This window comes from Equus caballus, chromosome 24, assembly GCF_041296265.1.
Source record: "Equus caballus isolate H_3958 breed thoroughbred chromosome 24, TB-T2T, whole genome shotgun sequence".
Lineage (NCBI taxonomy): Eukaryota > Metazoa > Chordata > Mammalia > Perissodactyla > Equidae > Equus > Equus caballus.
Window position 1 is genome coordinate 32,120,935 of NC_091707.1, and position 141,280 is coordinate 32,262,214.

A 141,280-nucleotide genomic window follows, 5' to 3' on the forward strand; every position below is an offset into this window, starting at 1 on the left:
TCTTTCCTAGACCAATGAGATTCTAGTTTGGGTTTCAGAGGGCTCTTTATATCGCTTGCGAAAGATTCTGGGTCTTTCAAATTTATACTGTAGCAAAATTTGGAGCTCTGACCTACACTTAGTAAATGACCGTTCCAGGATATGGAAAAATATGCTCTATCATCTAATGTGATGTCAGTTTTCTTTAACCCTTTGTGTAAATGGTGCACATTAAAAAACTAGGTAGGGGCCAGACCGGTGGCACAGTGGTTAAGTGCACACATTCCGCTTTGGTGGCCCGGGGTTCGCCGGTTTGGATCCTGGGTGCAGACATGGCACCGCTTGTCAAGCCATGCTGTGGTAGGTGTCTGATGTATAAAGTAGAGGAAGATGGGCATGGATGTTAGCTCAGGGCCAGTCTTCCTCAGCAAAAAAGAGGAGGATTGGCAGCAAATGCTAGCTCAGGATTGATCTTCCTCAAAAAAAAAACACACAAAAAACTAGGTATACTGTTAAATAGATTCTTTTTTATAATGACAAAGAGATTATACAACCTCAAATAAAGAGACAGAATGTGACTGGGTCCGCTGATGCCTGTGTCCTGGAGCAGAGAAGGGCTCATTCTAGAAATGATCACCTTTCCTTCCAGGGGAAGAGGACATGACACTGGAAAAAATTTCTCTCTGAGTATTTACCCAGCTAGAGATCTGGGTTGTCAGATCCGAAAGGTCCCATTGCAATCCGTTTTTCCCAGGTGGTGCGTAGATCTTTGACAAGTGACGAGTGACCTCTTCTTCTTGTGTTTAGGTCCAGGACTGGACTCTGTGACCAGGGATTTGGTGTGCGGGGCCTCACTGGCTGCAAAGAAATAGAAATACATGAGTGCATATGTCAAACGTGTTCTCACGTGAAAGGCAGACCCAAGAAGAAAACCTGTTCAGCCATGGTTTGTCAGAATAGCTCTGTGAACTATCATACTAAATTGGAAAATAGATTCTCTAAGTTCAAGACCTGCCTCCCTTGACCCCAGTGAGAAGCCTAATGTGGAGAATATGGCTGAATTGTCCATCCAAGAAGGCTTGAGATCTGCATGGTGATCTTTGGGGTTAGCCTGTGTTTTCTCTGTCTTTGTTGTTATGCAGAAGTAGCAGCAACTATAGGACACTCTTATAGCTATGATTAAAGAGACTTTTTCCTGGGATGTGCTGAGGAGGTGGATTCACTCAGAGTGAACAGCCCCCAGGGATACAGCATTGCTCTATTTCAACCCTGTAAACCAATGTAGTGATGACCAGGGTTGAGCTTGTACCTAGGCTAAAGCATTCCCAGGAGTCTAGGTAGTTCTCATATCAATCCAGATTTCTGTATGGCTCCAGGGAATAGTAAGAGGGATATCTTCATCCCCAAGTGAATTCCCACCTTAGGGTAAAAGTACAAATGGAGGGGCCAGCCTGGTGGTGTAGTGTTTGGGTTCACGTGCTCTGTTTCAGCGGCCTGGGGTTCACCGGTTCGGATCCCAGGCATGGACCTACATACTACTCATCAAGCCATGCTGTGGTGACATCCCACATACAAAATAGAGGAAGATTGTCATGGGTATTAGCTCAGCAACAATCTTCCTCAAGCAAAAAGAGGAAGATTGGCAACAGATGTTACTCAGGGCCAATCTTTCTCACCAAAAAAAAAAAAAAGTACAAATGGAAGCCCATTTACCATATGTGTAAATATTTAAATGTTATAAATCAAGCTAACAAATGGTTAAGTAAAATAGATTCTATCTCCTACCTTGACAAGGAGACCAGGCTTGAATTTAGAGTTTTAGATTCCCTGGAGTTCCTTACCATAACATGGTGGCTCAGGAAAGCTGACCTGCGGTCCACCCATCTCTTTCTCTTCCCAGCTCTGTGCCACACTGTGAGGACCTCACACACACATGTGTGGGAACTTCAGACTGCATGTCCAAGCTCTGTTCACTTACCCCTGCAAACAACCACCTGTTGGCCACCCCTTGAGTCTAATGGTACACATACTTGCAATGATGGCCACCCTTAGGAAGGCAGACCAGTCCACTAAAGCCCTAAAAATGGGCAGGAAATTCCAGAGTCCTGGGTACCCAGAGTGTGTGGTCTATAAAGCTGGGTGTGGGCTCCAGCAGGGCATACCCATTTGGCCATACTCCTTGCCATATGGGGAGGCATGTGGCCAGAGGTCAGAGCTGAGCCCTCCAAGGCTGCGGTCCCAGGACAGGGGTCCTGCCTGCTCCAGTGTGTCACTGGTTAGGTTATTGCTAGACATAAAATTACTTTGCAGAAAATCTCCCACTCCCCACAGTGCCCACTTAACCAGTGATGTGACCATAGGTTGTGCAGGGCCATAGGTTGATAAGAAAATGTCCTATGGTGCCCAACACTGAAGCATGTTGGTAATGGAGGAAAAACAAGGTTCGAAATGTACAGGGCTAGAAGCTAGTTTATGGAAATTCCACTAATCATCACATGTATACAATTATAAAAGAAGGATTTAGTTCTTACTAATGCTTAGTCAAAAAAGTTCTCTCCTGATAATGCAGCATTATAAAAGCACCATACTTTTTCTTTTTTGATAGGAATCAAGCAAAATAGAATATATCAGAATTGGGTATTTGTAGGGAAAAAACTTGTAGTGGTACCACAAACAGTGAGTTTGTCTTTGTGTAAATATATCTTCTTTTTTCGTTAAATAAATAGGATAATTTTTATTATGCTTTCTAATGAATTTAATGGGATTATTTCTGATTTTTATTCTTAATTATTCTTTAATTAATCTCAAAAGCCTAATGCCAGCATTTGATATATGCCTTCTCACACATTTGCAGAAAGAATACCATGCCTCTTATATTTCTTATTTCACAAATAACTTTGAATTTCAGCTACAATTATATTGCATTATTGCTATTTCAGTAATAAGAACCAACAAATTATTTATTATCTTGTTTTACATTACTTAAAAAATGGATAAATCAACTATAGTAGACCATATTTTAATTCTGACTTTCAAGATGTACTCCTCTATTTATCAATTATTTTTATTGTATTCTTTGAATTTTATACTTGAAATGAAAAATTAAGTCATGATGAAAAGTAAGTCTGACCTACACATAAATGTTTGTAGCAGCTTTACTCATAATCACCAACAACTAGAAGGAACCAAGCTGTGCTTCAGTAGGTGAATGGGGAAACAGACTGTGGTACGCCCATCCAATGGATTATTGTTCAGAAGCGAAAAGAAATGAGCCAACAAGCCACAAAAAGACATGGGTGAACCTTCCTAAATGCATATTGCTAAGTGAAAGAAACCAGCCTGAAAAGGCTGCATAATGTATGGTTTCAATTATACGACAGTCTGGAAATGACAAAACTAAAGAGATAATGAAAAGATCAGTGATTCTCAGGCGTTTAGGGGGAAAAGGGGAGGACGGAACAAGTGAGGCACAGGAGATTTTTAGGGCGGTTAAAAAAAGGATACAGAAATGGTAGATACATGGCATTGTGCATTTGTCAAAACCCATTGAACCATACAGCATAAAGAATGAACCTGAACGTACGCAAATTTTAAAAAATCATTTCAGAAGTCAGGGGATCCCAAGAAGGAATGCAGATGAGAATATAACTATAACCTCAATTTAAATACGTATTTTTGTTACAGATAGTGTGATGATGATAAAAAATATTTTCAAGCATAAACATATGGTATATTAAAGTAAAATTCTGTGTGGAAGTTATTTCAAAAGGGAAATGTAAATTTAAAAAAGATATTAAAGGGGCCAGCCCGGTGGCGCAGCGGTTAAGTTCGCACGTTCCGCTTCTCGGCGGCCCGGGGTTCACTGGTTCGGATCCCGGGTGCGGACATGGCACCCCTTGGCACGCCATGCTGCGGTAGGCGTCCCACATAGAACATAGAGGAAGATGGGCACGGATGTTAGCTCAGGGCCAGGCTTCCTCAGCAAAAAGAGGAGGACTGGCAGTAGTTAGCTCAGGGCTAATCTTCCTCGAAAAAAAAAAACAAAAAGAGATATTAAATTTTCAACTTTAAAGAAGAAGAGCTTGTTTATTTTATTATTTTTTTAATGGATAATGGTGGATATCAAACTATTACAGTATTTAGATTCAATTGTATGCATTTAAGAGTGGTGTAACCAATGGAATACTACTCAGCCATAAAAAAAGACAAAATTGGCCCATTCACAACAACGTGGATGGACCTCGAGGGTATTATGTTAAGCGAAATAAGCCAGTCAGAGAAAGACGAACTCTATATGACTCCACTCATAGGTGGAAATTAGTATATTGATAAGGAGATCTGATCGGTGGTTACCAGGGAAAAGGGGGGGTGGGGGGAGGGCACAGAGGGGGAAGTGGTGTACCCACAACATGACTAACAAAAATGTACAACTGAAATCTCACAAGGTTGTAATCTATCATAACATTAATAAAAAAAAAAAAGTAAAAAAAAAAAAAAAGAGTGGTGTAACACTTTTAATTTAAAATATCAATATGTAAATGCTAGAATATGTAGATGTTAGACATTAGACCCTTTGCATCTATTTAAACTTAAAATGAAAAGACTTTAGATGTCAATTTAAAAGATGAAAAGGTGGCATAGCTTTTCAAAGATGAAGACGTGCATGAAGAGGTGACATAGCTTTTTTAGCGGGTACATAAGCAAAAGAGTTGGAAGTTCAACATCCTAGATAGCATCTTTCACGATGTATTGGAGGACTTGGCCAACTTTTTCCGTAAAGGGTCAGACAGTAAATATTTTAGGCTTTGAGGGCCAGACAGTCTGTTTCAAAACTGATCAACTGGGCTGTTGTAGCATGAAAGTAGCCATAGACTCTTTGTAATGAAAGAGTGTGTCTGTGTTCCAATGAAAGTTTATTTGTGTGCACTGAAATTTGAGTTTTGTGTAAATTTTATGTCAAAATATTCTTCTTCTTTTTACTTTTTTAAACCATTTAAAAATATAAAAATTACCTTTAGTCTACAGGAGTATAAAAAACAGGAGGCAGGCTGGATTTGGCCTGAAGCCTGTAATTTATTGACCCTTGGTTTATAGTAATTTGGCAAAATAGTCTTACAAATTGCTAGGAGTCAGTATTGTCAAAGTTGGACTGTAATCTCTCTCACATTTGCCAAAGCAAAGGCCTATATCCTTGAGGCCTTAGGCAAAATACTTCAGAAATGTATAAAGTAAAACATGGAAGGTCTTCTATTGCCAATAATTCCATTTCCCAGATGCAACTTCCATCTTCAGTTTGGTATATATCTTTCCAGACATTCAACTGTGCAGACATACACATACACACACAACATATATGGTTTTAAAAGAAACCATATAAGAAAATGTATATGGGTTGTGTGCTTTTTACAAAAAAAGGAACAACATATATATTGTTATGCAATGATTTTTCAATTTACAATACATTTTAAACATCTTTCCTTATAATTATTTTTAACAAGTGCCTCTTAATAGGAATTTGAGTCATTTCCAATTTTGAAATTATAAGCAATGAGCATCAGTGTATATATATATATCTTTGTAACATGGGTGAATATTCTTACAGGACAGATTCCTAGAAGTAGAATTACTGGGTCAAAGATATGCAAATTTTTATATTGATGAAGTCATCCAAAAGTTTAACGCTACTGTTTCTCAATCTTGATACTATTGACATTTGAGGTTGGATAATTCTTTGCTGTGGGGCTGTACTGTACATTATAGAATGTACATTATAGCATCTCTGGCCTCTACCGATTAGATGCCAATAGCATCTTTCCTGTTGTGGCAATCAAAAATGTCTCTAGACATTGCCAAATGTCCCCTAGGGGCAAAATCACTTCAGATTGAGAACCACTGCCCTGGACATTTTCTTTTTTAAAATTTTCCTCTTATTTCTTTTTCTCCCTATCCCCGTTTCAAAGACTTCTCACGTTATCCTTCCCTCACAAAGGAAAAGTACTTAAAGGAACTTGTGATTTAGTATATATCACCTGTGAGATAATAAAAAATATATACATTAGTCTGTGCCCCCAATTTCTGGCACAGATCTCCTGAAATCCTTGTAATTTCCCAAGTGATAAGAGCTCTAGAACCATCTCTTGTCCTGATGTTTGTCTTTGAGTCCATCCCTGACACAGGGCTCCTGAAACCCTTGTAAATTCATAAGTGATAAGAGCACTAGGAGCATCTTTTGTTCTAATGAGGTGACTCTGAGTGGGCTCCTGGATGGTTCCTGGTTGGAGGCTGGTCACCAGAAAGTTCAAACCATGATTAGAAACTTGGAATTTTCAGCCCTCCCCTCCATTCTCCAGAGAGGGAAGAGGGACTGGAAATGGGGTTAAGAATTGATCACGCCTGCTTGAGGAAGCCTCCATAAAATCTCAATAGTACGGGGTTCTGAGAGCTTCCAGGCTGGCGAACACATTCACCTGCACTGGGACAGAAGCTCCCGCGGTCAGGTCTCCCCGAGCCCTAGCCCTATGTATCTCTTCATCTAGCTGTTCATCTGCCTCCTTTATCATATCCTTTAGTAAACTGGTAAGCAGAAGTGTTTCCTCGAGTTCTGTGGGCTGCCCTGAGGAAGGGGTCGTGGGACTCTGATTTGTAGGAAAATCTGACAAAGTTGTAGGTAACCTGGGGACCTACTACTTGCAATTGGCATAAAGGAGAATGGGAGCAGTCTTGTGGGGCTGAGCCCTTAACCTGTGGGATCCAATGCTATCTCCAGGTAAATAGTGTCAGAATTGAGTTAAACAGTAGGACACCCAGCTGGTGTTGTGAACTGCTTGTTGTGGGGAAAAACCTCCACACATTTGGTGACTGGAAGTGTCAGAAATGAAGTGTTGTGAATGTTCTGTATGTGAAAAGTAAAAGAGACACCTAAGAAAGAAAGACATAGGAGAAGGAAAGAACTGGGTTTTCCCCTATACAGGAGAGAAAAACTGAGGTTTTTCTTTTTTTTTTTTTTCGAGGAAGATTAGCCCTGAGCTAACTACTGCCAGTCCTCCTCTTTTTGCTGAGGAAGCCTGGCCCTGAGCTAACATCCATGCCCATCTTCCTCTACTTTATATGTGGGACGGCTACCACAGCATGGCGTGCCACGCAGTGCCATGTCCGCACCCGGGATCTGAACTGGCAGACCCTGGGCCGCCAAATCAGAATGTGCGCACTTAACCACTGTGCCAGCGGGCTGGCCCCCTGAGGTTTTTCTAATACATCACCTCTCTGTTATGGTCTGAACTGTGTTCTCTCAAAATTGCTAGGTTGAAGTCCCAACACCCAGTACCTCAGAATGTGGCCTTATTTGGAAATGTGGTCTTTAAAAAGGTAATTAAGGTAAACTGAGGTCATTAGAGTGGACCCTAGTCCAATCTGCCTGGTGTCCTTATAAGAAGAGGAAATTTAGAAACACACTTGTAAGAGGAAAGACCACAAGAAACGGGGAGAAAATGGCCATCCACAAGCCAAGGAGCAAGACCTCAGAAACCAGCCCTGCCAACACCTTGATGTCAGACTTCCAGTTTCCAGAACTGTGAGAAAATAAATTTGTTTAAGCCACCTAGTCTGTGGTACTTTATTCTGACAGCCTTAGCAAACTAACACATGCTCCTAATGTATTTTAATTTTTATTTATTTATTTATTTTTTGAGGAAGATTAGCCCTGAGCAACATTCACCACCAATCCTCCTGTTTGCTGAGGAAGACTGGCCCTGACCTAACATCTGTGTCCATCTTCCTCTATTTTATATGTGGGATGACTGCCACAGCGTGGCTTGATGAGCAGTGCGTAGGTCGACGCCTGGGATCTGAATCAGTGAACTCCGGGCTGCCGAAGAGAAGCGTGCAAACTTAACCACTGTGCCATCGGGTGGCTCCTATATTTGAATTTTAAATGAAGAATGAGTGTAAAAGGCAATGACTATCCAAAGGAATAAGTATCGAACAGTGGATTTTGGTGGGGGAAATAATTTGAGGCACTTTCCTGAAAGGCTTCAAACCATTCTATGTAGACTTGAACATGGAGTTGGTTCTATTCAACCTCTTTTCCATGGCAGCTTCTCCGATGAACAATTATTAACTTCTATAATCTTAATGTCAAGTTCCTTTGATTTTTTAAAATTATTTTCTTGAGGTCATAATGGTTTATAACATTGTGGAATTTCAGGTGTACATTATTATTTATCAGTTTCTGTATAGACTGCATTGTGCTCACTGCCAATAGTCTAATTTTCTATCTGTTCCTTTGATTTTTTTTTTAAAGGGAATTATATTGGTTCAAAAAAAACAGAAGAGCAAGGCAGGCAATGATTAGAAATCAGGAAAAATGAGATGAGTTAGGGAAAGTGACGTTTGTTGTCTAAAAAACACTATTTTTTTAACTGCATAAGTGATATACATTCAGTGTAGTAAACCCAGAACATACAAATTAGCAAAGAAAAGGAAAATAATAATCCCCTGGAATCCCACCCTCCCAAAATAATCACTGTTAAATATTGTGGCAGAAAGACTCCCCAACTTTTTTAGTAGTATGTATGAACGTATATATGGATAGATATACACATACACACATATCCCCCAAATGGGATCCTACTGTAATACTTATTTTGTTTCCTTTTTTTCCCCACTCAATGATATATTAAGAACATTATCCCATGTCATTAAATCACATTTATGAAAATGGTTATTAATATCTGCTTTTGTAGTGAGAAGTAGAGCCACAGGAAAAGAGATGAAATTAAAGATAAGTCAGGCTCCAAAAGGAGCCTCCCAGTCTCAGGGGAAACCAGAAGACAGCAACAACATTGTTTGTTTAAGGAAATCACAAAATGTTGAAAAAAGAAAAAGATGAGGTCACAGGAAAGACTGGGAGGAGGAGATATTGTATAGGATGTGGAAAAGACAAATTTACAGCCCTCTAGCTGAGCACAGTGTCCCCCAGCTTTGCGAGCAGGGAAACACAGCTCATCTCCCCACTTCACTGTAGGATGTGTCCATTGTCTAGTGAAAACCACTGGCTTTGAAAAGGCAGAAAGCTCCCAGTGACAAACTTAACCTGCCTTCTTCAACATTTCCCCAGGGGACCTGATATCAGGGTCTTACCAGCACACACAGTCTATGTATCAGGAAGAGGGCTCCCCCTCCTATTCCTTTCTTCCAGACACGGCAGCCTAGACTAGGGTACAGGACATGGGAGGAGAATATCCATTGGTTGCAGTCCCTGCTCTGGCCCTTGGCCAGGTAACTGTGCAGAGCAACACCCAATGGCTTTGTCTGATCTGGTCCCCGCTGATTTACTCACACTTCCATAGGGCATATGCAAAACTCATCTTACTCTCCCCATCCCACGCTGTCACCCTGCCCAATTCAAGAACTTCTTTGCCTCACCCTGCTCCTAGTTCCTCTGAACTAGGCCAGTGGCACACAAACCATCATATAGGGCTTTGCTCCATAATAATAAATTATTATGATAGCTACCATTTTTAAGTGTTTAGCTCTGTACCAGACCCTGTCCTAAATGCCTTAAGTGCATTATTTATCCTCACAACAATCTTATGAAGAAGTAGGTTCAATCATTATTCCCATTTCACAGATGAGACTACCGAGACCTGAGAGAGTAATCTGACTAAGCTAACGCCATAGATAATGATTGGGAGGGACTCCATTCTGGTTGATCTGCTTCCCACAACATTTCCTGTGCACTTTCTGTGTGATAAGCAGTGTTCTAAAAGAAAGAGAAAAAGGCACAAGGAAGTCCTTTCTTTGAAGAAGTTTACAATTTAGGAAGTTTAGGAAAGAATATGACAAATACATAATATACCATACAAGACACAAGGTGGTAAATACACGTGAAAGTGTAACCATAGGCCCTTCAGGACCAGTTCAACTGACCCCATCTCTTATTAACAGAGTGATTAAGAATCCTCTTTCAGGGGCTGGCCTGTTAGCATAGTGGTTAAGTTCACGCACTCTGCTTTGGTGACCTGGGGTTCGCAGGTTTGGAAGCTGGGTGCAGATCTACATACCACTGGTCAAGCCATTCTGTGGCGGCGTGCATATACAAAATGGAGGAGGATTAGCACAGATGTTAGCTCAGTGACAATCTTCCTCAAGCAAAAAGAGGAAGATTGGCAACAGATGTTAGCTCAGGGCCAATCTTCCTCAAAAAAAAAAAAAAAAAAGAAAGAAAGAAAGAAAGAAAGAAAAGAAAAAAGAAAAGAAAAGGAAAGAAAGAATTGTCTTTCAGTAAAACTGCAGTCATGTAGCCTGGGCATGCTCAAAAGAAGAACTCGTGACCTGAAACAACTGTGGAACCAAAGATCCTCCTTCCTGTGGAAACCAAGGACTGAGACACGACTGGAACGTGAAAGTTAGACTCTTATCAGAAGCGAGGGGTCTCTCATTCAGGAAGAGCTGGTGTTAAAATTCCTTCCCCACCTCATCAAAGATATTTAGAATCCCACCATCAATGTTTAGAACCCTGTCATAAATGTTTAAAACCTTATCATAAGTGCTCGAAGCCCACAAATCATAAACCTGTCTCAACAGTGTTTCCATGTGCCAGCCTATTCTCCCTAACCTCTTAAATTTCACCCCAAATCCTGAATTGGGGAAACAGATCTGAGGGCACACGCCCCCTGGCTCCCTGCAGATTGATCTTACGCAACAAAAGCTGATTTCTGCCCCAAAGGCTGATGCCATAATTAATTGACTTATTTATGCACATCAGGCAGAGAACCCCAATTTTGTGCAGTAACTAAAGGATCAAAGTTCTCTTGTGGTGAGGGAGATGGGAGAGCCTTTGGGAGGAGACGGAATGTGAAACGGGTTTTAATAATGGTTTTGTCAAAAGATGATTTGGAGACAGCATTTAGAAGGAACAGCATTAGTAAAGGTATGGAGGAGAATATATGAAAAGGAACAGCAAACAGTCTAACTATGTTATAAATAGGCACAGGGAGAGATTAAAGTTATAGAGACTAGCTGGAAGCCTACACATAATAGACCAGGGTTTCTCAGCCTCAGCACTATTGACATTCTGGGTTGGATAATTATTTGTTGTGGGGGGTTGTCTTTTGCACTGTGAATGTTTGGCAACATCTCTGGCCTCTACCCACTAGATATTATAACATCTCCCCCTACCCCGACCCTGCTCCCCAACCAAAGTGTTTCTTGGGGAGGCAAAATCTCCCCCAATTGGGGACCATAGTAATAGAGCATACGAGAAATAAAAAAGGGTGGATGTGATATATACGTAGGGGTAAAATTTTAAAGTTTTGGCAAGTGTTTGGATAAAAGTGTGACTGAGGAGAAGACTGAAAGATCAAACAGAACCATAGAAAAGGTCCTAGAGACCATGTACTCTAAAATGGTTATAATTGTTTGCGACATTGTAGACCCTTTTGGAGGGAGTTTGGTAAAACCTATTAATAATCACAAAAATTATCTTGCCCTTTGAGTCAGCAATTCCATTCCTGGGAATTTATCTTAAATGAGTCTAACGAAGACAAGTAATATTTATGTACAAAACAACGTAGTAGTTACAATGGAGACAGTGACCATGTTGTTCTCAACAATTACACCCTGATGCTTACCACAGGATCTGTTAGATGAGAGGCCCAGATTTAAGAAGTCAATTTAGGATTCAGAGGAGGTGAGATTGAAGATTCTGGAGAGAGAAGTTGTAGCTAATGAAACAAAACCCCAGAGGAGATGGTAAGAGCAGATATCAAGAACGCAAGGAGAAAAGTTCGTAATATCTTAAAAGAGAGGGCAAGGACTGAGAATTTGTAACGGAGAAAAAGGACGGAGGGAGTTTAGATAGGGCTTCAATCAATAACGTCATCGGCAGAGTAAACACCGAGTAGACCTGAGATTTGATCTAAATCTCGAACTTTGCCTGAGAGCATTCCTTGAAAACAGGAATCCGGCACTTTCTCGTGCAAAGCTGCTGGGGAGCGTGTTATTTAGAAAGAGAGACTAGAAAGAAAGAAGAATTAGTTGGCCAACTTTCTTTCTCCTGGAATCCTAGCAACTTGATTTTTAAATTGCCCACTAAAGATGGAATCCTTGTTAATTTGGCAAGGACTCCGCCGCTCTAATATGAAGCCATGCGTTTAAATTAACTTGACATTCGCTAACCCGGAGAGCCGGAGGCGCTCGGTGGGAGAGTGGTGGGCGTGGCCAACCCCGAGGCTGCGGGATGCCGCGCCCGCCTTCCCAGAGTGCACCGCGGCCTCAGGCTGCGTGGTTCCTCTTCTCGGCCGCTCCGGAGAGGGCAGACCATGGACGGGCTGCGGGCTAGCTCCGGGCTCTTGAGACGCGGGCGGTTGAGGCGCCGGCGCCAGCCACAGCCACACAGCGGGTCGGTCCTGGCCCTGCCCTTGAGGCCCAGGAAGATCCGAAGGCAGCTGAGGAGAAGTGTTGCGTCCCGCATGGCCGCGCTGAGGGCCCAGACGCTCCCGAGCGAGGACTCGGAGGACTCGAGGGTGGAGTCGACGGTGGACGATCCCGGAGACCCGCTGCCTGCTGGGGCGGCGGCCATTCCGGATGCAGCCCGGCGGGAGCCGTACGGCCACCTGGGGCCTGCAGAGCTGCTGGAGGCCTCGCCCGCGGCCCGCTCCCTGCAGACCCCGCCGGCGCGCCTGATGGAGGCGCCCGCCCTGCCCGCGCGCCTGGTGCCGGCTTCCGCGCCGCCTGCGCGCCTGGTGGAGGTGCCCGGCGCGCCAGCGCACGCGGTGGAGACCTCGGCCCTGCTGTGCTCTGCCCAGCACTTGGCGGCCGCCCCACCGGCCGTGGTCCCTGCGACGCTCTCGGGGCCGCAGGTGGACAGCACGGGCGGGGAGCTGTCCTGGGACTCCCCGCTGCTGCGCGTCTTGGCCGAGCTGAACCGCATCCCCAGCAGCCGGCGGCGGGCGGCGCGCCTGTTTGAGTGGCTCATCTCACCCATGCCGCCGGATCATTTCTATCGGCGCCTGTGGGAGCGGGAGGCGGTGCTGGTGCGGCGGCAGGACCACACCTACTACCAGGGTCTTTTCTCTACCGCCGACCTGGACTCCATGCTGCGCAACGAGGAGGTGCAGTTCGGGCAGCACCTGGACGCCGCGCGCTACATCAACGGGCGGCGAGAGACCCTGAACCCGCCGGGCCGCGCCCTGCCCGCCGCCGCGTGGTCCCTGTACCAGGCCGGCTGCTCCCTGCGCCTCCTCTGTCCGCAGGCTTTCTCGACCACCGTGTGGCAGTTTTTGGCTGTGCTCCAGGAGCAGTTTGGCAGCATGGCAGGCTCCAACATTTACCTCACGCCCCCCAACTCGCAAGGTTTTGCCCCCCACTACGACGACATCGAGGCTTTTGTGCTGCAGCTGGAAGGTAGGAAACTCTGGCGTGTCTACCGACCCCGGATCCCCACTGAGGAACTGGCCCTGACATCCAGCCCCAACTTCAGCCAGGATGACCTCGGTGAGCCAGTGCTGCAGACCGTGCTGGAACCTGGAGATTTGCTCTATTTTCCTCGGGGCTTCATCCACCAAGCCGAATGCCAGGATGGAGTGCACTCTCTGCACCTCACTTTGTCCACGTACCAGCGCAATACCTGGGGCGACTTCCTGGAGGCCGTACTGCCTCTGGCAGTGCAGGCTGCAATGGAAGAAAATGTGGAGTTTCGTAGGGGTCTGCCCCGAGACTTCATGGATTACATGGGGGCCCAGCATTCGGATTCTAAGGATCCGCGAAGAACTGCTTTCATGGAGAAGGTGCGGGTTTTGGTTGCCCGCTTGGGACACTTTGCCCCTGTCGATGCGGTGGCTGACCAGCGAGCCAAAGACTTCATCCACGATTCTCTGCCCCCTGTGTTGACTGATAGGGAAAGGGCACTAAGTGTTTATGGGCTCCCAATTCGTTGGGAGGCTGGAGAACCTGTAAACGTGGGGGCCCAGTTGACAACAGAAACAGAAGTGCACATGCTTCAGGATGGGATAGCTCGGCTGGTGGGAGAGGGAGGCCATTTGTTTCTCTATTATACAGTGGAAAACTCTCGTGTTTATCATCTGGAGGAACCTAAGTGCTTGGAGATATACCCCCAGCAAGCTGATGCCATGGAACTCTTGCTCCGCTCCTACCCAGAGTTTGTAAGAGTAGGGGACCTGCCCTGTGACAGTGTGGAGGACCAGCTTTCTTTGGCAACCATGTTATATGACAAGGGGCTGCTGCTCACCAAGATGCCTCTCACCTGAACTGTTTCTTGTTGATTGCTGAAAACAAGACAGTAGTGATTCTCTCCTACCATTACCACCTTTTTGGGGGAAAAACTCATGTTCTTACCTTGATAACCATCAATGTGCTCACATTTACCTTTATGACTTCTTCAATGTCACAAATCTCAAATGATCTTCTAGGAACCACCACCTCATCTAGGCACAAAATAAAAGCAGAAGTTGGAGGTGGAAATAAGGAGCTACTTATGCAGAAGTGACCTTGGTCCCTGATAATTTCAGAGCACCGACTTCATCATCACCCTCAGGCTTCAGTGTACTGTGTAGCACTTGCTGGGTCATTCTGCTTGAGACATTAGAAGTTTTTATTTGGAATTTGCATCCTTCATTTGAGTTCTCTTTCATCAATTTGGGGGGAGGGTTGGGGTCAGTATCGTGTTTGTTATTGTGAGTTTGTATGAATATTAGAAAAGTTATTAAAGTGCCAAAGAATGTTTCCCTTTTCTAAGGCTAGATTATTATGTGGCATGATTTGAAAGAATGTGGGAGTGGGGAGGAAGATAGGGAAAATCTTTCATGGCTGAGGTGAAAGGTTACTTGAGGTGGTTGTAGGATTGGGGACCAATTCTGTAACTTTGGGGGTAATTTACTCATTTTAATCATGCTTACTTGGACCCCAAACAGCACAATCCTATTAGAAAAGTTATGAGTATATTGTTTTTGCTCAGTGCTTGCTTTCATCAGTGGCTGGCACTGCTCCCAAAGGGGCAGCATGTCACCTAGTTGTGCTATCATAGGTCTCAGTCAACCAACTTGTAGCAAGCTGGCCATGAGGGAAGGCTGGTATTCAAGTCACTTTCCACTTTCATTTTTTTCTGGCAGTTGGAAGAAACTTACCCAAATCTGGCAAGTGAATATTCTCATGGTTGGTGGAAAAGAGCCTGGTGTACCAGAGAGCACTGGACTTGGAACCAGAAGACCTGGGTTTGGGGTGGTGGCTGGTAGGCAGCTGGCTGAATGACCTGAGGCTGCTGCTACGCCTGGGCACACAGATTTTGTAAGTATATTTTGGTACAGCTTGATGTCTGCACCTCAACATTTAGGTTGTATCTGGAACTTTTAAAATCCCATCACTGTAACTGACAGGTTCAGTTGTATAAGGTTGAGAACTTTATAGTGTTTTTTTTTTTTCAGTTGCAAAAGCATAGATGTACGTAAAGTAAAAATGAAAGCTCTCCCTCCAATGCGACTTTCCTTAGAGAGCTGAACCTTAAGCTTACAAGGCTTTTTTGGGGTGCTTAATCAAACATCAATACAGTAGTTTTTTGGCCTTTTTAATATTCACGTTTTCCTAAAATGGGCTTTTTTGAACTAACTTTCAAATCAGTTCAAAATTTTTTTAAGGGACAAAATAGCAAATAAAAGCCTGAGGGGCAGGAGAAAAATAAGAGGACTGAGAGGATGGTGCCAAGAAGGAAACGAAGTAGCCTTTCCTGACTTTCATCCTACGGGCTTGCAGGGAAGTCCCAAAACCTCCAGATCATGGAAAAGTCTTGTTAAAAGGAGTGAAGACACAGGACTCACCTCCAGGAGACCTACCTTTAAAAGTTTCTTGGAGAAAACTATTGAATTTGAGTGGCTTTTGCCCCTCTTTGGGTTGCAAGTAAACACGTTTTGCTTCCTCCTTCACTTTTCCTATGACCATCTCAATCTTGAATACTTTCTGCGTCAGCAAGTCCTTTTGGCTTAGTGTTTGAATCTAGATCAGAACAAATGATGTTGAAAAAAACTATACGAGGCTGCAAATCATCAAAAAGCATTAAAGTAACATTGCAGCATGCTTATTGGTGTTAGACGGTATATAAATGCCTAAGAGCATTGTTCTCTTGTGATATTGGTTGGACATGTTTTACACCTGTTAATGAAAAATTCACTTTAGCTTTTTGGACATGATGAAAGGAACCTGCTAAGAAATGTTTGTTTGGTGTGAAGCTGGTCGTGAATTATATGAAGAAAGAATTTTTTCCTTTTTAAATTCCTTTTTCTCTCTATTCCTTCATTTCATCTAACAGCTTTGAAAGATGAGAACCACCTGTTCAGCTATGAGTGTGCCTTTGGTGAAAGAGCCTTAATTAGGAATTAGGGAAAGTTGAGAAGGAAAAAGAAAATCTAGGGGCCAGCTCCAGTCCCTCATGCCTTCTTTGTGCCTACCTGCAGAAAAGAAAGAAGAACCTGGGTTTAGGGGATGGTGGGGAGAAAATGGAAAGGAATGGAACAGTATTTCAGAAACAACAATTGACAACAACAAACCCTGATTTTGAGGGCTACTTGATAGGGCTAAGAGGATTTTTGTTTTGGCTTTTTACTAATAGGATTTATAATCCTGTCTTGGATGGATGTTTTGTATCTTCAAATGAGATATCTGTGTCTGAGGTTTAGATGCGATGTGGACGTGGATGTAGATGAGGCTGTGTCTGTCATGAGGAAAAGAAAGGTCTGAGGAACTCTGGAGAGCCCTGCATTTTCTCTGAAAACACAGCTTGTACTTATCTACCCTGTTCTTGATCTCCTGAAGCATTTCTTGGTTTCCTTCATTTTCTAAGTTAAGTATCTTCATTGCCTGATGAATTTCTCTGAAAGATAAGAAGGACTTCTTAGGTGGTTTTTCCTATCCTTAAAAAAGGCACAGGGTTGGCAAATACAGAACTCGGAGTCAGACAAGAATCCTAAATTTCCAATCCTAACTGCGGTTTTGCTGAGCCTTAGCTGCAAAAAGGGTGTGATGCTTAGCTTATAGGGATGTTGTGTAGTTTTGTTTTTGTTTTTGGTGAGGAAGATTGGCCCTGAGATAACATCTGTTGTCAATCTTCCTCTTTTTGTCACTAAGCTATCATCTGTGCCAATCTTCCTCTATTTTGTATGTGGGATGCCGCCACAGCATGGCTTGATGAGCAGTGTGTACGTCTGTGCCTGGGATCTGAACCCGCAAACCCTGGGCCACTGAAGTGGATTGCATGAACCTAACCACTATGCCACTGGGCCGGCCCCTGTTGTGTAGTTTTTGAGGTGATGTATTTGAAGATACTAATAGATACCATTTGTTGAACACCTTTATGACAGTTACTGAACATGTCGTCTCATTAATCATCACCACAAACCCATATGGTAGACTATCATCTGCATTTGATACATGAAAAAATGGGCTCAGAGAGTTTAAGTAACTTAACCCAGGCTCACAAAGCTAGCGCATGCCTGAGCTGGGATTCAAACCGTGGTCTTTAACTCTAAAGCCTGTCCTCACAGTAGGCATCTGATAAAACCACCTGGGATGGAGAACAGGCGCGTGAACTACATGAGCTTGACTTTGCATCTAATTTAGGCCAGTTTTTCTGTTACCCACTTGGGTAAGCAGGTGAACGGCACAAGTGAGCCTGTGCTTTTCCAGCCATTAGGCAGCCTGGAAAGGCAGGGATATATTCTAACTCGGGTGGGAGAGTTGGCAGTACAAGAGGCTGTGGCAAGAACCAAAGGTTTAGTGCTTACTTTAGAACAGCATTGTGGTTCTCTAGGAGCAGCACGTCTAGGAAGGTGTCCCTGACCCGGTCTCCTTGAAGTTTCAGGGCTAGGATGCTACGGCAAGCTTCTAGTCGTACACCTGGTGACTCTTCATAGTGGATGGCCCAGAACAGAAGGTCTGTCACTTGGGGACTCACTTGGCCAATCTGTCCCAAAGCTGCAGAGATTAGAGGGCAGCACAATTTTTAATTTTGTCACTTAAGACTGAGTCGGCTATATCCTAGCATCCAGAGATAGCCTTATTAATAAGTAATAAGGTGTAGGCAACCACCTGCTAAATTAAGTATTGCAAATGCTAAACTAAGTATTTTGTCTGTATCTTCCCTTTTGGATGCAAATCACCATTAGAATTTTAGGGATGGGTTATGTTATCTCCAAGGAGATTCCTAGGAGGGGGTGATCCATCCCATCCTTGGGATGTGAGCATACACTGATTTACCTATGTATCTAGGGATGAGATATGGGATGGATAACTCAGAAGACCAGCCTAATCAAGGCAGGGTGATGGGGAAAGGAGGCACAATTACTTCACAGGTTTATCTAGGGCCAGTTCTGCTGGGGACCTGCCAGAGACTGTCAGAGAGAGAAGCAATGCCAAGGATGCTTTAAAAAGAAACTCTAGGAAAATCTGAGGGCAGGGTTTTAGGTCTGTAGCAGTCTTGAATCTGGTCTTTTACAGAGTCCTCTAGTGGAAACCTCCAGAGAAAGCAGGCATAGCCAACAGTGGATACCTCCTTGGAACTTCTCCCTAATTCTGTTGGCAGGGACTGTCTTGTCAGCCCTTTGCCTTAGTAAGTTTGAGATAGACCTAGACTTGGGATCTTTCACTAAAAATTAAAAAGAGGAAGATAATAATCTTTAATTTCTCAGGCAAGGAACTTCTGAGAAGGTGTGATCATCCTCCCCAACACACTACCCACTTCCTAGAGAGATTCTGGGGATCATCTCTACTAGCATATAGGAAGGTATTTGAGGTTGAGGAGCTGGGGCCAATCTTTCTGTAATACCTCGAATGGCAAAGGCCTTGATTTTCCAGTAAGGATCTCTCTGTGTCAGATTCAGAAGGCATTCAAGGACCTGGGATGGATAAAAGGCACTGTTGAGTAGAGAGGACCAGAGCAAGAATGAACCAGAGACAGGGCCCCTTCTTGTCTCTAAAATGTACTAGAACCGAAAAATGACTTTTTATTGGTTCTAGTGACAAATGATCTGGAGCCTGCACACACAGTGTATTAGCTGAAGTATCTCATCTGTAGACTGATTTTGTCAGCTCACAGATCTATGGCCAACAGGCTTCTTTTGAACACTTCCATCAGGTTTTCCCCTAATAACTAGGGATTACAACTCCATTCACGAGTTGATCCTAAAGCCCATAACTAAGGTGAGAACAGGATTCAGGGATGTGCTCTAGAGTGAAGTCTGGGCTGGCTGGGAGCTAAATGTGGTCCTCACTGATTGATGTGGCCTCTATACCCCCTCACCTTCCTGGTTCTTATCTCTCATTCTGTGTCCCCACAGAGTGGTGAGTGTTCTATGCACAACAAGGGAAGCTCAGGGTAATGCCCTCTTCAGGTTAATCAGGTAAGATGGGAACATGTTTCCTTGACTCACCATCTCATCACGGATCTGCAGGGCACCTGCTGCCAAACAGGCTGCCCGTCGAACTGCCATGAAGTCATCAGAGAAGCAGTTCAGGAAGCTTGGGAGAAGCTTGGCGGTCATGAGCTTGAGCCTACCAATCAGGGAGAGGGCTTCCACACGCTCCTGGGGATTTCCTTGACTCAGCTTGACTCTGTAAGGCACAGGTGCTTTTATTTTCCCTCCTTAAACTTTTGGTGCCCCCCTCCACCCCACTAATGCCCTCAGGATAAAATCCAACCTCTGTAGGCTCTCTATTGTTCATTCCCACCCTTTCCTAGTCAGCCTTATGCCCATTAGGTTAAGTTTCACTGCGCAAAGACCTCAACTCTCTCGTTTACTTGAATCCCTATGACCCAGCATATGCTAGGCACTAAGCTATCTTGACTGAATAAAGGAAACATTCAACATGCACCTCTTACACAGTCGAGTTCTCTTCACTGCCCTTAGATGTGCCATGCTCATTTCTGCATTTGGCTCCCAGCCTGGAATGTCTTCCCTTCTCCTCTCTGCCTGAAGTCTTAGCCATCTTCCACAAACATGACCTTACTAGGCATTTGTGTATCATGCCTGTATCATCAGAATCATGTCCTAGTTTTGAACTCTTAAACATCCAAAACAGTGCCTAACACCTAGTGGGCACTCAGTGATTCTTTCCTTAGCCACAGTGTTAGCATCTGTAGGGACTGTTAACTTTCTATTTTATTTTTTTAAAATAATTCTGCAATGGGACCTAGTACGATGATAAGCATACAATACAGGGCAGCTCACCCAAACGCTGGCAGGCTGGATCCCAGGCCGCCTGAACACTTGTAAGAATAGAGAAGTTTCTCTCTCCATGTTGACTACGTCTTACCTGATTGTGTCATGCACCTCCTTCCCAAGGCTCTTGTGCCCCAGAGCTTGGGCAGCTGCTTGTCTCACTTCCTTATGCCAGTCATTCAACATCAGCTGGATCAACTTATGTTTCATATCCTATAAATAGGTGTAATAATGAGCTACCATTTATTGAACGTCAGTTTTGTACTTGGCACTGCGCTAAATGTTTTTTTTCCCAGTTATTTTATTGAGGTCATAATGGTTTATAACTGTAATTTCAGGTGTACATTATTATTTTTCAGTTTCTTATAGACTGCATTGTGCTCACCACCAATAGTCTAATTTTTTTTTTTTAGCAAGATTAGCCCTGAGCTAACATCTGCCGCCACTCCTCTCTTTGCTGAGGAAGATTGGCCCTGAGCTAACATCTGTGCCCATATTCCTCTACTTTATATGTGGGACGCCTGCCACAGCATGGCTTGATTAGCGATGCGTAGGTCTACACCCGGGATCCAAACCAGCGAAATCCGGGCCACTGAAGCAGAGCATGCAAACTTAACTGCTGCATCACTGGGCTGGCCCCACCAATAGTCTAATTTTTATCTGTCACCACACATGTTCCCTTTAACACTTCCGCCCACCCCTGCACCCCGTTCCCCTCTGGTACCACTAATCTGTTCTCTTTGTCCATGTGTTTGTTTATTTTCCACGTAGGAGTGAAATCATACGGTGTTTGTCTTTCTCTGGCTGGCTTATTTCGCTTAACATCATGCCTTCAAGGTCCATCAATGTTGTTGCAAATGGGACAATTTTGTCTGTTTTTATGGCTGAGTACTATGTGTTGAGTGTTTTTACCCATCACCTAATCCTCCCGAACAGTCCAATGAGGCAGATATTATTCCCATTTACAGATGACAAAATGGTGGCTTAGATTTACTTGCCCAGGGTTAATATGTCGAGTGCTGGAGCCAGGACTCAGACCCAGGTCTGTCCTCCAAGCTCATTCTTTAAACTGCTATCCTATGTTGGAGGACCAGTGCAATCTGTGTTTGAGAGACTTAAAATTTGAAGGTGATACATTAATAGGGTGACCAACTCATTTCAGTTTACCTGGGACTTTCTTGGTTTTAGTATTAAAAGTCCTGTGTCCTGGACAAACCGGAACAGCGGCCACCCTATATATCAGTACTTCTCTCAGAGGGGAAGGACAAAGATTACTACAGTTATAGCTGATGATTGTGTAAATATGCCCTATCTGTTTTCCTGGCCTGAAACATCTCCCTTTTCCACCCTTACCTGGTAACTGCTGTTTTCCTACTCTTCTTTTAGGATTTAGATCAAAAAGCATCTCCTCAGTAAACTCTCCTCTCCCCTCTGTAAGCACAGGAAATCTCTATAATACCTCATAGTGGCTTCTGTTACAGCTATTTATAACATTTACTGAGAGAGGCCATATTATCTTGACATCCCCAATGCTAGTATAGTGCCTAGCGTGTAGGATGTGGTCAGGAAGTGTTTGCTTACTGAATGATGAAAGAATGGATGGACATACTGCCTCTCTTAATTCCAGCAGTCTGACGTGGAGTTCTCATTTGTACCCCATCCCCGGCTTGCTCTGCGTATCGTAATTTTTACTTTCAGTTGGCAATCCTAAGTGACAAGTGCTAAGGCAGTGAATGTGCACATGAATTGGCTGTTAAAAAGCAGATTCTGACTGAGTTCACCTGAGGTGAGATTTTGCACTTCTAACAAGCTCCCAGGTGATGCCTGTGTTGCTGGTCCAGCACTTTAGCAGCAGGGTACGATAGCAGTTGAGGAAGAATTAACGACCAAAACATCTTCAGGTGATTATACCAAATGGCCAGATTTTGTGCTTTCCACACCAAAATGTGAGGGTCAAAGAGTGGAGGGTGTTCACTTCTCATGGGAGTGGCAGTGTTCTGGGCCATTTTGCAGGTACTCACTGTTATAAGGAAAGACATAGTGGCACATGGGAAGAAGGGCAAAAATCCCATGTGGACAGCTCAAGGTGATTTAAAAGTAATTGCAAAAGGAGGTCAGGTGAAGGCCTAAATGATGGTCATGGTTCCCTTTGCCTGGAAGTCCCTCTTCAGTCCTGTCCCAGTCTTGCTCGGCTGTCCCAGGTTCCTTCACAGAACTTTAACTGATGACTTCAGCCTCATCAGTCTCTCTCCGAAAGGTGTTAAGAAAGTACCTTACATTTATCGCTTGTTCTTGACTCACTTGTTTGTTAGTCTTGGTACTCCAACTATAATGTCAGTTTTTTGAAAGTAGGGACTGTGTTTTATACTTTCTCTGTGCGTGTGCTGAGCACTCAAGGAGAGCCAGTATAGACACTAGGATAGTTGGGTTGTTGGGTAGTTTAAGTCAGTGCTGCTCAAACTATCTGTGATGCAGGACCAGTTTTTTGGGGTGGGAAATGTCATTGACTGATACTTATACGTTGATGCTGAAACAACATCAAATTACTATAAAAGTTTCTAAACTCGTTCTCTTGTTTTTTTGCTTGTTTCCTCGTGGGTGAGTTAAAAGTGTTTGTGGACTGCTGCCATGCTGAGAAGCAGTGGCTTAAGTCGCAGAAAGACATGGCATTTGAAGATAATTCTGACTTAGGAGTAAGAGTAGCAATATAAGGACAGAGGTCTGTTTGGTAAGAATGGGATACTAGATAGCAGCAAAAAGTGGAAGGGCTCCCTAGCCCAGGCTTCGCTTAGACTTTCTGTCCTGGGAACACAGAAAGAGAAGGCTTACCAAACTGACACTTCCACTGATCTGGGAGACAGCCCGGCAGGCCACAATCCGATCCTTCCATTGACGGCTGTTCAGCTCCACGGCAAGCAGGGTGTGTATCAGGGTCTGAGGAAATGGAAGACTTGTGTGAATATTCATAATTGCTTTTAGAGATGCTAGAACCTTGAAGAAGTGACATCCTAACATGGCGTTCAGCATAATTAGTGTCACAAGTACATGAGATGCCCATCTCTAGCAAAGGAGAGTGGGTTTACAAGATATGAGGCACTCTTCCATCTGAGCCAACTGACTTCTGGGATCAGAAATCAGGGAACAAGACAGATTTAGTAATCTGAACAGAAAACTCCTGGGGTCTTCTCTTCTTGACTGTCTTTACCCCTAAATGATTTGTATATGCCTCAATCTTTTTGGGTTTCACATTTCTGCTGAAAGTAAACAGAATGGTAGGTCTGTGCAGTTTTCAATGGTAAACTTCCGGCAGAAGCAAATTCTACATATCACAACTCTTCTTGCATATAGTTAGAAACCACCGGCAGCCTGCTTTTCTCACCTTTCTCTTAGCTCACTATTGTCACTTCCCTGTATACACCCCCGTTCACCCACACTTAGTCCAGTTCCACCTATGCTTGAGATCATCCTACCCTGCCACCTGCTTTTTTGATTCCTTACATTCACTGACCTCAAAGACCCAATTGTTCCCCCAAATCTGGTTTCTTTCTCTGACTCTAAAACAGGCACATACTGTCTTCCCACTGAGATGGCTCAGGAGCATACAAGACTGGTGCTCAGTTTCCTCATTCCTCTTGGTAAACAGCTGATGGAGGATCCTCTTAATCACGGGGTAAGTGGCAGCACCTTCCAGAGCCAAGCACTGAGCTGCAGCCCAGCTGTCCACGCTATTACCTGCCACAGTGGGATGAAAAAAGGAGTCCAGAATGGCAATCTCTTCTCCCCACAGAGAGAACAGCCTTTAGGTTGGTACCCAAGGCTGCTACCTGCCTGATAACTCACTTCCTTGTGCCCCTCTCAGTCTAGAAATCCAATGCTATATTTAAAGCATATTTAAGTGGATCATGTCAAGGTTTTAAATATAGACTGAAAATCTTAACTGAAAAGTCTCATCCTAAAAGGCTCTTGTTAGGAATAGAGCAGTAAGGCGCTTCTGGCCTCGGTGGGAGATACAGTTTTTCCTCCCCCTAGAGGTTGGGAAGTCTGGAGTGAAGGCTTTTTTAAAACAGATGAATTAAGTGGTTGAATGTCTATATTCAGATGGCCAAACCAGTCAGCCCTCTGTCTTTGTCTCCACCCCACTACCCACCACCCTGCCTCTAGGGAAGGAACGGGCACATCTTTCAGAGAGAACAGTCAGGCCTCTTGGGCCTAACTGACAGGCACCTGACAGGACCCTTTTGCTTGTATTACTCCAACAATGCATGTGGTCAATGCCTGTAAGTTACTGTGCAAAAATGGAAGCATGATGTATTCAAGTGGTGATTTTTTTAATTTTCAGAAAGTATTCTTTAATATTGTTACATCATCTTTTCACTGAAAAGAAAATCTGGTTGTGTGAATTCAAGGGGGCATGTTTTCTAGTCACATGCACCTGAAACACTTAGCCCAGGTCCCACTAGGTAGCAGTATACCTATTTTGTCAAAGTGCCTACGAAGAACTAAGCTCTGTTCAACATAAACCTAAAGTAGACATCACAGAGCATGATTGTGGACAGGAAAGGATTAGGAAAGGCTGATGGTGAGATTTCCTTGCTCTACCCCATATTCCCTGGTCAGAAATAACAGGGCCTTACTCACCCTTCAAAAGGGCAGTCTGCATGATGTCCCGGGCAACGGGATTATGTGACTGTATGGCGTATTGGCATACTGCTGCTGCCATCCGCACATGCTCATTCTTGTCACAAAGAGCAGCCTCCAGGGCGGGCTGTAGAACCTCTGGCAAGTCCTGGATAGGCGGGGCTTTCACGGGCTCCTTGTCTGTGATCAAAAGAGCCAGGTAAGAGGGTGTAGCCCCTTGGCTTTTCTCTGAAACACAGCGTCCTTCCCGTGGCCAACCTCAGTCTCAGTTGCAGGTGATTCCTGCTACTTAATGTAATTAGAGTTTAGCTGAGCCCCTGCAATGGGCAGGATTTTATGGTTCACTTCTGTGCTGGGTATCCCACTTCCCAATCCTTTATCTTCTGGCTTCTAAAGAGCTGTATTCAAGCCAAAAAAGAATGTTTCCAGCTAGGCTATTGCAACCTTCACCATTAGTTTTAGTGATGAAAATCAACCTCTTTACCCTATATATTTTTGTATTTTTAATAATAGCAATTATATTTACGTAGTGCTTTGCCATCTATATAGTGTTTTCATATTATTGCATTCAGTCTTCCAGCCCTCATTGAAGTAGGCAAGCCAGGTGTTACTGCAGAGCTCACCTGAAATATGTGTATTTCAGGAGTCTTAGTTTTAACTAAACAGACTCACAAGACCATCATAGACCACACATGGCACAGTCTTCAGAAGGATGCAGGGTGGGAGCACAGTTTGCCAACAGGGCAGCCCCAGGCATTCCTTTCGGCCAGTTCTTGAGGCATTTTGAATAGCATTCCACAGAGCCTGCTGGGGACAGCTCAGGAACATAGAATCCACTCTGGGAACAAGTCTTATGTTTCACGGAGTTGGTATCTCTTTTTTAACAACGCCATAGATATATTTCCAGAGTCCACAAAGAGCATGCCTGTTATCATTCACAGCATTCATGGAAACCCAAAGGATGGTGCTGCCTTCAAGTATTCATATTTCACTTACAGTTCTTCCCAGTCCAAATGTATCATTCAGGGTTCATTTTTATCATAAGTGATGCTGCCTTTAAAGATAGTTCCTGTCCTTATCAGGTTATCAGGGCCACGGGTAGGCATTTAAAGCTCAAATTCTCAAGTAGAAAGGGCAAAGGTTTTCCTAACCTTTTGTCCATAACTATTCTCATTTTGTGGATAAAGAATTTGAAGCTCAGAGAGGCTAGCTGACTTACCAAGGAGTCAGCAGATTGGACCTGTGACTGTGATTTTAGGATTTTTAATCTGTCCTTTTTACTAACAATGGGGGCTGCTATGGCATCTGTTAAGAACGGGTTAGATGGAAATATGTGTATTTCTGGGCAATAGATAGAAGTCAGTTCAGTATTTCAAGAAATAATAAGGACTTTTTGGGGTGAGGTGTAGGGAGGAAATAAGACAAATCAAAATTGAATCAACCAGGACATGTGAAAGGGATCACGTGAAAGGCACAATTCTAGGGGAAGACAAAGGCGTTCTTTGTATGTGTGTGGAAGATTTGGGGATAAGATTATAATAATACCTGTTGCTGCCTATTGAAGGTTTTCTCTATATCCTGGCACTGAAAATACATCATCTCATTTAGTGGCCAAGGAAACAAGCAGTTATAATAAATGTATGTGTGGGAGCATACAGCAGGGACACTGAACCGAGTCTGGGGGGGAGAGCAAGGAAGACTCCTCAGAGGAGGTGACACTTGAGCTGAAAAGTGAATGGCAAGCATAGAAGTTAATCAGGTAAAGAGAGAGAGGAGGGATTTTCCAGCAGAGAAGCAACAAATTTGAAGACCTGGAGGAAAAATGCCCAAATCTGGAGCTCCATAGACGAGAAATAAGTCAAATGAAACTTTAAAAACCTGACAACTTTGTAGAGGTAGAATGACTCCCCGCCCTTAAGGAGTTCCTTGCCTGGTAGGGATGGCGGGAAAGTAAACAGACAGTTATGAGAGAGTGATTAATATTAGGATGCTACCAGCAACAGAGAAGGAAAAAGTATCAGCCTGGGCTTCATATAAAAGGTCAATCTGAGAGGGCACTTGAGGGCTAAGAGACTGTCGGTTTTATGTTCTTTCAAGAGCAGTTTATAGTTTCCATCTTCTGGGTCCTATGTCTTAACAACCATCTCCTCAGTAGGTTATAGTTCTGGCCTTTGTAGATGGGAAATTTTCCTTTTTAACTGCTTATTGCTAGTAAAGAAAAAAGCTATTGACATTTCTTTTTCAAAAGATTACAGACCATTGGAAAAAATGGCCAAGTCCTTAATTCATTTTACAAAGGTAGCAAAAACTAAAAGATAGTGTAAATAAAAACAAAACTACCAATTTCATTTACAAATGTAGTTAAACATTCTAAAATATTAACTCAAACCCATTGGAGTAAAAAAAGAATACTATATCATCATCATTGGGATTTATTTTAAGAATTTAACAGCAGAATTCATCATAACCACAAATTAAGGGAGAAAAAGCTAGAAAATGGCTGATGAAAATTCAACAGTCATTTTTGTAATTAATAGAAAAGCCAACATACATGTTGGCATATGTTTGTAAAAGCAGAGAGAGAGTTGTGGAATGCCCAGCTAAACATAGCTTACCCTGGGGAGTGGTGTGGGGGTGGGAAGGTAATTACTTCTTTTTATATTCCTCCGTGTTGACTGATAATGACGCTTTATATTTCTCTTGTAATTAAGAAAGGATATTTAGGAGGTAGAATCAGTAGGATTTATTGGTCAGTTGGTTGTGGGGAAAGGAAGGACTTGTCCAGGATGACGCAGGGTCCTGACTGGAAATGGGATGGATTTTGGGGCTGCGGATTGAGACGTGGAATGTGGAGAGGGGTCTACGGAGAGGGCAATGACTTCAGTATGGGACATGTTCACTTTGAGGTGTGCTGTCAAAAGAAGTTAAGGCTAAAATGGAGTTGGGAGGAAAGTGTGTATATACAGCGTTCAAATATATATTTCAAATATATATATATTTACATATATATAATTTTTGGCTATTACAGTTGGGTCTGAAAGGTAATGGAGTGTAGTGTAAAAGGCACTGGACCAGAAGTCAGGAATTTTAATCTCATCTCTATTGCTAATAAACTGTATATATTCAGGCCAGTCTCTGGGTCTTGGTTTTCACATTTGTAAAAGGATCTCAGATAAGCTCCAGGGTCCCCACCAGTTCACATTTTCTACGGCTCTGTGAGTTGTTGCTATCCTCAAGCAGTTCATTCTGGCTCTCACCTGAGTCCCCCTGGCTGGTGACAGTCCGGGGCCGTTCTAAAGCCGCTGTGGCACATGTGAGGATGGCTTGGATTCGGGTGTCATCATGCATGTCCCCCAAGCTCCGCAGCAGGCCCTCTGCTGTCTCATGGTGCCACTCAATGACTGTGCCGCAGGGAGGGAAATGAGAAGAGAACCGCCTGGTTAGGGGTATGTTGTGCTGCAGGTAGGTGACAAGAAGTTCCCTTCCCTTCAGGACAATTCAAGCAAAACATTAGCTCAGAAGAATAAAGGACCCCATGGAAGTTATTTCTCTGATGATCCAGGTACCCTCTTGGGCAGTTCCCAAACAAAACCCTCCCCAGTCCCATCCTATATCCTATCTCTCTTTGCTTAAATAACTCTTCATTGTTACCATCTGGAAAATAAAAAGGGGCAATAAATCATAGTGGTTAAGGATACTGTGTTGTCAGATATACCTGGTTTGGAATCACAGTTATTAGCTGTGTGACCTTGGATAAGTTACGTAAGCTCTCTGAGCTTGAGGTTTGTCATTTGTAAAATGAGAACAATACTAGAATCTACCATACAGAGTTGCTTTGAGTATTAAATGAATTAACTAGACGAAGTGTTTAGCAAAATGCCTGACAAGATAAGGGCTCAAATGTTAATGATTGTGGTTATCAATAGGTTTCCTTTCCTTTGAAGGCTCTTGCCATCTGGCTTTCAAGGTCTCCCTTATTTTATTGCTAACTGCTCTCTTTGCATGTATCAAGCCTTTATTTGAGTGCTCCCATCATCTGTAGTTGCTCCCTACTAGTAGCTTTTACTCAGAATCTCTTTTTCAACCCATTTTTGTGTATCTGATCCAGTTTATGTATGGGTTGCTTCTGTTTTTCCTGCACTAACTACACTAGTCTCTCATTTTCAGAAAGCCAGCAGCCCTTGAACCCTCAAATCTTGTGGCTTTCAACAGTCCTTGCTAGGCCCTTACTCTGCCCCAGATTGTTATGTTTCATAAGATAGGGATGATTTTCAAAGATTGAGAAAAGCTGCTCCAAGGTGAGGACTCCTCCCTCACAAATACACACTGATACATCGGGAACCCGCCCCCTTCACTCACTTCGGGCCCAGGCAGTCTTCCATTCCTGCAGCATCCTCTGCAGGACCACCAGTTCCCAAGTCACGTCCTCCTTCAGTGATTTTGACAGCTTCTTGGGTCTCCTGGTCTTAATGGGCGCGTCCTCTTCACCCGCCTGCAGCAGCAGATCCTTGGCTGGGGTGGGCAAAGCAGTCCAGCGCGGGGCCCCTTTCACAGGCCTACAAGCTGTGCAGTATGGCAGTATGAGATATTTCTCCCCACGGCTCTAGGCCCAGTGTTCCCAGCTAGCACCACATTCCTGTTCCTGACAAACACCAAGACAAAACAAATCTCAAGAGAACTTTCCCGTGATTATATAGGGAACTGAGTACAAGTTCCATAGGGAGTTAGGAAAAGTCCTGACTACAGACATGATAAAGCCATGATAATGGGGAGAAAAACTGAGATAGATACAAACGTTTTTATAAGTTTAATGAATCTTTAGGAACATGAATATGTTTATATATAACAAGGTTTGCTCATAAAATTCAATTATTTGATATATTGCAATTTAAAGTAGAGTATAATTGGCCATTAATTCCTAATTTTTTAAGTTTTTAATTTGAGAGAAGGAATGGTGCTACCAGCTGCTAAATTTTAAAGATTTTAGCATCTCTGAGTTTTTCTTTTATTTTGGTGAGGAAGATTGGCCCTGAGCTAACATCTGTTGCCAATCTTCCTCTTTGTGTTTGAGAAAGATTGCCCCTGAGCTAACATCTGTGCCAGTCTTCCTCTACTTTGTGGGATGCCACCACAGCCTGGCTTGATGTTTGGTGTGTAGCTCTGCTTGCAGGATCTGAACCCATGAACCCTGGGTCACCGAAACAGAGTGCATGAACCCAATCCCTACACCACTGGGCCGGCTCCTGAGGTTTTTTTTTAATTATGACAAATAACAGTTGGAAATTTGAGAACAGAAGAAAATATATAAATAGAGATTTATATGGTTGTTATAGAAAAATAGTTTATGTTTTCTAGACTTAATGTTCTCCCTAGTGTCAGATCCAGAAAGCCTCTTTCTCAGAAGAGTAGTTGTGTGGAGAAGGCAAAATATAAAAATATTTCCAGATTACTAAATTCATTATTTGCCACATTGCTTATCAGTCTCACATTCTAATCTGTCACTATCAACCATTTCTTTTTCTTCAAAGATTTCATTCTAACTCCAACACGTTTAGATTTGTTCTTAGTTCTTTCCTTTGAGCAAGGAGGGCAATACCATTTCTTTCTTCCTGTGTAGAAAGAGTCCCGTGAGACTCCAGGGCAGTTTAGCCCAGATGCCCATACAGAGTGTAGCCCCGAAATGGTCCTCACCCGGCTTGGTGGTGCTGGGAGAACCCAGTCACCCTGCTGAGGGCCTCTTTCTTTGCAGGGGAGGATGTGTGCAGCCACAAGCCGTGGAACCACCTCCAGACAGGTCAGCTACCAGTGAGTGGACACAGACACTCCCTCACTTCTCTCCTTTCAGCCTGCTTGAAATCCCTCCGAAGGAAGTGAGAAGTAGCTGAGTTAACCCCTCTCTTCCTATATCCCCCTGCTCAGAGTGTTAAAATGGATGTGGTGAGGAAGTCCTGAATCCCTGATATTTAACCTCTGTGGAAGTGGCAACATTTATTTTACTTCCAGTATTTTGAGTTCTAGGGAGGTAGGAACACATCCACTAACCCCCTTCCATGTCCAGATTTATCTAAAGGGAGCACACAAAGAAACAACTCTTGGGGCCGGCCCCGTGGCTGAGTGGTTAAGTTCGTGTGCTGTGCTTCGGCGGCCCAGGGTTTTGCAGGTTCAAATCCTGGGTGTGGACATGGCGCCGCTCATCAAGCTGTGCTGAGGTGGCATCCCACATGCCACAACTAGAAGGACCCACAACTAAAAATATACAATTGTGTACCGGGGGGCTTTGGGGAGAAAAACGAAAAATAAAATCTTTTAAAAAAAAGGGAACAATTCTTTGATTTTCTGTGGGACAAAAGGTCAGTACACTTTGTTGGCAGAAACAAACGGTGCCTTTGTGACTTGTACCATAAAACCCCATGCTTGGCATACAGGAACTGTAATCATGTTCTGGGCACACTAGAGAGTTTAATGTCATGATTTGGGGGAAATTAAAGGCTATTTAGTAATAAGTACACTTTGTATCTTGAGAAGTTTCATCATTTTAAATCACCATCTAAGTGTTTCAATTTAATCAAAATGGAGAGGAAAAAAATCTACCCACATCTAACCCCAGGAATTTTCCTGTTTTTTCCAGGTTCTTACATACTAATATTTCTTAAGATGAGATGATGAATAAAATGGTTATAAGAAGGTATGTGTATATTACTATTTTGACTTTACTTCCCCCAGATTAATTTCAAATACTATTTTCAAAAAGAGTTTGAAAAACCCTGCAGCATCAGTTCATTAAATGTTCTGTGTTCTGGAGAAAAAGAGGGCAGGTATCCGGCACCACGGGGGGAAGTGCCTGTGAAGCAGGTGAGATGGGTGGGGAAGCTTCCGTGAATGCAGTAGGATCCTCAGAGTAGTTTTTTTTTAATAAAAGCTTTATTGGGGTAGAAATCACATATTATAAAACTCATCCTTCTAAAGTATATGCAGTTCAGTGGTTTTTAGTATATTCACAGAGTTGTGCAACTATCACCACTATCTAATTTTAGAATATTTTCATCACCTCCAAAAGAAACCACATACCTATTCCTCTCTCCCCCCGGAAACCACTGATCGACATTCTGTCTCTGTGGATTTGCCTATTGTCAGAGGAGAGGACATGCAGAGTTGAGTTGGCTTGTGGGGAAAGTAGTATGTTACTAAAAATGCCTTGAGTTTGTATGGCACTTAATGGTTTATAAAACATATTCACAAAATCACCTAAGTGTCAGTAAGTATCCCAAAAGTGCCTCGCTGTAGGAATGATTAGTCTCAGTTTTAATGAAGCAATGGAAACCCCAGAAGGTGACTTGCCAAGACCCAACCCAAGGCTTTGCTGGGGTGCCTTCTCCACTGCTTTATAAAGGTGGTCCTCAGCAAAGAATGAGCGGGTGTGAGTTTTGGGGAAGCTGCCATCATTAGCACCTCTTCTACTCTAATGGCAATTGCCTAGCCAGGCAGCACTAGATACAGAGGTTTGGGGCTGGTAGGAAAAAGAATGGGTCATTACTGCTGCTTGTTTCTGCATACCAGGGGGCCCATCTACACAGTGACACTGCAAAGAAAGAGTCATGGGAAATGGAGACATACCCTCTTGGAGGGATGGGCACTTTTTGTTTCACAAGCTCGTTTCTTGATTATCTTCCTTATCTGTCTTACAGAATGAAAAATGATGTACTTGTGAAATGGAAACTTACAACACAGGATCACCCTAGGGCCTGAGGCAGGTATGGGCCTGAGAATGGAGCTGGTGGGGTAGAGCCAACCCAAAGGAATAGGGCAGAGTGTTGAATCAGGGGTTTGATGTACTTCTCTGGAAGCATTAAGATGGGCTCTGCCTTATTGGTAATTACTGGTCCTAAACCACTGAGTTACACCTAAGTTTTATCTGATTTCAACTGAATGGATGCTCCCCAAAGGCTTTTCCTAGTTACAGTTAGTATTTTATAATTTTATGACATGATTTGTAGTCGGTAGGAAGGGACTCCCCTAGATGCTGGTGGTGCCTCAGCCTATGAAACGGGCCTGAGAGAAATAGCCACACTTCCATCTTTACCCCCATTCTCAGCTTCCTGCTTACGTGCTTCAGGAACTGGCTGGGAAGTCCACCTTTCTGGGCTTTGAGGGAAGACCGTACATAGCTGCTTGTCATACCGATTGAGGTTTTCCAGGAAAATTTGGTCTCTCTTTGCACCAATCTTGTGGATGACCTGGACTTTATCTGCAATAAAGATAAATAAATGAGTCCCCAGCACCTCCCTCCTTCCTTTCTTCCTGGGTTTTCAGTCACCAGGATCAGACTCAATTACATTTTGCTCTACTCTAAGCTCCTTGGACTCATAACTCCCATGCTATGGGAACATCCCTTGAAGGTGACTGTTGCTAGGAAATAATGAGCTGGTGGCCTGAGGCCTGGAAGCCAAGGCAGCACCTGTCTAACTTACAGGCACTGCCCCTCTGGAAAGCTAGATACTAATGAAGGGGTACCTAATTCGTCTCTTATCAGTCATAAATTCCTTCATCTGAATAATTTTGTGAAACATCTTAAGAAGACTTTGAGTTGACAGCAGTTTAGGAACAGGCTGGGAGTCGGGAATAATAAACAACTTGGAACATGCAGACCTAGATTGGGTATCCTGGAAGCCCAGGCAACTAAAGGATAGTAAGATGGGAGGGGAAAGTAGTGGACATACTGGGCATTGGGCAAGAAGAGTTATAGATGCTTTCTCATCTACTCTTGAAGTATATTTTTGTTAATGTTGTTTTACAAATAAGGTACATAAGGCTCAGAGGGATTATATAATTTGCTGAAAGTTAGTACGAAGGGGCTAAGCCAGGATTTAAACTCAGATCAGCCTGACTGCAAAGCCTGTGATTTTTTCCAGCATAGTACCTCAATGGGGGAATACGTCAAAGTGAGCAAAGGGGGAGGGTATACAAAGAAGAGGGAGGTTATTCCCAAAGCCAAGTCTTGCTTCCTTGACAGTCCCATCCTCCACGGCCTCCTTAGTAATCCAGAGGGATAGAGAAAGGGGGAAGAAGAAGAATAGTTTCTTCCCCAACAGATACCTCCCCCCACCCCCTAAACAAAACCCACAAACTCCCGTGCTGGTGACCAGGGGATGGTGCCATGAACACCAGGGTCATCCAGGGCCTCTCATCCACACCCACAAATGTGTCATCCCCCAGCTACCTTCCACTCCCTGCTCCGTGTCCACCTCAGCCCCCACCACAGGGCCCCAGCTCTATTACCAAAGTAAATCTCCTGTTCAAAGGTGTTGTCTGTGGAGTAAGCAAACTTTCCAGCTCGGGAATTTACTTGTCGGAAGTAGCTCTGGTTTCGGGGCTGGCAGATGCTCCTCTTTCCACTGATATCCTCAGCGATATTATTGTCAGGCATGGTTTCAATAGTCTGCACTTGTGGCAAGTAATTGGGCAATCTTGGCAGGAGTGAGAGAGGGAGAAAAGGGGGGAAATGTAGGAGATGGACCTCTCCTTTTCCATCAGATCCATAGCTCACTCCCTTTCCTCTCTAAGCTCAGCTCATACACACATAAGCATCTAAAAAGCACCTGTGTTTAACTGTTGGCCTTGCCCCCACGGTGAATGTGGAGCTTCCAGGAGGGTCTGTCTGTAGCCACCATCTCCCTCTCCTAGTGGAGCCACTCCTGCAGTCACTGGATGGCAGGAAAGAGTGGCCATGCTCCCGGCATGACCTTTTTTTTTTAACATTGGTGCCTTTAGAGGTTGCATGGACTTAGGGAAGGGAAGCCGCTTCCTACGTTAACTCACTGTATCTTTTATGTGTGTGGTTATTTACATTCCTGTAAGCTTCTTAAAGGATAGGTCCATGTCTGTCTCATTTACATTGTATTCCTAGCACTTCACAGAGTACCTGGAAAGTAGTGGGAATGCAATTTATATTTGTCTAATAAAGGAATAAATAAATGGGTTTCCACTTATTTTTAGTCTACTTTTCAGAATCAGGGATATTATAATAGCTCCAGTCTTCCCTCTAGCTAAAAATGAGAAGGAAGCAATCTGAGAAATGCACAGTAGTCCTCTCCTCTCAGGTTGTTTAGTTCTCTGTCTTGCTGCTAGTCAGTGACACACTGGCTCCTTATTTAAAGTGAGGCAGGACCAAACCTCAGAGCCATGAGGTATGCCTTCCTTACTCTGACCATGGATACATGTCTGGGAGCACCTGGATAGTAACTGGATCAGCAGAATAGCTCAGTCTGCTGGGAAAGGCCGAGAACCAATCCCTTTAAAGGCAGTGGTTCTCAACTGGGAGCGATTTTGTCCCTCAAGGGCACATGTGTCAATGTCTGGAGACATCTTTGGTTGTCACAACTGGAGAGTGCACTGGCGTCCAGTGGGATGCCATCCTACAATGCACAGGGCAGCCCCCCACAACAAACAATTATCCAGCCCAGGATGTCAGTAGTGCTAAGGTTGAGACACCTATTTTACAGAGATCTTAGAGAGCAGACTGGCAGTGAAAAACACTAGAGGGTGATGGGAAAGTGCATTCTGAAGTAAGGAGTGTGAGCCCACCTGGGAGTCCTTGATTCTCAAAGGCATGCCTGAGGCCCCAGCAAGTCTACCTGTAATAAACAGGAAGCAGCAGTTCTGGCTTCTTATTTTCCTGGGTGGGCAGGATGACAGTTTGACCCTCAAATTCTGCTGTCTCTTCTTCCTCTAGCTGTTTCAAGAGCTCCAGGTCGCTGTCAGAAGTGAGCTCATCCCGGATGTGACTCCAGTCATACTGCTGGCGCAAGAAGCTCTGCCACTTGTTGGGGGACACACCAGACCTTAGAGGACGCTTGTTCTGGATCCATCGGGCAGTGCGCTTGTTCAGCTTTTCCAGCACAACGGCCTCCCAGGCTCTGGCCTCCTTCTCAGCCGGCGGAAGCCAGGCTTCCCTGTCCTCCAGGTTCACATCTGGAGAAAGTGACAGACGTAGCGTGTCTGGATCCCTACAGGATTGAAGAATGAGAGGGCAAGATGTTTCCTGGACTAAGCTTGCTGGCTCTGCTTCCTTCAGCTTCTTCTTAAGATTGGCAGAGCTTTCTGTCCTCACAGCCTGGAAGGTGACCCTTGCTGAGGGACCTGAAGAATCCAAGAACTTGAAGCTGATGGATTTCTGAGGTCGGGCCCTCCTCATCTGAGGAGGCTGGATGATGTTGTGTACATTGTAGAGATGGTCAAAGCTGTACTGGCTATAAGAAATGCTGGGCAGCCCTCGCTGCCACACCACCTCCTGAGAGAAGGTAAGGTTCGTTGCGGCCTTTTTCAAATATTGGCTCTTGAGGTGTGCACAGTGCTGAGGGCTGAAGTGGAAGACTGGAGGCACACCGGAGACGGAGGTGCACTCCTCCTTGTTTCTTGGTTTTAAGTAAGAGAAAATCAAGCCCCATCCCAGCCGTGGGGGGAGTGACTGCTGGAAACGGTGGGAGAGAAAAGTCTTTCCCTTTTGGGTCTTGGTCATTGTTTCCCAGCAAATGCTTCCTTCCACATTGCCTGGTCCAGAGGCAAGGCCTGGAGGGGTGGCCAGGCACCTGTTAAGGGAATGGGAGGAACTGGTGAGAGTTCTAGGTCAGCAGAAATTGGCGGCCCAAAGTAGTACAGAAAGAAAAGAACTTGGAAGAAGATGGGGTGGGGGAAGCCCTGTGAATTAGAAGGATAAAGGAAAGAAATGGCGCAACGTTCTAAGTATTCTTTATATTAGACCCTTGCTTCCAGTTCTCACACTTGTCTCCAAAGCTCACCCCCTCATCTCCTTTTGAGGGGCTACTGCTTTTCAACAGTATCCCATCTTCCTGTTTTTCCTCAAACGTTGCTTTCTCTCTGTTCAAAAGGCTTATAGCATAAAGTTCAGACAACTCAGCCTGGCCTTCAGGGTTCTCCATTGGTGTGACCCCAGTTATGACCTTGTCCTGACATATAAACTCTCGAGTCTCCTAGCTCTTTTCTGAGTATTCCTCCCTCCACAGAGTGGAGCTTCCTTGTGTGTCCTCAACATGAAATAGCCTTTCTTCCATACTTGACACAAATTCTATCCATTCTTCCAGGCCCAGCTCAATTCCTGCCTGCTCCCTCTTTCCTGACCTATCCAGGCCTTCGTGTCATGCACGAATTTATAAATCGCTTGTACTATACCAGTTATTTTAACTTTTAATCCTATGACACCTCACATTGTTAAATATTTGGTTCTCTAACGGCACCACCCAAGGACCCTGTCTCCTGTCTCTGCTCTCCTCAAGAATCACACAGTATTTTTCCATATTGCTACATAAGTCTTCATTGTTAGAATGTTTAACAGCTGCAGAATATTTTATCAAGTAGGTAAATCACCTTAGCTCTTCCTTAATTATTGGGCAAGCTGTTTCCAGGTTTTAGCTAGCATGGAAAACACTGTAGAGTACAAATGCCTAGATTTAGTGCTTTTTAAAAAATTTTCCTTCTGAAGCACTTCCTTAGCCTAATAATGATAATTGACAATTATGGACTACTTTGCTAAGGGCTTTGCATAGGGACGATATTATGGTCTTTATTTCCTATGAGAAGAAGCTGAGGCTCAGAGTGGTAGGTAGATCATGTAGGCCATCAGTAGAAGAGTGAGGCTTCAAACCCAGCTGCCAGATTCCAGCTCTGGAGCACTTAGCCTCTGTGCCACTCTGGCCTTGGCACAGGCTCCACTCCCACCACTCACTGTGTTGGCCTTGCCATTCCCAGGTGCACGTGGGCCTCCTTATGTGCAAGGATGAAGGTGAAACCATTATTCTGTGTCCTCTTGCTCTTAGTGCCAACTCCTGCCTTCTCTGCCCTGTACACAATGTGCCCCTTAGTCCAGGTGTGACTCATTTCTCTTTCCTGAATAACACCCAGCACAGTCCCTGCTCTCCTTAGGGCTTGATTTATTCCACTGTCTTCCGTGTAATAAATCTGACCTCTTGGTGTGTTTCTTTTTGTTAAAGGTCAGCTTTTATCTAGATGTCACTAGGCCAGAATTAATAACCTCATTAAGTGACACATGATTAATATGATATCCCTCCAGGATTTTTTGCACATAAGACTAAATTTGGTTGTTCCATCTCTTCACAACCATGAAGCCAGTATGGCCACAAGGTCACTGTGTATTTAAAAAGTTAGACTAAAAAAATTAGGGCAAGGGTAGAGGCTGGTCACAAGGTGATATTTTTCCTGGAACAGTGCCTGCTCTCACTGGTCGAAAATGAACTGTTAGATGAAAACTATGTTTGTGTTCTCCTGTCTTGTGTGTTGCCTAATAGAACACTTTATTCTTACCATACCAGAGTGGCAGTATCTTGCTCCCAAGGCAGAGGGCATTTTGATCCTAAACACTTGAAAAATGGATTGAAGACTGGTTTCTCCACAAGATGACTGCCTATGTAGAATGATTTTGGGTGTCCCCAGACATATGTCCTTTAGCTTGTGACATACAGAATCTTTGGTTACAATTCCCGTGTCCCAGAAAGAATACCATATTATCATTATCAGTTATTATAAATTCTCAAGGACTAATTATTATCATCTAATATGATGGCTTGTTGAAAAGGGAGGAAACTTCGCACGATAGATTTGTTTTGTTTTTCTTCTCCCCAAAGCCCCCAGTACATAGTTGTATATTCTAGTTGTGGGTCCTTCTAGTTGTGCTATGTGGGACGCTGCCTCAGCATGGCCTGATGAGCGTGCCATGTCCTCGCCCAGAATCCAAACCAGCAAAACCCTGGGCTGCCAAAGCAGAGCGCGTGAACCTAACCACTGAGCCACCGGGCCGGCCGCACTAGATATGTTTTGAAAAGGAATGGGGACAGGACAAAATATTGTAAGGTTTAATCAAAAGAGGCTTGTCCTGCATGGACTTAGAGTCAGAAGAAAGTATAAGACCCGGTTCTGTACTTCCCAGCCATGTTACCTTCGGCAAATGATTTAATACCCCCAGTTTGCCTCAGTTTGCCAATGTGAAAATAGAGTCGGATACCTGTTCTAATTTACTATTGATATGAAGCTCAAAATCAGGGAACATGTGTGAAAGTACTTTGCAAGCTGCAAAGTATTACTACGAGGAATTGTTATTGTTGACTTAGAGCATGGACTATTGTCCTTAGAAGGCAAGTCTCTGGGGTCCCACAGTTAGATGCAGTGGGCACTTAGGGAACAGTTTAGGAATACTGGGGCCCTAGGCAATGAAAAGAGAAGGTGTATAGAGAGGGAACAAGAGACTTACGAATGCAGTTTGGAGCCTCCATAGTATCCAAACTTAAATATTACCTGGACCAGCACGGAGGCAGGGGTCCTCTCCCAGCAAACAGCCCTTAAGAACCAAAAGCAGATTGGTGGGTCCCAGGTGCTTTTGTGCACTGACAGCATAAAAAATTGAATAAATGGCATCCTACAGTTATTCAAACCTGGCGTAACTATAGCCCAGGCCCTGCAGTCTGGTAAGCAACAACCACCAGCATGATCTCTGCACTGCTGGGAACTTGCCTAGACAGGCAAGAGTGAAGTTGTGGTTAGGCCACAGGCCTCCAGTTAAAACCTGACAGAAGAATCCAGACTCAAAATGGGCAATATCCCAGAGGTTCCAAATTGAGTTCCACTCTTCTACTCACCTTTCCAGTCCCCTATCCTCACCCCCTGGCCTGGTACCTTTATTCTGCAAAAATAGTTGAAGTGGGCTGAATAATGCATGCTAAAAGGAGTAATATCTTGCTGTTTCCCTTCTGTTATTAAACCAGTAGAAACTGCCACAGAAGAAAAGGCTAAAAAGCAATAAATCTTAGCACAGTATCTTCTGCGAGCTTTTAAAAAGTAATACAGTCTCACCTCTACTCACAGATTCTGAAGTTCTGAGGTAGGGCCCAAGAGGGGACAGTCAGCTTCTGGGATGGTGTTTGTTAGATATGGTTAAAGGGACCTTCTGCATCAAGATCACCTACGGAGCATGTTAAAATGCAGATTCCTGTATCCTGCGCCCCAGAATGTTCGTTCCGTAGGCTGCAAATCCTCATTTTAACAAGCTCTCAGAGGTTTTTGTGCACATTACATTTAGAGAAAGCGCAGCCCCAAGAGGTATCTGTGTGATGTGTGAAGGAAACTTGGTTAGTGGGCAGAGCGAGATGAGGGAACCTAGCCTCTTCACCTGGCTTGTTTCAAATCCCTCTCTTGCTGCCTCTTTCTCATCAGAAACTTCCCTTCACTTTTTTCCCTCCACTTTCTAATTCCCATCCTTTGCCTTGCACTCACACAGATATACTGCTCTCTTCTGAGATTACTTTGGAAACTGACATAAAGAAGATCTTTCCAACTCTTTTGTCTTACAGATTTAAAAACCGAGGCCCAGAGAAGAGAGACATGACTAAGGTCATAGTACTGGTTAGAACCAGAAGCAGTATTGACTCTTTGACACCTAATCCCAAATGTTTTCAACTACTTCAGGCTGCCTCTCATCACTCAGCTGATGCTAGTAAGCTCACTTCAGATATTGGAAAAGCAGCAGTTTTGAAATTACCTTCGAAATGACCTCTCACAACAAGGTCTTCAACAGGAAGCAAGGTTCTCCATCTTAACTTTACTTAGTTTCCTAGGTTCCAAAGCTGTTTACATTGGTTACCAGGTACCACCTCTTCAGAATTCCATGAGTCTACTCACAGAACCTATGGGTTCAATCAGGAGTATCTTCAGCTACTTATTAAATTTCCTTCTTTGTAAACTGAGCTTTGGGAAATTGCATTGTATTTATTGATTGGTGGCAAAATGGATTTCTTGGTCAGCCTTTGAAAAATAAACCTCTAGATATATGCAGCTCGATAAGTTTTCCCCCACAGGGGTTCCTGCGTCCTGCTGAAAAACAGGCAAAGCGGGGAACACAAGAATGCCCAGCTCTGGCGTGCTTCAGATGACCAGGCTGATAGAGCGACTCATTTGTTCTTTGGTTCCCATTCCCCTGTCATCTCCACCCCTACTTAATTGAACATCTGTCCCAACTGAAAGCAACTTCTTTACTGTAATTGTTTGATGCAGTGTGTCCTTTGGTATTCCAGTTGATGAAGCTAGCCAATACCTTTTGCCTTCATTTGGGAAGGAAAACAATTCACCTGAACAGTAATCCCTCAGGGTTTTACTGAGAGTCCTTATCTTTCACAAATCCTGAAGGTTGACCCGGCTGATACACGGTTTCCTAGGGGCTCTACTTTGTTGCAGTATGTGGACAGTCTGCTTCTTTGCTCTCCCTCCCAAACCTCACAGGAAGAGAGCATCCACGTGCTAAAGCTTTTAGCCTTAAAAGGACACAAAGGTCGCCAAGGAGAAACTGCAGTTTGCCCAAACCCAGGTTCAATTTTTAGGGCATCTGGTATCAGAACAAGGGCTACATTTAGATCCAAATAGGCTTCATGGTATCCTAAATTTCCCAAAACCCAAAACTAAGCATCACCTGCAAGGTTTTCTCGGGCTAGCTGGTTATTGTTGAAATTGGATTCCAAATCTCTCTCTTTTGGCCACACCTCTGTGTGTTTTACTGAAGAACAACAACCCTGACCGAATTTTATGGGAAGAACAAGATGACATAGCCTTTAAAGCCTTAAAGGAGGGTTTAATGAACCGCCCTGCCCTTGGGCATCCCAATTATCAGCTTCCCTTTTTCCTTTTTGTATATGAAAAGGAAAGGAATACCCTTGGGATACTCACCCCAAAATGCGAGGACCACCATCCACCCCATAGGGTATTATAGCCAACTGGACCCTGTGACGCAGCGATAGCCACTTTGCCTTAAAGCTGTTACCACAACTGCCCTTTTGGTTAAGGACACCACGGAAATAATTGTGAGATCCTCTTGAACCATCTTCATAGCTCATGTAGTGGAAGCTCTCCTGAATTCTCATGACACTCAACATTTTCCAGTCAGCCACTTCAGCTCCTATGAAATCCTATTGCTAACTGCTCCTCACATGACTCCTTCATATTCTAATAAGCCAGCTACTCTTCTCCTCTCCATTATGGATGAAATCTCTCATGACTGCTTAACACTGACAGGTCACCTCCTGACTCCTCATGATGATCTGCGGAAACTTATTTGAATAATGCCAACTTTTCATGGTTCACTGATAGTTCTTATGTGACAACAGTGAATATTGTGCTGGATATGCAATATCAACACTCTTTGATGTAACTGAAGCAGCACCTTTGCCTTTGGCTACAATAGCCCAGCAAGCTGGAATTATGCATACTCACACAGGCCTGCGCCCCAGTCAAAGGCAAAACTGTGAACATTTATAGTAATACATTCTTGGAGTGGCTCATGATTTTGGAATGCTCTGGAAGCAATATGGCTTCCTTACTTCCAGCAGAGAGAAAATTAAAAACAGCCCTTATGTTCATGAATGATTGGAGGCTATATATTTACCTGCTACTTTAGCTATTATTAAGATACTGGAGCATTCTAAACTTGACTCTCTGGAAGCTAAAGAGAATCACCTTGCTGACACTTCTGCAAGGAATGCTGCTCTTAAAGGAACCAACAGCAGCCAAACCTCTGTCATGGTCCAAAAAGATATTTCCCCAAATGATACTTTAGAAAAACTGGTTAGGTAAGCCCAACAATTAGCCTCAGAAAAGGAAAAGTAGGGTTAGAAATTCAATAATGACTGGTTTCATAAAAAGAGAAAGTTCTGGTTTGGACTAAATAACCCAGTCCTACCAAAGTCTAAAATTCCCACTCCTGACCACTGTACATGCATTAAACCATTGCCCACCAACAAAATGATAAGCATTCATGAATCAATATTGGGGAAATATAAATAAGGCTGCAAAAAGCACCTACCTCACTTGTCCCACCTGTCCAAAATACAATCCAAGGAACCCTGTTCGCACTGCTTCTGGACATTTTAAATTGCCTACCAGGCCATTTGAGGTTTGGCAAATGGATTGCATACAGTTGCTCCCGTCTCATGGATATAAATATGTTTTAGTCGTGGTCTGTATGTTTTCTCACTGGACTGAAGACTTCCTTTTTAGATAGGCTACTGCCTCTTCTGTGGCTAAAGTCCTTTTAGAAAAGATTATCCCTACCTGGGGAACCTCTTTCAAACTTCACAGCGATCGAGGAACCCATTTTCCCAGTCAGGTGCTCTGACAAGTCTGCTGTTTGACTGGTTTCACAACACTTTCACTGAGCTTACCACTTTCAATCCTCTGGTTTAGTAAAATGCACTAACGGCATTGTTAAGACTTAATTGGCAAAATTTGTAGAGACCCCCGAAATACCTTGGCTCAAAAGCATTGCCATTGGTCTTCTAAATCTCAGATCCACCCCCGTTGGAACTAATAAACTCTCACCCTTTGGGATAGTCACAGGATGCCCAAAGCATCTGGCTTCTGCCTCTTTTGATCTGGAGTTGGCAAAAGGAGATACACTTCAATATTGGAAAGGCCTAATTTCTTCTATCAAAAATAACTACATTCTAGTACAGCAATCTTTTCATGGTGTGCTCCAGGGAGACGAGAACCTTAAGCATCACACCTTGCAACCTGGAGATTTCATCTATTGGAAAAGACACCTCCAGAAAGACTCTTCAATCTCTCTGGAAAGGCCCCTATCAAGTACTGCTAACTAACCCTTGTGTCACCAAACTCCAGGGAGTAGACTCTTGGATTCACGTGACACATCTAAAGAAAGCACCAAATCCTGACGACCTGCACACCATCTGGTAACCTGAAGGTAAAGATTTCCTGGAATCGAAGCAGATGACATCTGATGAGACAACTTTCCTAAGATGTCCAGACCAGGCCTATTAGAAGGATACAAACTTAGATAGGAAATGAGAGATCTCCCTCCTACCCATCCTTCTTACTCAAATGTGATCTTAGTACGTTTCCATCTGTTCACTTTCCCTCTGACATGGGACATGACACCTACGGAAGGTCCTTCCTGGCATCAAGGACAAAAGGCCACTGAATCTGGAAAAACCTGACTCTTGGTCAGTGATGCTTTCAGAGAAAGATCCTGATCAAACGGGGAAAATTTGAAAATAACAGAATCCTCATTTAAAATGGAGTGGGGAAGCCAGAAGAGAGAACTCTCATGCACGGCAACTCAACACAGCACAGACCCCAACAGGAAGAGCCATACCTTGCATCTCCAACAGGAAGTAATACTACTTACTACCCCATAAAAGGAAGGAAGATATTCCTGAGCAACAGCTCAGCCAATGAAAAGCCACTACACTGCCAATGGACTCTGTTTACAACAGCCCCTCCCAACTTCATAAAAGAATGTTTCTCTGGACTTGCACATGGTTCTCCATAGCTGTATGTCCTGAATTGCAGTTGTTTGCAATTCTTGAATAAACCCATTCTGCTGGTAAAATAACTGGCTCCTTATTTGTTTTAGGTCAACACCACGTGATCCAGCACTTCCACTTCTGGGTATATACCCCAAAGAATTGAAAGCAGGGGCTCATACAGATATTTGCACACCCATGTTCACAGCAGTATATTCACAATAGTCAAAAGGTGGAAACAACCCAAATGGCCATCAGTGGCTGAATGGATAAAGAAAATGTGGTATATACATACAATAGAATATTATTTAGCTTTAAAAAGGAATGAAATTATGATATATGCTACATATATGGATGAACCTGGAAGACATTATGCTAAGTGAAATAAGCCAGACACAAAAGGACAAATAGTGTATGCTTCCACTTCTACGAGGTGCCTAGAATAGTCAAATTCATAGAGACAGAAAGTGGAATAGTGATCTGCAGGGGTGGGAGGAGGGGGCAATGGGGTATTACTGTTTGAGGGGTCCAGAGTTTCAGTTTGGGTGGTTAAAACGTTCTGGAGAGATGGACAATGGTGATGAGTGCACAACAATGTGAATGTACTTAATTAACTATACACATCTTATGTTTGTATATTACCACAAATTTTTTAAAAAACAACTCTGTTTAATTATAAAAGCCATGCTTTTTTTCTGATAGAAATTCTGGACAAAGAAGAAAATTAAAACTACCCATAATACCCCAAAGCCAAAGAAATACCATTTTGGGGTAGTTTTTGACTAGTCTTTTTTTCTTCTTCTCTTTAATGTATTAATATGTTTTTAAAGAGTTATATATGTTTTCTACCTGCTTAAAGATGTCATGAAAATTTGCTCATCATATTCTGCTATATCATTTTTAATGGCTCCATCTCTTCTGTTATATGACTGCATCACAATTAAACCAAATCTATATTGCTAGTTTGTTTCTCATTTTTCCTCTTTTAAAACAACAACATGATAAGCATGCTTGTAGCCAGATATTTACACACATTCACGAATATTTACTTAGGAGAAATTCCTAAAAGTGGAATTGTGAGTTAAAAAGAATGCATCTTTTAAACATTTTTAACCAAATTGCTCTGAAAACGTCATACCAGTTTGTGTCCACCACCAGTCTATGAATGTCTGTTTTCCAAATCTTCTCCAGCATAGGACATCATCATGTGAGAGACACTTAAAGCATAATGGTTCAGAGCACAGGCTCTGGAATCCAACTGCAAAGATTTAAAGCCCAGCATAGCCACTTTCTAGCTGTGTGATCTTCGGCAAATCAGTTCATCTCTCTGGGCCTTAATTTTTTCATAAGTCTCTTGTAAGAATTGGCTATTATTATTTACCTTCTTTAGTTTATGAGGCTCTTGTGCACAAAATATAGTGTGAAGCATCCCACAGAACCAGTACAAAATTAGAACTACAGGGAGTTGTAGGACTGATGACCAGCAGAACATGACAACATTTGGAACTAGGATTATTAAAGGGTGTCAATTACTCAACAAAGGGCTAAAACTCAATTCCAGTCCTGAACTCCTCTTAGCCATTAAGAGTTTGGTGACTGGAGACTTTGTTAGGTGCCAGGTACCTCAGAGCCAGCTCTGCTAAACCGCGCTTTGCACGTGCCAAAAAGCTTCCGAGTGGCGGAACTAGGAAGTTCTTTCCCGACTTAATGTAGAAGCTTTTTATTACAGGAGACTTTGGGCAAGTTCGTCCGTGTCTCTCTCTCTGCGCTTGCTCTTAAAGTACGCTACTGATTGGCACGTCTCTGGTTCACCAAACTGTTCAGCAGGCTGCGTGTCTCCATTGGTCGCTTAGCCTGCAGATAAGGAGCCTGCCACCAGGGGATCTCTAACCACTTTCGAACCTTCTCCACAGCTCTGATCAGTTGATCCGAGGTCTGAAATCAAGGCGCAAAATGTTGGCCTCATCTCCCGCTGTCCTGCGAACGGCTGCACTCGGCCGATGGGGCCCAAAGAGCTGGGCGCGGCTGCCGGGCTGTCCTAAGCTGAGGCCTGCCAACCCGGTCTCGTGGGTTCCTGCTCGGAAGTCGGCGACGGTGACCGTGGAGCCCGCGGGCCGCTGCCTCTGGGACGAGCCCGTGCGCATCGCCGTGCGCGGCCTGGCCCCGGGGCAGCCGGTCACGCTGCGCGCGTCCCTGCGCGACGAGAAGGGCGCGCTCTTCCGGGCCCACGCGCGCTACCGCGCCGACGCCACGGGCCAGCTGGACCTGGAGCGCGGGCCCGCGCTGGGCGGCAGCTTCGCGGGGCTCGAGCCCATGGGGCTCCTCTGGGCCCTGGAGCCCGAGAAGCCCCTGCTGCGGCTGGTGAAGCGGGACGTGCAGACGCCGTTCGCCGTGCAGCTGGAGGTGCTCGACGGCCACGAGCCCGAGGCCGGGCGGCTGCTGGGCCGGGCGGTGCACGAGCGCGCCTTCCTGGGGCCCGGGGTGCGGCGGGAGCCGGTGCGCGCGGGCCGGGTGCGCGCCACGCTCTTCCTGCCGCCAGGTGAGCCCCCCGCTTCCCTATTCTATCAGCCAGTCTTTCTCCTGTTTTCTTGGCTTCTACCGAGAGGAAGGAGGTGGCTCCAACATTCTGGAGGTCCCTGGGGCCTTACAATGTCAAGGACACAGGCGTGAAATGTAGGCCGGCTGGGGAGATGTTCTGCTGATCCAAAACAGAGAGGCCAGTTAAAAAGCATCCTAGGGGATCAGATCGGTGACCTAGTGGTTAAGTGGGTCCACTCTGCGGGGCGGCCCGGGGTTCGCAAGTTCGGATCCAGGCTGGACCTACACACCGTTCATCAAACCATGCTGTGGCGGCATCCCAAATACAAAATACAGAAAGATTGGCACACAGATGTCATCTCAGGGACAATCTGCCTCACACATAAAAAAAGAAAACATCCTAAGGGAAGGGAAAAGACCGTTGTAATTTAAAAAAGGAGACATGGGAAGGAAAGGGAAAAGACAGTTCTAAGTTTTTAAGGAAACTTTTTTGGGTAGTTTTAAGTTTTTAATTGTTTTTTAAGTTTCTGTGTTTTCCAACTTTACTTCTAACTCCCACATATATGAAGATTTCAGAAAATCAGCATGAGGGAGGACAGCCTCTTCCTATCAACTGGAAATCTGAAGTTCCTGGATAATTTTACCATTACATAAAAAGCAAGCGGCCAATGAATAAAAAAGATGCTTATCCTCATTAGGAATCAGGGAAATGCAAAATAAACCTACTCAATACATTCCACACCCTCACAATTTGCCAGAATTTAGAAGTCTAACGTTACTAGTTGCTGACAAGTATGTGGAGCAAAAGGAACTCGCATACACTGCTAAAAGGAATATAGTCATTCATCTCCTCCTGGAAATAATTTGTTTTGGTCTAGAAACTTGACTAGGTCATTCTACTCCTGGCACATGTGCACCACGAGGTATTGTGTGTAAGAGCCCAACTGGAAACAGCCCGAATGTCCATCAACAGCAGAACTGACGACTCCACGGAGGTACAGTTACAGCAGAGGTGACTGAACGGCAGCTGCAAGTCACCATGGACGATTCTCAAAACAGTGTGAAATGAAACAAATCCCAGAAGAACACGTTCAACATCATTCCAGTTAGATAAAATTCAAAAAATAGGCAAAATAAGCAAAATACTAAGGTACACATAGAAGTGGTAATCCTGTGAAGGAAATCAGGAGAATGATGAAATCCAGGAGAGGGGACAGGGAGGGAAGGGGCCCAGGGACTCAGGGGGCTTCGGGGGTTAGTACTGGGTGACTTCTGAAAGTGTTGGGTCGAAAGGGTTTGCTTTAGTGTTATTCTTTAAGTGTGGCCTGTTAAATACAAACTTTGATGTAAATGGTGAAAATAGCCAGTAGATAGAGTCATACAGAATATGTAGCCTTTTGAGTCTAGCTTAATGCCTTTGAGATTCATTCCTGTTGCTCCAAGTATCAATAGTTCCTTCTTGCTTCTTAGTGGGACCCCCTTATATGGATGCACAGTTTGTTGATTTATTCACCATTTGAAGGACATTTGGGTTTCAAGTCCTTGGAGATGAGTAAAGTCACTACAAACACTTGCATACACCATTTTGCGAACACAAGTTTTCGTATTTCTTGGGTGGAGACCTGGCAGTGAGGCTGCTGGGGCCTATGGTAAGTATATGTTTCACTGTATCAGAAATGGCCAAGTCTTTCCCGAAGTGGCTGTATCATTTTGCATTCCCACCAGCAGTGTATGATGGTTCCAGTTGCTCCACATCCTCCTGACATTTGGCACTGTCACTTTGGGGAGGGGGGACAATGATTAGCTGTTTTCGTTGTCTGTATGTAAATTGCTTTTAATCAGAAAGTAATACATGTTCCTTGTAAAGAAGTGTGGGTGTAGAGGGGAACGTGGATTCAGCCTCTGCTGCTGTCTGGACCTTCGAAGACCAGAGGTCTTCCAGCATTTCTCATTGTCAACAGAAAACTTTGACATCACCAAGTAGGCAACAGATGGCTTTTGATACCACTGCAAAGAGTTTCAGAAAAAGTTCGTTTTTGTGTTTTGTTTCTTCCACAGAACCTGGACCCTTTCCTGGGATTGTGGACGTTTTTGGAGCTGGAGGTGGCCTTCTGGAATATCGAGCTAGTCTGCTGGCTGGGAAGGGTTTTGCTGTGATGGCTCTGGCCTATTACAACTATGACGACCTCCCCAAGAGCATAGAGAGCCTCCACCTGGAGTACTTTGAGGAAGCTGTGAACTGCCTGCTTAGTCACCCTCAGGTTGGAACTTCTCTAGGAAGTGTGTTAGAGTACCCGGTTCAAGTGTGTGTGTGAACAACCCTCTCTTCCCGGTGCCCCCTCTGAGAGAACAGTAGTAAGTTTAAAGGAAGCACCTGGTGGCCACAGAACCTGGGAACTAGGAGATGTTTTGAGGGTTCTAGGCTCAGGGTAGCAGAGGATCAGAAGAAAAGCCCTGCCTATTTTCCAATTCAGTCAGAGCTGACGGTGTCTGGAAGCTTTGGAGCTCTTAGAAAAGGTGACAGGGTGTCGTAGAGCCAGCATAAGATGTAGATAGACAAAAGTTAAATTTGAGTTCTGATTTCACCAATTACTAGCCCTGTGATCTTGGGGCCTGTGTTTCCTCCTTGGAAAATTTGGGAGATAATAATATCATTTAATTCCTAGTACTTTTATGAGGAATAAGTGGTTGAATACAGTTAAGGATGCTATTGTAGAAGCCACGAGAAAAGAAAGACTGCTGTTGAGAGGTTAATTAAACAGCCATTTGGAATACAAGATTTTGATAAATGTGACAAGAGCAGTCCTTGCTGCATGTTGCAAACCCAGATTACCTTGGAGGGGATTAAGTAGAGAATGGAAGACAAGAAAGAGAAGAGCTGCAGACAATTTCTCCCACAAACTCTACTGTGAAGAGAGTAGAAAACTAGGGCAGAGTGGATGTGGGGTCCAGGGACTGTTATGAAAACGGAAGAGGTACGAGACCCGGAAGTGCATGGATGGGAATGAGCCGGTAGAGAAGAAAGTTATGAAGGGGAGAGAGGGAGAGAGAGAGGGAGCATTTGCAGGAGCAAGGTCCTGGAGAATCAGAGTGGATGGGATCCCAAGCCAAGCAGAGGAGTGGCCTTTGATGAGAACAGAGGGACTCCTTTGGAACCAGAAGGGAAGGCAGAGAACTTGAGTTCATGTGGAGCTCAGTAGAGCTGGCAGGGGAAAGGAGGAGGAGTTCCTCCAGGATAGCTTCTGTCTTCTCCATGGAGGATGGAGAGCTGAAAGTGAGGGTGAACAGAGCTGAAGGCACTTCAGGAGGTAGGAGAAGGTGTGGAATGGTCTTTTGGAGACACGGAGGGCAAACATAACAGTGAAGTGTGGTTGGGTCAATGGGCCATATGGATAGTGATTTGAAATTTGTGGTCATGAAACGAAAGTAAGACCTGTTGGCACAAATGTGTATATATTGCTCCAGCAATGTTCATTTGCACCAGTGCAGACCTAGAGGAAATGATCAGGTGGATTTAGCCAAGGCTAGCCCTTTTCCAGGCTAGTATGCCCAAAGGAAGAGAAGTATTCAAGGAGTTTAGAGTGCTTGCAAGGGAGTGCTAATAACAATGAGGCTGGACATCTAAGCTGGATGAGGTGGGAAGTGAGAACATGACAAAGGTATTGATAGTGAAAATAGTGGTAGTCAGGGTTTCAAGGAGGTGTTAATGGGCAGTCTAGCATGGCTAATCTGGAATTATTTAAGATGGTGATCAGAGAGTAGAATGCTTAAGCTGAGATTCTGGAGATGATCACTTGGTTTAGGTTATGACAATGGGAGTGGGTGGCTGAGGTGGGCTAGATAAAAAGATGATTAGGGGTCAAGGAACTGAGAGGCCAAAGTATTTAGTATATCTTCCACATGGTTATTGAAGTCACCAGGAATGGTGATGGAGAAATTGTGGAAAGGAAGACAGGAAGGATGAGTAAATATCCCAAGGTTGCAAACTTTGTAAATGGTAGAGCCCAGATTCAGGCTCAGTTCCACCTGACCTCTAACTCCGGGCACTACTCCTCACACTGCCATGATCATGGACTCATTCTCCCCTTATCGTCTGTCCTTTTCTCAGGTAAAGGGTCCAGGAGTTGGGCTGCTTGGCATTTCCAAGGGGGGCGATCTCTGCCTCTCCATGGCCTCATTCCTGAAGGGCATCACTGCCACCGTCATAATCAATGGCTCTGTGGCCAACGTTGGAGGCGCCTTGCACTACAAGGGGGAGACTCTGCCCCCTGTAGGCATCAACCCAAAGCGAGTCAAAGTGACCAGTGAGGGCTTTGCAGACATTTTGGATGTCCTCAACAGCCCTTTGGAAGGACCCGACCAGAAGAGCTTCATTCCTGTGGAAAGGGCTGAGAGTGCCTTCCTGTTCCTTGTAGGTCAGGATGACCACAACTGGAAGAGTGAATTCTATGCCAGTGAGGCCTCTAAACGCTTACAGGCGCATGGTAAGGAGAGGCCGCAGATCATCTGTTACCCAGGGGCGGGGCACTACATAGAGCCTCCTTACTTCCCCATGTGCCCGGCTTCCATGCACACCTTGGTGGGCCGTCCTGTCATCTGGGGAGGGGAGCCCAGGGCTCATGCCATGGCCCAGGTGGATGCTTGGAAGCAGCTGCAGGCTTTCTTCCACAAACACTTGGGTGGCAAAGAGTTAGGGTGACTCTCCTGAAAATATAACCAGTTACAGTAGTCGACCCTTATCCATGGTTTCACTTTCATCAGTTTGAGTTATAGTCAACCATGGTCTGAAAATATTAAATGGAAAAGTCCAGAAATAAAGAATTGATAAGTTTTAAATTGCCTGCTGTTCTGAGTTGTGTAATGAAATCTTGTGCCATCCTGCTCCGTCCCACCTGGAACATGAATCATCTCTTTGTCCAGGGTATCCACACTGTAATAACTTTCTGTCACTTAGTTGCCATCTTGGTTATCACACGGACCGTTGCAGTATCACAGAGCTTTTACCTAATAATGGCCCCAATATGCAAGAGTCATGATGCTGCACATTCAGATATGCCAAAGAGAAGCTGTAATGTGCTTCCTTTAAGTGAAAAGGTGAAGTTCTCAACTTAATAGGAAAAGAGAAAAAATTGTATGCTGAGGTTGCTGAGATCTGTGGTACTTTTTATTACAGTATGTTGTTATAATTGTTTTATTTTATTATTAGTTATTGTTCATCTCTTACTGTGCCTAATTTATAAATTAAACTTTATCATAAGTATCTATGGAGAGGAAAAAACTTAATACATATAGGGTCAGTACCAGCCACGGTTTCAGGCATCTACTGGGGTCTTGGAATGTGTTCCCCTCAGAAAAGGGGCACGCCTGTATTTGAAGGTTTTCAGGGTGAGACCCTAATATATGCTAAGGAATATCAGTTGAAGATAGTTCCTCTGGGGTCTTATTAGAACCCTTTTGGGTTTTTATTCTTTTCCCTTTAAATAGCATTACTATGACAAATAGTTTCCATACCAATAAACAATATCAGGAGTGAACAGAGAGCTCTAAGTATAAACAACTTCTGTTAAGGGCTAAATATTGCAACATTCCCAATCAGTACAGTTCATTACAGATATTAACGCTACAGATAAACAGTCTCCTTTCAACGCTTTGACTACTGTCACTACCATCATCCTCCTCCCCACAGTAACCTTAGTGATGACCTTGACATGTGTCCTTTCAGATGTTATCTTGAACCTGCATCTATGCCATTAAACAAGGTGTTTTGTTGCATAAATATCACTTAAAAAGGAATATTGGTTTTACAAACAAATAAGTGGTGGGAAAGGGGCACCTTCTACCCAATACAAACCTTCTGCCACAGCAACACGTGGAACTGACAGAGCTTTCTAGTCCAGCAAGGAAAAGAACTGTTGGGGAAGGACCTGAGGCTCCCAGGGCACCTGTTTTAGGGCAATCATTTAATCCTCTCAACATCTCTGTGAGGCAAGTGAAAGAACGTCTGCAAGCACAGGCTCTCGGCCACAGCACTTTAAGGCAAAAGTAATCTGCTCGAGTCACTGACAGCTGTTGGCAGTAGTTCAAGCAAAGAGAGAAGATCGTGACAAAATCACTCTAAAACCCTCCTTCCTAACAATGAAAATTCAGAGTCATACATTGCGCATTATAGCCTAGGAGGTTGTTTCATGTAATTAGTTAGTGGGGCTTAAAAACTGATGGTCACATTCCAGGGGCCATAAGATTAAACTTCTGGACTCTAGAAGTCTTCAAGAAGGTATTTACAAATAACATTGCGAGACATATTTACGAGTATAGAAAAAGAACAGGACAATTATTAAGATGTAAACATGGCAACTAGAGCTTTTTTGCCTTTATATGGATTATGATTCATATTATTTATATCTCCATTCCCCTTCTGATTTATCATTGAATGTTCTAAATTGCTACTTTACTGAGAATCCTGCCTCAGATTCAGATAGCACCTAAATAAATAACATTTCTTGGGAAGAAAGCTCTTTACTAAGGGTACTAACTAGAGGCTGGTGGTCTTTGGCTCTGCCTAGTCAGGACTGAGACAGAAGAAACTTGAGAGCTAAAAGAAACAAAAGGCAAGCCAGCCCCCGTGGCCTAGTGGTTAAGTTTGGCATGCTTCCCTTTGGCGGCCCAGGTTCAGTTCCCAGTGCAGACCTACAGTACTTCTCTGTCAGTGGTCATGCTGTGGTGGCGGCTCAAATACAAAAAGGGGAAGATTGTCAGTGGATATTATCTCAGGGCAAATCTTCCTCAGCAAAAGAAAAAAAAAACCCAAACAAATAACAGGCTATGAAAGAGTAGAAGATTGTTCTTTTACGTGAATTAAATGTGACACACATACTTTTCGGTCACCACAAACCTCAGTGGGCTCAAGGATGCTCCCTCCCCCATGCCCAGGAATGCCATCGTGGGTAGGTGGTGCTCTCCCTACACTACTGATTATGCTTTCTGCATGCCTTCCTCAACACGTCAGCAGGAAGCTCCAGACTGGTCTAAGGAATACTCTCCAAAGTAACTTCTTCACTGTTCGTCCTGCTGGAATACCGGGCATCCTCAACGATTCTGGGGCAGAACAGAAAGAGACAGATGTTAGGAGTGTAGAGGACCATGTCCTCTGTAGACGAGGCCCTGCAGGAGGCGGAGGAGAGCAGCCCCTCCTGTAACCCCTTCTGATAGAAGGTGGAGGTAGAAACGAGTGGGGCTAAACAGCCTTTCAGCGTGAGGGTGAAACAGCGGAAAAAATGTGCCACAGGGACAGTATCGCAGGAGGGTGGGTGAAACCACATCCAGTCTGGGGTAGGGGTGGGGCGGACTTAGGAGAAGTGGCATTTCAGATGAGACTTGAAGAATAGGTAGGATTTAAAATTGGGAGTTTATGGCTTTTTTCTAAGGTAATATGTGTTTATTGTAGAAAATTTAGAAAATACTGAAAACTATAAAGGAGTCAAAAGTCAGGCACCTGTGCTTACTCACTACCAAATTGTACAGGACAGAACGTGGGGCGGGGAGGAACGTTTACAATGAGGAAACAAGGCAAGCACTACCTTAGGTTAACATCACCAGTGATCAATCGTGTGGACACCACGTACGGTAGTCCCCCCTCAGCCAGTTTCGATTTCCAGAGTTTCAGTCCCACAGTCAACTGCGATTGAGAATCGGAAGATGCTCCTCCGACGTGTCCTCAGAAGGTCAACAGTAGCCTAGCGCTGCATCACAATGCCTACGCCATTCCCCTCCCTTCATCTCATCACGCAGGCATTGTACCGTCTCACATCATCACAGAAGATGGGTGAGGACGCTCCAAGAAGATATTTTGAAGAGAGAGAGAGACCACATGCACGTAACTTTTATTACACTATCTTGGTGTGAAACAAGTTGACAACAGTGACTCCATTTTGTACCCTGGACTCCATCTTGTTTAAAAGATACGAAACTGTGCTGATCTTGCTCAGTGGCCAAAAGAGAGTTATTTGGTGAGAAAGGATTTTCTGAAGGACTGTGCAAAAAGATAGACTATTTTGGGTAGCAACAAGATATCCCTGAGTAAGCCTATCAACTGTGACATAAATTTACCCTCCCTAACAAACAATAAGGTAATTGTTCTGGGCTCTCCTTTTTGCTAATGAAAACTCATGACCTTTATTCCTGAGGGGACACTTTTGTGGCTGCTGGAACCTGTGTTCCCCGAATGCAATTCTTTTTTTTTGTTTTCCTTTTTCTTGAGGAAGATTAGCCCTGAGCTAACTATGGCCTATCCTCCTCATTTTGCTGAGGAAGACTGGCCCTGAGCTAACATCCATGCCCATCTTCCTCTACTTTATATGTGGGACGCCTACCACAGCATGGCTTGCATAGCGGTGCCATGTCCGCTCCCGGGATCTGAACCGGCCAACCCCAGGCTGCCAAGAAGCAGAACACGTGAATGTAACTGCTGCGCCACCAGGCTGGCCCCCAATTGCTATTCTAAAACCCCAAATAAATGCTCTCATTTTGTTTTGCAGTTGTCTCTTTTTTCTAAGTTGACAACTGTCATAATTGTTCTGTTTTGTTAGTAGTTGTTAATCTCTTACTGTGCCTAATTTATAAATTACACTTCATCATAGGGATGTACGTACAGGAAAAGACATAGTATATGTGGGGTTTGGTAGTATCCACGGTTTCAGGCATCCCCATTCAGGGGGGTTTTGGAATGTATTCCCTGCACATAACGGGGCACTGCTGTACCCTTGATCTGATGTGTGGACAGTGGCACTTGGCCTCTGTAGTCTTCCTCTCAACAACCCCTGTCTGATCATGAGAAAAACATCAAACAAGCACAAATTGAAGGATATTCTGCAAAATACGTGACCATAGTACTCAAAATTGTCAAGGTCATGAAAAACAAAGAAAGTCTCAGAAACTGTCACAACCAAGCAGAACCTAGAGAAACATGACTACCAAATGTTAGTATCGTATCCCAGATGGGATATTTGAACAGAAAAAGGACATTAGGGAAATCGAAGGAAATACAAATAGAGTATAGAGTTTAGTTAATATATCGATATAGGCTCATTAGTTGTGACAAATGTGTCATGGTAATGTAAGATGCTAACGACAAGAGAAAGCACAATTAAAATTTTGGTGTACTTCATTTCCTTGCAGGTTTTTTCTACATGTGAATGCATGTCCACGTTTTACTGTTTGTGGAGATTTTTGTCTTGCTTTTCTCTGACAACATCGTGCACTGAGCATTATACCATGCCTCCTCAATGTTGACGATATTTCATAGCCTAGAATGACTTAAGCAATTTTCTATTGTTGGACATCTAGGTTTTAAAAAAGTTTAGCTGTAATGAATAGTGTTGTGATGATCATCTTTACAAATTGATTTCTGTGTAGATCTCAGACCATTTCCTGGGGATGTAGAATTCCCTGTTAACTCAAGAAACATTAAGGCTGGAAATCTAAGTTCCTCTTTGAGCATGATGAGTCACTTCTATACAGTTTAAAAGCACATTATAGGGGCCAGCGCCGTGGTGGAGTGGTTAAGTTCGAGCTCTCTGCCTCCACGGCTCAGGGTTTCGCCACTTCGGATCCAGGGCGGGGACATGGCACGGTGAGGCGGCGTCCCACATGCCACAACTAGAAGGACCCACAACTAAAAAATATACAACTATCTACTGGGGGGATTTGGGGAAGAAAAAGCAGAAAGAAAGACAAAAGAACAAAACCCCTGAAAATAAATATTTAAAAAAAAAAGAGGATTATAGTTCAGCTAGATTATACTTTAAAAGAAAAACAAGTCACAAAGTTAATTTATTTCCCAGCATCTCTGTATAGGAAGCCATTGGTCACTAATCAACGGACACTGTACTTGTACAAAGACAGGAAATTTTTTTCCTGCTGCTATAAGATTACATATTTCACTTTTCTCTTCAGAGACATAAAAGACCTTTTGTGTTACAGTTGTTTCAAATGGTTTGAAACATTGTTCAGCTGACGGCGATGGCGGAAATCAGTAAGATCTATGGCGGAAATCAGTAAGATCTGTGATTTGTTATGTAAGCCAGTAAAGCTTCTTATGCCTTTCTTAACAAAAAACATTGTGTTTGACTTTATGAAATCTCTGTATCTTGATAGTGTGGAGAAGAACGATTAAAGACTCCTCTTCCTACTACCACTGTGGAAAGAAGTATGCTGATGGTTTTCTTAAATCCTAAACACTCTGCATGTCATCCTTCTTCAACGAATATCTTGACAATAAGTGGGCCTTGTGACTTGGACATGCTTTGACGGAGTAGTCTGTCTCAGTGCCAAATCCTACAATCCCCCGTAAGACAATTTTTGTCACTGTAAAGTGAGATTTTTCTCTCTGAGAACTAGCCCCACTTAGTTTTAGAAATGACATCATCTTTTTGTTATGAAAACTGACAGAGCCCATTATGAGGTAAAACATCAAGAACGCAGGCATTAATGATGGAATTTATTCAGGTTTATCAGGGAGAATCAGCCAGTCAGTTGAGTATGAATTAGCATGGGCTCCAAAGCTCAGAGCAACCAGGAGGAGACTGCTCTTTTTCCCTGCTACAGTATAAATGCTTCTAGAATCTCTGATTGATGAGTCAGTTTCTTTGCTAAAAACTGAATTGAGTTATTAATTCCATTAAAATCTAACCAGAAAGTATTAAGGGAGTTACAGCTTCACACAAATCAAGGAAGTGTCCTCCACGGTAAAGTGGACTGAGAAGTTGCAAGATGGCCAGAGTTGTAAGGAGGCACGTAATTTTGATTTGAAGGATGTTTCTTTTCCTCCAAAGAAAATGGCAACGAGTCAGATCTTCAGGTGGAGAAATACCATATGAGCCAAAACGTGGTCACATTTCCGTATGCTAGAATGCCACCCCATCCCCTAGCCAGTCCACCATCTGACTGGACAAAGTGACCATAAGTTATATATGTATGCTGGGTTAGAAAGAAGGCTTTCCACCAATAAACTTCTGTTCCTGAGCCGGGATTTGATTCTCTGTGGCCCCACAGATGAGAAAATCTTATGCTCTCAGAAGTTCTTTCAGGTAATAAACCCCACTCCTGGGCAGGAACCCTTGTCTAAGAGAAGTACTAAGGGGAAAAAGTGAAAGGTGAAGAAGAGAATCTCCCCAAAATAGAAAATTCTTTCAGCTTCAAAACTATTCTGACATGAAAAACTCCTATGAGGGGCCGGCCCCGTGGCCGAGTGGTTAAGTTCGCGTGCTCTGCTGCAGGAGGCCCAGTGTTTCGTTGGTTTGAATCCTGGGTGTGGACATGGCACTGCTCATCAAACCATGCTGAGGCAGTGTCCCACATGCCACAACTAGAAGGACCCACAACGAAGAACATACAACTATTTGCTGCGGGGCTTTGGGGAGAAAAAGGATAAAAATAAAATCTCTTAAAAAAACCCCCAAAAAACTCCTATGAACATCTTCCCTTGATGGGTCAGCCTCACAGTAATTGAGAAACGGGAAGAGATGGCTCCAAGGGGAGGCTTCTTCCATTAGGACTCTCGCTTCAGTGATATACGGAAGACGTAGCCATCGCTATGAATTATAATATCTCATCTCAAAGCTCTACTGGTTTGAATGGAGAAGTTTCCGTATTTTATGGTTTGTGGATGAGTACAAACATGAAAACAAAATCTCATGATCTTAATGCGACAACCTGGTTATGTTTTCCCTCTGCTTTCCCTTTCTTTTACTCTTTTTTGCTTCAAAAAGCAACCCCAAAACTCACTGAGACTGTAGATTGTGCCTAATAAGTAACACTCTTACCAGGTGAATGTGGAGCTAAAAATGCTCAAACTCTACAACTCTAACATGTCTGAGTGACCCTTGTTCTCTTTCTAATTAAGAAAGAAGATGTTGAGGATAAGCGTATTCCTAGACAGGAATAAAGTGGTGAATGAATTTATTACTATGTCAGTACAAAAGTTAAGAAGATATAACCTTGGCGCCAGCCTGGTGGTACAGTGGTTAAGTTAGGCGCCCCACATCAGCAGCCCGGGGTTCACAGGCTTTGATCCTGGGCATAGACCCACACACTGCTCATTGAGCCATGCTGTGATGGCGTCCCACATATAAATCAGAGGAAGATTGGCACAGATTTAGCTCAGGGACAATCTTCCTAAAGGAAAAAAAAAAAGAAGAAGATTGGCAACAGATGTTAGCTCATTTCCCGTCTTCCTCATCACAAAAAATTTTAAAAAAGAAGATATAACCTCAACCAATTTCAGAATGTAATTTATCTAGTTCAACCCAAGAAACATAAAATTAAACACTTTTAAGTCAATAATTCTTCCTTTGAGCATCATCTTCCACTCAGGAGATAAATTTCTACTTACTACACCAGTTAACAGTTCTCTGTGACAAAGGTAAAACATTTATTGTGGCAGATCACTCAAAGAACAGAACAATTGGTTTACAGTTAAGATGTGTCACAATTTAGATCAGTAGAGCCTTCTAAGGTTGCTTCTTATGAAGATTTAGAAAAAATGATGAAATTAGGTAGACCTACAAAACTTGATATCCTATAACTTTCTGAGTAAAGCTTAATGATGTGATTAATATTTAATGACTATTAATAGTAATACTAATGATCTTGAAATATAAATGTTTTCATATCTTCTAATATTCTTAAGTGGCTTTGGGGACTGAAAATTAATATGATATAAAGTTGATAAATACCTACATTTGTATAAAGACTAAACAAAATTATAGTTCAATCCTAAAGCAGTCTCTTCTTATAGAGAACCTTTTATAAAGTTAAAAGAGAAAGAATCCATAGTCATTACACAATCTATGTAGGAGATGATAAATATGTATCTGAATGTAAACTAAAGTGACTTCTCCTAAAACCCAAAATGAAACAAAAAGCAGCTGATTCCAAAAATATATATAAAGAATTATACACCACAACCAAGTGGGAGTCAGCCCAGCGATGTAAGGCTGACTCAGCATTCAAAATTCAATTAATGTAATCCATCACATCAACAGGCTGAGGAAGGAAAATCACATGATCAACAGGTGCAGAAAAAGCATTGGACAAAATCCAACACCCATTCATGATCAAAATTCTCAGCAAACTAGGCATAGAGGGAAACTTACTCAAATTGATAAAGAATATCTACAAAATACCTACAGCTAACATGATACTTAGTGATGAGAAACTAGCAGATTTCCCACTAACATCACCAACAAAGCAAGAATATCCCCTCTCACTATTCCTTTTCAGCATCATGCTGAAAGTCCTGCCTAATGCAATAAGACAAGACAAGACAAGATACATAGATTGGGAACGAGTAAATCAAACTCTGTTTGCAGATCATTTATGTAGAAAATCCAAAAGAATTGACAAAAAATTCTCGGAAGTAATAAGTGGAAGGAACAATGAACAAATGGAATTTGAAATTGAAAGCACAATACCATTTACATTAGCATCCAAAGGTGAAATACTTAGATATAATTCTAACAAAATATATACAATATCTATATGAGGAAAACTACAAAACTGATGAATGAAATAAAAAACTAAAAAGATGGAGAGATATTCCATGTTCATGGATAGGAAGACTCAACATTGGCAAAATGTCAGTTCTTCCCAATATGATCTGTAGATTGAATACAATCGCAACAAAAATCCCAGCAAGTTCTTTTGTAGACCTTGACAAAGTGATTCTAAAGTTTATATGGAGACACAAAAGACCCCAAGTAGCTAATACAGTATTGAAGGAGAAGAACAGAGTTGGAAGACTGACACCACCCATCTTCCACTTACTGTGAAGCTACAGTAATCAAGACAGTGTGGTTTGGCAAAAGAATAGACAAGTAGATCAATGGAACAGAATAGAGAGCCCAGAAATAGATCCGCATAAAAATAGTCAACTGATCTTTGACAAAGGAGAAATGAGAGAATTTTCAACAAATGGCACAGCCACACGCCAAAAATTAACTTAGACACAGATCTTACACTCTTCACAAAAATAACTCTAAAGGGATCATAGAACTAAATCTGAAATGCAAAACTATAAAACTCTTAGAAGATAACGTAGGAGAAAACCTAGACTATCTTGGGTATAGCAGTGACTTTTTACATACAGCAGCAAAGGCATGATCCACGAAGTAATTGAGGAGCTGGACTTCCTTCAAATGAAAACCTTCTGCTCTGCATAAGACACTATCAAGAGAATGAGAAGACAAGCCACAGAATGAGAGAAAATATTTGCAGAACACACAACCAATAAAGGACTGTTAACCATATATACAAAGACCACTTAAAACACTAAGAAAAAAAAAAGCAACCTGACTAAAAAATGGGCCAAGGACCTTAACAGACACCTCAGCAAAGAAGATATACTGATGTCAATTAAGCACATGAAAAGATGCTGTGCATCCTCTCTTCAGGGGAATGTAGATGAAAACAACAATGAGATACCAATACACATCTACTAGAATGGCCAAAATTCAGAACACTGACAACACCAAATGCTGGCATAGATGTGGAACGAGAACACTATTTATTGCTGCTAGCAATGCACAATGCTACAGCCACTTTGGAATACAGTTTAGAAGTTTCCGGCAAAACTAAATATACTTTTGTTTGTTTCCATTTGTTGTTGTCTGTTTGTTTTTTTCTTATTTTTTTATTGAGGTCATAATAGTTTACATCATTGTGAGGTTTCAGCTCTACCCTATTTCTTGTCTGTGCCCATATAGGTGCTCCCCTTCACCCCCTGTGCCCACCCCCTAACCCCCTTCCCCTGCTAACCACTGGACTGTTGTCTTTGTCTATGTGTTTATCTTCCACATATGAATGAAGTCATACGGTGTTTGTCTTCCTCAATCTGGCTTATTTCTCTTAACATAATACCCTCCAGGTCCATCCATGTTGTAGCAAATGGAGTGATTTTGTCTTTTTTACGGCTGAGTAGTATTCCATTGTGTGTGTGTGTATGTATATATATATATATACACATACCCCATCTTCTTTATCAAGTTGTTGGTTGATGGGCATTTGGATTGCTTCCATGTCTTGCCTATTGTGTATAATGCTGCAATGAACATAGAGGTACATAGATCACTTTGGATTGTTGATTTCAAGTTGTTAGGATAGATACCCTGTAGTGGAATAGCTGGGTCATACAGTATTTCTATTTTTAGTTTTTTGAGGAATCTCCATACTGTTTTCCATAGTGGCTGCACCAGTTTGCATTCCCAATAGCAGTGTATGAGGGTTCCTTTTTCTCCACAACCTCTCCAACATTTGTTACTAGTAGTTTTAGATATTTTTGTCATTCTAATGGGTGTAAGGTGATATCTTATTGTAGTTTTGATTTGCATTTCCCTGATGCACAGCGATGATGAGCATCTTTTCATGTGCCTATTGGCCATCAGTATATCTTCTTTGGAGAAATGTCTGTTCATGTCTCCAGCCCATTTTTTGATCGGGTTGTTTGATTTTTTGTTGTTGAGTTGTGAGAGTTCTTTATATATTATGGATATTAAGCCTTTGTCAGATATATGACTAGCAAATATTTTCTCCCAGTTAGTGGGTTGTTTTTTTGTTTCAATCCTGTTTTCATTTGCCTTGAAGAAGCTCTTTAGTCTGATGAAGTCCCATTTGTTTATTCTTTCTATTGTTTCCCTTCTCTGAGAAGACACAGTGTCTGAAAGATGCTTTTAATGCTGATGTCAAAGAGTGTACTGCCTACGTTTTCTTCTAGAAGTCTTATGGTTTCAGGTCTCACCTTTAGGTCTTTGATCCATTTTGAGTTTATTTTGGTGAATGGTGAAAAAGAATGGTCAATTTTCATTCTTTTACACATGGCTTTCTAGTTTTCCCAGCACCATTTGTTGAAAAGACTTTCTTTTCTCCATTGTATGCTCTCAGCTCCTTTGTCAAAGATAAGCTCTCCATAGATGTGTGGTTTTATTTCTAGGCTTTCAATTCTGTTCCATTGATCTGTGCACCTGTTTTCGTACCAGTACCATGCTGTTTTGATGACTGTAGCTTTGCAGTATGTTTTGAAGCCAGGGATTGTGATGCCTCCTGTTTTGTTCTTTTTTCTCATATACATTCACTTGTTGATGGATATTTGGGTTGTTTCCTGTCAGGCATGACTAAAGCTGCTATGAATGTTTCTCTAAAAGTCTTTGTGCGGACACATGTCATTTCTCTTGGGTATTTACCTAGGAGTGGCATTGCAGACTCAAATGTTAACTCTGTGTTGAACATTTTGAGGAACTGCCAAACAGCTTCTCAAAGGGGCGGTACCATTTTATATTCCCACCAATAGCATCTGAGAGAACCAACTTCTCCACATCCTCACCAATACATGTCTTTTTGATTATAAGCATCATAGTGGGTGTGAAGTGGCACCTCATAATGGTTTTAACTTGCACTTCCCTGATGATGTCTAATCATGATGTCTAATCAGCCCATGATGATGATGGCTACTGATGTCATGCGTCTTTTCATGTACTTATTGGCCATTTGTATATGTTCTTGGGAGACACGTCTCTTCAGCTACTTTGCCCAATTTTAAATTGGGTTGTATGTCTTTTTTTGGGGTTGCAAGTCTTGTGTTGGGGTTGCAAGAATTCTTTAAATGTTCGGAATACCAGTCTCTTATGAGATATATGAATTGCAAATATTTTCTCCTCTTCTGTGGATTATGTTTTCACTTTCTGGATGGTATCATTTGAACAAAAGTTATAAACTTTGATCTGGCCCAATTCATTTATTATTTCTTTTGTTGCCTGAGCCTTTGGTATCATCTCACAAACCATTTTCTAAACCAAAAACACAAAGATTTATTCCTATGTTTTCTCTAAGAGCTTTATATTTTTAGCTATTACATTTAGACATGATCCATTAAGCATTCGTAATTTAACAATTTCCAATAAATACTTTTTAAAATAGCAGTTTTAAAGTGAGTTGAAGTGAAAACTAGGGAAAATTATCTGGAGAATCTGGTTCAAAAAAAATCCTTACGAAATCAAAATCAAGCACAATATCATTTTTGGGCATTAGCGTATTTTTCTACATATACAATCTACTACAAAACAATAGTAATCAACACAGTGTGGTACTGGCATATGGATAGACATAAAGATCAAAGGAGTATCGACAGTCCAGAAATAAACTCTCACATTTACAGGCAACTTCTGACAAGGGTGTGAAGAGAATTCAATGTGGGAAAGAATAGTCTTTTCAACACATGGTGTTGGGACACTAGATAGCCACATGCAAGAAAATGAGTTTGGAATCCTACCTCAAACCATACACAAAAATTGACTCAAAACGGACCAAAGACCTAAATGTAAGACCTAAAACTATATAATTATTAGAAGAAAATAAAGAAGTAACTCTTTGTAACTGTAGATTAGTCAGTGTTTGAACATCAAAATATAAGGATCATCTATTCACAATAGCCAAGACATGGAAACAATCCAAGTGCCCATCACTGATGACTGGATAAAGAAGATGTGCTAGATATATACAATGGAATAGTACGCAGCCATAAAAAAGGACAAATTCATCCCATTTGCAATAACATGGAAGGACTTGGAGGGAATTATGCTAAGCAAAATAAGCCAGACTGAGAAAGACAAACACCAGATGATTTCACTCATATGTGGAATATAAAGAAAAACATGGACAAAGAAAACAGTTCAGTGGTCACCAGGGGAAGGGGTGTGGGGGGTGAGTACAGGGGTGAAGGGGAGCACTTATGTCATGACAGTCAAGAAATAATGTACAGCTGAAATCTCACATTGATGTAAACTATCATGAACTCAATAAAAAATTATTTGGTAATAATATCAAATTTACAGAAAAATACAAGTAAAGAATCCACATTCTTGTTACCCAGAGTTACCTTGTTAACATTTTGCCCATTTTCTTTATCCTTTCTCTCTCCCTTTTTCTCTCTCTTTCTCTCGTTGTTTTAAATTGTTCCCAGGATTTTGGTTTATTCAGGTCAGGTGAGGCCAACAGATCAGGAGACCACTGAAAAGAGAGCTTATTACTCCCAGTTCCCAGAGGAGGAGGCATGTCACACCATGCTGGGCCCCAGGAGGGCAGTCGGAGGCAGAGAGAGTGAGGGGAACCGTGGGAACCCCTGTGCTGTGGTTTTCCAGGGAAGAAATGGGCAAGGCAGCTACTGGCTTTAGGACGGGGGAGTTAGAATAAGTTCCGTTGCCTTGGGGGTGTGGGGGCTGCCCCGGGTTGTCTGATGCTTGGCCCCATGTGGTGAGGACAGGAGGTTAAAGTCTCACAAGCAGAAGAGGTGGGCTTGGGGCGGTAAGTTTGCCTCTGAAAGGCATGCTTGAGGGAGAGTGCTTGCTGGCTCTGGGAATCCACTCCCGTGGGAGGGGCGGTCCCTCCCTAGTCAGCAAGGCTCCAGGTGTGCAAACAGCACTCACAGGGTGTAGACAACTTGGGTAACACGGGACCTCTCACACTGAATGTAGGCCGTGCCATATGTGGGTTATAACCTCACATCTTGTAGCTATTTCTTATTTACTGAATTTCTCCTTTGTTTATTTTCCTGCCCTCTTTTTCTGCCTTCTTATGGATAGTTTTTATGGCTAGGCTTTATGTCCAGTTTTGGCTTACTCTTTATACTTCTCTTGAAAATATTTTTCAGTGGTTGTCCCAGGGTTTACGGTACACTCCTATAAGTAATCACATCTGTGTTCCAATCACACATCATGTGTTACCCAACACGAGCACAGGTTCACCTACCCATCGTACAGTAGGGCCAATAACTGAACAAACAACTGAAACACCACGCGTCTGATAAGGAAAGAGCTTTACTATTATCGAAAGGCAGCCAGACGAGGAGATGGGAGTTTGAACTCAGATCCACCTCCTCGAAGGGAAAAAGAAAAAAAAATACAAGGAACACAAGTCAAAACAGATGAATTGAACTCCATCAAAACTGAAAACTTTCATGCATCAAAGGATACCATTTAAAAAGTGAAAAGACAACTCACAGAATGGAGAAAATATTTGCAAATCACATGTCTGATAAGGGATCTGTATATAGAACATAAAAAGAATTCTTTCAACTCAAATATAAAAAGACAGTCCCACTACAAAAATAGGCCAAGGATCTGAACAGACACTTCTCCAAAGGAGATAAACAATGGCTAGTTAGTACATGAACAGACACTCAACATCATCAGCCATCAAGGAAATGCAAATCAAAACCACAATGACACTACCACCCACTAGGATGTCTATAGCCAAAAAGACAAAAACAAGTGTTGGCGAGGATGTGGAGAAATGGCAGCCCTCAGACTCTGCTGGTGGCACTGTAAAATAGTGCAGCCACTTTGGAAAACAGTCCGGCAGCTGCTCAAAAGATGAAACAAAGAGTTACCGTAAAACCCATCAATTTTATTCCTGAATCTATACAGAAAAATGAGAAGACAGGCCTGCACGTTGCAGAATAGTAGATAGAGCAGGTTCATGGTACCATACACGTATGACTGTAAACAGACAGGAAAAAATTCTAGAAGAACGCACCTACCTTTGGGGGAATCAGGGAACTGGAGAAGAGACGATTATTCCACATTTTAAACTTTTCAGTGTTGCTACATCTGTTTCAAAACAATGTATTCTTTTCTTTCAAAAAGAACTATAATTTTTCTTTTACAGAACAATTTAAAAAACAATATACAAACCAACGGCAATTATCTGGAGAGCATGAGAAACAAAACCGAACGCAAGACTGGCACAATCTCTGGCTGTTATGAAATCAAATCTTATGTTTTGCTTCACAACGTTCTTCTGTGACTTTCACATACACTATCACCTTTGGTCCCCACAGGGGAGACTTTTATCACGTCACATGCAAGAACTCTGAGACCTAGAAAGATAATAAACTTGCTTATGGCTAATGAACCAGTGAGTGCTGAAGCCAGAGCAAGACCACAACACTGCTGCTCACCTGTGAGTACCACACTTGGAGTTAGTCTTGGCTCTGACACTTTCTACAGGGTAATCTTTAGTGGCTTAATGTTCCCCAAGCCTCAGGTTCCTCCTCTGCAATATTTAAAAAATACTCCTAGTGCTTTCTAAACATGTTAAATTTTTAATGTAAAACAGATGGGACACTGATAAAGAGTAGCTATTACTGTAATATATATAAAATGTGGGGCACCCCTGACGGTACACTTACCTTGCTTCTAGGGTCACATTCAAAAGGTTGACTTCGTATCTACTAAGGCTGAACGTTCTCAATCCCTGTGATGTAGCAATTCCACTCCCAGGTATAGACCTCACTGAAATGAACATGTATGTCCATGAAAAGATACGTTCTTGGGGCCACCCCGTGGCTGAGTGGTTAAGTTCACCTGTTCCCCTATGGTGACCCAGGGTTTTGCTCCTTCGGATCCTGGGTGCAGACATGTCACCACTCGTCAGGCCATGCTGAGGCAGCAGCCCACATAGCACAACCAGAGGCCCTCACAACTACAATATATACAAGTATGTACTGGGGGGCTTTGGGGAGAAGAAGAAGAAAAAGAAAATTGGCAACAGATGTTAGCTCAGGCGCCAATCTTTAAAAGAAAAAGAAAAGATATGTTCTGGAATGTGCAGACCACTACCCCTAATAAGCCCTAACTGGGAACTGCCAAATGCCCACAGGCAGTAAATCTGACAAATACCTTTACAATCACAAAATGGAATACTATTTAGCAGTGATAATGAATGATCTACAACTTGGTTCCTGCCCTCAAGTCTGCTCCAACTCCCGATGACCCTGTGAACGAATCATGTCCACAAAGTCTTTTTCTCAACAGCCCTGCTCAGCTCCCGAAGACTCATGCTTATGGCTTCCTTTATGGAGTCAGTCCATCTCACATTCGGTCTTCCTCTTTTCCTCCTGCCTTCTACTTTTCCCGGCATTGTTGTCTTTTCCAAAGAATCCTGCCTTCTCATGGTGTGCCTCAGTCTTATCATGTTTGCCTCCAGCGAGAGTTCAGCCTTAATTTGCTCCAGGACCCCCTTATTCATCTTTCTGGTGGTCTAGGGTATCCATAGAGCTCCTCTGCAACACCATATTTCCGATGAATCCATTTTTCTCCTGTCAGCCTTCAAGTCCAGCTTTTACACCCAGACATAGTAACTGGGCATACGAGGGCATGGATTATCTTGCCCTTAGTCTCTAATGACACTTGTTGATCTTTCCTAATTCTTTCACTGCTGCCCTTCATGTCTGTCGCCTCTTCATTTCTGGCTGCAGTCTCCATTGAAATGGATGACGGAACCAAGGGAAACCAAATCTTGAACAATTACAATGTCTTTATTGTCTATGTCAAAGTTGTGTAGTGCTTCTCTAGTCATGATTTCCTTCTCCTTGATGTTCAAATGCAGTCCTGCTTTGGCACTTTCTTCTTTCACTTTTGTCAGAATTGGTTTGAAGTCATTGCTGCTTTCTGCCACTAAGATGCTGTCAATTCCCCTATATCAGATTGTTGATATTTCTTCTACCAATTTTCACTCCTTCATCTGAGTCTAGCACAGTTTCTCGAATGATATGTTCTGAGAACAGATTAGACAGAGAGATAAAATGCACCCTTTTATGACACCTTCCCCTATAGGAAACCTTTCTCTCTCTCCATATTCTGTCCTGACAGTGGCTTCTTGTCCACAACACAGGTTTCACATGAGGACAATCACCCGCTGGGGCACAACCATTTCCTTCAGAGTGGCCCAGAGCTTTTCGTGATCCACGCAAAGGCTTTACTGTCGTCTATAAAGCACAGACCAACCTTCTGAAATTCTTTGGAGTGCCCCAGTAGCCAACGAATAATCGCAATTAGATCTCCTGTGCCTCTCCCTTTTCAAATCCACTGGCACGTCAGGCATCCCTTGCTCCATATAGGGTAAAAGCCTTTGTTGCAGCACCTTGTGTTGACTTGACCTAAGCGGGAAATTAGGGCAATGGTCCCAAAGTTACCGTACTCCTTGGCGTCTCCTTTCTTGGGGATTACAATATATAGAGAGCGTTTCCAGTCTGTAGGCCATTGTTTTGTTTTCCATGTTTGTTGGCATATTTTTGTTAAGACTTCGACAGTCACTCTCTGTGGCTCGAAACAATTCCGTCGATATCCCATCCATCCCTGGCAATTTCTCTCTTCCCAGTACTTTCAGGGAGCTTTCACTTCATTTACTAAAATTACAGTTCTTCACAGGAATCTTCTTCAAAGAAATCTGTCATTCTTTTGTGTCTTCTGTACAGATCTCCCAATACTGTGTCCACCTTCCCTTTATTTTCTCTCGATCAGATAGTGTGCGTGCCTTTGGCTCCTTCAGCTGCAAGGTGTGTGGGTCCAAACCACCTGTGCTCGGTCAGTGGCGTTGCAATCACCAAACCTCTATGACCTGTGGGCGCCCCTGCCGGGGAACTACAACTACTACACCCAACACTATGGATGAATCTCACAAACAGAAAGTTGAGCCAAGGCAGAAAGTCCTTAAAGAGGACCCAGTGAAGGATTCGCTCCCACAAAATGCAGAATCAGGTAAAACTACTCAGTTTTCTTGGAATCATGACTGAGTACCTTTGGGGAAAGGGGAAGTGCCTGGAGAACAAGGGCGGCTTCTGAACTGCGGGTAATGATGATTCTGGATCTGTGTGCCTGGTTACAAGGGTAAGCTATGGTTGTGAAATTGCACTTAACTCCACATAAAGTCATTCAGAACTGGTTTCCCCAGGAATCGATTACCCAACAAGCTCCACTCCAATAAGTGAGAGCACTTACAGGCAGAGAAGCTTCCGGAGGGCGGGCCAGAAGCTGAGGACGCCCCTGCGCGCTCGCCCGGGGCCAGGAGACCCGCAGGGAGACTTCACCACCGAGGAACCCGGGCGCGGGTTCCGCGGGTCTAGGCGCCCACACGCCTCCAGGGGCGGCTCAGCCACCGACCGCTCCCGCGCGAGGGGGCGCCTGACCCGCCGGCCTCCCGGCGCGCTCCCCACGGCCTAGGACTCCACTCCGACCGCGGCCCGCGTCTCTCAGTTCGCTCCAGACGGCGGCAGCGCGCGGCCAGGATGGCGGCGACGGTGACCGTGGAGCCCGCGGGTCGCTGCCTCTGGGACGAGCCCGTGCGCATCGCCGTGCGCGGCCTGGCCCCGGGGCAGCCGGTCACGCTGCGCGCGTCCCTGCGCGACGAGAAGGGCGCGCTCTTCCGGGCCCACGCGCGCTACCGCGCCGACGCCACGGGCCAGCTGGACCTGGAGCGCGCGCCCGCGCTGGGCGGCAGCTTCGCGGGGCTCGAGCCCATGGGGCTCCTCTGGGCCCTGGAGCCCGACAAGCCGTTATGGCGCATTCTGAAGCGGGACGTGCAGACGCCGTTCGCCGTGCAGCTGGAGGTGCTCGACGGCCACGAGCCCGACCCCGGGCGGCTGCTGGGCCGGGCGGTGCACGAGCGCGCCTTCCTGGGGCCCGGGGTGCGGCGGGAGCCGGTGCGCGCGGGCCGGGTGCGTGGCACGCTCTTCCTGCCGCCAGGTGAGCCCGCGCCGCGGGGGGCGTGCGAGCCGGTGCCCTGGGCCGCCAGGCGTTTCTGCTCCTCCTGCTTCAGGGGGCTCTAGCTGGGGAGCAAGATCAGAGGAGCTGACGTTGACTCAATCAGTGGCTGCCCAACCGAAATACGGAGAGGATCTGGATATGTTAGTGTCTGTGCTGTGCGTTTGCATTATCTCAGCTAATCTCTATAAATACTGTTATTCTGCAGATTGAAAAAAAGGATCAGGGTCAGTAGGTACGTTGTCTACTTCGCTATTGATAACCACCCTACAGATCTCGACGGGCATCAGCCCGACCGCTCAAGGAAGCTGTTCCCGTCGCCCTTCTCTAGTGTGTGGGGTCCACGGGGCCCCTTCTGCGCTCCTTCATGTTCCTCTCCCACAGCTCCCACTTCAGACTCCACTGCCTTCCTCACCTAAAGCCATCTCTGGGTGTTTCTTTTTCTTGCCTCTCACTAAATAAGCATCTGAATATCAGTACCCCAAAAAAGCAAAGGGTTAACGCAACACCTCATAAAGCTTTGTTTCATGATTCTTAGTTCTGCGTCCACTCCCCTAGCAGAACACTGTGAATCATCACTGTCTGAAAAGTGAAATTCCTCCTTCTGTGATGTAGTCATGAAGGAAAGACCTTGTTGCTCTGCCTTCCACCCAAGGATTCTTGGAACCCTGCAGATCATGTGTCACAGAATCTTATGGGGGGTAAGCTCATCACTGAGAAGGTACCTCGTAGGTTTTCCTGTCCCCGGGGAGCTTGTCTTCCTTTTCAATGGTGACTCAGGGAGCTGTTTCCTCTCCTTTGCTTCACAGGAACCCACTAAATAATTTAGAAAGAAAGATCTCTGAAAGGAAAGCAGGTGCTGTAAATGGTGTAATGCTTCCCTTTACGCTATTCCCTGCTCTAGGACCTGGCCCTTTCCCAGGGGTCATTGACATCTTTGGTGTTGGAGGGGGCCTGCTGGAGTATCGAGCCAGCCTTCTGGCCAGTCATGGCTTTGCCACGTTGGCTCTGGCTTATTATGACTTTGACGATCTCCCCACGAGACTGGACAGCATACACCTGGACTACTTTGAAGAAGCCGTGAGCTACATGCTGCAGCACACCCAGGTTCTCCTGATGTTCCTTCCTGTATCATGCCCTCTAGAAGGATCTCCAGAGGGTGTCACTTTGCCCTCGCCTGTGCCAGGTGCACTGAGGCTGCTCTGCTCTTCTTTCAGAGAGCTTTCTTTTGGAGACTTCCTTGGCTTTCGGGGCCTCTTTCCCCTTTCTCTGTCAGATGGATTAATAATGCAGAGTTAATTGTAAAATCCATGTGAGATTTTATTTAAAGGAAGTATTTAGTGATAGTAAAATTCCTTTTGTTATGCAGATAGGGGTTCTTTTTATTAGCTTTCCATGCCTGTTTTTTATCTTTAATTTGCTGATATCAGAGTATGTTCAGATTGATCAACAGAACTTGCCCACCCAATTCAGAAAAGAGGGACTGGCCAGGTGGTACAGTGGTTAAGTTCGCACGTTCCACTTTGGCTTCTTCGGCGTGGACCTACGTACAGCTTGTCAAGCCATGCTGTGGCAGGTGTTGCACATATAAAGTAGAGGAAGATGGGCATGGATGTTAGCTCAGGGCCAGGCTTCCACAGCAAAAAGAGGAGGATTGGTGGCAGATGTTAGCTCAGGGCTAGTCTTCCTCAAAAAAAAAAGGTTTTTTAATTTAAAAAATAAATGAATAATTAGGTTTAAAAACAATAAGAATTACTTAATTGGACTCTGAAGTTTTACTTTGTGTCTATAAAGTTAATCATTTGCCCATATGTTTAGATGGGGCCTGATGAATGATTCACTACTTGGAACAGAACTTGGTTCCTCAGTTGGATACCCAGCCACACTGAGACTTTGATCATGCCCACCTGAATGAGGCCCTGAACTTGACACGCTTCATGACTCAGCGTTCTCTGGTGGCTGATGCTCTGAAACCTTTGTTACCAATTCCCAGCTTTTCAGTGAGTTTCAGATTTGTTTGCCACGTGTCCAGCCAGATAGTCTTTAGGTGGGAAGAAACTGCTCTGTCAGCTCAGGTTGATCCTCTTGTGGCTCATTCACAGATTCAAGTTAGCAGCATCTCCACTTACATTTGGACAAATATTTTTCTGTTGTGTAGGTTCTTGACCCTTGACTTTTCTCCCTTCTTTTCTTCCAGGTTAAAGGCCCAGGCATTGGGCTTCTGGGCATTTCTTTAGGGGCAGATATTTGTCTCTCCATGGCCTCATTTTTGAAGAACATCTCAGCCACAGTTTCCATCAATGGATCAGGCGTCAGTGGGAGCCCAGACATACGCTACAAGCAGACTTGCCTCCCATGATTGGGCTATGATCTGAGGAGAATCAAGGTAGCTTTCTCAGGCCTCCTGGATATTGTGGATGTTTGGAATGATGTTGTAGGGGGGTGTGAAGACCCCAGCATGATTCCAATAGACAAGGCCCAGGGGCCCATCCTCTTCATCGTTGGTCTGGATGACCATAACTGGAGGAGTGAGTTCTATGCCCAGCTAGCCTCTGATCGCTTACAGGCCCATGGAAAGGAAAAACCCCAGATCATCTCTTACCCTGGCACTGGGCATAACATTGAGCCTCCTTACTTCCCCCTGTGCCCAGCTTCCCTGCACAAACTTGTGGACAAACCTGTGCTCTGGGGTGGGGAGCCCAGGGCTCATTCTAAGGCCCAGGTAGATGCTTGGAAGCAGATTCTAACCTTCTTCTGCAAACATCTTGGAGGGACCCAGAAGAGAGCTTCCCCCAAATTGTAATGCACTGGTCTGTTGTAGGCATGAGAGATTCAAGGTCAGAGTCTACTGTCTAGTGATTCGAATGTGAATCACTTTTTCCCTGAAAAGCTCTAAATTCATGTCATGGATTTTAATGCTGGATTTAGGTAACTTTTTTGAATGTTATGTTTTCATTAGTTTTACTAATGTGACACATGCCTATTGTAGAAGATTCAGTTAGAGCCATAAATACAAAATTGAAAACCATCCCTGGTGTTAAAATCTGTGCTTCTTCCAGATTCTTTTACTTAACACTTTCAGCCATAGGTGAAATTTAAGGCTGAACAAATACTGGGTTACTTTTCCATCACTGGGAGAGAATGGCCATCCAGTATTGCTGCTGGTTCGGCTCCTGGCAGCAGGGTAGACTTGGGGTTGGCCAAAAGTATGCAGAGAGGTGTTGCTATAAGGGAAGCCAGACTGCCCTTTCCTCATGGAGATCAGAGAAGAATCCTTTGGGAGAAGAATTTGGGGTAAAGAAGGAGGCATCTGTCTCTGGAATAGTTAAGCCTAAACTCTGTTCCGAGGGTGAGTGACTGTCACCTATTTTCCTTCTTGCTCCTGGATCTAAGGATGGACTTTGGAAAATCATAGCGTGACATTCTTTGAGGCATCATTCCTCACTTGCCTTGACATCAGGGCGACAAAGCACTGTGTAAGTATATTTGAAGAGATAATAGCTAATTTTCCAAACCTGTCAAAGACATCGAGAAACATATTCAAGAAGCACAATGTCTTTGTCAGCTCAGGCTCCTATAACAAAATATAGACTGGGTGGTTTAAACAATAGACATTCATTTCTCACAGTTCTGGAAGCTGGGAAGGCCAAGACCAGGTTCCAAGAGATTCAGTTCCTGGTGAGTGCCTCTTCCTGCCTTACAGACAGCAGCCTTCTCCCTGTGTCCTCACATCTTGGAGAAAGAAAGAGCTGTGGTATGTTTCCCTTTTTTGTAAGGACACTAATCAATCATGGAGGCCTCACTCTCATGACCTCCTTTCAACCTAATTACCTCCCAAAGACGCCACCTTGATATACCATCTCACTGGGGGCAGCGCTTCACCATATGAATTGGGTGGGAGTGACACAACCAGTCAGGCCATAAAAACTATAAGCCTGAGGCAAGAGAAATATAAAGAAAACAACACTTAACACATCACAGAAATATCGTTTGTGGCAGTTTTATAAAATAGCCATAAATTCTTTGATGTTTCTCCCAACAACAAGTAGGAGATCCTTGTCCCTTCCCCTCACATCTGAATGGGCTTCTGAGTGCTTCAGTCAGTAGAGTAGAGCAGAACTGATGCTATGTGGCTTCAGAGGACAGGTCATCAAAGGCCATGAAGATCCCACCTTGCTTCCTGGGAACACTTGCTCTTGGAGCCCTGAGCCACCATGTAAGAAGTTTCACTGCTTTGAAGGTGTAATGCTGGGACGAAGCCCGAAACACACGGAGAGGCCACTGGTAGGCACTTGCTGTGAGAGTCCCAAGTGAGCTCAGCCTTGAGTCATCTCCACCCTGGTGCTGGGTATGTGAGTGAAAAAACCTCCTGATGATTCTCGCCACAGCCATTTGAATCTTCCCAGCAAAGGCTTCAGATATCCTGAAGCAGAGAAGAGTTGTCCCTGTCAATGCTTGTCCAAAGTGAGGATCTGTGAGCCGAATAAATGGCTATTGTTTTATGGGAGTATGTTTTGAGGTGTGTTGCATTATCTGTTGCTGGGTAAGAAACCACCCCAAAACACTGGTTTAAAACAATAACCATTTACTTTTGTCAAGAGTCTGCAAGTTAGGCAGGACTCAGTAGGAATGGCTCACCTCTGTTCCAAGTGGCATTGGCTGGGGCATCTACTGAGGGCTGGGGGATAGACTTTCAAGATGATCACTCACATGACAGGGAGGGTGGTACTGGCTGTCAGCTGGGAACTCAGGCAGGGCTGCACAGTGTGTGGGGGGGGTCTCAATTTCTCTCCACATGGGCCTTTTCGCTGGCTACCAAGGCTGGGTTCCAACACTGATCATCCCAAAAGAGCAAGGCCAAGTTCCATGGCATTCTTTTGACCTAATCTTGGAAGCTACATAGCATCACACTTGCCATAGTCACTTGGTCAAGACAGGCACAACGATCCACCCAAGTTCAAGGAGAACATAGAGTCTGCCTCTTAAAAGGAAAGGGGCAACTTCTAGAAGCCCATATGGAATGAGAAACCTTGTAACCATCTCTGGAAAATCTGCCTTCCTGCTAGAATGGATAACATTCCTCCCACATGTAAAATATACCCGTCACTCTTCCAAGGCCCACCGAAGGTCTGATTCCACTCTAGCTTCACGCTCAGGCTCAAGTGCCAGATTGCATCATCTACATCAGATCCAGGTACAGATGAGGCTTCTCAGGTACAGTCTTGGGTCTAGTTCCTTGAGAATCATTCTTCTCAATCTGCAGACTCATGAACTAAAGAAACAGGTTACCTCTCCTCAGATACATATACTGATATGGAAAAACGGACGGGCTTTCTTTCCTGGGCTAGGTACCTGAATCAATTCTCCCAGTGAAAACAACAAAAGGTCCTGGATAAAATATCTTCTAAGGTCATTGATGACCTGACAAGAAAAAGAAATTCTGAGGTCAGGGTCTGAGTAAAGGCAGGAATGCGGGGTGAGTAGAGCCCTGCATCCAGTGTGTTTCCTGAGAGCATTTGCTGAAATTTGCCAAATTGATGTACTGACACATTTCATTATACAACATGAAAAAATTACATTAGTTAATATGCACCCTGGACCACATTGTAAAAAACCAAAAAAAAAAAAATCCAAGTGTCAGAATGCTGTAAAGCTCAGAGTGGTGGACACAGGTTTTCCTAAATTCAAATTTTCTCTTGAAACGGTCTAATTTCATGGTTGATGACAAAGTTGTCCTTCTGAAGCAGCAGGCTCACCAAGTTCACTTTTGGAAAAATGTCTGCCAAATACCCAAGCCTTGACGACCATAGTTTGTAAGCATTCTTTCAAGTAAATTGGTGTTCTTTGAAGAGTGGCAGGTTCAGCTCACAACTCGATCACATCAGTGCTTTTACTCAAGATCACTCTCATCCTCCAGGTGCAGCAGAAGTGCTTTCTGTGTCCTTCTCAACTTGTCAAACAGTGTTGAAAGGATGTGTGCTCAAGGGGAAGATTTAATAAAACTCATAATTTACAGCTTCATCAAGGAATTGCTAACTGAAACTGGCTGTTTTCCCCCTGCTAACACATGGTGTTGAGGAATACAAATGCTAGTTGTGCAGTTTGGTGACATTCACTTTACTAATGCTAGAGTGGCAGCAATTTTCCCTGTCTTTGTTTTGCCACATCAGTGCAAATGTCAGCACAGTGAAATAGGCAATCTCGTCTTAGTACTATTATGAAAAAATTTTTTCACCTTTATCCAGGGGTCCGTAGACTAACTTTGAGAACATTTATCCTAGGGAAACTCTTGGTATATGGACCAGGAGACAAAAGCAAGACTAGGCATAGCAGCGTTGTTTGGACTAATAAGAAATTGGAAACTATCAAAATGTCTGTTAACAATAGAATGGATAAGTAAGTGGTGGACCATGCATAAGATGTAATTTGATGAAGTAGTGAAAATTAATGAACTACAGTGACCTAACACATAAAATAGATGAATCTCTGGAAAAATTGAGTAAAAATAACCAATTTCAGAAAAATTAATAAAATATGTTTTCTTACGTATGACACCAAAAGCACAAGCTAAAAACTAAGTAAGTTGGACTTCATTAAATTGAAAAACTTTTGTGCATCAAAGGACACCATCAAGAAAGTGAAAGCCAACCACAGGATGGGGAAAAAATTATATATCCTGTATCTGAGAGGGGATTTGCATCTAGAATACAGGAAGAACTGTGAGAAATCAATAACAACAAAAATACTAATTTAAATAGGTAATAGTACCGAACAGACATTTCTCCAAAGAAGATCTACAAATGGTCAAGAAGCACATGAAAAGATGCTCAATATCATTAGGCATCAGAAAAATGCAAATTAAAGCCACAATGAGATAGCCCTTCATACCTACTAGGATGGCGATAATAAAAAAGACAGATGAAATAATTGTTTTTTGTTTTTTTTGAAGAAGAAGATTAGCCCTGAGCTAACTACTGCTGGTCCTCCTCTTTTTGCTGAGGAAGCCTGGCCCTGAGCTAACATCCGTGCCCATCTTCCTCTACTTTATATGTGGGACGCCTGCCACAGCATGGCGTGTCAAGCGGTGCCATGTCCACACCCAGATCCAAACCAGCGTACCCTGGGCCGCCGAGAAGCGGAACATGCACACTTAACCGCTTCGCCACCAGGTCAGCCCCATCATGCAACAATTGTTGTTGAGGATGTGGAGAAATTGAAACCCTCATACGCTGCTGGTGGGAGTATAAAATGTTGCAGCCACTTTGAAAGTCTGGCTTTTCCTGAAAGGTTAAAGACAGAATTGCAATATAACCAAGCAATTTCAGTCCTAGATATGTATCCAAGCAAAATGAGAACAGACACACGCAAAAACTTGCAGGCAGATATTCACAGCAGCAATATTCTCAATAGTCAAGAAGTGGATCCAATCCAAATGTCCATCCATCCAGAAATGGATAATTAAAATTTGGTATATCCAGACAATGGAATATTTTTTAGCAATAAAGAAGGAACAAAGTACTAATATATACTACAACATGAATAACCTTGAAAACATTATGTTAAGTGAGAGAAGCCAGTCACAAAAGACCACATATTGTTTGATTCTATTTGTAAGAAATATCCAGAATAAACAAATCTATGGAGGCAGAAAGTAGATTTGTGGTTATCTAGAGCTAGGAGTGAAGACAGTTGCGGGGAAATGGAGAATGACTGCTAATGGGTACAGTTTCTTTTGGGGGTGATGGAAATGTTCTGGAATTAGGGAGTGGTGATGATTGTAGAACCTTGTGAATATACTAAAAACCACTAATTGTACATTTTAAATAAGTAAATTGTGTGATATGTATATGATACCACATAAAGATGTTTCTTTTCTAAGTAGTATGCACACGTAAGATTTGCATTCAGCTAAATACAAACTTAACTTTGATCAAGTAAAAACAATCAATGTTTTGACTTATGTAAGATTCAAAAATTGGCAAAACTAAAAAATATTGTTTAAAGAGATAAACATGATAAAACTATAAAGAAAACTAAGGGTTAATAAACACAAAATTGAAGGTGGTGATTACTTTTGGGATCAGGGTGGAGCACATGGGGGCTTCCGAAGTAAAGGTAAGGTCCTATTACTAATACTTGATATTGGTCATACTGTTTTTCTTTGAAGCCTCACATATTTTACAATTATTATTCTAATTTACTCAACACTTAATTTTTCTTAAAAAGCAATACAAATTTTAAAAGAAAGAAAGAAAACTCCAGGAAAGTTGCCTGTCTTAGGTTAGGACCCTCTGTGTTCCTTGCCCGTCTTAGTTGCCCACCAGCATTTGGAACTGCATTAGATCTCCCTACTGAGTCACATAAAGGGAGCGGTAGGTGAAGGGCTGTTCTAAGGGGTGGGTGGCAGATGTACTTCTATAGTTTTTGTCTGATATCTGATGACCTCTCTACATTATATTTCTGCTATGTGTTTCTATTTCATCCTTTAAATGAGAGAAATCAATGATACTGACTTGAAGAGGAGCAACCTCTCTCCACTTTGTTTTTCTGATTTTCTTACCCAGCTTCTAAAGTCTGCCTCTGAGAAGATCTCCTGGCTAGACTGATTTCCTCTGACCATCCTCACCCAACATGTGACAGCCTAAGATGACTCCTTGGGTGTATTTCACCTCTTAAATTGGTCTTAGCCAAGATGCTTACATACCACAGTACCAACAGTGTACAAATATCAAACCATTTTCATTTCAAAAGGAACAACAGATAATGGTCTTCAATGAGGAATACCTCCTTTCTGTACTGGTTATTTCGGAAAACCTTACCCATCATGTGAGTATGAACCAGTAATTTTAATTCTCTACACCTGTCCATTTCAATCTTCTAAATTGCTGAGTCACTACTGATTGGTAGGCTTTCGGTATTTTCTTGGTCTCCTTGAGATTCTTATTGTGCACAGAAGCATCCACTAGCCACTGCAGTTTCTCCACATCTTCCCCTTTTAATCTCATAGATACCTGAATGGGTGGTAGTCTTCTTACAGAGCGATTGTTTTGTCTTATGATGGTGTTCTCTCCTATCTTGCATATATGACATATAGATAGATAGATATGCATATAAATGATACAGTATCTTTCCCACCATGATTGTAATTTCAAACACCTTTAGAGTTTAATCACATACAGAGATGAGAAGCGATGCTGGGGTTCATCACAAGGAATGTCTCCTATATTATGTCGTCCCTTCTAAGATCTTCACCCCTCACAGAAATGCCAGTCAGCTTCTGTACATCTGCCTCACTCCATAGTCATAAAGACATGAAAAGGCTTTGGGCCACTCTGGATGAACTATAAATAATCTGCATAAAGGCATCAACTTTCTGCATTTTCTTCATAATAGGATGCTGATTGGCAGCTTTTCTTTGGTCTCAGGTATGGCCAAAGCCTGGAACTATGTGAGCTTTGACATTGGTTAAAGTAAATATCGCATAGTCACTGCATGTTCTACCATAAGCCAATATTCAGGTTCCTAGGCATCCAAGTAATTCTTGCTGGTTGATCCAAGTTCCTACTTACATGTTGTTCTTGACAATTTGAGCATAAGTCATTCTTCTAAGACCTAGAAAATGCCATTCAGTTTACCCAGGGATGTTATCACCTGCTTAAGAAGTTCAAGATCCTATGGTACAGAGATCCCAGAAGCCGTAATTAGGTACCACACTCAAGATGCAAAGGATCACCAGTGGGAACAATGCTATGTAGTCTAAATCTATTCTTCATTTGTAGCTCACCAGGTAGGCAAGAATTAGGTTGTGCAACTGGAGCAAACATTGGTAGGACATTAGGCAGCAAAGATAATTCCAGGTAGCAGGACCTGGATCTGATTGACAGTGACAATACAGTAGAGGTGTGGCAATAAGTGTTGGCCATCTGAGTTAAAGCTGACCTATACTTGTGGATCAGAGAGAGGAAAAGACAAAATCAGATTTTCATGCCTTCTCAAAGGTCAACTTGCCTCACAGTCCAGCAGGTGGTGATGTCATTCTGTTTGTCTTTTCTAGCTGGAGCCAGAGGAAAAAGTGCAGCTGGGTAAGAAATATCACTCAGGAATGGCCTATAATTCAGCAAGTGCCCAAGTTTCACTCTACTGGAGCATAACCACCATCCCTTCAGGAGGGTAAATGACACCAAGCACTGCCATCCGTATTTTAGATTTCACAAGCATTGATGTTAATCTGATGGGAAACCCAATGACTAGATTCTCAAATACTTTTGACTGGGGAAAAAAAACAATGCCCTAGTAAGATCGATAAAAGGATACCAGTCGGGGTGATTTATAAAGATCTTCCTACAGAGGAACAATGGCAGCCACAGTTAGCACAAGTTCATCTGGTTTTCTGTAATATTCAGTTATCATCCGGGCTCCATCTGCTTTTCAGATAAGCCAACTGAGAGCTAAGAGGGAAAGGCTGGAAGTGGGGACAGACTCCCAGTTACTCCCATCTCACCTGTGGTCTCACTCGTGGTCCTGGGCCTGGTACTATTTCATCTTTACAGTTTTGGTGAGGCAAGAGAGCTCTACATGTTTCCATTTTTAGCAGCCAATATACCACCCTTTTGAGTAAGTCCTTTCTCCAAGTAACAATTACTTAATTTCAACAACACTGTCATGGTTAGTAGTATTATATCAATGTTAATTTCATGATTTTGATATTTGTGCTATGGTTTTCTAAGGTGTTACCATTAGGGGTAACCAGATGAAGGGTAAAGGGAACCCTGTACTATTGTTGCAACATTTCTGTAAGTCTAAATTTTTTCAAAATGAAAAGTTTTAAAAAAAGAGAACAACTCAGGGAGTGATGAGATCACCCTAGAGGATAATTGTGTCCTCAGTGTCCAACTTGTAGGCCTAGTAAAACCTGTCCACCTCCAATCCTTCCTCCTCCATATCCTCAGACACTTAGCCTTTCCCATTTGACTGGAGTTTCCAGGAATTTGCATTATCTTTGAATCTGTATCTAAAATCCCCTGAAATTCTTGACTATTTCTCTTGTCCAGCGCATCTGGACTCAGGCATATGGTTTCTCCAGAGGAATCTGATGTTGTAACGGGTCTAGAGAGAAAGGACATCAGGGTCACGTGTCCTTTACGGGGCCTCACCCTTAGTCTGTATGGAGAGTCTCCCTACATTCAAAGACATTAGGTGAAACAGAAGGCATAGCTTTTGAAACAGCCATTTACTCTCTGGGCACAAAAACAGCTTCATCCTTAACCTGGTGAGCCCTCTCTTGCTCACTTCCCAGAACTTTGAACTATGGACGTTACCCAGTTGAGTGCTTGCCAAGAGTTTTGCCCTGGTAGCAGCTGTCACTGGGGACCGTGAGAGATCCAGTCCTACAGGTGCTACATCGTTCCTTTTGTAGTTTCATTAAATCACCAGTGAGCAATGACCAGAGAGTTTGACCAAGCAACTCTTACATGAACAGAAGGAAACACTGGCTCACGAACATGCCTTCTTATCTGCCACTCCTCTGACGGTTCACCACCAACACCATCCATGCCCTGCAACAGTCTGCCTCTCAGCATCTGGAAGAGCAGGATGTACATCTTTGGGAAAACAGGAATGCCAGTTGTTTTGCATTTTAGTGAAAAGGAAACACTGGGGCAGCCTGCCTCGGGCTGGTTCAAATGGCCTCTTTTGGGTCATTCCTGATTCCTTCTATTACGATTCTCTGTGACTGCACTTGTTTTCCACCATCTCATAATTGGGCTCATAGTAATCTCCATAATGTCATCAAACACCAAAACAGTCCAGCTATCACTGGGACTGTCAAATACAGATGAGTCTTCACTATGAGACCCTCTCTTCCCCAGTTCAGCCCAGTCCATGTGACTGTCCCTCAGCCTTTATCCCATGACCCTAGTAACCAATATAAGGTAGGTTTTCCAGAAGTCTGGTTGGATATCACAGTGAGAATTGGATTTCCTAGTGAGTCAGTAGGCGTCTTCTCAATGTGTGTCTGTTAATTGGCCCTTCGCAGCCTTGCTCTTCCTTCTCTAGTATTACTGGGTTAGTTTGAGGTGAGTTATGGAAAAGGACTAAACCAATTTGCCCTTCCACATGCTGAGGAGAAGAGAAGCCAGAGAACCTGGTGTGGGGTGAGGCCAGCCGAATGCTCCCTGCCCGCTGTGGTTTCCTTCTTGAAAGCCCAGGAAAAACAGTCAGGAGACAGTGCCCTCATCCCCTCATCTTCCCATCCCAAGCTGGAAACTCCAAATCTTCTCCCCAAATAATCTTCCTCTCAAAACATCACAGCTTTCTATTCTTCCAGGTCCTCTCTTTCAAAGTTGTTTTGTAAAGATTTTATCTGTGAATTTGCCTTGTGAATGGTCACATCTCTCTTTAAATTTAGATAAGGCATATTAGGTGAGAAACCCATGAAGAAGTTACTGTTTAAAGCCCTAGCCAGGAAACTCAGTAGTGTCTGACAGTGCTTACTGGGAGCCTGTGCCTGTTTTCACAGCCAGTATCATTTTCTCTGTTTATTACCTGAGTTTATTACTGGCATCTTTTCAATTTTGTCCATCTCTGGTGGCAAGATCTCACCATTGTGACCACTGGTGATGTAGGAATTTTAATCATTCTGTCCCATGTAATGGGCAAAGTGGATATCCCTTTGGATTTCTGAAGCGCCTTTTCAAAGTACACCGCGTTTAAAATTTTTCCTGATCACCAAATACAAAATGAGCACAAGGAAACTACCAATTATCCCAGCCTATTTCCACACACAGCTATCATTCCTTGAAGAGGGGGAGCCTCACAGTTTAAACAATAGTCTAACAGAATTTCAGGGTCCCTCACAATCTTATATTGCCAGTGAATCTCCCAGAATGTTTAGGGAAAACTTACTTTTCCTGCCATGCTTCAAAAGTAACTTAGATTCTTTTTATAAATCAGTGAATGAAAGATACTAAACTCTAAGAATTGACATCCTTCAGGCAGATTTTTCAGCAAAGCCTTGAACCTGCTCCCCACCCCACCCCCTTTTTTTTTTTACCACAACTCAAGGTGCCATCTTGGGCAGTAACTGTAATAATTAAATATTTCCACTGATGTCTCAGCTCTCAGTGTTTCTCTTTAGCAGTTGAACTGTGTCAAAGGCCCAGGCAGAAATTCAAGATCCCCTTCCACCCTCATTTCAGGAGAGGTAAGAGAGATTTGTCTAACACAAAGTAGCAAGCACGCAAATTCTCAGGATGCAACTAGAGAAAAAGGACATCCCGGGCTCTGATCTATTGCTCCCAGGGTATGAGTCATGTGGGAATAGCATGGCACAAGCCTTGATGTTTCATGGTCTCCTAATAACCGGTGACAAGAAACCTACTTGGCTGCTGTTGTCATTTTCTCATTCAGGCCCCACCTTACTCCCATCAATGAGGAAGTTATATACACTTGGCCATGGGCACCCCGAGGATCAGTGGTGGGTGACTGAGGGCCTCGAGCTTCCGTGGATTTTGGTACCCGCATGGGGTCCTGATCCGATCCCCCACAGACACCGAGGCACAACTGTAGTTCATTCCTCTTCTTTCTCTGGTTAACCTGGAAATGTAAACATACCTGCTTAATTTACCAAAGTCTCAAGTTAACTAATATCTTTACTTTCTTTTTAAACACTACCAGACCCTCAGAATGCTTGAAATCCAGCAGCTTCCCTCCTGACTGGTGTGCTTTTGTTTTCATGTTTGTTAGGTCTGTCTGTCTTGTTTAAGCCCAGCAGACATTACTATTACTTTTTAAAGTAAAGTTAATGCTTGTTTAGATTTACTCACGTATTGACTATTTCTGCTGAGTCTTCCTTTCCTCTTGAATCTCATCCTTTTCATTTGGACTCACTTCATGGCAGGGCTATTGAAACTCTAACGTGCACGTGGATCACTTGATGGATCTTGTTAAAATGCAGATTCCAAATTAGTAGGATGGGGTGCGACCTGAGCTTCTGCATTTCTGGCAAGCTCCCAAGTGATGCAGATGCTGCATGAAAATTAGGCACCATGAAACCACAGGGTTTAGTTTCTTAGTAAGATGTTTCATAATAATAATAAAAATGTCTCCAGTGTACACCCTCACCACTAGTCTATGGTGAGGAGTCCCTTTCCTAGCTCCTTTGCCAACACTGTGTATTACCTATATGCATATTTTAAAAATTAATACTGTCAACCTCAAGAAAGAGGTAAACTGAGGCAAGCACAAATTCCCAGAAATTAAGTTCATTCAGGAATGGCAGCAAATTGCAGTCTGGGAAATGCATGCCCTCGCAAGCTACAGGTGAGTCTGTTGAAGGGTTTGAGGCAGGTCGTATTTCTGGGCAAGAAGTGCAAAGAGGGAGAAGTCCACCCAGACTCCCAGCGATGACTTCGTTGGCTTGAGGACGGGGAGACATTCTTGGCGGATGTTCATTGGCCAGGAGATAAGGCCCCGCCTTCTGTAAGTCAGGGAGTTACGGGAAGTCTGTCTCTCTGTTCTTGTTGGGTCTTCTGAGGGCGCATGTGAGAAGCTCTTCATTTCATAGCCTCTGGTTCCATTTCAGATTGAAGTCCTTTCACAAGACTTACATATATATATATTACGGAGGAAGAAGCTTGTCTTTTAAAAAAATTAATAAACCCTTTTCTTAAGAGCCGTTTTAGGTTTAGGAAAAAACTGAGCGGACAGTACAGAGAGTTGTCTTACACCTCCCTCGTCATCCCCTTTCCCCCACATACGTACACACGCACGCTTTCCCTTTTTATTAACAATTTGTAGTCATCAGGGGATGACTATGATGTTGAGCATCTTTTCACGTGCTTATCTGCCATCTGGATATCTTCTTTGGTGAGCTGTCCAGATCTTGTGCCTGTTTTTCAGTTGAGTTGTTTGTTTCCTTATTGTTGAGTTTTAAGAGTTTTTGTATATTTTGGATACCAGTCCTTAATTACATATGTGCTTTGCAAAGATTTTTTTTTCACAGTCTGTCACTTGTCTTTTCATTCTCTTAACAATATACTTTAAAAATCAATTCATCTGAGGCAAATTCATTAGTACCTCCTATGTACTAGATGCTGGAAATTAAAAAATAAATAAGAGATGCTCCAGATCCTCAGGGATCTCATAGTCTAGATGGAAAAACTGACCCGTAAGAAATAAATAGAGGGGCTGGCCCAGGGGCACAGCCGTTAAGTTCGCATGTTCCACTTCAGTGGCCTGGGGTTCGTGGGTTTGGATCCCGGGTGCGGACATGGCACCGCTTGGCAAGCCATGCTGTGGTAAGCATCCCACATATAAAGTAGAGGAAGATGGCCATGGATGTTAGCTCAGGGCCAGTCTTCCTCAGTGAAAAGAGTAGGATTGGCAGCAGATGAGGGCTAATCTCTCTCAAAATAAATAAATAAAATAAGTAGAAACATGGCGCAGTAGTGCCTATACCACAGGCACATACCACATAAATTGGGAAACCAAGGACAGAATGGTCAACAGTACCCGTGTGGGTCAGAGAGAGATTTACAGAGGAAAAGGCAGCTTATGTTAAGGCAGAAAGCTTGACACGTTTAGAGGGTAGTGTTGTAAGACCACAATAGTGAGAGACATGGTGAAGAGAAGCGGGAGGCACATTGTAGGGGAGGAAGTCATTTCGTCTACCCTCTCTGGGTTCGTCTGGCCAGAGAACAAATTAAATTCACATGAGACAGAATAGCAGGAGAAAATTAAACAAAGCTTTATAACATGTATACATGGGAGAGGTCAGGCAAGCTGAGCAACTCGCCAAAATGGCTGAAGCCACCCCCTTAAATATCATCTCCAGCTAAAGACAAAGGAAGATGTTGGGGGTGGGAAGAGTCAGTTACAGGAGGTTACCAGAAACAGGAATAAGATTATTATGCAGATTTAAGTCCTTGCCTTTGGCATTGATTAAGAGTTTCTAGAGATAGTCATCCCCTTTCTTCTTCCTGGTACAGAGAGGGAGGCACCTTTACAGATGGAGATTTCCCTTCAAATGTAAATGTTTCTTAACAAAGGGTAAGCAAGTTCCACTCCTCACAGCCTCCTTCCCTGTCCCAGCCCCAAATAATCCTCATGCCAAAGAGACATATCTTGGCGTGACCAAGACCAGTCTCCCACAGTACTGCCTTTGAAACTAAAAGTTTCACAATCCTTTGTAACTTTAAGAGCTTTCGTAGTCCAGACGCTGAGTGGTAGATTGCTTCATCTCACTGAACACATTTCTTAGTCCTGGTGATAGAACAGTCCAGTTAAAGTCATTTTAGAAGGCGGTGATACAGGTGTGCTCCCAAAGTTAGGCCTATATTTTGGAAGCAAGCAATCAGGTATTTAATAAGCACTTCCATGGAAATAAAAATAAAAACAAGGCTAATGGTTGGAGCAAATTATAAACTAGTTCCTGAGTCCAGGAGGCAGCCAGTCAAGAAGACTTCTAGATGTCAGAGTCAAAGCATCTTTTGCAGCTTGAAATGTCTCTGATGTTGTCATCAGGCTTTCAGGTATCTTTCTGAGTGGCTTACAGCTTACAAAGCAACAGACAGGAATCTCTCTTAAGTTTCTATCAAGTCATTCAGCTTCAGTTAGCAAGGTCAGGAAAAAGAGCAGGTTCAATTCTCAATGATTCCAAATGAAAATGAGGGAAAAAATTGAAAACATTAGTTTGGAGATTTGTAACCAGATATTTCAGTGGAAGAATTCAAGATCAAGTCCAGTTCACGGGTAGAAAAAGCCTCAAAGACAATGAACAGAACTAGGATCTAATATCCACAAATGTGTATTATAGTTTTTCACCGAAACATAATTCTTCTCTCTAAAATCACCCTCATTTTTACCAAAGATAGCCAAATTAAGACTAACTGGTTTGCATCATAAGTTTAGTTTCAAGAAACTTGGGCCCAATTATTTACATAAGTGCAGCAAGAATAGCAATTGATCATATAGGCTCTTAAATCTGCTTTGCCGGAATTTTTTTTATGAGGAATCTCAGATTGAACTTTAAAGACCTCTCGAGGCCAGAAAAGCCAAGCCAAGGATTTGTGCCATCAGGCCTTGCCTGCAATACCTTAGATTTGGGTGGATTTCTCTCTCGAGATTCCCCAGAACATTTCAAGGTTCCTTGCACCTGCCAGATAAGCAAGTTTTTACTTACCAGGTAAGATTCCTGGAATCTTTCTCTGTAAAGCAAGGTACCAGGCCCATATTTCCAAGTGGATTATTTCCAGAAAGTCAACCTTATTCCTCAAAGGCAGTATTGTCATATCCGACTCTGTACGTTTCTCTCAAATATGACATTCCAGTCAAAGCTTTGGTAAGATAACCAATGTGTCCTGTTATAAGGAGAACAGATTCTTATTGAACTTATGCAAATAACTATATTGCCATGAAATAACCATACTCACTCACTCATGAAGTTTCCAAATTCTGGAGGGATCAGGTAGGTAGAAAAAGATAAATGTTTCAGTTTTGCTCACAAAGGTATAATTTCACTAAATTGCTGTAAGTCATAGTTAGCAAAGAGAAAAGAGACAAAGATTTTCTTAAATCTGAGAGGACAAAACAAAACATCAAAAAATCAACAATATTTCAAATAAAAGCCATAAAAATTATAATCATCCTCAGTTCATTCAGTCCTGTATAATTGGTTCTTGATCTTAATCTTCTGTTAGCAGTTTTATGAGGTCATCAGTTTCTCCATTAGATTTCTGTAATTTCTTACCAGTTCAGTTCTATGATCTGAAAGCTTATCAGAAACCTGTATTCCAGAGTCAGTGTCAGAGTCCTGTCCATGAATCCTTCCGAAGATGAGACATATTTGCAAAAGCAAAAAGCACCAGAGTAAAACAACTGACTGTAAACAACAAAAGACTTAAAAATGACAATTGACAGAGAAACTTGGTTATTTCTGTGATATACAACACCTTAAAATAATAATTAGAATTATGGCTGATAGCCAAGACAGATCAGAATTTTAGGAATGTTATATAATTTTCAAAACACTTATATCAATAACATTTACCCACATAATACCACCTAAGAAAGATTAACATCACTTTATCTGACAATGTTTCCAATGTAATTTAACAGACCAAATAAGCCTAATTAGTTTAGAATCTTCCACCTTATAGGAAGAGAGAGCAAATTTCTCTATGAAGTCCCAGGGGCCCTCTGAAAATCCCCAGAGAAATCCTCCTCCTTCATCCAGGTCAAAAGAAAGCCTTTATTCAGGATTTGAATATTTTTGAGGGAGAAGCTTGTCAAAAATATCAAAAGGTTTTAAAACACTTACTTAAACAAGATCAAGAGGTTGCTGATCTTGTCATTGTAAAACAAGGGTCACTGAAACAAGGCTCATAATATTTAACCAAAGTGACAACAGCAAAAAAAAAACCTTAATAAAGAGACCTTTGTCTTTTTCACATAGGAAATTATCTTAACCAAACATAGATCTTCTGTAAACTTATTCAGAAAGAAAAACCTTTTATAACTTCTTTATCAAGAGCAGACAAAGAGTTTAAGAAAATTATCCTTTTAAGAGAGAGAAAGCCAAATTCTAATTTTTGTACCAGTTTACTTTTTCATATTAAAACCCATTTACTTAATTAGATTCATTTCAATCTTAACCAACTTGACCAGGTACAAAACTCTTTTCAGAATTTTTATAACTTTCTTTTGCATTCAGAATTTGTTCCATGCTTTTTTTTTTTTTACTTTCTAGTATATTAGGACAAATTTATCTTTCTTAACCCATCAAAAAAAAATTCCATGCTTTATACCCTCTTTACTGAAAACATACATTTTAACTTTCCTTGAATACAGAGCTGTTTTGCTTATTAATTTCCAGTAGCTTTAATTACATATGTTAATTAGAACTTTTAACCCTTAACAGACCCTAGTAAACACTAAAAACTAAGCAATTATGAACTGCCTTTTGTATCAGCATTCTAAGCACTTTTCATAATTTCTAGAAACATGCCACTTTACAATAAAACACAAGGCATACTTTCAAATAGACCTAAACGCTTATAGCCTCTTTGCAATAAGAAGCCAAAAGTAGATAAACTTACATTTAATAATTAATGTCTAATATCTTATTTGGAAATGATCTAGGCACTCAACGAATTTTATCATTCATTTAAATTAACCTAGCAAAACTGCAAAGTTTCAAGTTACCAAAAAGATTTTGGAAGTTATTTTAAACGCACATGCCATAAACTATAATTATTGCTAAAAAATGTTATCTATAAACTCTTATTTCATTTATATCTAAATCATTTATTCCCAATAATGATGTTTAGATTGCCCACAAAAAACTTCATGAAACATTAGACAGATTGTAGCTATCATTTAAAGTTATTATGCTGACAGATTTGTAACAGGGATGACATGAGGTGCTTTATTTGCTCTTTTTAAACTAGTAAACCCAGCCTGCATGTTTGCTTCATATCCAAATACTGACAACACTTGATGATATGCCTTTTCAATCAAACCAACAAACTTAAACTTTCATTAACCAAAGATTAATCTATATCATCTTAACTTAAAAGACATTGGGTTAATTTCTGTTACATTTAGAATTTATGTAAGTGCTTACTTTAAGCCAATTAAACAGAGCTCTTAGTTTTGGCCATACCATCTGGGGGTAAAAATATCACACACATCTAAGGTACATATAGAACACACATGCACAGAGCCTTCACACCTATTGTTTTAAAAATCACTTCCATGAATCAGGTACAATAATATAAAGCTCCCTAGATATGAATCCAAATTTTGTTTTGAGCCTTTTTACCAATATTTGTGGAGAAGACACTCAAGATGCTAGATTTTTTCTTTTTCGGCAAGGGCACACTTATGGCCTTTTCCCCTCTCTTTTTTTTTTTTTTCCAGTCCTGGGAATTAACTTCATCACAACAGCACAGAGAAACCACTCAAGTTTTTTTTTCTGATGGAGTTTCTGGGGCATAAACCACCCAATTGAAAGCGTTTCCAACTAGTTGAAATGTACCCGGGGGTGAGTCTCTGGGGATGCTTAAGGCATTCCCCATGGTGGTAAAGCTGGTGTCTGACTGACAGTGGCCAGAAAAAGGGTGCAGAGCCTGATGGCGGGCATCAACATAGTTATAAGATCTAGTCAAGTCCCACTTAGCCTGGGCACTTAGTCCCTGAGCCAGCACAAGTTGAGCCAGGGAGGCAGGAGACAAAGGCCTGGAGCTGGCTGGGGGCTGGGGCTGCCTGTGTCCAGGGTTGAGAGTTAAGTACAGAAGGTCCAGGTTCTGCTTAGGTCCAACCTGAACTTAACCTCGACTTGGTGACAAGAGAGGAGGTGACAAACAAAGGAGAAGAGATCAGGCCTCACCCTCCTGGCCTTTCCTCCAAGGGTTATCGAGATAAAGGTCACACAACAGTTCCCGTGCCGAGGCACACAACACCATCAGGACAGTTCACAGAATAAATCACAGGTCTCCTATCCTCATAACCGACTCAGTAGGCCACCTAAATTGCTTAACAAGTCAATCGCCAAGAGAGTGCACCCCACTTGGTCACCGGGGTGATCAGGCCCAGAAACGAGAGTGGGGGTCTCCCAGGGGTGGAGCCTTTGACACTTTAAAGATTTCTTTCTCAAAATTTTCTCAGTTGCAAAGCTCAAAAGGAGCCCAAAATGGCCACTGTAACTTTAAGAGAGAGGAAAGAAAAGGGGTCCATTACCTTGAAAATCTCCCCTGAACCTAGGGCAGCATCCTACCCGTTCCGCCTGTGGGGTTCCTATAGCAGGGGGCGATGGGGGCGTCCCTCTACATTGCACCCCTTGTATACCTTCCCTATTATGCCTGGCAGTAACAGGTGCCTGGTGAAATGTCCCAAAGGTAAAAGAACAGAGAAAAACAGTGAAGAATTTTCCACCAGTCTGGGGGACATTCTACCCAATTGCGTCCTGGAGCTGTTCTCCCAAGAAGGAGTTCTCCTTACTCAACCAAAGGTTAGAATTTGGTACTTTCCTTGAACTGGAGTCCTGATTGGGACTTTCCCGTGGTTCAGAGTATGGTCAGGAGCCATAGGGTGGGATACCAATCCAGCCTTAGGAAAAGAAACGTGTCATGGGAGTCTTGGAGATTGGCGACCGTCCTAATGACTTAAGTGGTCGAGCCGTGCCCATGTAAAATTTATATATTAGAGAAGGCACAAGGAAGACTAGAACTTCAGCTCACAAGCTGGTGAAGCAAGTGGGCTCAGAGAGCCAAGGAGTCAAAAGAAAGATTTCTTGGACTCTCAAGGTCTGGAAGTAGTGCTCCTTTATTCAAATAGCATGTGGACAGGGCCCATGGGCAGTGAAGAGCTGCAGCATGGGGACAGGGCCCATGGCCAGGACTTAACAGGTCTTGGTCTTATAATATTGCATAAGGAAGTATTCCCAGCCAGACGTTTTAAATTACTCAGGCAAAGTTGACATAACCTCTTTATAAAGAAAATCAGCTCAAGCATTCCAACCTTTACAATCTTATCAACACTTAGACCCTTATATTTCACCAATTCAATTATAACCTGAGTCAGGGTGTTAAACCTAGTCATCATTTTCTGTGTTTCCTTTTTAATTTGGCCTTTTCATAGATACCAATAAAAATTATGATGAGAGCTCTCACAAATTTTTTTCCCCAATTTTGAAGTTTTCTGAATTTAAATGATCCATCATCTGGCCAAATTGACAAGTAAAATCTTAACAGCGACTCAACCAAAGCTTAACCAAGGATGCAAAGAGGCGTCCCCAAAAGAGATCCAGAAAGTTCACTCCCAAAAATAGCCTAAGAAAGTAAAGGCCTTCATTGCACAGCAAGCAACAAAGGCTGAGATGACAAAGGCCCCTTATGAGAGTAATTGGGACCTCTTATGACAAACTCCTCTGAGAGCTAACACAGCCAGACAAAGAGTGTGTCCCGGAACCCCAGTCTACTTGACTGGCTGCCAAGATGTGTGCTGGTACATGCATCCTCTGATGGCGGAGACCAGAAAGATCACAAAACCAAGCTCTCAAGACATAGAACAGGACAAAAAGCCCAGACAACAGGCTTATAGAGATGCCTGTGTCTTATGACAAACGAAAAGACAGAGACAAGGAAAAGTACTCTCTCTGGGAGGAAAAGGATCTACAACAAGTGAGTACTCAACCAAACCCCAGAGTCAGGGAGTCCAAGAAGCTAGCCTCACCAACTTTTTCTTCTACTAATCCAAATTTAGAAGAGCAAAAAAAACCTCACCACTCTTGCTTCCAGTGGACCCTTCAGCAGAGATCTGGGAGACTGACGTGGTAAGAACTCTTACCTCTCGCCGGCTCTCATCAGGGGTCTGGGATTTCTCGGCTGCAGGAGTCCAGGGGCAAGCAGTGTCCAGCCAGTGAAATTTTATCTCGTCCAAGTCGCCAAACTGTAGGGGAGGAAGACATTTCCTCTACCCTCTCTGGGTTCATCTGGCCAGAGAATGAATTAAATTCACATGAGACAGAATAGCAGGAGAAAATTAAACAAAGCTTTATAACATGTATACATGGGAGAGGTCAGGCAAGCTGAGCAACTCGCCAAAATGGCTGAAGCCACCCCCTTAAATATCATCTCCAGCTAAAGACAAAGGAAGATGTTGGGGGTGGGGGGAGTCAGTTACAGGAGGTTACCAGAAACAGGAATAAGATTATTATGCTGATTTAAGTCCTTGCCTTTGGCATTGATTAAGAGTTTCTAGAGATAAGATCATCCCCTTTCTTCTTCCTGGTACAGAGAGGGAGGCACCTTTACAGATGGAGATTTCCCTTACAAATGTAAATGTTTCTTAACAAAGGGTAAGCAAGTTCCACTCCTCACAGCCTCCTTCCCTGTCCCAGCCCCAAATAATCCTCATGCCAAAGAGACATATCTTGGCGTGGCCAAGACCGGTCCCCCACTACATCATGGAGATTTTAGTTAGATAAGCACACGTGATGAGATTTGGATTGTAGAATGATTACTTTGGCGTCAGAGTGCAGATGATTTGGAGAAAGACTAAACTGTAAGACCAGGCAGGAGTTGGAAAGAGCGCCTGAACTGAAGCCTGGCCATGGTTTCCTTACGGAGGGGATAATCTGAGGAAGGAGGTGGCATCCTCAGGTCTCCCTGATGGGGTGGGAGGGAGGCGGAGGGAACCAGCTGGTAAGCAGCAATCAGCTGCTGTCTTTTCTGCTGCTTCTGAATGTATTTTGCTATACATGTGGAGTAATATGTTGTCTCCAATAGTAAGAGTTTATTAATTTTATTCACATTTGTAATTTTAGATAATTGCCTTTAGACAATACAAATTATAAGTCTATGGAAATGAGTTTAGTTTCCTAATTCCAGTTTATGTAGCTTATACTAAGTTTCAGTAGTCCTGAATAAAGGTGTGTTTATGTGATTTAACAATATCAATTATAAACACACATACAAGGTTATATGTCCTGGGTCATGAAATAAAATGTACTTTTTTGGTTTAGTGAATGAAGTTTGAAAAAGACTGGTGGGCAACTGAGATGTGCAAGGAACACAGAGGGTCCTAACCTAACACTGGCAACTTTCCTGGGGGTTTCTTTTAAAATCTGTGTTGCTTTTTTAAAAAGTTAAATATTGAGGTCAGACGTCAGCAACATGGTGGTGTGAGCTCACTCAGGACTCTCTCCCCTCCAAATTACAACTAAAAAGAGCAACTGCTTTCCAACCAAAAAAAAAAAAATCCTAAAAACAGAAATCATCAGAGACCCACAGCAGCCAAACGACAGAAGGCAGAGAAGCTGGAGCCACCCTTGGAGGAGCTGGAACAGGGTAGGAGAGAACTTGGCTCCCACCCCTAGAGACTGGGGTCGCTCCCGCAGGTGAGGGAAGGAGCATGGGAGGGGCCGCACAGCCAGGGATCGTGGACTCCCACCAGGCTGCAGTGAAAACCCTCTAACGGGGGAAAGCTTTCACGTGGGGGAACCCCAGCAAGACAGGGCCCCAGGAGACCAGAAAGCGAGAGCTGATCCAATCCAGGCCTGCATGAGTGAAAGTGCCCCTCCTCCCCCAACCCACGCTGCACGCCACCATCGGGCTGAAGGTGGAGGGGTAAGAACGTGCAGCTCTCGACCCCCATCTAGTGGCGACAGGCTGTAACTGCATCCAAATAATAGCATCATGTGCAAAAACCGCTCCTCTTCCATCCAGCAATTTATAAAGGCTCCAGTCCAAAAGGAAAACAGTAAAAGTACAGAAGAAGGTCCTGAGGGCTTGGAAATGGGTAAACTAAGTGAAGATGAGTTCAAAATAGCTATCCTCAAAATACTCAATGACGTAAAGGTAAATATAGAGAAACAAGTCAACGAGTTCTGGAGTTACTTCACAAAAGAGATTGAAATTATAAAGAAGAATCAATTAGAAACACTAGAGATGAAAAATACAATGGATCAGATAAAACAGAATACGGATTCCCTGAATGCCCGTGTAGACACCATAGAGGAGCAAATTAGCATAATCGAAGATAGACAGGCTGAATGGCTTCAGACAGAGGAAGAAAGAGAACTAAGAATTTAAAAAGCTGAAGAAAATCTCAGAAAAATAGCTGACTCAATGAGAAAATGCAACTTAAAAATCATCGGAATTCCTGAGGGCGTGGAAAAGGAAAATGGAGCAGAAAGTGTGCTCCATGAAATAATAGAGGAGAACTTCCCAAGTCTAGGGATTGAGAGAGAAATGTGTGTGGAGGAAGCTTTCAGATCTCCTAGATTTGTCAATGTAAAAAGACCTACTGCAAGGCACATAGTAGTAAAAATGGCAAAAATGAAGGACAAAGAAAGAATACTCAGGGCAGCAAGGCAGAAGAAAATAACCTACAAAGGAACGCCCATCAGACTTTCAGCAGATTTCTCTACAGAAACCTTACAAGCTAGGAGAGATTGGAGCGACATACTTAAAACTTTAAAGGATAAAAATCTTCAGCCAAGAATATTCTATCCAGCAAAAATATCCTTCAGATATGAGGGAGAAATTAAATCTTTTCCAGACAAACAAAAGCTAAGGGACTTCGTAGTCACACGACCTCGACTACAAGAAATCCTCAAGAAGGCTCTCATACCTGAAATAAGAAAAAAAGGGAGTAAGGGGTCACAAAACACAGAGTAGGGAGACAAATAGATAGAATCAGAATAGGATAGCAAATATTCAACAATAGCATTAGGATAAAGGGAAATAAATCACCAAAGCAAACACAATCTTATCACTCTAACTACAAACTCACAAAACAAGTTGTAATAAGAGATGAAAATAATAATTTAGGAGGGGAGGAGGAAAGGGACTGAAACAGTCTAGGCTGAGTAAGTAAGAGACCACCAGAAAATGGACTATGTTATACACGAGATTCTGAATACAAACTTCAGGGTAGCCACTAAACTAAAAAACAGAACAGAGACACAAAACATAAATAAAGAAAAATCTAAGAAACCCAGCATAAGAAATTTCAGAAGTCAATGGGTAAGCTAAAACACACAGGATGGGAAACAAAGGAAACACAGGAAAACCAGAAAATGAGCAACAGAGTGACAGCATTAAATCCTTATGCATCAATACTCACCTTCAATGTAAACAGATTGAACTCTCCAATAAAAAGACACAGAGTGGCAAAATGGACTAAAGAACAAGATCCAACAATTTGCTGCCTCCAGGAAACACACCTCAGCTCCAAGGACAAACACAGGCTCAGAGTGAAGGGGTGGAAGACAATACTCCAAGCTAATAGCAAACAAAAGAAAGCAAGTGTCACTATACGTATATTAGACAAAACAGACAAGATAAGGCAGGTAAAGAGAGACATAGAGGGCCAATATATAATGATCAAAGGGACACTTCCTCAGGAAGAAATAACACTTATAAATATCTATGCATCCAATACAGGAGCACCGAAGTTCATAAAGCAAATATTAACAAACCTAAAAGGAGATATCAAAAATAACACAATAATAGTAGAGGACCTCAGCACCCCACTCACATCAATGGACAGATCATCCAGACAGAAAATCAACAAAGAAACAATGGAGCTAAACGAAAAGCTAAAACAGTTGGACATAATAGACATATATAGAACACTCCATCCAAAAACAGCAGAATACACATTCTTCTCAAGTGTGCATGGAACCTTCTCAAGGATAAACCATATGTTGGGAAACAAGGCAAGCCTCTACAAACTTAAAAAAATTGAAATAATAACAAGCATCTTCTCTGATCATAATGCTATAAAGCTAGAAATTAATCACAAGAAAAAAGCGGAGAAAGGCACAAGGATGTGGAGAGTAAACAATATGCTATTGAACAAGCAATGAATCATTGAAGAAATTAAAGAAGAAATCAAAAAATACCTGGAGACAAGTGAAAATGATAACATGCCATGTCAACTCACATGGGATGCAACAAAAGCTGTATTAAGAGGAAAATTCATCGCAATACAGGCACATCTTAACAAACAAGAAAAATCCCAAATCAGCAGTCTTAAACTACACCTAACTGAATTAGAGAAAGAAGAACAAACAAAGCCCAAAGTCAGCAGAAGGAGAGAAATAATAAAAATCAGAGCAGAAATAAATGCTATTGAAACAAAAAAAGCAGTAGAAAGGATCAATGAAACAAAGAGCTGATTCTTTGAGAAGATAAATAAAATTGACAAACCACTAGCCAGACTTACAAAGGAAAAAAGAAAGAAAGCTCAAATAAACAAAATCAAAAATGAAAGAGGAGAAACAACAACAGACTCCACAGAAATACAACGGATTATAAGACAATACTAGGAAAAACTATATGCCAGCAAAATGGATATCCTAGAGGAAATGGATAAATTCTTGGACTCCTACAATCTCCCAAAGCTTAGTCAAGAAGAAGCAGACAATTTTAACAGACCACAAGGAAAGAGATTGAAACAGCCATCAAAAGCATCCCAAAGAATAAAACCCCAGGACCAGATGGCTTTCCTGGGGAATTCTACCAAACTTTCAGAGAGGATTTAATACCTATCCTTTTCAAGCTATTCCAAAAAACTAGGGAGGATGGAACACTTCCTAACACATTCTACGAGGCCAACATCACGCTGATACCAAAGCCTGAAAATGACAGCATGAAAAAGGAGAACTACAGGCCAATATCGCTGATGAACATAGATGCAAAAATTCTCAGCAAAATTTTGGCAACCTGAATTCAGCAATTCATTCAAAGGATCATACATCATCATCAAGTGGGATTCATACCAGGGACACAGGGATGGTTCAACATTCGCAAATCAATCAACATGATACACCACATCAACAAACTGAGGCATAAAAACCACATGATCATCTCAATAGATGCAGAGAAGGCATTTGACAAGATCCAACAGCCATTTATGATACTCTGAACAAAATGGGGATAGAAGGGAACTACCTCAATGTAATAAAGGGCATATATGACAAACCCATAGCCAACATCATACTCAATGGGCAAAAACTGAGCCCCATCTCCCTGAAAACAGGAATGAGACAAGGATGCCCTCTATCACCACTCTTATTTAACATAGTACTGGAGATTTCAGCCAGAGCAATTAGGCAAGAAAAAGGAATAAAAGGAATCCAAATAGGGAGGGAAGAAGTGAAACTCTCCCTGTTTGCAGATGACATGATCTTATATATAGAAAACCCCAAAGAATCCATTGGAAAACTTTTAGAGGTAATCAACAACTACAGCAAAGTTGCAGGGTATAAAATCAATTTACATAAATCAGTAGCATTTCTATACTCTAAGAATGAACTAACAGAAAAAGAACTAAAGAATACAATACCATTCACAATGGCAACAAAAAGAATAAAATACCTCAGGGTGAATTTAACTAAGGAAGTGAAAGACTTATACAATGAAAATTACAAGGCTTTTCTGAAAGAAATGGATGAGGACACGAGAGATGGAAAGACATTCCATGTACATGGATTGGAAGAATAAACAGTTAAAATGTCCATTCTACCTAAAGCAATCTACAGATTCAACGCCATCCCAATCAGAATCCCAATGACCTTCTTTACAGAAAAAGAACAAGGAATCCGAAAATTCATATGGGGCAACAAAAGACCCCAAATTGCTACAGCAATACTGAGAAAAAAGAACACAGCTGGAGGCTTCACAATCCCTGACTTCAAAACATACTACAAAGCTACTGTAATCAAAACAGCATGCTACTGGTACAAAAACAAGTGCACAGATCAACGGAACAGAATTGAAAGCCCAGAAATAAAACCACACATCTATGGACAGCTAATCTTTGACAAAGGAGCTGAGGGCATACAATGGAGGAAAGAAAGTCTCTTCAACAAATGGTGCTGGGAAAACTGGAAAGCCACATGTAAAAGAATGAAAATTGACTATTCTTTCTCACCATTCACCAAAATAAACTCAAAATGGATCAAAGACCTAAAGGTGAGACCTGAAACCATGAGGCTTCTGGAAGAAAACGTAGGCAGTACACTCTTTGACATCAGTATTAAAAGGATCTTTTCGCACACCATGTCTTCTCAGACAAGGGAAACAATAGAAAGAATAAACAAATGGGACTTCATCAGATTAAGGAGCTTCTTCAAGGCAAAGGAAAACAGGATTTAAACAAAAAACAACCCACTAACTGGGAAAAATATTTGCAAGTAATACATCCAACAAAGGCTTAATATCCATAATATATAAAGTACTCACACAACTCAACAACAAAAAAATCAAACAACCCAATTAAAAAATGGGCAGGAGGCATGAACAGACATTTCTCCAAAGAAGATATACGGATGGCCAATAGGCACATGAAAAGATGTTCATCATCACTGTGCATCAGGGAAATGCAAATCAAAACTACACTAAGATACCACCTTACACCCATTAGAGCGACAAAAATAACTAAGACAAATAGTAACAAATGTTGGAGAGGTTGTGGAGAAAAAGGAACCCTCATACACTGCTGGTGGGAATGCAAACTGGTGCAGCCACTATGGAAAACAGTATGGAGATTCCTCAAAAAACTAAAAATAGAACTACCATATGATCCAGCCATCCCACTACTGGGTATTTATCCAAAGAGCTTGAAGTCAGCAATCCCAAAAGTCCTATGCACCCCAATGTTTATTGCAGCACTGTTTACAATAGCCAAGACGTGGAAGCAACCTAAGTGTCCAGCAACAGACGAATGGATAAAGAAGATGTGGTACATATATACAATGGAATACTACTCAGCTGCAAAACAGAACAAAATCATTCCATTTGCAATAACATGGATGGACCTTGAGAGAATTATGTTAAGTGAAATAAGCCAGCGAGAGAAAGATAATCTGTGTATGACTCCACTCATATGAGGAATTTAAAATTATGGACCAAGAACAGTTTAGTGGATACCAGGGGAAAGGTGGGGTGGGGGGTGGGCACAAAGGGTGAAGTGGTGCACCTACAACATGACTGACAAACATTAATGTACAATTGAAATTTCACAAGATTGTAACCTATCAATAACTCAATTTAAAAAAAAGAAAAAAAATTAAAAATAGAACTGCCATATGATCAGCTATCCCACTACTGGGTATCTATCCAAAGAGCTTGAAGTCAGCAATTCCAAAAGTCCCATGCACCCCAGTGTTCATTGCAGCATTATTTACAGTGGCCAAGATGTGGAAGCAACCTACATGCCCATCAACAGATGATTGGATAAAGAAGGTGTGGTATATATATATACAATGGAATACTACTCAGCCATAAAAAAGAACAAAATCGTCCCACTTGCAGCAACATGGATGGATCTTGAGGGAATTACATTAAGCAAAATAAGCCAGATAGAGAAGGACAATCTCTGTATGACTCCACTCATATGAAGAATTTAAACATGTGGACAAAGAGAACAGATTAGTGGCTACCAGGGGAAAGGTGGGGTGGGGGCTGTGCAGAAAGGGTGAAGGGGTGCACCTACAACACGACTGACAGACAATAATGTACAACAGAAATTTCACAAGATCGTAACCTATTGTTAACTGAATAAAAATTTTTTTAAAAAAGTATATTTAGTTTTGGAAGAAACTGCTAAACTGTATTCCAAAGTGGCTGTAGCATTGTGCATTGCTAGCAGCAATAAATAGTGTTCTCGTTCCACATCTATGCCAGCATTTGGTGTTGTCAGTGTTCTGAATTTTGGCCATTCTAGTAGATGTGTATTGGTATCTCGTTGTTTTCATCTACATTCCCCTGAAGAGAGGATGCACAGCATCTTTTCATGTGCTTAATTGACATCAGTATATCTTCTTTGCTGAGGTGTCTGTTAAGGTCTTTGGCCCATTTTTTAGTCAAGTTGCTTTTTTTTTTTTTTTTTAGTGTTTTAAGTGTTCTTTGTAATATATGGTTAACAGTCCTTTATCGGTTGCGTGTTCTGCAAACATTTTCTCTCATTCTGTGGCTTGTCTTCTCATTCTCTTGATAGTGTCTTATGCAGAGCAGAAGGTTTTCATTTGAAGGAAGTCCAGCTCCTCAATTATTTCGTGGATCATGCCTTTGCTGCTGTATGTAAAAAGTCACTGCTATACCCAAGATAGTCTAGGTTTTCTCCTACGTTATCTTCTAAGAGTTTTATAGTTTTGCATTTCAGATTTAGTTCTATGATCCCTTTAGAGTTATTTTTGTGAGGAGTGTAAGATCTGTGTCTAAGTTAACTTTTGGCAAATGGCTGTGCCGTTTGTTGAAAATTCTCTCATTTCTCCATTATATTGCCATTCTCCTTTGTCAAAGATCAGTTAACTATATTTATGCGGATCTATTTCTGGGCTCTCTATTCTGTTCCATTGATCTACTTGTCTATTCTTTTGCCAAACCACACTGTCTTGATTACTGTAGCTTCACAGTAAGTTGAAATCGGGTGGTGTCAGTCCTCCAACTCTGTTCTTCTCCTTCAGTGCTGTATTGCCTACTCAAGGTCTTTTGCGTCTCCATATAAACTTCAGAATCACTTTGTCAAGATCTACAAAAGAACTTGCTGGGATTTTTGTTGCGATTGTATTGAATCCACAGATCATATTGGGAAGAACTGACATTTTGCCAATGTTGAGTCTTCCTATCCATGAACATGGAATATCTCTCCATCTTTTTAGTTCTTTGATTTCATTCATCAGTTTTGTTGTTTTCCTCATATAGATATTGTATATATTTTGTTAGATTTATATCTAAGTATTTCACCTTTTGGATACTAATGTAAATGGTATTATGTTTTCAATTTCAAATTCCATTTGTTCATTGTTCCTTCCACTTATTACTTCTGGGAGTTTTTTGTCAATTCTTTTGGATTTTCTATGTAAATGATCACGTCATCGGCAAACAGAGTTTGATTTACTCCTTCCCAATCTGTATATCTTGTCTTGTCTTATTGCATTAGGCAGGACTTTCAGTATGATGCTGAAAAGGAATAGTGAGAGGGGATATTCTAGCTTTGTTGGTGATCTTAGTTTGAAAGCTTCTAGTTTCACATCATGAAGTATGATGTTAGCTGTAGGGTTTTTCTAGATATTCTTAATCAATTTGAGTAAGTTTCCCTCTGTGTCTAGTTTGCTGAGAATTTTGATCATGAATGGGTGTTGGATTTTGTCCAATGCTTTTTCCGCACCTGTTGATCATGTGATTTTCCTTCTTCAGCCTGTTGATGTGATGGATTACATTAATTGATTTTTGAATTTTGAGTCAGCCTTGCATCGCTGGGCTAAATCCCACTTGGTTGTGGTGTATAATTCTTTATATATATTTTTGGAATCAGCTGCTTTTTGTTTCATTTTGGGTTTTAGAAGAAGTCAATGTAGTTTACATTCAGATATATATTTATCATCTCCTACATAGATTGTGTAATGACTATGGATTCTTTCTCTTTTAACTTTATAAAAGGTTCTCTATAAGAAGAGACTGCTTTAGGATTGAACTATAATTTTGTTTAGTCTTTATACAAATGTAGGTATTTATCAACTTTATATCATATTAATTTTCAGTCCCCAAAGCCACTTAAGAATATCAGAAGATATAAAAACATTTATATTTCAAGATCATTAGTATTATTATTAATAGTCATTAAATATTAATCACATCATTAAGCTTTACTCAGAAAGTTATAGGGTATCAATTTTTGTAGGTCTACCTAATTTCATCATTTTTTCTAAATCTTCATAAGAAGCAACCTTAGAAGGCTCTACTGATCTAAATTATGACACATCTTAACTGTAAACCAATTGTTCTGTTCTTTGAGTGATCTGCCACAGTAAACATTTTACCTTTGTCACGGAGAACTGTTAACTGTGTAGTAAGTAGAAATTTATCTCCTGAGTGGAAGATGATGCTCAAAGGAAGAATTATTGACTTAAAAGTGTTTAATTTTATGTTTCTTGGGTTGAACTAGATAAATTACATTCTGAAATTGGTTGAGGTTATATCTTCTTCTTTTTTAAAATTTTTTGTGATGAGGAAGACGGGAAATGAGCTAACATCTGTTGCCAATCTTCCTCTTTTTTTCCTTTAGGAAGATTGTCCCTGAGCTAACATCTGTGCCAATCATCCTCTATTTTACATGTGGGATGCCATCACAGCATGGCTTGATGAGCAGTGTGTGGGTCTATGCCCAGGATCCAAACCTGCCAACCTCGGGCTGCTGATGTGGAATGCTGAACTTAACCACTGTACCACCAGGCTGGCCCCAAAGTTATATCTTCTTAACTTTTGTACTGACATAGTAATAAATTCATTCATGCCTTTATTCCTGTCTAGGAATACGCTTATCGTCAACAGCATCTTCTTTAATTAGAAAGAGAACAAGAATCATTCAAACATGTTAGAGTTGTAGAGTTTGAGCATTTTTAGCTCCACATTCACCTGGTAAGAGTGTTACTTAGGCACAATCTACAGTCTCAGTGAGTTTTGGGGTTGCTTTTTGAAGCAAAAAAAGAGTAAAAGAAAGGGAAAGCAGCGGGAAAACATAACCAGGATATCGCATTAAGATCAGGAGATTTTGTTTTCATGTTTGTACTCATCCGCAAACAATAAAATACGGAAACTTCTCCATTCAAACCAGTAGAGCTTTGAGATGAGATATTATAATTCATAGCGATGGCTACGTCTTCCATATATCACTGAAGCGAGAGTCCTAATGGAAGAAGCCTCCCCTTGGAGCCATCTCTTCCCGTTTCTCAATTACTGTGAGGCTGACCCATCAAGGGAAGATGTTCATAGGAGTTTTTTATGTCAGAATAGTTTTGAAGCTGAAAGAATTTTCTATTTTGGGAGATTGTCTTCTTCACCTTATGCTTTTTCCCCTTAGTACTTCTCTTAGACAAGGGTTCCTGCCCTGGAGTGGGGTTTATTACCTGGAAGAACTTCTGAGAGCATAAGATTTTCTCATCTGTGGGGCCACAGAGAATCAAATCCTGGCTCAGGAACTGAAGTTTATTGGTGGAAAGCCTTCTTCCTAACCCAGCACACATATAAAACTTATGGTCGCTTTGTCCGGTCAGATGGTGGACTGGCTAGGGGATGGGGTGGCATTCTAGCATACGGAAATGTGACCACGTTTTGGCTCACATGGTATTTCTCCACCTGAAGATCTGACTCGTTGCCATTTTCTTTGGAGGAAAAGAAACATCCTTCAAATCAAAATTATGTGCATCCTTACAACTCTGGCCATCTTGCAACTCCTCAGTCCACTTTACCGTGGAGGACACTTCCTTGATTTGTGTGAAGTTGTAACTCCCTTAATACTTTCTAGTTAGATTTTAATGGAATTAATAACTCAATTCAGTTTTCAGCAAAGAAGCTGACTCATCAATCAGAGATTCTAGAAGCATTTATACTGTAGCAGGGAAAAAGAGCAGTCTCTCCCTGATTGCTCTGAGCTTTGGAGCCCATGCTAATTCATACTCAACTGACTGGCTGATTCTCCCTGATAAACCTGAATAAATTCCATCATTAATGCCTGCGTTCTCGATGTTTTACCTTATAATGGGCTCTGTCAGTCTTCATAAGCAAAAGATGACGTCATTTCTAAAACTAAGAGTTGGGTTAGTTCTCAGAGAGAAAAATCTCACTTTACAGTGACAAAAATTGTCTTACGGGGGACTGTAGGATTTGGCACTGAGACAGACTACTCCGTCAAAGCATGTCCAAGTCACAAGGCCCACTGATTGTCAAAGATATTAGTTAAAGAAGAAAGACACGCAGTGTGTTTAAGATTTAAGAAAACCATCAGCATACTTCTTTCCACAGTGGTAGTAGGAAGAGGAGTCTTTAATTGTTCTTCTCAACACTATCAAGATACAGAGATTTCATAAAGTCAAATACAATGTTTTTTGTTAAGAAAGGCAGAAGAAGCTTTACTGGCTTACATAAATCACAGATCTTACTGATTTACACCATCAGCCGAACAATGTTTCAAACCATTTGAAACAACTGTAAGACAAAAGGTCTTTTATGTCTCTGAAAAGTAAAATACGTACTGTTATAGCAGCAGGAAAAAAATTTCTTGTCTTTGTAAAAGTACAGTGTTCGTTGGTTAGTGACCAATGGCTTCCTATACAGAGATGCTAGGAAATAAGTTAACTTTGTGACTTGTTTTTCTTTTAAAGTATAATCTAGCTGAACTATAATCCTCTTTTTCTTTTTAATATTTACTTTCAGGGGTTTTGTTCTTTTTTCTTTCTTTCTGCTTTTTCTCCTCCAAATCCCCCCAGTAGATAGTTGTATATTTTTTAGTTGTGGGTCCTTCTAGTTGCGGCATGTGGGACGCCGCCTCACCGTGCCATGTCCGTGCCCTGGATCCGAAGTGGCGAAACCCTGAGCCGTGGAGGCAGAGAGCTCGAACTTAATCACTCCGCCACGGCGCCGGCCCCTATAATGTGCTTTTAAACTGTATAGAAGTGACTCATCATGCTCAAAGAGGAACTTAGATTTCCAGCCTTAATGTTTCTTGAGTTAACAGGGAAACGGTCTGAGATCTACACAGAAATCAATTTGTAAAGATAATCATTTATGAGTACTATTGTCAGGTATTTTGCAGAATGTCCTTCAGTTTGTGCTTGTTTGATGTTTTTCTCATGATCAGACAGGGGTTGTTGAGAGGAAGACTACAGAGGCCAAGTGCCACTGTCCACACATCAGATCAAGGGTACAGCAGTGCCCCGTTATGTGCAGGGAATACATTCCAAAACCCCCCTGAATGGGGATGCCTGAAACCGGGGATACTACCAAACCCCACATATACTATGTGTTTTCCTGTACATTCATTCCTATGATGAAGTGTAATTTATAAATTAGGCACAGTAAGAGATTAACAACTACTAACGAAACAGAACAATTATAACAACTGTCAACTTAGAAAAAAGAGACAACTGCAAAACAAAATGAGAGCATTTATTTGGGGTCTTAGAATTGCAATCGGGGGCCAGCCCAGTGGCACAGTGGTTAAGTTCGCACATTCTGCTTCTCGGCAGCCCGGGGTTCACCAGTTCGGATCCTGGGTGTGGACATGGCATCGCTAGGCAAGCCATGCTGTGGTAGGCATCCCATGTATAAAGTAGAGGGAGGTGGGCATGGATGTTAGCTCAGGGCCAGTCTTCCTCAGCAAAAAGAGGAGGATTGGCAGTAGTTAGCTCAGGGCTAATCTTCCTCAAAAAAAAAAAAAAGAAAAAGAAAAGAATTGCCACCAGGGAATACAGGTTCCAGCAGCCACAAAAGTGTCCCCCTCAGGGGCCGGCTCTGTGGTCAAGTGGTTAAGTTCGCACACTCCACTGCGGTGGACCAGGGTTCGGATCCTGGGCACGGACATGGCACCGCTCGTCAGGCCACGTTGAGGCAGCATCCCACATCCCACAACTAGAAGGACATGCAACTAGGATATACAACTGTGTACAGGGCGGGGTTTGGGGAGATAAAGCAGAAAAAAAAGAAAAGATTGGCAACAGTTGTTAGCCCAGGTGACGATCTTTACAAAAAACAAAAAAGTGTCCCCCTCAGGAATAAAGGTCATGAGTTTTTATTAGCAAAAAAGCAGAGCCCAGATCAATTATCTCAGTTCTTTGTTAGGGAGGGTAAATTTATGTCACAGTTGATTGGCTTACTCAGGGATATCTTGTTGCTACCCAAAATAGTCTATCTTTTTGCACAGTCCTTCAGAAAATCCTTTCTCACCAAATAACTCTCTTTTGGCCACTGAGCAAGATCAGCACAGTTTCGTATCTTTTAAACAAGATGGAGTCCAGGGTACAAAATGGAGTCACTGTTGTCAACTTGTTTCACACCAAGATAGTGTAATAAAAGTTACGTGCATGTGGTCTCTCTCTCTCTTCAAAATATCTTCTTGGAGCGTCCTCACCCATCTTCTGTGATGATGTGAGACGGTACAATGCCTGCGTGATGAGATGAAGGGAGGGGAATGACGTAGGCATTGTGATGCAGCGTTAGGCTACTGTTGACCTTCTGAGGACACGTCGGAGGAGGATCTTCCGATTCTCAGTCGCAGTTGACTGTGGGACTGAAACTCTGGAAATCGAAACTGGCTGAGGCGGGACTACCGTACGTGGTGTCCACACGATTGATCACTGGTGATGTTAACCTAAGGCAGTGCTTGCCTTGTTTCTCCATTGTAAACGTTCCTCCCCGCCCCACGTTCTGTCCTGTACAATTTGGTAGTGAGTAAGCACAGGTGCCTGACTTTTGACTCCTTTATAGTTTTCAGTATTTTCTAAATTTTCTACAATAAACATATATTACCTTAGAAAACAGCCATAAACTCCCAATTTTAAATCCTACCTATTCTTCAAGTCTCATCTGAAATGCCACTTCTCTTAAGTCCGCCCCACCCCTCCCCCAGACTGGATGTGGTTTCACCCACCCTCCTGCGATACTGTCCCTGTGGCACATTTTTTCCGCTGTTTCACCCTCACGCTGAAAGGCTGTTTAGCCCCACTCGTTTCTACCTCCACCTTCTATCAGAAGGGGTTACAGGAGGGGCTGCTCTCCTCCGCCTCCTGCAGGGCCTCGTCTACAGAGGACATGGTCCTCTACACTCCTAACATCTGTCTCTTTCTGTTCTGCCCCAGAATCGTTGAGGATGCCCGGTATTCCAGCAGGACGAACAGTGAAGAAGTTACTTTGGAGAGTATTCCTTAGACCAGTCTGGAGCTTCCTGCTGACGTGTTGAGGAAGGCATGCAGAAAGCATAATCAGTAGTGTAGGGAGAGCACCACCTACCCACGATGGCATTCCTGGGCATGGGGGAGGGAGCATCCTTGAGCCCACTGAGGTTTGTGGTGACCGAAAAGTATGTGTGTCACATTTAATTCACGTAAAAGAACAATCTTCTACTCTTTCATAGCCTGTTGTTTGTTTGGGTTATTTTTTTTCTTTTGCTGAGGAAGATTTGCCCTGAGATAATATCCACTGACAATCTTCCCCTTTTTGTATTTGAGCTGCCGCCACAGCATGACCACTGACAGAGAAGTCGTGTAGGTCTGCACTGGGAACTGTACCTGGGCCGCCAAAGGGAAGCATGCCAAACTTAACCACTAGGCTACGGGGGCTGGCTTGCCTTTTGTTTCTTTTAGCTCTCAAGTTTCTTCTGTCTCAGTCCTGACTAGGCAGAGCCAAAGACCACCAGCCTCTAGTTAGTACCCTTAGTAAAGAGCTTCTTCCCAAGAAATGTTATTTATTTAGGTGCTATCTGAATCTGAGGCAGGATTCTCAGTAAAGTAGCAATTTAGAACATTCAATGATAAATCAGAAGGGGAATGGAGATATAAATAATATGAATCATAATCCATATAAAGGCAAAAAAGCTCTAGTTGCCATGTTTACATCTTAATAATTGTCCTGTTCTTTTTCTATACTCGTAAATATGTCTCGCAATGTTATTTGTAAATACCTTCTTGAAGACTTCTAGAGTCCAGAAGTTTAATCTTATGGCCCCTGGAATGTGACCATCAGTTTTTAAGCCCCACTAACTAATTACATGAAACAACCTCCTAGGCTATAATGCGCAATATATGACTCTGAATTTTCATTGTTAGGAAGGAGGGTTTTAAGTGACTTTGTCACGATCTTCTCTCTTTGCTTGAACTACTGCCAACAGCTGTCAGTGACTCGAGCAGATTACTTTTGCCTTAAAGTGCTGTGGCCGAGAGCCTGTGCTTGCAGACGTTCTTTCACTTGCCTCACAGAGATGTTGAGAGGATTAAATGATTGCCCTAAAACAGGTGCCCTGGGAGCCTCAGGTCCTTCCCCAACAGTTCTTTTCCTTGCTGGACTAGAAAGCTCTGTCAGTTCCACGTGTTGCTGTGGCAGAAGGTTTGTGTTGGGTAGAAGGTGCCCCTTTCCCACCACTTATTTGTTTGTAAAACCAATATTCCTTTTTAAGTGATATTTATGCAACAAAACACCTTGTTTAATGGCATAGATGCAGGTTCAAGATAACATCTGAAAGGACACATGTCAAGGTCATCACTAAGGTTACTGTGGGGAGGAGGATGATGGTAGTGACAGTAGTCAAAGCGTTGAAAGGAGACTGTTTATCTGTAGCGTTAATATCTGTAATGAACTGTACTGATTGGGAATGTTGCAATATTTAACCCTTAACAGAAGTTGTTTATACTTAGAGCTCTCTTTTCACTCCTGATATTGTTTATTGGTATGGAAACTATTTGTCATAGTAATGCTATTTAAAGGGAAAAGAATAAAAACCCAAAAGGGTTCTAATAAGACCCCAGAGGAACTATCTTCAACTGATATTCCTTAGCATATATTAGGGTCTCACCCTGAAAACCTTCAAATACAGGCGTGCCCCTTTTCTGAGGGGAACACATTCCAAGACCCCAGTAGATGCCTGAAACCGTGGCTGGTACTGACCCTATATGTATTATGTTTTTTCCTCTCCATAGATACTTATGATAAAGTTTAATTTATAAATTAGGCACAGTAAGAGATGAACAACAATAACTAATAATAAAATAGAACAATTATAACAAATACTGTAATAAAAAGAACCACAGATCTCAGCAACCTCAGCATACAATTTTTTCTCTTTTCCTATTAAGTTGAGAACTTCACCTTTTCACTTAAAGGAAGCACATTACAGCTTCTCTTTGGCATATCTGAATGTGCAGCATCATGACTCTTGCATATTGGGGCCGTTATTAGGTAAAAGCTCTGTGATACTGCAACGGTTGGTGTGATTACCAAGATGGCGACTAAGTGACAGAAAGTTATTACAGTGTGGATACCCTGGACAAAGAGATGATTCATGTTCCAGGTGGGACGGAGCAGGATGGCACAAGATTTCATTACACAACTCAGAACAGCAGGCAATTTAAAACTTATCAATTCTTTATTTCTGGACTTTTCCATTTAATATTTTCAGACCATGGTTGACTATAACTCAAACTGATGAAAGTGAAACCATGGATAAGGGTCGACTACTGTAACTGGTTATATTTTCAGGAGAGTCACCCTAACTCTTTGCCACCCAAGTGTTTGTGGAAGAAAGCCTGCAGCTGCTTCCAAGCATCCACCTGGGCCATGGCATGAGCCCTGGGCTCCCCTCCCCAGATGACAGGACGGCCCACCAAGGTGTGCATGGAAGCCGGGCACATGGGGAAGTAAGGAGGCTCTATGTAGTGCCCCGCCCCTGGGTAACAGATGATCTGCGGCCTCTCCTTACCATGCGCCTGTAAGCGTTTAGAGGCCTCACTGGCATAGAATTCACTCTTCCAGTTGTGGTCATCCTGACCTACAAGGAACAGGAAGGCACTCTCAGCCCTTTCCACAGGAATGAAGCTCTTCTGGTCGGGTCCTTCCAAAGGGCTGTTGAGGACATCCAAAATGTCTGCAAAGCCCTCACTGGTCACTTTGAGTCGCGTTGGGTCGATGCCTACAGGGGGCAGAGTCTCCCCCTTGTAGTGCAAGGCTCCTCCAACATTGGCCACAGAGCCATTGATTATGACGGTGGCAGTGATGCCCTTCAGGAATGAGGCCATGGAGAGGCAGAGATCGCCCCCTTTGGAAATGCCAAGCAGCCCAACTCCTGGACCCTTTACCTGAGAAAAGGACAGAGGAAAAGGGAGAATGAGTCCATGATCAGGGCAGTGTGAGGAGTAGTGCCTGGAATTAGAGGTCACGTGGAACTGAGCCTGAATCTGGGCTCTACCATTTACAAAGTTTGCAACCTTGGGATATTTACTCATCCTTCCTGTCTTCCTTTCCACAATTTCTCCATCACCGTTCCTGGTGAATTCAACAACCATGTGGAAGATCCACTAAATACTTTGGCCTCTCAGTTCCTTGACCCCTAATCATCTTTTTATCTAGCCCACCTCAGCCACCCACTCCCATTGGCATAACCTAAACCAAGTGATCATCTCCAGAATCTCAGCTTAAGCATTCTACTCTCTGATCACCATTTTAAGTAATTCCAGATCAGCCATGCTAGACTGCCTATCAACACCTCCTTGAAACTTTGACTACCACTATTTCCACTATCAATACCTCTATCATGTTCTCACTTCCCACCTCATCCAGCTTAGATGTCAAGCCTCATTGTTATTAGCACTCCCTTGCAAGCACTCTAAACTCCTTGAATACCTCTCTTCCTTTGGTCATACTAGCCTGGAAGAGTGCTAGCCCTGGTGAAATCCACGTGATCATTTCCTCTAGGCCTGCACTGGTGCAAATGAACATTGCTGGAGCAAAAAATACACATTTGTGCCGACAGCTCTTACTTTCATTTCATGATGACAAATTTCAAATCAGCATCCATATGGCCCAGGGACCCAACCACACTTCACTGTTATGTTTGCTCTCCGTGTCTCCAAAAGACCATTCCACACCTTCTCCCACCTCCTGAAGCCCCTTCAGCTCTGTTCACCCTCACTTTCAGCTCTCCATCCTCCATGGAGAAGACAGAAGCTATCCTGGAGGAACTCCTCCTCCTTTCCCCTGCCAGCTCTACTGAGCTCCACATGAATCAAGTTCTCTGCCTTCCCTCCTGGTTCCAAAGGAGTCCCTCTGTTCTCATCAAAGGCCACTCCTCTGCTCGGCTTGGGATCCCATCCACTCGGATTCTCCAGGACCTTGCTCCTGCAAATGCTCCCTCTCTCTCTCTCCCTCTCTCCCCTTCATAACTTTCTTCTCTACCGGCTCATTCCCATCCGTGCACTTCCGGGTCTCGTACCTCTTCCATTTTCATAACAGTCCCTGGACCCCACATCCACTCTGCCCTAGTTTTCTACTCTCTTCACAGTAGAGTTTGTGGGAGAAATTGTCTGCAGCTCTTCTCTTTCTTGTCTTCCTTTCTCTACTTAATCCCCTCCAAGGTAATCTGGGTTTGCAACATGCAGCAAGGACTGCTCTTGTCACATTTATCAAAATCTTGTATTACCAATGGCCATTTAATTAACCTCTCAACAGCAGTCTTTCTTTTCTCGTGGCTTCTACAATAGCATCCTTAACTGTATTCAACCACCTATTCCTCATAAAAGTACTAGGAATTAAGTGATATTATTATCCGAATTGTTCCCATTTCAAACAGGCCCCAAGGTCACAGAGCTAGTAATTGGTGAAATCAGAACTCAAATTTAACTTTTGTCTATCTACATCTTATGCTGGCCCCACGACGCCCTGTCACCTTTTCTAAGAGCTCCAAAGCTTCCAGACACCGTCAGCTCTGACTGAAGTGGAAAATAGGCAGGGCTTTTCTTCTGATCCTCTGCTACCCTGAGCCTAGAACCCTCAAAACATCTCCTAGTTCCCAGGTTCTGTGGCCACCAGGTGCTTTCTTTAAAACTTACTACTGTTCTCTCAGAGGGGGCACCGGGAAGAGAGGGTTGTTCACACACACACTTGAACCGGGTACTCTAACACACTTCCTAGAGAAGTTCCAACCTGAGGGTGACTAAGCAGGCAGTTCACAGCTTCCTCAAAGTACTCCAGGTGGAGGCTCTCCATGCTCTTGGGGAGGTCGTCATAGTTGTAATAGGCCAGAGCCATCACAGCAAAACCCTTCCCAGCCAGCAGACTAGCTCGATATTCCAGAAGGCCACCTCCAGCTCCAAAAACGTCCACAATCCCAGGAAAGGGCCCAGGTTCTGTGGAAGAAACAAAACACAAAAACGAACTTTTTCTGAAACTCTTTGCAGTGGTATCAAAAGCCATCTGTTGCCCACCTGGTGATGTCAAAGTTTTCTGTTGACAATCAGAAATGCTGGAAGACCTCTGGACTTCGAAGGTCCAGACAGCGGCAGAGGCTGAATCCATGTTCCCCTCTACACCCTGAGCCTCAGAGCCCCACACTTCTTTACAAGGAACATGTATTACTTTCTGATTAAAAGTAATTTACATACAGACAACGAAAACAGCTAATCATTGTCCCCCCTCCCAAAGTGAGAATGCCAAATGCCAGGAGGATGTGGAGCAACTGGAACCCTCATACACTGCTGGTGGGAATGCAAAATGATACAGCCACTTTGGGAAAGACTTGGCCATTTCTGATATAGTGAAACATATACTTACCATAGGCCCCAGCAGCCTCACTGCCAGGTATCCATCCAAGACAAGCGAAAACTAGTGTTCACAAACAAGGTGTATGCAAGTGTTTGTAGTGACTTTACTCATCATCTCCAAGGACTTGAAACCCAAATGTCCTTCAAATGGTGAATAAATCAACAAACTGTACATCCATATAAGGGGGTCCCACTAAGAAGCAAGAAGGAACTATTGATACTTGGAGCAACAGGAATGAATCTCAAAGACATTAAGCTAGACTCAAAAGGCTACATATTCTGTATGACTCTACCTATTGGCTATTTTCACCATTTACATCAAAGTTTGTATTTAACATGCCACACTTAAAGAATAACACTAAAGCAAACCCTTTCGACCCAACACTTTCAGAAGTCACCCAGTACTAACCCCCGAAGCCCCCTGAGTCCCTGGGCCCCTTCCCTCCCTGTCCCCTCTCCTGGATTTCATCATTCTCCTGATTTCCTTCACAGGATTACCACTTCTATGTGTACCTTAGTATTTTGCTTATTTTGCCTATTTTTTGAATTTTATCTAACTGGAATGATGTTGAACGTGTTCTTCTGGGATTTGTTTCATTTCACACTGTTTTGAGAATCGTCCATGGTGACTTGCAGCTGCCGTTCAGTCACCTGTGCCGTAAACGTACCTCCGTGGAGTCATCAGTTCTGCTGTTGATGGACATTCAGGCTGTTTGCAGTTGGTTTTGCTCTTACACACAATACCTCTTGGTGCACATGTGCCAGGAGCAGAATGACCTAGTCAAGTTTCTAGACCAAAACAAATTGTTTCCAGGAGGAGATGAATGACTATATTCCCTTTAGCAGTGTATGCGAGTTCCTTTTGCTCCACATACTTGTCAGCAATTGGTAACGTTAGACTTCTAAATTTTGGCAAATTTTGACGGTGTAAAATGTACTGAGTGGTTTTATTTTCCATTTCCCTAATTTCTAATGAGAATAACAATTCTTTCATTGGCCACTGGCTTTTTTTTTTTTTTAAGATTTTATTTTTTCGTCTTCTCCCCAAAGCCCCCCGGTATATAGCTGTATATTTTTAGTTGTGGGTCCTCCTAGTTGTGGCATGTGGGATGCCGCCTATGCATGGCCTGATAAGCAGTGCCAGGGCGGCACCCAGGATCCCAACCGGCGAAACCCTGGGCCACCACAGAGAAACACCCGAACTTAACCACTCAGCCACAGGGCAGCGGGCCACTTGCTTTTTATGTAACGGTAAAATTATCCAGGAACTTCAGATTTCCAGTTGATAGAAAGAAGCCGTCCTCACTCATGCTGGTTTTCTTAAATACTCTTACATGTGGGAGTTAGAAGTAAAGTCGAAAAACAGAGAAAATTAAAGAACAATTAAAAACTTAAAACTACCCAAAAAAGTTTTTTGAAAAAATTACAGCCGTCTTTTCCCTTTCCTTCCCATGTTTTCTTCTTAAAATTACAACTGTCTTTTCCCTTCCCTTAGGATGTTTTCTTTTTTTATGTGTGAGGCAGATTGCCCCTGAGATGACATCTGTGTGCCGATCATACTCTATTTTGTATTTGGGATGCCGCCACATCATGGTTTGATGAGCCGTGTGTAGGTCCACCCTGGATCCGAACTCGGGAACCCCGGGCCGCCCCGCAGAGTGGATCCACTTAACCACTAGGTCACCGACCTGATCCCCTAGGATTCTTTTTAACCGGCCTCTCTGTTTTGGATCAGCAGACCATCTCCTCAGCCAGCCTACATTTCACTCCTGTGGCCTTGACCGTGTAAGGCCCCGGGGACCTCCAGAATGTTGGAGCCACCTCCTTCCTCTCGGTAGAAGCCAAGGAAACAGGAGAAAGACTGGCTGATAGAATAGGGAAGCGGGGGGCTCACCTGGCGGCAGGAAGAGCGTGGCGCGCACCCGGCCCGCGCGCACCGGCTCCCGCCGCACCCCGGAGCCCAGGAAGGCGCGCTCGTGCACCGCCCGGCCCAGCAGCCGCCCGGCCTCGGGCTCGTGGCCGTCGAGCACCTCCAGCTGCACGGCGAACGGCGTCTGCACGTCCCGCTTCACCAGCCGCAGCAGGGGCTTCTCGGGCTCCAGGGCCCAGAGGAGCCCCATGGGCTCGAGCCCCGCGAAGCTGCCGCCCAGCGCGGGCGCGCGCTCCAGGTCCAGCTGGCCCGTGGCGTCGGCGCGGTAGCGCGCGTGGGCTCGGAAGAGCGCGCCCTTCTCGTCGCGCAGGGACGCGCGCAGCGTGACCGGCTGCCCCGGGGCCAGGCCGCGCACGGCGATGCGCACGGGCTCGTCCCAGAGGCAGCGGCCCGCGGGCTCAACGGTCACCGTCGCCGCCATGCGGATCTGCGCCGGAAAGGGGCGGCCTGGCTCGGCGGAGTCACGGGTTGGCGGGGCGGCTCTCCACCCCGCTGGGAAGCAGGCGCAGTTGGAACCTTTGTCCTTACTCCGTTTGGGCCGGCAGGGGACACTCTCTAAGCTGCTCCGTGAGATCGCCTAGAGTGGGGGCCAATCCCCTCGCGACTGAGTGGGAGGAAGTGTCTGCCAAGATCAGAGTTAATTACTAATCCTGCAATCCAATGTGCAAGAGGGTCAAAACAGAGGTACAGCGACTGCTGAGAGCTAATGGGTTCGGAAAAATACTGGCAGTTCCAAGAAGCGAGTTATAGAAATCATCCCAGGTAGTTGTAATTCGGGTGATCAGTGGAAAAACGTAGTCCTAATCCCTCCCTTACCACTCAGTCCTTTAACAAGCCTTTTTCTGAGAGCCCAGGGTCCCTAGAATGTCTTCCAAGCAAGTACAGGTTTCTCCCGCTACCGGGAGTGTCGCTTGAGGGCCACTTACCTTGTAGGAAAGATCTACATTAGTACCTGCTTTCGCTAAGGCAGTGGAATCCGAAGAGGACTTTTGCCTTTACGAAAAAAGGCACCAAGTGAAAATAGCGTCCAGCGTTTGTCTTCCAGTGAGCCCGTACAGACTCTGAGGAGTCGACCATCTGTCCTATTTCAAGCCTTCCTCAAAAGTCACAGCAGAAGATGAACCTCCACCGACCTGCGACAGCAAAGCAGGCAGACACAGAAGAGGGTGTAGACGTTAGGGACCTGCCTGCCCTGATGGATTCAGACAGTGATGGGACGTTAGTAGATGACCCTCTTCCTCTCTCCTACACCCCTGCCCCTCCCACCAGCCCACCTTGGGACACCTCGGCCCAACATGCCCTCTGCGTCACCACCACCTCTCAGCCTTGCAGTGTGCTATCTTCTCGATGCCAGTGAGTCTACACTGCTTGATTTCCACCGTATATAGGCTGTGTCCTTATCATGTCATTTCTGCTCTTACTCTACGTTAGTGTTATTTGGTATGATTTGGTAGATTATTTTTTGGGGTGTGGAAATGCTCAAAAGTTATTCCCATATGAATTAATGGTAATTAGTTCTTTGCTTTACACCATTTTGGCTTAGGAAAGGTTTCACAGGAACGCTCTACTTCTGGATAGTGGGGGGAACCTGTAGATGTTTATGGGAGACCTAGCGGGTTCCAGTTTGACCCTGCTCCTTAACAGTACACTGCCTCTCAGTTATAATTCAATATGGAAAGGCTGAGCTTCAGAAATGATTGCTTCTGGGACACCTCTGAGCAGTAGGCTGTTGAGATCGGAAATGTACTGGGATTGGAAAATGGGACTTGTGGCTGGATGTTTTAATTATTTCAGAGGTTGATTCTAGAGAAGGTGTAACCTTACTGACTGCCATCCTAATAATGGTGACACATGGAATATGTATGACTGATAGGCAGTCACCCTCTGAATTTATGAAAGTCCAATGAAGCAGCTTGTCTGACAACCAATCTCAGCCTAGCTGGGGTGCAAAAAACTATCCAAGGAAGAAAAGTTGTATGTTCCAGGTGGTAACTGGAGTTCCTGTGGTTTCCCTTACTGTCCCCTAGGAATCTTATCCAGGATAAGCACAGCTACAAATAAAGACAATTGAGCTCCTGTCTTGGCTTGGTCTTCTCTGGGATTCTTTTACATAAACACAGAATACAATGGGATGCCAACCAGTGTTGGACTATGCCTCCCAGGTACAAAGATTACCTTCAAAGGGCAACTATTGGACTGAAAGTTGACTTATCATAGCAACTAAGAAATAAGGAAAGCAGAATGACACCTTCAATGTGCTGAGACATAATAAGTGTGAACCCAGAATTCTATACCCAGAAAATAATGAGGGTGAAACAAAGATATTTTTGATCAAACTAAGAGAGTCTGCTATCAACAGGTTCTCACTAAAGGAAATTCTATTTACCAATACAGTGACAACGTGGCCCTAGGACCAGCAGCATCAGCATCAGCATCACCTGGGAGCTTGTTAGAAATGCAGAAGCTCGGATCTCACCCCGCATCTACTAATTTGAAATCTGCATTTTAACAAGATCTCCAAGCCATCTAGGGGTACATCAGAGTTTGAAAAGCAGTGCTGTCAAGTGATTCCAAATGGAAAGTATGAGATTCAAGAGGAAAGGAAGACTCTCTGGTAGATATAGAAAATATATGAGTAAATCTAAACAATCATTCACTATATTAAAAAAGTAATAATAATGTCTCGTGAGGTTAAACAAGACAAGATAGACCTAACGTACATGAGAACAAAAGCCTATCAGTCAGGAGGGAAGCTGCTGGATTTCAAGTGTTCTGAGGGTCTGGTATTGTTTAGAAGGAAAGCAAAGATATTAGTTAACTTGAGACTTTGGTAAATTAAGCAGGTATGTTTACATTTCTAGGTTAGGGGCCGGCCCGGTGGTGCAGCAGTTAAGTGCACACGTTCTGCTTCGGCCGCCCGGGGTTCGCCGGTTTGGATCCCAGCTGCAGACACGGAACCGCTTGGCATGCCACGCTGTGGTAGGCGTCCCACATATAAAGTAGAGGAAGATGGGCACGGATGTTAGCTCAGGGCCAGTCTTCCTCAGCAAAAAGAAGAGGATTGGCAGCAGTTAGTTCAGGGCTAATCTTCCTCAAAAATAAAATAAATAAATAAATTTCTAGGTTAACCAATGAAAGACTACGAATGAAATGCAGTCATCTCTCAGTATCGTCTGGAAATTGGTTCCAGGACTCCCACGGCTGTGGATACCAACAGCCGCACATGCTCAAGGCCCTCAGTTGCCCTCCATATCTGCAGGTTCCTCACGCCAGGAAGGAAGGCCATGCATACAACTTCTGCACTATGGTGGTAGGCTGGGGGCTGAAGGAGAAAATGACAACAGAGGCACGTAGGTTTCCTTGTCACCAGTTATTAGCAGACAATGAAACATCAGGGCTTGTGCCATGCTATTCCCACATGACGACACACCCAGGCAGGAATAGATCAGAGCCTGAGATGTTCTTTTTTCTCTTCTAGTTGTTTTCCAAGAATCTGTGTGCTTGCTATTTTGTGTTAGACAAATCTCTGTTTACCTCTCCTGAAATGAGGGTGGGAGGTGATCTTGAATTTCAGCCCGGACCCTTGAAGCAATTCAACTGCTAAAGAGAAAGACTGAGAGCTGAGACATCAGTGGAAATATTTAATTATTAAGCATGCTTAAGATGGTACCTTGAGTTGTGGTTAAAAAAAAAAAAGGGAGGGTGGGGCAAGGCTTTGGTGAAAAATCTGTCTGAAGGATGTAGATTCTTAGAGTTTAGTAATTTTCATTCACGGATTTATAAAAAGAATCTATCCAAGTTACTTTTGAAGCCTGGCAGGGAAGAGAAGTTTTTCCTAAAACCTATTGGGAGATTCACTAGTGGCAATGTGAGATTGTGAGGAAGCCCGAAATTGTTAGACTATTGTGTAACTGTGAGGCTCCCCCTCTTCAAGGAATGATAGCTGTGTGTGGAAATAGGGTGGGATAATTGGTAGTTTCCTTGTGCCCATTTTGTATTTGGTGATCAGGAACAATTTTAAACGTGGTGTGCTTTGAAAAGGTGCTTCAGAAATCCAAAGGGATATCCACTTTGCCCATTACATGGGACAGAATGATTAAAATTCCTACACCACCAGTGGTCAAAATGGTCAGATCTTGCCACCAGAGATGGACGAAATTGAAAAGATGCCAGTGGCCTTCACAGGAAATAAACAGAGAAAATGATACCGGCTGTGAAAACAGGCACAGGCTCCCAGTAAGCAATGCCAGATACTACTGAGTTTCCTGGCTAGGGCTTTAAACAGTAACTTCCTCATGGATTTTTTTTTTTAAAGGTTGGCACCTAAGCCCACAACTCCTCAACTGTTGCCAATCTTCTTCTTCTACTTCTCCCCAAAGCCCCACAGTACATAGTTGCATATTCTAGTTGTGAGTGCCTCTGGTTGTAGCATGTGGGACACCGTCTCAGCACGGTCTGATGACCGGTGCCATGTCCTCGCCAAGGATCCAAAACACCGAAACCCTGGGCCGCCGAAGTGGACAGCGTGAACTTAACCACTCGGCCAAGGGGCGGGCCCCTCTTCATGGTTTTATCACCTAATATGCTTTATCTAAACTTAAAGGAGGTGCGAACATTCCCAAGGCAAATTCTCAGACAGAAATCTTGACAAATCAGCTTCGAAAGAGAGGACCGGGAAGAATAGAAAGCTGTGATGTTGTGAGAGGAAGATTATTTGGGGAGAAGATTTGGAGTTTCCAGCTTGGGATAGGAAGATGAGGGGATGAGGGCACTGTCTCCTGGCTGTTTTTCCTGGGCTTTCAAGAAGGAAACCACAGCGGGCAGGGAGCGTTCGGCTGGCCTCACCCCACACCAGGTTCTCTGGCTTCTCTTCTCCTCAGCATGTGGAAGGGCAAATTGGTTTAGTCCTTTTCCATAACTCACCTCAAACTAACCCAGTAATACTAGAGAAGGAAGAGCAAGGCTGCGAAGGGCCAATTAACAGACACACATTGAGAAGACGCCTACTGACTCACTAGGAAATCCAATTCTCACTGTGATATCCAACCAGACTTCTGGAAAACCTACCTGATATTGGTTACTAGGGTGATGGGATAAAGGCTGAGGGACAGTCACATGGACTGGGCTGAACTGGGGAAGAGAGGGTCTCACAGTGAGGACTCATCTGTATTTGACGGTCCCAGTGATAGCTGGACTGTTTTGGTGTTTGATGACATTATGGAGATTACTATGAGCCCAATTATGAGATGGTGGAAAACAAGTGCAGTCACAGAGAATCGTAATAGAAGGAATCAGGAATGACCCAAAAGAGGCCATTTGAACCAGCCCGAGGCAGGTTGCCCCAGTGTCTCCTTTTCACTAAAATGCAAAACAACTGGCATTCCTGTTTTGCCAAATATGTACATCCTGCTCTTCCAGATGCTGAGAGGCAGACTGTTGCAGGGCATGGATGGTGTTGGTGGTGAACCGTCAGAGGAGTGGCAGATAAGAAGGCATGTTCGTGAGCCAGTGTTTCCTTCTGTTCATGTAAGAGTTGCTTGGTCAAACTCTCTGGTCATTGCTCACTGGTGATTTAATGAAACTACAAAAGGAACGATGTAGCACCTGTAGGACTGGATCTCTCACGGTCCCCAGTGACAGCTGCAACCAGGGCAAAACTCTTGGCAAGCACTCAACTGGGTAACGTCCATAGTTCAAAGTTCTGGGAAGTGAGCAAGAGAGGGCTCACCAGGTTAAGGATGAAGCTGCTTTTGTGCCCAGACAGTAAATGGCTGTTTCAAAAACTATGCCTTCCATTTCACCCAGTCTCTCTGAATGTAGGGATCCTCTCCATACAGACTAAGGGTGAGGCCCCTTAAAGAACACGTGACCCCGATGTGCTTTCTCTCTAGACCCGTTACAATATCAGATTCCTCTGGAGAAACCATATGCCTGAGTCCAGATGCGTTGGACAAGAGAAATAGTCAAGAGTTTCAGGGGATCCTAGTTACAGATTCAAAGATAATGCAAATTCCTGGAAACTCCAGTCAGATGGCAAAGACTGTGTCTGAGGCTATGGAGGAGGAAGGATCGGAGGTGGACAGGTTTTGCTAGGCCTACAAGTCAGACACTGAGGACCAATTACCCTCTACAGTGCTCTCATCACTCCCTGAGTTGTTCTCTTTTTTAAAACTTTTTATTTTGAAATTATTTTAGACTTACAGAAATGTTGCAACAATAGTACAGGGTTCCCTTTGCCCTTCATCTGGCTACCCCTAATGCTAACACCTTACAAAACCATAGCGCAAATATCAGAATCAGGAAATTAACACTCATATAATACTACCAACCATGCGAGTATCATTGGACCTAAGCAATTGCTACTTGGAGAAAGGACTTACTCAAAAGGGTGGTATATTGGCTGCTAAAAATGGAAACATGTAGAGCTGTCTTGTCCCAACAAAACTGTAAAGATGAAATAGTACCAGGCCCAGGACCACAGGTGAGACGGGAGTTATTGGGAGTCTGTCCCCACCTCCAGCTTTCCCCTTTAGCTCTCAGTTGGGTTATCTGAAAAGCACATGGAGCGCAGATGTTACTGAAGATTACAGAGAACTAGCTGACCTTGTGCTAACTGTGGCTGCCAGTGTTCCTCTGTAGGAAGATCTTTCTAAATCACCCCTGACTGGCATCCTTTTATCGATCTTACTAGGGCATTGCTTTCAATCCCAGTACATTTTCGACATCAACAGCAGTTTGCTGTCACTTGGCAGCGAGTGGTTTCCAGTCTTGCCTCCGAGATCTTTCAGTTCTCTAACATTTGTCATCTTCTGTTAGGGTGGGAATTAAACAGACGTCCTAAACCTGATTTAGATATTGAAAGTACTCCTTAGGTTGATGGCCTACTGATCAGAGGGGACTCTGAAGCAATCATTTCTGAAGCTCAGCCTTTCCATATTGAATTTATATTGAAAGGCAGTGTGCTATTAAGCATGGCAAAGTTCAGGAGCCCTTGCTCAGATAGAAGCCTTTCTGGAAGTGTCATTGCCCGGGGAAACCAGAGGAATTGTACAGGCAAAGGCTTTTGTCCATCCATGAAGTCGCTCCCCCTAAACAGAGACACAGGAATTAATTTTTATGTGTAATACTGGAGATGTCATGTATCTGGGTGTTAAGTGACAGCCACTTCAGTCAGTCACCAGACAAGCACTGGAATGTCTCTGAGGCCACTCCCCTCCCTCGAGGGCAAAGTCTGTTCTTCTAGCAGCTGATGAAGGTACTGGTCACTCCATGAAGGCCACCGCTCCTTGCAGGCACCCCTCTCCCTGAGCCTACAGGCCTAAGGTTCTGCAGCAAGCCTTGTTGCTTTTTCCTTTTTTAACCCCGCCCATGCCTTGGCTAACAGTCCCTCATGAAACTCTCTTCAAATTACCCAGTGTAAAAGTGCCACTTATTTCCTGACAGAACTCTCCTATAACTCAACACGGACACTGTTTTGACCAGATTTATTAGTTTAGGACCAAAACTCTGAGCACCTGCTATAGGTGTATCAGCGTGGTGTGTTTCCATATGTTAGCCCGTGTGACACCACAATAAGCCTTTCACATGTAAGGAAACTGGGTTCAGAGTCCTCCTTATGTACAGTGCCAAGGATCACCACGCTATTAAGGAGCAGGGTCAGACTGGAACCTGCTAGGTCTCCCATAAACATCTACAGGTTCCCCCCACTATCCAGAAGTAGAGCGTTCCTGTGAAACCTTTCCTAAGCCAAAATGGTGTAAAGCAAAGAACTAATTACCATTAATTCATATGGGAATAACTTTTGAGCATTTCCACACCCCAAAAAATAATCTACCAAATCATACCAAATAACACTAACGTAGAGTAAGAGCAGAAATGACATGATAAGGACACAGCCTATATACGGTGGAAATCAAGCAGTGTAGACTCACTGGCATCGAGAAGATAGCACACTGCAAGGCTGAGAGGTGGTGGTGACGCAGAGGGCATGTTGGGCCGAGGTGTCCCAAGGTGGGCTGGTGGGAGGGGCAGGGGTGTAGGAGAGAGGAAGAGGGTCATCTACTAACGTCCCATCACTGTCTGAATCCATCAGGGCAGGCAGGTCCCTAACGTCTACACCCTCTTCTGTGTCTGCCTGCTTTGCTGTCGCAGGTCGGTGGAGGTTCATCTTCTGCTGTGACTTTTGAGGAAGGCTTGAAATAGGACAGATGGTCGACTCCTCAGAGTCTGTACGGGCTCACTGGAAGACAAACGCTGGACGCTATTTTCACTTGGTGCCTTTTTTCGTAAAGGCAAAAGTCCTCTTCGGATTCCACTGCCTTAGCGAAAGCAGGTACTAATGTAGATCTTTCCTACAAGGTAAGTGGCCCTCAAGCGACACTCCCGGTAGCGGGAGAAACCTGTACTTGCTTGGAAGACATTCTAGGGACCCTGGGCTCTCAGAAAAAGGCTTGTTAAAGGACTGAGTGGTAAGGGAGGGATTAGGACTACGTTTTTCCACTGATCACCCGAATTACAACTACCTGGGATGATTTCTATAACTCGCTTCTTGGAACTGCCAGTATTTTTCCGAACCCATTAGCTCTCAGCAGTCGCTGTACCTCTGTTTTGACCCTCTTGCACATTGGATTGCAGGATTAGTAATTAACTCTGATCTTGGCAGACACTTCCTCCCACTCAGTCGCGAGGGGATTGGCCCCCACTCTAGGCGATCTCACGGAGCAGCTTAGAGAGTGTCCCCTGCCGGCCCAAAGGGAGTAAGGACAAAGGTTCCAACTGCGCCTGCTTCCCAGCGGGGTGGAGAGCAGCCCCGCCAACCCGTGACTCCGCCGAGCCAGGCCGCCCCTTTCCGGCGCAGATCCGCATGGCGGCGACGGTGACCGTGGAGCCCGCGGGCCGCTGCCTCTGGGACGAGCCCGTGCGCATCGCCGTGCGCGGCCTGGCCCCGGGGCAGCCGGTCACGCTGCGCGCGTCCCTGCGCGACGAGAAGGGCGCGCTCTTCCGGGCCCACGCGCGCTACCGCGCCGACGCCACGGGCCAGCTGGACCTGGAGCGCGCGCCCGCGCTGGGCGGCAGCTTCGCGGGGCTCGAGCCCATGGGGCTCCTCTGGGCCCTGGAGCCCGAGAAGCCCCTGCTGCGGCTGGTGAAGCGGGACGTGCAGACGCCGTTCGCCGTGCAGCTGGAGGTGCTCGACGGCCACGAGCCCGAGGCCGGGCGGCTGCTGGGCCGGGCGGTGCACGAGCGCGCCTTCCTGGGGCCCGGGGTGCGGCGGAAGCCGGTGCGCGCGGGCCGGGTGCGCGCCACGCTCTTCCTGCCGCCAGGTGAGCCCCCCGCTTCCCTATTCTATCAGCCAGTCTTTCTCCTGTTTCCTTGGCTTCTACCGAGAGGAAGGAGGTGGCTCCAACATTCTGGAGGTCCCTGGGGCCTTACACGGTCAAGGCCACAGGCGTGAAATGCAGGCCGGCTGGGGAGATGGTCTGCTGATCCAAAACAGAGAGGCCAGTTAAAAAGCATCCTAGGGGATCAGATCGGTGACCTAGTGGTTAAGTGGATCCACTCTGCGGGGCGGCCCGGGGTCGCGAGTTTGGATCCAGGGTGGACCTACACACCGCTCGTCAAACCATGCTGTGGCGGCATCCCAAATACAAAATAGAGAAAGATCGGCACACAGATGTCATCTCAGGGACAATCTGCCTCACACATAAAAAAAGAAAACATCCTAAGGGAAGAGAAAAGACCGTTGTAATTTAAAAAAGGAAACATGCGAAGGCAGGGAAAAAGTTCTAAGTTTTTAAAGAAACTTTTTTTGGGTAGTTTTTTATTGTTTTTTAAGTTTCTGTGTTTTCCAACTTTACTTCTAACTCCCACAGATATTAGATTTAAGAAAATCAGCATGAGGGGCCGGCTCCGTGGCCGAGTGGTTAAGTTTGCACGGTGCGCTGCAGCGGCCCAGGGTTCAGATCCTGGGCGCGGACATGGCATCGCTCGTCAGGCCACCTTGAGGCGGTATTCCACATTCCATAACTAGAAGGACGTGCAACTAAGATATACAACTGTGTATAGGGGCCGTTTGGGGAGATAAAGCAGGAAAAAAAAAAAAGGAAGATTGGCAACAGTTGTTAGCTCTGGTGCCAATCTTTAAAAAAAAAAAAAGAAACAGAAAAAGAAAATCAGCATGAGGGAGAACGGCCTCTTCCTATCAACCGGAAATCTGAAGTTCCTGGATAATTTTACCATTACATAAAAAGCAAGTGGCCAATGAATAAAAAAGATGTGTATCCTCGTTAGGAATCAGGGAAATGCAAAATAAAACTACTAAATACATTTCATACCCTCACAATTTGCCAAAATTTAGAAGTCTAACCTTACCAATTGCTGACAAGTATGTGGAGCAAAAGGAACTCGCATACACTGCTAAAGGGAATATAGTCATTCATCTCCTCCTGGAAACAATTTGTTTTGGTCTAGAAACTTGACTAGGTCATTCTGCTCCTGGCACATGTGCACCAAGAGGTATTGTGTGTAAGAGCAAAACCAACTGGAAATAGCCCGAATGTCCATCAACAGCAGAACTGATGACTCCACGGAGGTACGTTTACGGCACAGGTGACTGAACGGCAGCTGCAAGTCACCATGGACGATTCTCAAAACAGTGTGAAATGAAACAAATCCCAGAAGAACACATTCAATCTCATTCCAGCTACATAAAATTCAAAAAATAGGCAAAATAAGCAAAATACTAAGGTACACATAGAAGGGGTAATCCTGTGAAGGAAATCAGGAGAATGATGAAATCCAGGAGAGGGGACAGGGAGGGAAGGGGCCCAGGGACTCAGGGGGCTTCAGGGGTTAGTACTGAGTGACTTCTGAAAGTGTTGGGTCGAAAGGGTTTGCTTTAGTGTTATTCTTTAAGTGTGGCATGTTAAATACAAACTTTGATGTAAATGGTGAAAATAGCCAATAGGTAGAGTCATACAGAATATGTAGCCTTTTGAGTCTAGCTTAATGCCTTTGAGATTCATTCCTGTTGCTCCAAGTATCAATAGTTCCTTCTTGCTTCTTAGTGGGACCCCCTTATATGGATGTACAGTTTGTTGATTTATTCACCATTTGAAGGACATTTGGGTTTCAAGTCCTTGGAGATGATGAGTAAAGTCACTACAAACACTTGCATACACCTTGTTTGTGAACACTAGTTTTCGCTTGTCTTGGATGGATACCTGGCAGTGAGGCTGCTGGGGCCTATGGTAAGTATATGTTTCACTATATCAGAAATGGCCAAGTCTTTCCCAAAGTGGCTGTATCATTTTGCATTCCCACCAGCAGTGTATGAGGGTTCCAGTTGCTCCACATCCTCCTGGCATTTGGCATTCTCACTTTGGGAGGGGGGACAATGATTAGCTGTTTTCGTTGTCTGTATGTAAATTACTTTTAATCAGAAAGTAATACATGTTCCTTGTAAAGAAGTGTGGGGCTCTGAGGCTCAGGGTGTAGAGGGGAACATGGATTCAGCCTCTGCCGCTGTCTGGACCTTCGAAGTCCAGAGGTCTTCCAGCATTTCTGATTGTCAACAGAAAACTTTGACATCACCAGGTGGGCAACAGATGGCTTTTGATACCACTGCAAAGAGTTTCAGAAAAAGTTCGTTTTTGTGTTTTGTTTCTTCCACAGAACCTGGGCCCTTTCCTGGGATTGTGGACGTTTTTGGAGCTGGAGGTGGCCTTCTGGAATATCGAGCTAGTCTGCTGGCTGGGAAGGGTTTTGCTGTGATGGCTCTGGCCTATTACAACTATGACGACCTCCCCAAGAGCATGGAGAGCCTCCACCTGGAGTACTTTGAGGAAGCTGTGAACTGCCTGCTTAGTCACCCTCAGGTTGGAACTTCTCTAGGAAGTGTGTTAGAGTACCCGGTTCAAGTGTGTGTGTGAACAACCCTCTCTTCCCGGTGCCCCCTCTGAGAGAACAGTAGTAAGTTTTAAAGAAAGCACCTGGTGGCCACAGAACCTGGGAACTAGGAGATGTTTTGAGGGTTCTAGGCTCAGGGTAGCAGAGGATCAGAAGAAAAGCCCTGCCTATTTTCCACTTCAGTCAGAGCTGACGGTGTCTGGAAGCTTTGGAGCTCTTAGAAAAGGTGACAGGGCGTCGTGGGGCCAGCATAAGATGTAGATAGACAAAAGTTAAATTTGAGTTCTGATTTCACCAATTACTAGCTCTGTGACCTTGGGGCCTGTTTGAAATGGGAACAATTGGGATGAAAATAATATCACTTAATTCCTTGTACTTTTATGAGGAATAGGTGGTTGAATACAGTTAAGGATGCTACTGTAGAAGCCACGAGAAAAGAAAGACTGCTGTTGAGAGGTTAATTAAATGGCCATTGGTAATACAAGATTTTGATAAATGTGACAAGAGCAGTCCTTGTTGCATGTTGCAAACCCAGATTACCTTGGAGGGGATTAAGTAGAGAATGGAAGACAAGAAAGAGAAGAGCTGCAGACAATTTCTCCCACAAACTCTACTGTGAAGAGAGTAGAAAACTAGGGCAGAGTGGATGTGGGGTCCAGGGACTGTTATGAAAACGGAAGAGGTACTAGACCCGGAAGTGCACGGATGGGAATGAGCCGGTAGAGAAGAAAGTTATGAAGGGGAGAGAGGGAGAGAGAGAGAGGGAGCATTTGCAGGAGCAAGGTCCTGGAGAATCCGAGTGGATGGGATCCCAAGCCGAGCAGAGGAGTGGCCTTTGATGAGAACAGAGGGACTCCTTTGGAACCAGGAGGGAAGGCAGAGAACTTGATTCATGTGGAGCTCAGTAGAGCTGGCAGGGGAAAGGAGGAGGAGTTCCTCCAGGATAGCTTCTGTCTTCTCCATGGAGGATGGAGAGCTGAAAGTGAGGGTGAACAGAGCTGAAGGCACTTCAGGAGGTAGGAGAAGGTGTGGAATGGTCTTTTGGAGACAAGGAGAGCAAACAACAGTGAAGTGTGGTTGGGTCCATGGGCAATATGGATAGTAATTTGAAATTTGTGGTCATGAAATGAAAGTAAGAGCTGTCGGCACAAATGTGTATTTTTTTCTCTAGCAATGTTTATTTGCATAAATGCAGGTTTAGAGGAAGTGATCAGGTGGATTTAGCCAAGGCTAGCCCTTTTCCAGGCTAGTATGCCCAAAGGAAGAGAAGTATTCAAGGAGTTTAGAGTGCTTGCAAGGGAGTGCTAATAACAATGAGGCTTGACATCTAAGCTGGATGAGGTGGGAAGTGAGAACATGACAAAGGTATTGATAGTGAAAATAGCGGTAGTCAAAGTTTCAAGGAGGTGTTAATGGGCAGTCTAGCATGGCTAATCTGGAATTATTTAAGATGGTGGTCAGAGAGTAGAATGCTTAAGCTGAGATTCTGGAGATGATGTACTCACTGATGATCACTGGGTTTAGGTTATGCCAATGGGAGTGGGTGGCTGAGGTGGGCTAGATAAAAAGATGATTAGGGGTCAGGGAACTGAGAGGCCAAAGTACTTAGTAGATCTTCCACATAGTTGTTGAATTCACCAGGAACGGTGATGGAGAAATTGTGGAAAGGAAGACAGGAAGGATGAGTAAATATCCCAAGGTTGCAAACTTTGTAAATGGTAGAGCCCAGATTCAGGCTCAGTTCCACGTGACCTCTAATTCCAGGCACTACTCCTCACACTGCCCTGATCATGGACTCATTCTCCCTTTTCCTCTGTCCTTTTCTCAGGTAAAGGGTCCAGGAGTTGGGCTGCTTGGCATTTCCAAGGGGGGCGATCTCTGCCTCTCCATGGCCTCCTTCCTGAAGGGCATCACTGCCACCGTCATAATCAATGGCTCTGTGGCCAATGTTGGTGGAGCCTTGCACTACAAGGGGGAGACTCTGCCCCCTGTAAGTTCCAACCTAAATCGTATCAGGGTGACCAGTGAGGGCTTTGCAGACATTTTGGATGTCCTCAACAGCCCTTTGGAAGGACCCGACCAGAAGAGCTTCATTCCTGTGGAAAGGGCTGAGAGTGCCTTCCTGTTCCTTGTAGGTCAGGATGACCACAACTGGAAGAGTGAATTCTATGCCAGTGAGGCCTCTAAACGCTTACAGGCGCATGGTAAGGAGAGGCCGCAGATCATCTGTTACCCAGGGGCGGGGCACTACATAGAGCCTCCTTACTTCCCCATGTGCCCGGCTTCCATGCACACCTTGGTGGGCCGTCCTGTCATCTGGGGAGGGGAGCCCAGGGCTCATGCCATGGCCCAGGTGGATGCTTGGAAGCAGCTGCAGGCTTTCTTCCACAAACACTTGGGTGGGGTAAAGGGAACAATTCCAGCAAAACTGTAATCTTTTATTTCATTCTACGGCGTCTCTGATGCTAATTGATCCTCGGAAGAGCTGCACAATTGGTGTGTATGTATAGTTTTCTTCTTCTTAATAATGACTTAGAGTTTTTCTCCCATCACTGTTAAAACAAACTGACCAGTGAAGTTTCAAGATTTTTATAAACTACATACCTGTTCAGTTGTTTGGGAAGAGAGTGATTCTGAGAAACTACAACAGATGGAAAAAGCATTTCTTTTAGTATCTCACAGCACACAACTGACAAGGCTTTAGCTGTGAAAAGAAAAGTGAGTAACACTGGTTAACAGTGCCTGGTACATTATTGGTGCTCAGTAATTATGTTTTTAATTATTATTTGTTTAATTAATTTAATTAGATTAATAAATACATGATTACTTACTGTTCAAGAAAAGCATTATAGGGGCCAGCCCCGTGGCCGAGTGGTTAAGTTTGCATGTTCCGCTTTGGTGGCCCAGGGTTTCACCAGTCTGGATCCTGGGCGCGGACGTGGCACTGCTCATCAGGCCACGTTGAGGTGGTGTCCCACGTCCCACAACTAGAAGGACCCACAACTAAAATATACAACTATGTACTTGGGGGATTTGGGGAGAAAAAGCAGAAAGAAAAAAAAAAGATTGGCAACAGTTGTTAGCTCAGGTGCCAATCTTTAAAAAAGAAAAAAAGAAAAGCATTGGGGCTGGCCCGGTGGTGCAGCGGTTAAGTTGGCACGTTCCACATCTCAGCAGCCTGGGGTTCGCCGGTTTGGATCCCAGGTGCGGACATGGCACTGCTTGGCACGCCATGCTGTGGTAGCCGTCCCACATATAAAGTAGAGGAAGATGGGCACAGATGTTAGCTCAGGGCCAGGCTTCCTCAGCAAAAAGAGGAGGACTGGCAGTAGTTAGCTCAGGGCTAATCTTCCTCGAAAAAAAAAAAAAGAGAGAGAGAATAATAAAAAAAAAAGAAAAGCATTATATATTAGTATACTCAGATTTGAGTTTCTCCTTTATGAATCTAAATTACAAATCTTAGCTGTAAATTGATTACTACTAGATGTAAAACTACTAAAAATTTTAAATTCAAATACCTTTTTTAGTTCTTTGATAGTTTCTTGGATGAATAATGATTGTCCTAGTGCAAATAAATTTTAAGTTACATTCCTGTTTACACATATGGACCTTTATGATTTAGTTGTTTCCAAAGCTGGTAAAACATTATTTAGATGAATTACATAAGTGATTTTAAAAGTGATTAATGTGAAAATAAATGATTTAATATTTACATCACTTGATGAAAATCATTCCACAATAAGCTTATTAAACTTTTCTTAAAGCTTAATGTATTTAAAGTAAAAAATGCCTCAATTTATGATTATGGTGTTCTGTTTCTTCAATTTTCTTTTTTAATAAAGCAGTTCCTGATATTTTCTTTTCCTGAAACTCAAAAACAGTAAGTGCTCCTTCTGTTTTGTCAGCTTTTTCTCCTATACCACCGTGTGCTCGGCATTTAATCCTAATCTGTGAAGCAGGTGTCATCTTCAGTTTCCAGATGAGGAAACCGAGTCTCACAGACGTTCTTTGCATAGTTAATGTAGAGCTGGGCTCAGTATCCCCAAATGCAGATCCTTCTCCCTTTGTTAAGCTGCTTCCCTCATCGCTGTGGTTCTTCATTTTCTTTGGCACAGAGCCATTTATCCGTCGATTTGCCTCCTCTCATCCACCCAGTAGCATGCACATCTGTGTGTGTTCACATCCACACACACAGGGTTGTGTAACTTCAGGTGCATCGTCAGGAATTCCCTTAAGGCCCATCCCTGCGCTCTGCAGGAGAACAGCCCCAGCCGCATGGAAAGGAAATGGCTCTTCTTTCTCCTCTACAAGTTTTCAGTGGAATTCCTGGATTTGCAGTGCAGGGGTGGGGGTTTCTTCAGGGTCCTAGATGTTAAAAATACATTTAAGGGTAGGTCTGGGGGCCGGCCCCATGGCTGAGTGGTTAAGTTCGCGCGCTCTGCTGCAGCGGCCCAGGGTTTCGTCAGTTCTGATCCTGAGCGCGGACATGGCACCACTCATCAGGCCATGCTGAGGTGGCATCCCATATAGCACAACCAGAGGCACTCACAACTAGAATATGCAACTATGTGCTGGGGGGCTTTGGGGAGAAGAAGGGGAAAAAAGCTACATCTGGAACCATGTTTAAGCCCTAGCCTTGATGTGGCAGTATGGTTTCGGAAGAGCTGACAGCCGACTCAAAAATGCCTACACCCCTTCCCTTGATTGTTAACCATGTGTAAGTGATTTGCCCGTCCTCATTTCATCCTTCCTCTATTTCTTCTTTCCACTACTGCCTATAAACAAGATAGTCCAAGACACGTCAAGGAATCTCCCTGTTTATCAGACTGTCAGGCTTCTCTAGGGATTCTGGGGTTGCTCATGAGGGATCAAAAGCAGAAGCAGCAGAGCTTTGGGGGCCTATTAATGACCAAGTCAAATTGTAGACCATATATTTCAAGAGACACAAAGATGATTTTCTCTTTAAATGCTTTTGGGTAGGCGGTGATAAGAAAAGGCAGAATAGAGATGCCATAGGGCGGTGTTATGGAGCGAGGAGTGAAACTACATACTATTGAGGTGAAGATTGGAAAAGAATTCAGAGAAATAGTGGCATTTGATATAGATCTTAAAGAACAGATAGGACTTTCTGAATCTCAGATAATAAAAATATCCAGGAAATCTGGACAATAATTTGAGAGTATCAGTGTTTGGGTTTTCTCATAAGTAGACTATAAAACATTTTTGAAGGAGAATAAAGAAAACTTAAATAAATGGAAAGACATCCCCTTTCATAGATAAAAAGACTTAACATTGAGTCTTAACTGACTTAGTTAAGTTAGTTTACCTTAAGATGGTGATAGTCCCTGTGAGGGGCTGAATTGTGGCTCCCCAAGCCGGATGTTGAAGTTCTGATCCCCAGCACTTCAGAATGTGACTGTCTTTGGAGACACCTTTAAAGAGGTAAGTCAGGTAAATGAAGTCATATGAGGGGGCGCTAATCCAATGTTACTGATGTCCTTACAAGAAGAGATGAGGACACAAAGATGCAGGAGAGAAGACCATGTGAAGAGACAAGGAGAAGATGGTCACCCACAAGCCAAGGGAAGAGGGTTAGAACAGATTCTTCCCTCCTGGCCCCCAGAAGAAGACAATCCTGCTACACCTTAACCTTGAACTTCTAGCCTCTAGCACTGTGGGAAAGGAAACTGCTGTTGTTTAAGTAACCCCGTCTGTGGGACTTGTTGTAGCAGCCCTAGCAAACTAACACACTCTGCAAACTGACCTACAGGCTCAAGGCAATCCCCATCAAAATTCCAGCTGGTTTCTTTGCATAAATTGGCAAGCTGATCCTAAAATTCCCATGGAAATTCAAGAGACCCAGAATCTTTTTTTTCAGAATCTTGAAAAAGAGTAAAGCTGGAATACTCATAATTCCCAATTTCAAAACTTACTACGAAGGAACAGTAATAAAGGCAATGCGGTACAGGCGTAGGGATAGACAGAAAGATCTATGGAGACGGACTGAGAGTTCAGAAGTAAACTCTCACACTTAGAATCAATTGATTTTTTTTTTTTAAAGATTGGCGCCTGAGCTAACAGCTGTTGCCAGTCTTTTTTTTTTTTTTTTTCTTCTCCACAAAGCCCCCCCAGTTCATAGTCATATATTCTAGTTGTGAGTGCCTCTGGTTGTGGTATGTGGGATGCTGCCTCAGCATGGCCTGAGGAGCGGTGCCATGTCTGCACCCAGGATTGGAACCGGCGAAATCCTGGGCCGCCGAAGCAGAGCGCGCGAACTTAACCACTCAGCCACAGGCAACTGATTTTCTATAAGAGTCCCAAAGAAATTCAGTGGGGGAAAGAATGGTCTTTTCAATAAATGGTGTTGGGACAACTAGATATCCACATGCAAAATAATGAATTTCGAACCCTACTTCAAACTATACACAAAAATTGACTCAAAACAGACCAAAGACCTAAAAGTAAGAGTTAAAACTACAGAAGTCTTAGAAGAATATATAGGAGTAAACCTTTGTGACCTTGGATCAGGCAATGTTTGGACATCAAAACACAAGTAACACAAGTAAAAATAGATGAACTGAACTCCATCAAAACTAAAAACTTTTATGCATCGAAGGATACCACTTACAAAGTGAAAAGACAACTCACAGAATGGGGGAAAATATTTGCCAATCACATAACTGATAAGGGACCTGAATCTAGAACATAAAAAGAACTCTTTCAACTCAATAATAAAAAGACAGCCAACTAAAAAGATGGGCCAATGATCTGAATAGACACGTCTCCAAAGAAGATAAACAATGGCCAATTAGTACATGAACAGACACTCAACATCATTAGCTATCAAGGAAATGCAAATCAAAACTACAATGACACTACTACATATTAGGATGTTTATAGTCAAAAAGACAGATATTAGGGCCAGCCCTGATAGCCTAGTCGTTAAAGTTCAGCGCACTCTGCTTTCGAGGCCCAGGCTGGGTTCTGGGCAGAGAATCACACCACTCGTCTGTCAGTAGCCACACTGTGGTGGTGGGTCACATGAAAACAAACAATAAAAAGCAGGACATTGGCCACAGATGTTACCTCAAGGTGAAGCTTTCCCAGGGGGAAAAAAAGACAGAAATAATAAGTATTCACAAGGATGTGGAGAAATTGGAACCCTCATCCACTGATGGTGGGATTGTGAAACAATGCAGCCACTTGGAGAAAAATCTGGCAGCTCCTCAAAATATGAAACATAGACTTACCATATGACCTATTAATTCTGCTCCTGAATATATACAGAAAAATGAAAACATAAGTCTGCAGGTTGCAGAAGAGTAGATAGAGCATGTTCATGCTACCATACACTTACGTACAGTAACATACAGAAAAAAAAATCTAGATGGATGCACCCTTCTTTGGGGTAAACAGGGAACTGGAGAAGATACTATCATTTCACATTTTAAACTTTTTAGTATTGCTTACATCTGTTTCAAAGAATATATAATCTTTTCTTTAAAAAAGAACTGATTTTTCTTTTACAGAACAGTTTAAAAAGCAATATGCAAACCTATGGCAATTATCTGGAGACCACGAGAAAACTTGGATGGGCTCAATCTCTGGCTATTATGAAATCAAACATTACATTTTGCTTTACAGTATTCTACGATTTTCACATACACTATCACGTTTCATCCCCTTTTATCATCTCACACACAAGAACTCTGAGACCTAGAGAGATAATAAACTTGCTTATGGCTAAAGAACTAGTGAGTGCTGAAGCCAGAGCAAGCCCACAACACTGCTGCTCACCTGTGAGTTCCACATTTGGAGTTAGCCTTGGCTCTGACTCTTTTTACAGGGTAATCCTTAGTGGCTTAATGTTCCCCAAGCCTCAGGTTCCTCCTCTGCAATATTTAAAAAATACTCCTAGTGCTTTGTGAATATGTTCAATTTTTAATGAAAACAGATGGGACATTGATAAAGAGTAACTATGACTTTAAAATATACACAAAATGCTGGGCATCCCAGACATTATACTTACATTGCTTCTAGCGTCACATTCAAAAGGTTGACTTCATATCTACTAAGGCTGAACATTCTCAATCCCTGTGGTAAAGCAATTCCACTCCCAGGTATAGACCTCACTGAAATGAACATTTATGTCCATCAAGAGATATGTTCTGGAATGTTCAGAGCACTACTCCTAATAGTCCCAAACTGGAAACTACCAAATGCCCACAGGCAGTAAATCTGACAAATACCTTTACAATCACAAAATGGAATACTATTTAGCAGTGATAATGAATGATCTACAACTTGGTTCCTGCCCTCAAGTCTGCTCCAACTCCCGATGACCCTGTGAACGACTGATGTCCACAAAGTCTTGTCCTCAACAGCCCTGCTCAGCCCATGTAGACTCAGGCTTATGACTTCCTTTATGGAGTCAGTCCATCTCACATTTGGTCTTCCTCTTTTCCTGCTGCCTTCCACTTTTCCCGGCATTATTGTCTTTTCCAAAGAATCCTGCCTTCTCATGGTGTGCCCAAAGTAGGACAGCCTCAGTTTTATCATGTTTGCCTCTAGTGAGAGTTCAGCCTTAATTTGCTCTAGGACCCCCTTATTCATCTTTCTGGTGGTCTAGGGTATCCATAGAGCTCCTCTCCAACACCATATTTCAGATGAATCCATTTTTCTCCCGTCAACCTTCTTCAAATCCAGCTTTTGTAGCCAGACATAGTAACTGGGCATACGAGGGTGTGGATAATCTTGGCCTTAGTCTCTAATGACACTTCCTGACACTTGCTGATCTTTCCTACATCTTTCATTGCTGCCCTTCCAAGTCTCAGTCTTCTCTTTATGTATTGGCTGCAGTCTCCATTTAAATTGATGATGGAACCAAGGGAAACAAAATCTTCAACAATTTCAATGTCTTCATTGTCTATGTTAAAGTTGTGTAGTCCTTCTGGAGTCATGATTTCTGTCTCTTGATGTTCAAATGCAGTCCTGCTTTGGCACTTTCTTCTTTCATCAGAAGTCGTTTCAAGTCATTGCCGCTTTCTGCCACTAAGATGCTGTCATCTGCATCTAATAAACTGTTGATATTTCTTCCACTAATTTTCACTCCTCCTTCATCTGAGTCTAGCCTAGTGTTTTGTACATGTTCTGCACACAGATTATGCAGAAAGGAGGATAAAATGCACCCTTGTCTGACAACTTCGCCTATGGGAAACCTTTCTCTCTCTCCAGATTCTGTCCTGACAGTTTCTTCTTGTCCACAATACAGGTTTCACATCAGGATAATCAAGTGCTAAGGCACCCCCATTTCTTTCTGAGCAGCCCGTAGCTTTTCATGATCCACACAAAGGGTTTACTGTAGTCTATGATGAGGATTTTAGGCTGGTTAATTTTAAAACTGCAGATGAGAAGCAAGCTCCCAGGAGCAGAGTTTGCTTGCCCTTTGTTGGGAGGCATTTGCATTTGTGGGGGGAAACTCCATCTGTGAAGATGCCTCCCTCTCTGTGCCAGGGGGAAGGGGGATGGCCTTGTCTCTAGAAACTCTTAATGGGGAAGGCAAGAACTTAAATTGGTTACTGTCTGGCAACCTCATGTAACTGATTTAGGCTGGTGGCTTCTGGCCTTTACTTAATCCGATTTGATTCTTATCTAAAAGCTGTGGGAACACCCAATGGCCAGACCCCACCTGCACTGATACCATTTTAACTTTTTTACATGTTCTTTCCTTTGTCTTGTAAAGAGATGGCTCACATACCTATGCCTTAAAATTAGCCTTACTCTCCACCCATGTTGGCAGCAGAAGCCGCGGCGGCAGCAGCTCCTCCTGCCCGCGGGCCCTGTCCCCACGCAGCAGCCTGACTGCCCATGGGTCCTGTCCCCACGCAGCAGCCTGACTGCCCATGGGTCCTGTCCCCACGCAGCAGCCTGACTGCCCATGGGCCCTGTCCCCACACAGCAGCCTGACTGCCCATGGGTCCTGTCCCCACGCAGCAGCCTGACTGCCCATGGGTCCTGTCCCCACGCAGCAGCCTGACTGCCCATGGGTCCTGTCCCCACGCAGCAGCCTGACTGCCCATGGGCCCTGTCCCCACGCAGCAGCCTGACTGCCCATGGGTCCTGTCCCCACGCAGCAGCCTGACTGCCCATGGGTCCTGTCCCCATGCTATTCCACACTATTCTCTAAATAAAAGAGCACTACCGCCAGATCTTGAGAGTCCAAGAAATCTTTCTTTCGACTCCTCGTCTCACCGACCCCGCATCAGTTCTACAAAAGGACCTTTGCCTCGATGTCTGGCCATTCTGTTGTGCATTGGGCAATCAGACTCACTTGTGGTTGGTAACATGAATCTGTCAAAATCCTAACAAGAATGTGCCAACAAATTTGGAAAACAAAAAGTGGCCTACAGAGTGGCAACACTCAATGTGTATCTCGATCCCCATAGAAGGACATGTCAAGGAGTGCAGTAACCATAGAACCATTGCTCTGATTTCCCGTGCAAGGAAAGTGGTGCTCTGGGTGCTGCAACAAAGGCTTTTACCCTATCTGGAGCAGGAAATGCATGCTGTGCAAGCTGGATTTTGAAAAGGGAGCCCATAAGATCTAATTGTGATTATTTGTTGGCTACTGGGGTGTTCCCAAGAATTTCAGAAGGTTAAGTTGTTTTGTAGACTGATGCGGGGTCAGTGAGACGAGGAGTCGAAAGAAAGATTTCTTGGACTCTCAAGATCTGGCGGTAGTGCTCTTTTATTTAGAGAATAGTGTGGAATAGCATGGGGACAGGACCCATGGGCAGTCAGAGCTGCTGCTGCCGGCATGGGGACAGGACCCATGGGCAGTCAGGCTGCTGCGTGGGGACAGGGCCCACGGGCAGGAGGAGCTGCTGCCGCCGCGGCTTCTGCTGCCAACATGGGTGGAGAGTAAGGCTAATTTTAAGGCATAGGTATGTGAGCCATCTCTTTACAAGACAAAGGAAAGAACATGTAAAAAAGTTAAAATGGTATCAGTGCAGGTGGGGTCTGGTCATTGGGTGTTCCCACAGCTTTTAGATAAGAATCAAATCGGATTAAGTAAAGGCCAGAAGCCACCAGCCTAAATCAGTTACATGAGGTTGCCAGACAGTAACCAATTTAAGTTCTTGCCTTTGGCATTGATTAAGAGTTTCTAGAGACAAGGTCATCTCCCTTCTTCCTGGTGCAGAGGGGGAGGCATGGAGATTTCCTTCACAAATGCAAATGTCTCTCAAAGGGCAAGCAAACTCTGCTCCTGGGAGCCTGCTTCTCATCTGTAGTTTTAAAATTAACCAGCCTAAAATCCTCATCAGAACGAAAAAGGCTTTATTGCGGGGTGATCAAGCAAGCAGACAGAGGCAAAGCTCTCAAATCTGTCCCCTCAAGTGGCTTGTGGGATATTTATCAGGGCATAAGGAGTATGAAGGTGTTGGGAGCTGAGAGAGGGCAAGAGGAACTTTCAAGAGTGCTCTGGGCAGCTGTGACTGTCTTTCATGTTTCTTTCTGGGTCCCATGTGTAAATTCCGGGCCTCCCATGAATTGCATGTGGTGGATTTTTGGCCTGTGATGTCAAAAGTTCACTGATGGGTCATTCTGGTCCCTTAATGTGCCTGCACAATGTATGGTGGAAGGAGGTCGTTAGCAAGTTATTTCCTTATGTGCAGTGTCCGTGTTTTTCTGCAAGACAAGCTCAGAAATGTTGGTTAATTTGTTTCTTACTTTAACTTTGTGGGTGTGATCCCTGTGGCTTGAAACAATTCTATCCATACCCCGTCTACCCCTGGAAACTTATTTCTTCCCCGTACTTTCAGAGCTTTCTCTTCACTTTCTACAATTCCAGGTCCTTCCTCATAGGAATCTTTAAAGGAATCTGTTATCCTTTATTTTTTTTTTTAATTTTTTTTAAGATTTTATTTTTTCCTTTTTCTCCCCAAAGCCCCCCGGTACATAGTTGTATATTGTTCGTTGTGGGTCCTTCTAGTTGTGGCATGTGGGACGCTGCCTCAGCATGGTTTGATGAGCAGTGTCATGTCCGCGCCCAGGATTCGAACTAACGAAACACTGGGCTGCCTGCAGCGGAGCGCGCGAACTTAACCGCTCGGCCACGGGGCCAGACCCTGTTATCCTTTTGTCTCTGCCACATAGATCTTCCATATACTGTGTCCACTTTCCCTTTATTTTCTCCTGATCAGAAAGTGTGCGTGACTTTGGGTCTTTGAGCATTCCTCCTTCTGCTGCAAGATGCCTGAGTACAAACCCCATGTGCTCGGGTCTGTGGTGTCTCAATCCACTAACGCCTATGAACTGTTGGCGACCCTGGGGGGTGATAACTACACCCAACGGTATCAATGACTTTCACAAACAATGCAGAGCAAAAGGAGAAAAACATCAGAGAAGACACACTGAAGGATTCATTCCCATAAAACACAGAGTCACGAAAAACTAACCCGTTTTCCTGGAATCAGGACGGATTAACTTTGGAGAAAGGGGAAGTGCCCGGAGCAAGAATGAGGGTGGCTTCTGGACTGCAGGTAATGATATTTTTGGATCCCTGTGATTGGTTATGCAAGCACGCTCAGGTTGAAAAATTTCATTGAACTGTACACTTAGGATATGTGCCCTTCTTAGTATGTATATGATAATTCACTAAAAATTAAAAGAATAAAAAGTTGCCTTTTTCTACGGAGAAGCAGCAATTCTTGGAATTCTACCTACACTCATTCAGCTCTGGTTTCACTACTAATGATTACCCAACACGCTCCACTCCAATAAGTGAGAGCGCTCACAGGCAGAGAAGCTTCCAGAGGGCGGGCTCGGCGCCACAGCCAGAAGCTGAGGACGGCCCTGCGCGCCCGCCCGGGGCCAGGAGACCCGCAGGGAGACTTCACCACAGAGGAACCCGGGCGCGGGGTCCGCGGGTCTAGGCGCCCACACGCCTCCAGGGGCGGCTCAGCCACCGACCGCTCCCGCGCGAGGGGGGGCCTGACCCGCCGGCCTCCCGGCGCGCTCCCCACGGCCTAGGACTCCACTCCCACCGCGGCCCGCGTCTCTCAGTTCGCTCCAGACGGCGGCAGCGCGCGGCCAGGATGGCGGCGACGGTGACCGTGGAGCCCGCGGGTCGCTGCCTCTGGGACGAGCCCGTGCGCATCGCCGTGCGCGGCCTGGCCCCGGGGCAGCCGGTCACGCTGCGCGCGTCCCTGCGCGACGAGAAGGGCGCGCTCTTCCGGGCCCACGCGCGCTACCGCGCCGACGCCACGGGCCAGCTGGACCTGGAGCGCGCGCCCGCGCTGGGCGGCAGCTTCGCGGGGCTCGAGCCCATGGGGCTCCTCTGGGCCCTGGAGCCCGACAAGCCGTTATGGCGCTTTCTGAAGCGGGACGTGCAGACGCCGTTCGCCGTGCAGCTGGAGGTGCTCGACGGCCACGAGCCCGACCCCGGGCGGCTGCTGGGCCGGGCGGTGCACGAGCGCGCCTTCCTGGGCCCCGGGGTGCGGCGGGAGCCGGTGCGCGCGGGCCGGGTGCGTGGCACGCTTTTCCTGCCGCCAGGTGAGCCCGCGCCGCGGGGGGCGTGCGAGCCGGTGCCCTGGGCCGCCAGGCGTTTCTGCTCCTCCTGCTTCAGGGGGCTCTAGCTGGGGAGCAAGATCAGAGGAGCTGACGTTGACTCAATCAGTGGCTGCCCAACCGAAATACGGAGAGGATCTGGATATGTTAGTGTCTGTGCTATGCGTTTGCATTATCTCAGCTAATCTCTATAAATACTGTTATTCTGCAGATTGAAAAAAAGGATCAGGGTCAGTAGGTACGTTGTCTACTTCGCTATTGATAACCACCCTACAGATCTCGACGGGCATCAGCCCGACCGCTCAAGGAAGCTGTTCCCGTCGCCCTTCTCTAGTGTGTGGGGTCCACGGGGCCCCTTCTGCGCTCCTTCATGTTCCTCTCCCACAGCTCCCACTTCAGACTCCACTGCCTTCCTCACCTAAAGCCATCTCTGGGTGTTTCTTTTTCTTGCCTCTCACTAAATAAGCATCTGAATATCAGTACCCCAAAAAAGCAAAGGGTTAACGCAACACCTCATAAAGCTTTGTTTCATGATTCTTAGTTCTGCGTCCACTCCCCTAGCAGAACACTGTGAATCATCACTGTCTGAAAAGTGAAATTCCTCCTTCTGTGATGTAGTCATGAAGGAAAGACCTTGTTGCTCTGCCTTCCACCCAAGGATTCTTGGAACCCTGCAGATCATTTGTCACAGAATCTTATGGGGGGGTAAGCTCATCACTGAGAAGGTACCTCGTAGGTTTTCCTGCCCCCGGGGAGCTTGTCTTCCTTTTCAATGGTGACTCAGGGAGCTGTTTCCTCTCCTCTCCTTTGCTTCACAGGAACCCACTAAATAATTTAGAAAGAAAGATCTCTGAAAGGAAAGCAGGTGCTGTAAATGGTGTAATGCTTCCCTTTACGCTATTCCCTGCTCTAGGACCTGGCTCTTTCCCAGGGGTCATTGACATCTTTGGTGTTGGAGGGGGCCTGCTGGAGTATCGAGCCAGCCTTCTGGC

The 141,280-nt window shown here is 43.6% G+C and overlaps 7 protein-coding genes and 2 long non-coding RNA genes across 18 annotated transcripts in view; 6 read left to right on the plus strand and 3 right to left on the minus strand.

Annotated features, from left to right (window-relative positions):
• Positions 1 to 486: 486 nt before the first annotated feature.
• On the minus strand, positions 487 to 45,971 carry HEATR4 (HEAT repeat containing 4). 6 transcript variants are annotated; one of them, XM_070250092.1, is made up of 18 exons: positions 40,402 to 40,467; positions 39,118 to 39,204; positions 35,471 to 36,424; positions 34,116 to 34,303; positions 32,944 to 33,084; positions 29,199 to 29,402; positions 28,097 to 28,240; positions 24,840 to 25,019; positions 23,773 to 23,933; positions 23,031 to 23,135; positions 20,296 to 20,414; positions 19,413 to 19,593; positions 18,809 to 18,878; positions 17,769 to 17,958; positions 16,780 to 16,858; positions 15,825 to 15,984; positions 14,365 to 14,423; positions 487 to 837 (listed from the first exon to the last, which is right to left on the minus strand). In XM_070250092.1, the coding sequence occupies exons 3-18, from the start codon at positions 36,352 to 36,354 to the stop codon at positions 679 to 681; spliced, it is 3,024 nt and encodes a 1,007-aa protein (XP_070106193.1). In that variant the 5' UTR covers positions 36,355 to 36,424; positions 39,118 to 39,204; positions 40,402 to 40,467; the 3' UTR covers positions 487 to 678. The 6 variants fall into 6 exon arrangements, 4 of the variants coding, with proteins under 4 accessions (XP_070106193.1, XP_023483832.2, XP_070106192.1 ...); XM_023628064.2 differs by lacking the exons at positions 39,118 to 39,204; positions 40,402 to 40,467 and adding an exon at positions 45,309 to 45,971; XM_070250091.1 differs by lacking the exon at positions 39,118 to 39,204 and having other exon boundaries at positions 40,402 to 40,497.
• On the plus strand, positions 12,229 to 38,119 carry RIOX1 (ribosomal oxygenase 1). 2 transcript variants are annotated; one of them, XM_070250093.1, is made up of 4 exons: positions 12,229 to 14,651; positions 15,108 to 15,282; positions 19,320 to 19,382; positions 31,468 to 31,524. In XM_070250093.1, the coding sequence occupies exon 1, from the start codon at positions 12,300 to 12,302 to the stop codon at positions 14,244 to 14,246; it is 1,947 nt and encodes a 648-aa protein (XP_070106194.1). In that variant the 5' UTR covers positions 12,229 to 12,299; the 3' UTR covers positions 14,247 to 14,651; positions 15,108 to 15,282; positions 19,320 to 19,382; positions 31,468 to 31,524. The 2 variants fall into 2 exon arrangements, 1 of the variants encoding a protein (XP_070106194.1); XR_011432220.1 differs by lacking the exons at positions 12,229 to 14,651; positions 19,320 to 19,382 and adding exons at positions 32,525 to 32,590; positions 35,569 to 38,119.
• LOC100147142 (acyl-coenzyme A thioesterase 1) lies at positions 45,953 to 51,544 on the plus strand. Its single transcript, XM_023628067.2, has 3 exons — positions 45,953 to 46,709; positions 48,767 to 48,969; positions 50,817 to 51,544. Exons 1-3 carry the CDS (start codon positions 46,124 to 46,126, stop codon positions 51,405 to 51,407), a joined length of 1,380 nt encoding a protein of 459 aa, XP_023483835.2. The 5' UTR covers positions 45,953 to 46,123; the 3' UTR covers positions 51,408 to 51,544.
• Positions 51,545 to 62,809: 11,265 nt separating this feature from the next.
• On the plus strand, positions 62,810 to 73,321 carry LOC106782520 (peroxisomal succinyl-coenzyme A thioesterase). 3 transcript variants are annotated; one of them, XM_070250095.1, is made up of 3 exons: positions 62,810 to 69,291; positions 71,198 to 71,479; positions 72,491 to 73,321. In XM_070250095.1, exons 1-3 carry the CDS (start codon positions 68,808 to 68,810, stop codon positions 72,493 to 72,495), a joined length of 771 nt encoding a protein of 256 aa, XP_070106196.1. In that variant the 5' UTR covers positions 62,810 to 68,807; the 3' UTR covers positions 72,496 to 73,321. The 3 variants fall into 3 exon arrangements, with proteins under 3 accessions (XP_070106196.1, XP_023483836.2, XP_070106197.1); XM_023628068.2 differs by having other exon boundaries at positions 69,276 to 70,275; positions 71,198 to 71,400; XM_070250096.1 differs by lacking the exon at positions 62,810 to 69,291 and adding an exon at positions 69,544 to 70,275.
• A 5,659-nt stretch (positions 73,322 to 78,980) lies between these two features.
• LOC138920657 (uncharacterized) lies at positions 78,981 to 83,398 on the plus strand. Its single transcript, XR_011432222.1, has 2 exons — positions 78,981 to 79,119; positions 80,348 to 83,398. It is a non-coding gene; the product is annotated as an uncharacterized lncRNA (long non-coding RNA).
• LOC111770337 (uncharacterized) lies at positions 83,382 to 89,573 on the minus strand. Its single transcript, XR_002803529.2, has 3 exons — positions 87,473 to 89,573; positions 84,117 to 84,318; positions 83,382 to 83,886 (listed from the first exon to the last, which is right to left on the minus strand). It is a non-coding gene; the product is annotated as an uncharacterized lncRNA (long non-coding RNA).
• A 20,124-nt stretch (positions 89,574 to 109,697) lies between these two features.
• Positions 109,698 to 116,888, minus strand: LOC111770338 (acyl-coenzyme A thioesterase 1-like). The gene is made up of 3 exons (XM_070250094.1): positions 114,780 to 116,888; positions 112,269 to 112,471; positions 109,698 to 110,425 (listed from the first exon to the last, which is right to left on the minus strand). Exons 1-3 carry the CDS (start codon positions 115,234 to 115,236, stop codon positions 109,835 to 109,837), a joined length of 1,251 nt encoding a protein of 416 aa, XP_070106195.1. The 5' UTR covers positions 115,237 to 116,888; the 3' UTR covers positions 109,698 to 109,834.
• A 6,603-nt stretch (positions 116,889 to 123,491) lies between these two features.
• Positions 123,492 to 130,597, plus strand: LOC100055927 (acyl-coenzyme A thioesterase 1). 2 transcript variants are annotated; one of them, XM_070250098.1, is made up of 4 exons: positions 123,492 to 124,135; positions 126,486 to 126,688; positions 128,548 to 128,709; positions 128,855 to 130,597. In XM_070250098.1, exons 1-4 carry the CDS (start codon positions 123,679 to 123,681, stop codon positions 128,972 to 128,974), a joined length of 942 nt encoding a protein of 313 aa, XP_070106199.1. In that variant the 5' UTR covers positions 123,492 to 123,678; the 3' UTR covers positions 128,975 to 130,597. The 2 variants fall into 2 exon arrangements, with proteins under 2 accessions (XP_070106199.1, XP_070106198.1); XM_070250097.1 differs by having other exon boundaries at positions 128,548 to 130,597.
• Positions 130,598 to 139,492: 8,895 nt separating this feature from the next.
• ACOT4 (acyl-CoA thioesterase 4) overlaps positions 139,493 to 141,280 on the plus strand; it is a 3,858-nt gene continuing 2,070 nt past the window's right edge. The window contains exons 1-2 of the mRNA XM_023628075.2: positions 139,493 to 140,273; positions 141,202 to 141,280. The exon at positions 141,202 to 141,280 is cut by the window's right edge and continues 124 nt beyond it. Coding sequence (XP_023483843.2) covers positions 139,817 to 140,273; positions 141,202 to 141,280 — 536 coding nt within the window. The 5' untranslated portion in view covers positions 139,493 to 139,816. The remainder of the gene's footprint in view (positions 140,274 to 141,201) is intronic.

What these genes read in the sequence shown, in the direction of transcription:
- LOC106782520 (XM_023628068.2), top strand. Translation starts at nt 69,819, where the DNA reads ATGGCGGCGACGGTGACCGTGGAGCCCGCGGGTCGCTGCCTCTGGGAC. An exon ending in CACGCTCTTCCTGCCGCCAG is followed by an intron (nt 70,276 to 71,197) that starts GTGAGCCCGCGC and finishes TCCCTGCTCTAG; the next exon opens with GACCTGGCCCTTTCCCAGGG. An exon ending in ACATGCTGCAGCACACCCAG is followed by an intron (nt 71,401 to 72,490) that starts GTTCTCCTGATG and finishes CTTTTCTTCCAG; the next exon opens with GTTAAAGGCCCAGGCATTGG.
- LOC100055927 (XM_070250097.1), top strand. Translation starts at nt 123,679, where the DNA reads ATGGCGGCGACGGTGACCGTGGAGCCCGCGGGCCGCTGCCTCTGGGAC. An exon ending in CACGCTCTTCCTGCCGCCAG is followed by an intron (nt 124,136 to 126,485) that starts GTGAGCCCCCCG and finishes TTTCTTCCACAG; the next exon opens with AACCTGGGCCCTTTCCTGGG. An exon ending in GCCTGCTTAGTCACCCTCAG is followed by an intron (nt 126,689 to 128,547) that starts GTTGGAACTTCT and finishes TCCTTTTCTCAG; the next exon opens with GTAAAGGGTCCAGGAGTTGG.
- RIOX1 (XM_070250093.1), top strand. Translation starts at nt 12,300, where the DNA reads ATGGACGGGCTGCGGGCTAGCTCCGGGCTCTTGAGACGCGGGCGGTTG.
- HEATR4 (XM_023628064.2), bottom strand. Translation starts at nt 45,364, where the DNA reads ATGCTGGAGAAGATTTGGAAAACAGACATTCATAGACTGGTGGTGGAC. An exon ending in GAAGACTGCCTGGGCCCGAA is followed by an intron (nt 28,241 to 29,198) that starts GTGAGTGAAGGG and finishes CCTGCGGCACAG; the next exon opens with TCATTGAGTGGCACCATGAG. An exon ending in TCAGTGGAAGTGTCAGTTTG is followed by an intron (nt 20,415 to 23,030) that starts GTAAGCCTTCTC and finishes ACCTATTTATAG; the next exon opens with GATATGAAACATAAGTTGAT.
- LOC100147142 (XM_023628067.2), top strand. Translation starts at nt 46,124, where the DNA reads ATGTTGGCCTCATCTCCCGCTGTCCTGCGAACGGCTGCACTCGGCCGA. An exon ending in CACGCTCTTCCTGCCGCCAG is followed by an intron (nt 46,710 to 48,766) that starts GTGAGCCCCCCG and finishes TTTCTTCCACAG; the next exon opens with AACCTGGACCCTTTCCTGGG. An exon ending in GCCTGCTTAGTCACCCTCAG is followed by an intron (nt 48,970 to 50,816) that starts GTTGGAACTTCT and finishes TCCTTTTCTCAG; the next exon opens with GTAAAGGGTCCAGGAGTTGG.
- LOC111770338 (XM_070250094.1), bottom strand. Translation starts at nt 115,236, where the DNA reads ATGGCGGCGACGGTGACCGTTGAGCCCGCGGGCCGCTGCCTCTGGGAC. An exon ending in CACGCTCTTCCTGCCGCCAG is followed by an intron (nt 112,472 to 114,779) that starts GTGAGCCCCCCG and finishes TTTCTTCCACAG; the next exon opens with AACCTGGGCCCTTTCCTGGG. An exon ending in GCCTGCTTAGTCACCCTCAG is followed by an intron (nt 110,426 to 112,268) that starts GTTGGAACTTCT and finishes TCCTTTTCTCAG; the next exon opens with GTAAAGGGTCCAGGAGTTGG.